Genomic DNA, 144,179 nt, shown 5'->3' with positions numbered 1-144,179 from the left:
AGGTCATCTGGGTGTTCAAAGGATAGCTCGCAAAGTGCTTGACTATGGCTTTTATTGGCCCACCATCTTTAAAGATGCGTGGAAGATTTGTAGCACTTGTGAGCAGTGTCAGAGAGCAGGAAGTGCACTTTCATGGCGACAACAAATGCCTCAGCAACCCATGCTATTCTGTGAGGTGTTTGATGTCTGGGGCATAGATTTGATGGTCCCTTTTCCTGTCTCTTTTGGTTATGTTTATATTCTTCTTGCAGTTGATTATGTTTCAAAAAGGGTGGAAGCCAAGCCCACTAGAACTAATGATGCTAAGGTTGTTGTAGATTTTGTCAGATCTAATATGTTTTGCAGGTTTGGAGTACCTAAAGCAATCGTTAGTGAAAAAGGAACCCATTTTTGCAACAAATCAATGCATGCCTTGCTTAAAAAGTATGGGGTTGTACACAGGGTATCCACACCATACCACACCCAAACCAATGGACGGGCAGAAATTTCTAACAGGGAGATTAAGAGAATTTTAGAGAAGATTGTGCAGCCAAGCAGGAAAGATTGGAGTACCAGGCTTGATGATGCTCTTTGGGCACATAGGACTGCCTATAAAGCACCCATAGGAATGTCTCCTTATCGGATTGTCTTTGGAAAGGCATGTCATCTTCCAGTGGAGATAGAGCACAAAGCATACTGGGCAGTGAAGACCTGCAACTTCTCTATGGATCAAGCTGGTGAGGAAAGAAAGTTGCAACTGAGTGAGTTATATGAGATCCGCCTAGAAGCGTATGAGAATGCCAAGTTCTATAAAGAAAAGACCAAGAAGTTCCATGATAGCATGATAATTAAGAAAGACTTCATGGTTGGGCAAAAAGTGTTATTGTATAATTCTAGGCTTGGACTCATGAGTGGTAAGTTGAGGTCTAAGTGGATTGGTCCTTTTGTGGTAACTAACATTTTTCCTTAAGGTACAGTTGAGATCAAAAGTGAATCCACAGATAAGAGCTTCGAGGTCAATGGACACCGGTTGAAACCATTCCTCACAAATCCTTCTTTAGTGGATGTCGTAGTGGAAGAGACCTCCTTACTCCACCCGACTTCTCTTCCGCCATGACTTAGGGAGTTTTCTTTTTCTGTCTCCTTCTTTACTTTTGATGCACTTGTCCAATTTTATTGATTGATCTGATTGTTTTGAATCTTGTGATAGTGCCACATTGAGGACAATGTGTTGTTTAAGTGTGGGGGGAAGATTGTTCTTTATTTGGGTTTTTCTAGGTTAAATTTGTGTTAAATTTGTTATGTTGGTTTTATGTTTTGTGTACAGCATTGCATGTTTCTCTTTGAATTTTGGGTTATGTACAGGAAATGGGTAATTGTTTTCGAAATAGGAGTTTCTTGGCATTTTGTGAATTGAAATGCTTGCCTTCTCTACATGTCAAGTTAGTTATGAAAGGTCGAATTGAAAGTGATAAATTTACCAGTGGTGAGATTTTGAGCCATCATTGTTTATTTTATTCGGTGTGCTTTGCCCCATTGATTACTTGCACAATAGCCTTGGCTTGACTCTTGTTGATACTTCTTGGTTCACATGCATGTTGGGAGATGATTTAGGCATTTTATTCTTATAAGCCTCTAGCCAAATGAGCCTACCTGGAATTAATTCCTTTGATAGCCCTTTTGAGCCTATGTTTCCCTTTCCTTGTTTTGAAGCTCACTACAAGCCTTAAGTGAAAAACCATGATATCACCTTACCCTTAAGGAATTTTGGAGCTTTGAAATTGTTTTGGGAATAAGTGTGTGTGTGTGTGGGGGGGGGGGGGGGGTATGTTTCATTGGAAGATATGATTTTTGGCCATGCTTAATGTTTTATTTTGGCCATGCTTGATGTATATATATTTTGCCTAGTTCTTGCTTTAATCTTCAAAAATTCAAAATACTTTCAATTGCTGCAAATTCTGCAGATTCGTATTCTTCAAAAAAAAAAAAAAGGAAGAAGAAGAAGTGAAGTTAAAATAAATGAGGTCTTGTTTTGAAGACTTGATTTGGGTCGAAGCCTTGGTTGATTTTGTTGATATTAGAGGGTTTGGGTTTACTACTTGTGCTTAATTTCCACTTATTCCTCATCGCTCCTCTATTCATTTAGGGTTTTAGCTACTTATCCCATACTTCCCTCTACCTTGTCCTTGGCCCCATTACAACCTTTAAAGACCTTTTGATCCTCATGTGCATGTGTTTGTCAAGTTTGTTTGTCAATTTTAGAATTTTGCCAAGTCTATGTGGTGTTTGTTCTCATGGGCTCCTTGAGAGTAAACAGTAGCCTAGACACTTGAGAGTGAATATCTTGTGAGGCTATATCACTTATATTTGAGCTAATTGACTACCTGACCATGTTTGAGATGCTTGGATGATTTTCATGACTGTCTTGATTCTTTAACTCATTACACATTGGATATTACCTATTCTTTTCATTCCCTGAGACTCAGTGAGAAATATGTAATTGCTTTGGTGTTTGTTTATCTCTCTTTAATGTCTCTGGATTTGTTCTTTGCTTTGTTTTTAATTTTGCCCAAGAGTGCAAAAAGCTAAGTGTGGGGGATTTTGATGTGTCATTATTTTCTCCTATTTCTTAACCCTTTTTGTCACCAATTTAATTACTGATTTACTCTAATTGTTAAATTTATTATTCAGTTTTATCAATTGGGCCCACTTGGCTAATTTGGTGTTTTTAATTCAATTTTAGGATAATTATAAGCAATTGGGCTGAGCCAGATGAAACTGGAAGAGAGAAGACAATTTTATTAGATTTCGTCTAATTTCATTTTATTGCGTTCATTTCTTATTTAGTATTTATATTTCGTTTTAGGCCAAAATAATGTAATCAGGCCCAGTGACTTTGAGTGACCCTTATAAATAGCACAGCCTTGGGATTTGTGGAGGTTATTCTATTATTCTGTAGAGAATACCTAAGCTGAGTGCATGGAGTTTTAGGGTTTTACGTTTTTTTTTCTTTGTATTACTCTTCACGTGAATGCATTTTCCATTTTCTGCTTTCAATTGCAATTTCGTTTCTGTTCCTTCTTCTGCCTTTAGCTTCATTTACGTTTTCTGCCTTTAGCTTCATTTACGTTTCTGCTTCTAGTTTCATTTATGTTTTCTACTTTTGTTGAACTTATGGAAGGCTAAATTTCTAGTGTTGTTTCCCTCTAAGGATGAAGCGTAACTCTCTTTGAGGTTTTGTTTTTAATGTTTCTCTCCTATCGGTTTTCCCTTCACCAATTAACCCACATGCGTTCTGTTAATCTGTGCAGGCTTCATGCTCGATTAATTGCCTCTGTACTTAAATTACGTTCGTGCTTAATGAACAAGGGGTTAATCGGAGTATGTGTTGCTTAATCACATATTGACAACCCTAAATTGATTTTCGCTTAGTAAATTAAATTAGGGTTGGATTAAGTGGTTAACTGCCAGAGGTGAAATCCTCATAACCTAGGATAAGAGAATGGCTTCTGAATCAGAGGAAACAACACATTTTTAATACTATTAATTTCATATTCAAATCTGCTTGTTCTTAAATTCACAAAACAAACACACACACCCCAATTGTTACTGTTATAATGAAGCATATTATGAACATTTGGTTAATCATTGCTCGTTGGGAAACGACCTAGGATCACTTCTTAGTTACTGCATATTAATGTTTATTTAATTCGGGTATGGCCTCGATCAATGGTTTTGGGGATTTCAATGAGTTAGGAGAACACAAAGGGCTTTGTGTACTTTGGGTCAGAAAACATAAGCTTTGATGAAGTAACCCGGTTTCTGGTGTGGCAGGTATTGGTTTTGTTGACAAATAGTGTAGTTGCGAACAAAAGCTTTAGTGTCAAAGTACATGCTTGACCAGTAGAAGGAGGTGCCAAGCCTAACCAAATTTGGTTGAGGTTTAAAGTGTGTTGTCGTTGGGGAGGAGTGGTGAAGATTGGAAATCTGAGGCACAAAGAGTCAATTCTATAAGTACAATAAGCCTTTTGAGACTCTGAAAGTTATTTGCATGCTTTCATCAATTTCAACTTTTATAATCAGTTATTTGCATTCACAAGGTCTTGCGTTTAAATTTGTAGGTTATGTTTCGTTCCACTTTGTAATCTGAGCCACTGTTGGATTATCTACCAAAGGACTTGCAACATACTTCTCTTGTACAGCAAGTGTTGAACCAATTGGCTAAAGGTATGTCTCTATTATAGGGTCTGGATTCCCAAATATCATACTTATGACCATGAACAAGAGCTTCTACATGCCCAAATATGATAGTTGTTGGTTTTTTGTATGTGAAATTTTGTATAAAAAAAAACACTTAAAGGCCATAGTTTAGTTCAGTACCTACATTAGTTGACTGTGCAAACAAGACTATAATTACAATGCCTCATAATACAATATAATACCTTATGTTGGAGTTTACTATTTCCTTAATGACATGTGAAATTTAAGTATTAGTTAACAAATGTTTTGGTGTTTTGGGTACTGAATAATTTATTTTAAGTTTTTCATTGATTTTGTTCATGAATCGTACGATATAATTGATTCATTGGTGTTTTGGGTATTGAATGATGTTGATATCCATTTTTGAGAAGTTGCCACTTGCCATTTGATTCTCTTATCCTACTTGGTGGTGGTGCATTTATTTTTATTTCCAAAACAAGGTTCAGAATAACATGATTTTGAAAGCAAGAATTTGGGCCAAAAGGGAACCTTAACCATTTTGATTTGATATAGTCTTATGACAAAGGCCACTCCTTGTATACTTAAATTCACATATAGTGCCAAGTAGTACTAGGTTTTGCTTTTACAATAAATAGCATTCAGGTTTGAAAATAATATGTAGGACAAGAAAGTAACTTAAGAACTAAGAAGCACATCAAACTTTATCTACCTATTTACAAAAGGGATAGATAGAAATGGGAGTATAAGTTATCCATTTATTGGAATAAAGTAAAAAAGAAAATCTAGTCTAGGAATCTGAACACATGAACCATAAAAATCTAGTGGTTCATGTAAAGTTGAGAGAGGAGGAAGGATACATCATAATACAATCAAACAAGTTAAAATTGTCTCCTATTTAAGCTTTAAACCTTGAGAAATCCAATGTGGCCCCTTTCTCTCTTGATCAAATGTCACACTTGAGCTGCTCATAGGGGTGGTGGGGTCACTGAAATCTCCCACCCTGTAGGATTGGAAAGAGACAGAAGAATTTAGGTCCTTAGTTTTCCCATTGGGTGAGTCTAAGTACCCCAATGGAAGTAGATAAGGTTTGTTACAACTTCTATTCTTGTTAATATTAACTTGGCTTCCTCCTCCTATGCTTAGAGTCAAATCCACTTCCACGTCTTCATCATAACCATCATCATTGTTGCTGCTTATTTTGCATCTCTCTAGTGCAGTGTAGGAGGTAAGTCCTGCCTCATGTTCATCACAGCCGCCATAAAAAATGTCTCTCTCAGTAGGCCTTTCTAGGTCAAAACCCCTTTTCCTTTTTATGGTCTCTCCAGAACAACTTCCACTCCTTTCCTTTGAGCATAAGTCCCTTCTCAAACTTTGGACATAAAGAGAAAATATCAAACAATAATATTACACATCCTAAAAGTGATAACCTATGTTTAGACTAAATTTAGATAGACTCTCCAGTGTTGGGGTGAGATATGTAATAAACAAAAAATTTCTATGCCAAAACGATGATATATAAAAACTATTCATATGTCTTCATTAACTAACAATAAGATTTTTCTGAGGTTGCAATTTGTTCCTGCAAAAAAATGGACTGAAACCCTATGTAAGTTATGTCTTCATCAAAGACATATTGTAGGTAATTTACATAGCAGGGAATTTCATTCACTGCTTCTAAGGATGGGGTGGTCTAATATGAAGCAATCATGACCAAAGGATGTAGTGGATTTCACCATCTTTTAGTTACAAGAATAAAACCATCAACCATAGACTTCAATACCCAGGAAGTAATCTAGCTTCCTAAGTTGTGTAAGAGAAATCAAAATGAAACTTGGTTGTAAACTGTCGGACTAAGGTTGCAGAACTAGCAATTATTATGATGTCATCAACATACACAAAAACATAAATGATATGAGAATCATCTTTGAAGATAAAGAGAGATGGATCACATTTGCTTGCAAAGAAGCCAAGATGCAAAAGAATGGTTTTAAGTCTGTCAAACCATTATCTTGGTGCTTTCTTAAGCCCATATAATTCTCTGTTTAACTTAAAAACTAGTGAAGTATTATGGTTTTCAAAACCTAGAGGAAACCAACATAGTTAACATAATTAAAATGAACAAGATTAAGAAAATTTTAGGTGCAAATGTATAGATATAAATAAACTTGAGTGAGTATGACAAAGGTTTTGTAAAGAAGTTTGTGGTTGTGGGTTACCTCAAAAAATCCCCAATTCTGACAAGCATGTTGAATTTGGTCCAACATAGTCTTTCTCTCCTCACCATTGATATTCTCCAAGTTGATCACAGGGAAGTTCTCCATCTCTCACTCTTTGAAATTCTCTTGTTCCTCCGAGTAAAACTATGTTAGATTTAGTTTGTCTGTGCAGATAGGGAAACAATGTGTGTGCTATTTATAGAAATTTAAGTGTACAGTACAGTTGATAAATAGTAGTATTCCAAATCGTGTTTGACTAGTTATAAGGCATATGAATCATGAAATTTGCATCATTGCATCGTGTTGTTAGAACTTTGAAGCTTAAGCTTGATCCATCATACAATTGTTAACTATATCAGGTATTTAAAACCTATACAAATGCTGAGTTGCAATGAATTTGTAATTGCAAGTTGAGAGACATACTAAGTAAGAGCGAGTTAGTGATATACAAATGCTAATATATCAATTATGGTCAATAATTCGTCTTTAGTCCTTTAAAAGTGAAAATACTATAATATAGTACATGTATCTTGTTGTCCCTTAAATTTATACAAATCACACAGATTCTAATTGTCTTATTCTTGTTGGTTTCTAAACTTTATTTAGGTTTGTGGTTGCATTCAGAGAGGAATTCTATAAGTTGTACTTGCCGACTTTGGGTGACATCAAGGAAAGGGTAAGATTTAAGCTAGGATTGCCTATTTTGAGCATTATTTAACTTTTTTATGCACTTTAAGTATATTCGTTGTTTAATTCCACTTTAAGTTGGCACCAAGTAAACTGTGATTGTTTGCAAATGCTGATATTAGGGTGTCTAACATGAGATAAGCTTGTAATTAGTCTGACAAAAGTGTCCCAGACCCATCATCATTGATTATGTGCTTCATTGCAACATTCAGATTCTTTGTCATGGTACCCTTATAGACCTTACCTAAAATTGAAATCCATTAATAGGAATTCGTTATACATACACATTCAATCAAGCTAGGAGAATTTAAATAAATAAGTGGATGTCTTCAATTGGTTAGGCAAGGCAAAGAACCAAGATTTTAAGTTTTTAACTCTAGGAACACTTATCCAATTCCATGTTATGTTAGTGTGATCCTGTATCTGCATTGATAGTAAAATCAGCCTCCACATATAGCTGACTAGTGGCTATAGTCCCGACAGACTTCCCATTGAAATCATTTGATCTGACAACTTTTGTAGCCAAAACTGGAAATTCCCCAGCATGACAAATAGTTTGCAACCATCCCCATAGAGTTAACTCAACACTTCGGCCAGCCATGTCATTCAACTGGAGAGTTCTCTTCTGAACTTTAGTGCCATTTTTTCTCATGATTGATGATGTAGTTTCAGGCTTTGAGGTGCAGTTTCTATGCAAGAAAAGATAAATACAATTAACAATAACCATACAGATAATAAACTTAATAATTTTATAAATTTAAGAAGTTCCAAAACTGTTTTTAGCATAATCGTACCCTAAAAGTTTGCAGAATAAATTGCATTTTCCTCCAATTGCAATTTTGTAGTTAAAAAAAAAGTTTCTTATATAGGAGTTGATTAGGCATTGGATAATTGACCACATAGTATATTTCAAGGTTGTCCTTATCATCTATATAACTAGATTTCAATTTGAAACGTATCACTTGGACTATGGTTTTTTTCAGGTTATCATATACTACTTTTAATTCACATTGTTGTTGAAGCTCTTTAGGGTTATAGCAACTCCAGGTACGTATGTAGGAACTAGTATGTATATACTGGTGTTTGATTTAAAATGTTATATACTGGTGTTTGCTTTAAAATGTTATATATTGGTGTTTCCTTTAAAATGTTATATACTGGTGTTTGATTTAAAATGTTGCATACTGGTGTTTGATTTAAAATATTATATGCAACACCTTTAAAAGGACTACACCAAATATAATGTTATGATTTGAAAGGGTACCTGAGATTTCGATGATTTTATTTTATCAGCAACAATAATATATATATATATATATATATATATATATATATATATATATATATATATATATAGATAATTGAGTACCAGAGGTACTGAAGTACAAATGTTTTGTTGCCCAAGCTAATGGTTCCAGATTAGACTAAATGGAATCTATTAGGAACCACAGCCAAGCCACACCATATTAGTGAAAGAATCTGCTAATCAAAAGTTCTATTCTTAACTAGTACACTATCCCTTCTCTAAGGTTACTAGACCATTGGTTAAAATGCAAAGAGAAATCCTTCTCGAAATGCCTCAGCCATGTCCACAACAAAAAAAGCTGCCTCATCAATCAATTTGTTGTTGTCAAATGTTTTGATGATGATTGTTGGACTGCCTTCTTATATCCCTTAACAACTCCTTGATGACTGGCAAGGTCTGCAACAATGTTGTCCAATGACCATAGCACAAAGGAACCAAGTGCTTCATATACTAAAATTGTGTGTGTACGTAAACTAGAATGCATTCAAAACTTCCAATATTCTTGCTCTATTTTTTTGATATAAAATTACACTCAGGTAAAATTAGGTAGGTATTCACACAAGACAAATCCAAAAACAGGAAACCAAATAACAATGATCAAGACATAGAGAATTCAGAATTGAGGGACTGCCACTCATCCATTCCCTCATTCATGTAATAGGGTTTTGTCTGTAACAATGAATTTCAATTTTGCAAATTGTGCCCAAGAGTTCCTTTTATAATGGGGCAAACCTGTATATTTCAATTCACATAGACAACCAGTAACAAGTACAAAATCAACGCTATTGAATTTTTTAATAATAAATCTAACGATTTCCATTCTCATCCTAATATTTCTATTCACCCCCCTAATTTTTGAAATTGCATGGAAAGGACAAAATTGCTCCTAAGGGCAGTTCTTTATGCCCCTACCCCATCCTCTTCCTTCTTCCCACCTACCTATTTCTTCCTTTTCTTCACACACCCAAACCTCCATTTCCTTCTCCTTTGAACCCTCTTCCCTCTACACTGATTTCCTTCTTCTTTTGTGCCCTTTGCACCCATTTCCTTCTCCTTTGAAGCTTTTCTCTATCGCTTCGTGGAGGTGCCTTTACATACACACACAATTTTAGTAGCCTATCTCTGCCACATTCTGTTAGAAAGTTAACTAACAATAACTAAATAACTATAACTCTTACAACGAGCAGAATTAGCCCATTACGGTTACCTATTAGAATTGATTTGATAGGATATGACTTTTTTGTAAACCATATCAATTCAGAGATTGTAGCGGCTGTTTCTCTCTCTACGAATCTCTCTATGCCAACAATTGAAATTGCTCATGAGCATGGATGGAAGTGTTTATACTAGGAGTGTGGTTGAATCCTTGTTAACTTAGCTTTTGAGAATCTTGTGGAAGCAAAGCTTCATGATGAATCAATAATGATTCAAAGATGTTTTGATGATAACAATGATGACAACAAAAGATGATGAACAAAAAGCTCAAGTGAATCAAAGAACATCTCAAGAGAATCAAGTACAAGTCAAGAGTTCAAGAATCAAGAAGAATTCAAGATTCAAGAAGAAAGCCTACAAACAAGAATCAAGATTCAAGATTCAAGATCTCAAGAATCAAGATCAAGATTCAAGACTCAAGATTCAAGAATGAAGAAAAGACTCAATCAAGATAAGTATTAAAAAGTTTTTTCAAACTTTGAATAGCACATGAGTTTTTGGCAAAACCTTTACCAAAGAGTTTTTACTCTCTGGTAATCGATTACCATATTGTTGTAATCGATTACGAGTAGCAAAATGAGTTTGAAAATGTTTTCAAACTGAATTTACAATGTTCCAAAAATTTTCAAAAGGCTATAATCGATTACAATATTTTGGTAATCGATTACCAGTGCCCTTGAACGTTGAAATTCAAATTTAAATATGAAGAGTCACATTCTTTCACTCAAAAGCTTTGTGTAATCGATTACACTTATTTGGTAATCGATTACCAGTGTTTGTTTCTGAAAAATCTAAAGATGTAACTCTTCAAAAAGGTTTTGACTTTTTCAAATGGGTTTTAAGTTTTTCTAAAAGTTATAACTCTTCTGAATGGTCTTCTTGACCAGACATGAAGAGTCTATAAAAGCAAGGCTTTGATTTGCTTTTCAAGACAACTTTTACTTTCATTCAATCAATCCTTTGCAAGCCTTAAATCTCTTTGAACTTCTTCTTCTTCTTTGTACCAAAAGCTTTTTGAGGTTTTCTGGTTTTCTAAACCTTGAAAACTTGTGCTATTCATCCTTTTCATTCTCTTCTCCCTTTGCCAAAAAGAATTCGCCAAGGACTAACCGCCTGAATTCTTTTTGTGTCTCTGTTCTCCCTTTTCCAAAAGAAGGAAGGACTAACCGCCTGAATTCTTTTGTGTCTCCCTTCTCCCTTGTCAAAGAATTCAAAACGACACAGTCTGAGAGTTCTTTTGATTCTTTCCATTCCCTAATACAAAAGCGTTCAAAGGTTTAACCGCCTGAGAATTCTTTTGTATCCCCATTCACAAAGTATCAAAGGTGTAACAGCCTGAGATCTTTGTCTTAACACATTGGAGGGTATATCCTTTGTAGCAAAAGTAGAGGGTACATCTACTTGGGTTTGACTGAGAACAAGAGAGGGTACATCTCTTGTGGATCAGTTCTAGTGGAGGGTACATCCACTAGGTTCAAAGAGAACAAGGGAGGGTACATCCCTTGTGGATCTTTGCTTGTAAAGACCGCAGGTCGCTTGGGGACTGGAGGTAGGCACGGGTTTGTGCTGAACCAGTATAAAAATCTTTGTGTGTTTGTTTCCTTCTTCCCTACTCTTTTACTTTCCGTTGTGCATTTAATTTCCGCTTTTACTTTCTGTTAAGTTTCTCTTCTACTCCTCTTTCTCTTAACAATTTAGTAAAAGCCTTAAAAGAGTAATTTTTAATTGGTAAAGTTTTAGGAATAATTAATTCAACCCCCCTTCTTAATTATTCTGAGGCCACTCGATCTAACAAATCTGAGTGTTATCCGTTGGTAGTTGCATAATACAAGGCAGAATTGTAGTGTCCTCCAAAAAAGGTCAATTGATGTTGTTGCAAATTGATTATAATGCTTGTTCTGGCCTCAGTGGTTTAGTAACTCTTCAATATAGGAGTGCATCGTGTGGCTGATGATGTTTAAAATATAATGATCCTTTGGTACCCTCGAATGACCCCTCACACACACAGACACACACACACAGACACATACACAAACACACACACACACACACACACACACACACACCACACACACACACACACACAGAAAAACACACACACACACACACACACACACACAGAGACAAACACACACACAGACACACACACACATAGACAAACACACACACAAACACACACACACACACACAAACACACACACACACACACACACACACACACACACACACACACAAAGAGATAGACAGACACACACACACACAGAGACACAGACATAAACAACTGTTGATGTCCTTGTATGTTCTTGTATGTCATGAATGTTATATGCTATACAAACAACTGTTGATGTTGATATTTGTCTGTAATTGAAATTTAGATTTTGTATGTTCTTGTACGTCATGAATGTAATTCGCTATATAAACAATTGTTGTTCATGCTGAGTGAATCTTAGATTCCCGTTTGAGACTGAATGCAATGATTCTTGCGGACAATTTGCATTAGTCATTGTATTTAGTCTTGAATTGTCCGTTTGGACAGTTTGGGGAGACTAGTATTTTTATGTTAGATTCATTCGTTAAGGTTATTATTATTTTGATTAATTTGATGAAATTTCGGTTCAATGCATTTCAAGTTGTTCTCTGAATGCATACTTGATTATCGGGAAATTCATTTCACCGATGTCATGTCGTGTACTTGGAGACCAATGCGAAATGCTGCCAAAATTTAGTCAAAATTTTCAAAATAATGCTAACCCTGACGTTTGAAGCTAACATAAAAGGCAGTCTTCCTAAATGGGATAGATCCACACCTATAAATAAAAAGTGAGATTTTCATGCATGGAATTGCTTAGATGGATCGAAGTTGGATGAATGAAAGTCGCATGAGCCCAAAATATGAGGATGGCATCGAGCAGTTCTTGCAATTTTCTTCAGAAAGAGGTCGACCGAATGAAGTAGGAAAATATTATTGTCCTTGCATCAACTGTTTGAATGGAAGATGACAACTACTAGACGACATACGGGACCATCTATTGTGTGATGGGATTAAGAAGAATTACACGACGTGGATATGGCATGGTGAAGTGACAGACATGCAGAGTGGGTCCCAATCTGAACCGTTTGATGTAGAAATGGGAGATCGCTTGGAGCACATGATTCGTGACCTTGGACAAGAGTCTTTCCAGCAAGCACACGCCCCTGTGTATGAAGGATTGTAGAGTGATTCAAAGAAGCCTTTGTATACGGGGTGCAAGAATTCCTTAACCCTGTTGTTTGCGGTGTTAAGTCTGGTTAATGTGAATGCCAGGTATGGGTGGAGTGACAAAAGTTTCACCTCACTGCTTGAGGTAGTGCACAATCTGCTTCCAAAGGAGAACACGTTGCCTAAAAGTTACTATAAGGAAAAAAAGATATTGTGTCCGATGGGTATGGAGTATCAGAAGATTCATGCTTACCCCAATGGTTGCATACTGTACAGGCATGAATTCCAATAAATGTCAAAATGCCCCTATCTGTGGGACTTCACGGTACAAAAGGATGAAGGGGAAAGCAGTTATTATGAAAACTCAAAGAAGGGCCCTCCAGCGAAGGTTTTGTGGTATCTTCCAATCATTCCAAGGTTTAAGCGTCTTTTTGCTAACGAGGACGACGCAAAAGACCTTACATGGCATGCAAATGGCAGGATTTCTGATGGAATGGTTCGTCATCCGGCTAATTGCTCGCAGTGGAAGAAGATTGATGGTTTGAATCCAAATTTTGGGAAAGAGCCACGAAATCTTAGACTTGGACTAGCCAGTGATGGAATGAATCCATGTGGCACCTTAAGCCCTCAACACAGTTCATGGCCAATTCTGCTAGTAATTTACAATTTGCCTCCTTGGTTGTGCATGAAGCGAAAATACATGATGTTGTCTATGATGATATCGGGCCCAAGACAGCTAGGAAATGACATTGATGTGTATCTAAGTCCGTTGGTTGAAGAACTCAGAAAGTTGTGGGATGAGGGGGTTTTAGTGTTTGATGCGTTTCGCAAGGAGACGTTTGAAATACTTGCAATGCTTTTTTGTACCATTAATGACTTTCCAGCATATGGGAATCTCAGCGGTTACAGTGTTAAGGGTCATCATGCATGCCCCATCTGTGAAGAAAACATAAGCTACATAAAACTAAAACATGGAAGAAAAATAGACTGCAGTAGGCATCGCCGTTTTCTACCACCCAATCATCCTTACAGACAACTGAAAAAAGCTTTTAATGGAAGTCAAGAGCACGATATTGTGCCGATACCGTTGACTAGTGAGCAGGTATACCAACGGGTTCAACACCTGAATACTATATTTGGAAAGACTCAAAAGAAGGATAAAAGTCAGACTTGCATATGGAAGAAGAGGACAATTTTCTTTGATCTTCCGTACTGGTCTGATCTAGACATTAGACATTGTATTGATGTTATGCATGTCGAGAAAAATGTATGTGACAGTGTGATTAGGACGCTCCTTAACATTCAGGGCAAGACAAAGGATGGCTTGAATACGCGTCAGGATCTAGCTGAGATAGGGATACGATCACAATTGCATCCAAGGTATGATGGAAAGAAAATTTACTTGCCCCCAGCTTGTCATACTTTGTCCAAAAAGGAGAAGATAATTTTTTGTCAGTGTCTTCGACGGGTGAAGGTTCCACAAGGATACTCTTCAAATATTAAGAGCCTTGTGCAGTTGAAAGAGCTTAAGCTTGTAGGGTTAAAGTCTCATGATTGTCACGTGTTGATGCAACAATTGTTAGTCGTGGCTATACGAGACATCTTGCCAAACAAAGTCAGGTTAGCCATGACTCGCCTGTGCTTTTTCTTCCATGCTATATGTAGCAAAGTCATTGATCCTGTCAAGTTTGATGAGCTGGAAAATGAGGCCACAATTATACTGTGCCAGTTGGAGATGTATTTTCCCCTGCTTTCTTTGACATCATGATTCACTTGATTATGCATCTGGTCAGAGAAATCAAATTTTATGGTCCTGTTTATCTACGGTGGATGTACCCGGTTGAGCGATACATGAAGATCTTAAAAGGGTATACAAAGAATCTATATCGTCCAGAAGCATCTATTGTTGAGAGCTACATTGTAGAAGAAGCCATTGAATTTTGTTCAGAATACATTCAGAAGGAAAAACCTGTTGGCCTTCCTGAGTCTCGGCATGATGACAGAGTGGGTGGTAAGGGTTCTAGAGGACTGCATGTGATCACTTCAAGTGGAGAAGATTTGTTACAAGATCACTTGTATGTCTTGAACAACAGTAATGAAATTTTGCCATACATACTTAAGCATGAAGCTTTAGTCAAACAGAATAATCCAAAAATGTCAAAGAATTGGGTGTTGAAAAAGCATAACAAGACTTTCTGTGATTGGTTTAAAGATACAATCTTTGCATATGAGAATGCTTCAAAAACATTAAGAAAGCTAGCAGATAGGCCTAAAAGAAATGTTATAACCTGGCAAGGATACGACATAAACAAGTATTCATTTTACACAAAAGCACAAGATGACAAAAGTACAATGCAGAACAGCGGGGTCACCCTAAGGGCTGAATCTCAACACTTCACAAGTGTGAATGACGCCAATCCCTGTGTAGCTTTCATCCCTTACTTTGGGTTCATTGATGAAATTTGGGAGCTTAACTATGTGAAATTTACTGTATGTGTTTTCAAATGTAAATGGGTTGACACCAACACCGGTGTGCGCACCGATGATATAGGATTTATGTTGGTAGACTAAAGAAACTTGGTTACCAAAATGACCCTTTCATCATGGCAGAACAAGCTAGACAAGTATTTTGTGATGAAAGGTGGTGCGTGGTTCTCCAGGGCAAAACAATTGGTGTCAATGTAGAAGATGATGATTCATACATGGACACCTATGTTAGTCCTTTGACCGCACAAATCACTCGTAATGTTGTCGGAGAAGAAGAAGCTGATGACGTTCATGCTAATCGTAATGATCATGATGAAGGAGAATTAATTAACATCGTCTAATGTAATTTTCTATTTATATATTTGATTTTGCAAGATTCATTTACATAACTCATACACATAATTAAAATTCATTAATATTTAATGCATATATTGGATGAAAGCTTTGAAAATGGAACTTATGGCAGTTCATCTTAAATTGTTGCAGGTACTCTTCCTTCTTCAGATACTGTTCCTTCTTCCTAGCAGGTACTCTTCCTTCTTCAGATATTGTTCCTTCTTCCTAGTGTCTACTTCTTGATGCATTTTGTATGGTGTACTATATGATGATGTAAATGGGATAATGGTTTCTGAATTTGGCAGTTTTTATACCCGTTTTTTGTTTATGTTCAAGATAACGTTGCAATTAACCAAATGCAACCGATGGAAACCTGATAACATGACCAAATAGAAGTCACAAACACAACTTCCCAACACGCTAAGAATTTCATAAATCAAAATCAGCTTAAATGAAACTGCAAATAATGAACTTATTAGGAAAATTAGGAAGAACAACAAACACTTTTGATATCATTCACGTAGCCATCATGATCTTACGAGAACTCAAATTATGGATAGAAAACAAGTAGCTCTCAAATACCTATGTCAATATAGTACAATATAGCAATGTGAGTGAAGTAGATAACAAGGGAAGCCTATTTATACTCCTAATTCCAATTAAGGTTTAGATAACTATAATATCCCAGATACACTTGTCTTGTTTCAATTGAGTTCCTTCAAGTTCAATTGAATCACAAATGTATAATTAATGTTTTAATTTCATGGGATTAAGGTTAATTTGGCTGGTTCTTCCTCTCAAACATAAATGAATGTCTAAGCCGACCAAACTGATTCATCTTATGTTGTCCTCTTCATCAAAAACCTTATACTATTGATTAAATTCAGAAGAAGCAAAGAAAGCAATAAAGACCCATTTTAAAAGCAATAAAAACCTTATCTTTAATATCGATTGAAAAAGAAATAGTAAAGGAAATAAAAAATAACAAATTAATAAATAATTTTGCATCTTTAAAAGTTTTGAAAAATAAATTTTCAATAAAAATATTAATTTTTGTTAAAAAAATTATTAGACTAAAAAAGACCCATTTTAAAATTTGCTTTAGGTCTATAAATAATTTGGGTTGGATCTGGATATTAATATAATGTAATTAGAATACACTTCGTTGTGTAATCTTTGCAATAACAGGGTATCAAAATTAAACATGTTTTCTGCATACAATTAACTGAAAACTAGAAGTAACTCTAAAATTCCTTTTCCAATAATGAGGTACTAAATGGGGTTTAAAAACGCGGCATTCTCTTAAACTATTAGATGTGATGGCTTTGCATACCAAAATCATATTTAAGTATAATTACAGGTCAAAATGTAACTTGTTAATAAATTAATAATTCTTTTTAAAAAAATTACTAATGATGTCAAATTGAGTTTGTAAATAAAATTTAATCAAAATGTGTTTGTGGGGATATGAACAGACAAACATCCACTGGCACAATAATGATGTGTCCAAAGTATACATATCACGGCTATTTAGAATGGGATACAACTAACGCAAGGTTTTTGTAGCTTTCTTTTATTCAAGGTAATGACAATGTTGACCTTGGAAAACAAACGCGGCTGAGTTTATTGGCTTTCTCTTCTTTTATTCAAGTTGATGAAAGCGTTGACTTTTTAGGGCAAAAACTCAACTCTTAAACCAATTCACTATTCATGTACAAAAATATATAAATCAAAAGAAACTATATAGCAAGGTGAGGTCAACTGCTTCAGGTTTGAAGCCTTAGCAAAAGATAGCTTCACCCACGGTCTGAATGTCACAAAGTAAACGGTTATGCAAAAATGTTACCTTCTTTTTAATGTACTATGAAATGTGTAAGAGCAACCAAAATTATTTAAAGTCAAACCCAAGGGGTTAATCGTGTAGAGCAAGACAAGGTTTCAAACTTGATAGTTCACATATTTGAGCTCTCACATGTCCCATTAGGATAAGATAAATGTAAGTATTCTACAAGAGTTATTTGAGTCCTGTGACTTTTCCTACCTTAGACTAAAACACCATTTCCTCCTTCTCAATTTGTCACTACAAAAAAAAAATAGGTCTTTCTATTGTGTTTTATCTAAATTTAGTTTAGATCCTTTTTTAACAATTTCACTGGTCTTTCTTGGTTTATCTCTCTTATTAATGGATTGGATTATTTTTCATCCAATTTACTTTTTTACCTGAGTCTTTCATTTATCTTCTCAAATGTCCAAAACATCTTAAGCATAATTGTACCATCTCTTCCTTAAGCCGTAACTTCAGCTTTTTCTCTAATACAATGGAACAATTCTTCTCTGTGTAAAGTCTGAGAAGCAGCATTATGTCAACAACTCGTTCCGTACATAATACAAATTCAATGATCTATTCCAATGCTGGCCAAAAACTAAGCATTGGTCATAGGTTCAAACCTCATTGTTATTGTACAACAACAACAAAATCTTATCTCATTAGGTAAAGTCGGCTACATTGAGAGTTATGGAAGAGGATTGTGTTAGGCCCTTGACAGCCAATGTAAAACTCGCTGTTATACTTATTCTCATTGTTATTCTACACACAAAAATGTTAATCCTTTCTTCCTCGTAATAGGCATAGCCAACCTTCTCAAAATTTTATTTTGTCATGTCTGCCATAAAAGAAATAAATACAGTGAAATGCTAAGATTTAAACCTTACCTGGTAAACAAACTACCAATGGAGAAAGGATTAACACATTGTCTAAAAATCTAAACCAGTAGAGAAAGAATTACAAAAGATCTGAAAACCTATGTCCAAATTTGCATTAGTGGCTGATACTGCAACTGAGTTCAAGTGATGTAGTGTATCCAATAGACACAAACATTTAGCAAAATATATGCCTAGGTACAACTAAAAAAATTGTACCACTCTACAAAGAGTAAAATTGACTATCAAAGAAGATCTTAGGCTCTCATCCAACACTCAATTCAGGGTGCTTCTGGCTGGGGCTGCTCTGGTTGCCTGATATATAAGCAATTTTTCCAATGTATGATACCTGAAATAGAGACAAAGCATTGTATCCCCCTATTGTAAGATGAATATTTTAGGAAAAACCTTTATTAGGTGAAGGAAAGATGAACAGACCTTACGAGAAACAGTCAGGTTACTCTGGTACAAACACTTTTGACATCATTCATGTAGCCATCATAATCTTACGAGAACTCAAATTATGGATAGAAAACAAGTAGCTCTCAAATACCTATGTCAATATAGTACAATATAGCAATGTGGCTCTACAAACTCTTTCATAGTTTGTAGAGCCAGAATCTATTTTTGTAGCTTGCCAACCTCTTCAAGTGCCTCTTTCCTGCTCAAACCAGATTTAAGAACTTTTGGAGCAGCAGAAGCTGCTGCGGCAGCTGGCTTCTTGGAATGAAATTTCTTTGTGGCTGCTGCTGTTGTTATGACATTTTTTAAATCTTTGATGGGATAGGGGTAAGCATCTCCTAAATTTCTAAAATCATAGGAAATGACTTCAAGGAATGCAAACTATACCTAATTTCTCAAATAAGTATATGTTTAATAAGAAAAGAGAAGCTGTACAACAAAATCATCGTCTGAAAGGTGTTTTATCAACAAAAGTTGGCAAGAAATGGAGTTATTCTATCAACCTAATTGGCTAAAAATAGCATTATGTGAATTGAGTCAAACATACAGGATTTTGGGAAAATTCAATTTGAAAAGTGATAGAGAAAGTACTTGTGTATATATGTGTGTGTGTGTGTGTATTTTTTGGTTAGTTGAAGCCCAGATTTGGAAATAAAAGCATGTAGAGAATCATTTTCAGAATCCATGAAAAACAATTAAACCTTGAGCTTGAGTACATAACACAACATCAAACCATCTTCTTAAACCTCTCTACTCACGCAGTTGAATTTCCTGACTACCGATAAATACATTATAGACAACACTCTATTTTTATGGAAGCCGAGCATAATTTAAAGATTTGCTTCCATAGTGAAATGAAATTGATCATCAAAAACTTATAATATATACAATCTAACGTTGAAATCAAGGCAAGCCATGCCATGAATGTGTACAAAAAAAAATGAAGATACATTGATGATCACCTAGAAGGAGTTGACACACTGTATTTTTTAATAAAACTGTTGAATGGAAGACCATTGAGTTGAACACCATTGAGTTGTTGACACACTGTACATTGTTGTTAGTACTGTACACAACTTTCATTATTGGAGTGGAATATAGTGTTCTCACAACTTTATCACTCTTTTGAATGGGTTGCTGTTTCTTTTGGGATTGGGTTATTTTCATTTCAGCACCTCTATTTTCCCCTACAATTGTTATGACCCTTATACTATTGGCATCATCATAACCCGAAGGGTTTGTGTGAAGAATACCTTTCCCTTTCGTTTCGTTTTCTTTGGTTTTTTCATGAGAGGAAGTGCTTGTTGCTTCGAGAGAAGGTAAGCAGGGCCATGGACAAATTGGAATTGGGTTGGCCATGGAGTTTGGAATATTGGAAATGATAAACTCGAAAGAATGAAATGATGCTAATGAGGAGGCTTGTTTGATGTGAGCATGAAAATGTATGACTCATGCAATCCTATTTATAGATAGATGCCAGAATAAATTAATGCTGATCCAATTAGGATATCATAAAATCACAACTTGTTCTTCACTGAAACAAGGATTTATTATTAGTAGTACATGAGAAAAGGGCAATAAAGAAGAATAATACCTATAACCTATTACCTAGCTAGTAGCAAACACAAGTGAGAACATATATAGAAATTAAAGTATTAGATTCTATTGGCATTTGGCATTTCAAGTAGCTAACACAAATATTGGTACCATCGAAGAGATGTTCCAAGAATTTGCTTTTAAGGCCCAAATTAAGTCTGATTAATCTCTAGTTTCATTAATATTCACGCGTGTACGTTTGAGAATTCAATCAAATGTACTAGCTATCACATGAAAATTCAACTGTAACATGGATATTAATGTACTATGCGTTTTGATTGTTTTGTTCTGATGTGGCTAACCCACCTTACTGTATTTAACCAAAATTAGCTTAAATCTTAACATGATCTTACTGTATTTTTATTTTTATTTTAACAGCCTTAATTACACCTTATTACTTTTAATCCAATTATAAAATCCAGCTAATGGTCAATAAAATGGACTTCAATATAGCGAGGAGCATCTTGTTATTTAAAGAATTGATATGTTCTTTCTTTGTCATTTCATTATAGCGAGGAGCATCTTGTTGTGCTTCATTACATGTTAAAGTAGATTAAGTATGGCTAAGTGGGATTGGTTTTCAATCTCAAATGAGATTAGGATATTCTTTGTCTCCTTTTTGCCTTGTAAAATTTTAGGGGTGAGAAAATGTTACTCTAATTTAAGGGAGAGTGTCTTATGTTGGACCTTGTGGCCTCAATAACTTAAGAGGGATAGGCTTAGAATGCAGAAGAAGCAACAACAATCAATTTAACAATGTTCTTTAAACATGCAAGGCAAAATTGATTGCAATAAAATAAATGAGATCAGGGAAGAGAATGCAAACATAGTTTTATACTGGTTCGGCCACACCCTTGTGCCTACGTCCAGTACTCAAGCAACCCACTTGAGATTTTCACTATCTTTGTAAAATTCATTACAAAGTCTGAACCACACAGGGACAACCCATCCCTTGTGTTCAGATGCTTTACAACAAGAGACTCACAGTCTCTTAACCAATCTCATTGAATAAGAAGAATGGAAGAAGAATTCTCTCTTCAAGAGAAGAATATTACAATGAAGATCATGTAAGAATCCTTATCGATTTTGCAAGTGTTTGGCCAAAGATTTCTTTTGAGAGAGCATTTGACAATGAAGTTCTTTTGGAATCTCTCTCATTGTCTTTTGAGAGGATAAAACATTTTGGACCAAAAAAAACTCTCTCTTTAAAATTCGTGTCCAAGTCACCTATTTATAGGCCTTTGATGGCCATTCACAAATCTAATGAAAAGATGTGACTGTTGGCAGATTTTCTGAAAACTTTCCACTGGTAATCGATTACAATGTTTGTGTAATCGATTACACAATTATAATTTGAAGGGTTATGACTTTTGAATTTGAATTTCCAAAGTTTCGTTGCTAGTAATCGATTACAGACATATGGTAATCGATTACATGTTGAAAATTCAAATTCAAAACCTTTTTCAACAGCTATTTCTCAACCCTGTCTTCTAGTAATTGATTACACTTCCTGGTAATCGATTACCAGAGCCTTGCATGTCTTGAAAGCACTTTGTTTTAAGGCAAGGCTTGGTCTTTAGTGAATCTTGAAACAAGGCTTTGTTTGTTGAAGCAACCTTGTATTAATCTTCAAGCAAATGCTTAATTCTAATAACTTCTACTTCCAACTTCCAACTTCCAAATTTTAATTTCAAATTTCAAATTTTAATTTTCAATTTTCAAATTTAACTTTTCAAATTTCAATTTTCAATTTCAAATTTCAAATTTCAATTTCAAAATTTCCTTTTCTAAATTTGAAATAGTTTTCTTAAAACATGAAACTAATTTGAAAAGTTTAATAGATTCTTTAAAAACAATCAAAAGCTCAATCAGGAACAAATATCAAAGGCAATACAATCAAACACACAATCAAAAATACAATCAATCAATCATCAAACACAGTCAATCAAATTCAATCACAATCATCAAGAACAGTCTAAACTCAAGTAGAAAACAAGCATCAAAAGTAATCAATCAAAGACAAGTGACCTATTGGTATCATTTGATATTACTTGTTGGGGTTGTTGATCATGTGGAAGCAAAGCTTCATGATGAATCAACAATGATTCAAAGGTGTTTTGATGATAACAATTATGACAACAAAAGATGATGACAAAGGTGATGAACAAAAAGCTCAAAAGATCAAAGAACATCTCAAGTAAATCAAGAACAAGTCAAGAGTTCAAGAATCAAGGATAATTCAAGACTCAAGAAGAAAGCCTAGAATCAAGACTCAAGATCTCAAGAATCAAGATCAAGATTCAAGACTCAAGATTCAAGAATGAAGAAAAGACTCAATCAAGATAAGTATTAAAAAGTTTTTTCAAAACTTTGAATAGCACATGAGTTTTTGACCAAACCTTTACCAAAGAGTTTTTACTCTCTGGTAATCGATTACCATATTGTTGTAATCGATTACCAGTAGCAAAATGAGTTTGAAAAGGTTTTCAAACTGAATTTACAACGATCCAAATATTTTCAAAAGGCTGTAATCGATTACAATGTTTTGGTAATCGATTACCAGTGCCCTTGAACGTTGAAATTCAAATTTAAATGTGAAGAGTCACATCCTTTCACTCAAAAGCTTTGTGTAATCGATTACAATTATTTGGTAATCGATTACCAGTGACTGTTTCTGAAAAATCAAAAGATGTAACTCTTCCAAAAGGTTTTGACTTTTTCAAATGGGTTTTAAGTTTTTATAAAAGTTATAACTCTTCTGAATGGCCTTCTTGACCAGACATGAAGAGTCTATAAAAGCAAGGCTATGTTTTGCATTTTTAATCAATCTTTCTAACAACAATCTTATACAATCCTTTACAAGCCTTGAATCTCTTTGAACTTCTTCTTCTTCTTTGTACCAAAAGCTTTCTGAAGTTTTCTGGTTTTCTAAACCTTGAAAACTTGTGTTATTCATCCTTTTCATTCTCTTCTCCCTTTGCCAAAAAGAATTCGCCAAGGACTAACCGCCTGAATTCTTTTTGTGTCTCTCTTCTCCCTTTTCCAAAAGAACAAAGGACTAACCACCTGAATTCTTTTGTGTCTCCCTTCTCCCTTGTCAAAGAATTCAAAATGACACAGTCTGAGAATTCTTTTGATTCTTCCCATTCCCTAATACAAAAGCGTTCAAAGGTTTAACCGCCTGAGAATTCTTTTGTATCCCCATTCACAAAGTATCAAAGGTTTAACATCCTGAGATCTTTGTCTTAACACATTGGAGGGTACATCCTTTGTGGTACAAGTAGAGGGTAAATCTACTTGGGTTTGACTGAGAACAAGAGAGGGTACATCTCTTGTGGATCAGTTCTAGTGGAGGGTACATCCACTAGGGTTTCAAAGAGAACAAGGGAGGGTACATCCCTTGTGGATCTTTGCTTGTAAAAGGATTTTTACAAGGTTGAAAGAAATCTCAAGGACCGCAAGTCGCTTGGGGACTGGAGGTAGGCACGGGTTGTTGCCGAACCAGTATAAAAACTCTTGTGTGTTTGTTTCCTTCTTCCCTACTTTTTTACTTTCCGCTGTGCATTTAATTTCCGCTTTTACTTTCTGTTAAGTTTTCTCTTCTACTCCTCATTCTCTTAACAATTTAGTAAAAGCCTTAAAAGAGTAATTTTTAATTAGTAAAGGTTTAGGAATAATTAATTCAACCCCCCCTTCTTAATTATTCTGAGGCCACTCGATCCAACAGATCAAGTGGCCTTTGTTTGTTGTCTCCATATATCTCATTTCACTTTTCTTGGGGAGAAATGTGGCCTTCGTTTGCTGTCTCCATAAATCACATATTCATTTATCTTGGAGAGAAATATGAATAAACTTTGATGCATGCCATGTGTTTGGAGAAATTTCTATCAATGTATCGACTTTGCTCTTCTCCATTTTCATAGTCTTTCATCATGATGCCCAGACTTATGATTTTCTTCTCTGAATCACTTGAATAATTTATGACATTATCTTCCCAAGTGATATATCCTTTCTTTTCTTTCTTCTCTTTGAAATTCATCTTGTCGGATTTTTCCATTCTTCTTTTAAACACAGGACAATTGAATCTCATGTGCCCAAGTTGATCGCACTCAGCATTTTGGGGCTAAAGAGGAACTTTCTTCTTTCTTCTTTCATCATCATCTTCTTTCTTCTCTAGTTTTTTTTTATGTAGTTGCATTTCTCTCTACCATTGTAGGAATACATGAATCAAATTCAATGGCTTCCCATATCTTTAGATCTATGGCTTCTATAAAGATCTGCATTTGGGTTTTCCAATAATGATAACCCTCACCATTGAACATAAGAGCCTATTGATAGAATTTTCCTCAGAAAATGGAAATTTGGATGAGGCCATATCTATTCTTGAAGTTTTTAAACTTTATACAAGAATCTCACTCTGATACCACTTGTTGGACCTTGTGGCATCAATAACTTAAGAGGGATAGGCTTAGAATGCAGAAGAAGCAACAACAATCAATTTAACAATGTTCTTTAAACATGCAAGGAAAAATTGATTGCAATAAAATAAATGAGATCAGGGAAGAGAGAATGCAAACATAGTTTTATATTGGTTCGGCCACACCCTTGTGCCTACGTCCAGTACTCAAGCAACCCACTTGAGATTTTCACTATCTTTGTAAAATTCATTACAAAGTCTGAACCACACAGGGACAACCCATCCCTTGTGTTCAGATGCTTTACAACAAGAGACTCACAGTCTCTTAACCAATCTCATTGAATAAGAAGAATGGAAGAAGAATTCTCTCTTTAAGAGAATAATATTACAATGAAGATCATGTAAGAATCCTTATAGATTTTGCAAGTGTTTGGCCAAGGATTTCTTTTGAGAGAGCATTTGACAATGAAGTTCTTTTGGAATCTCTCTCATTGTCTTTTGAGAGGATAAAACATTTTGGACCAAAAAAAAAACTCTCTCTTTAAAATTCGTGTCCAAGTCACCTATTTATAGGCCTTTGATGGCCATTCATAAATCTAATGAAAAGATGTGACTGTTGGCGGATTTTCTGAAAACTTTCCACTGGTAATCGATTACAATGTTTGTGTAATCGATTACACAGTTATAATTTGAAGGGTTATGACTTTTGAATTTTAATTTCCAAAGTTTTGTTGCTGGTAATCGATTAGAGACATATGGTAATCGATTACATGTTGAAAATTCAAATTCAAAACCTTTTTCAACAGCTATTTCTCAACCCTGTCTTCTGGTAATTGATTACACTTCCTTGTAATCGATTACCAGAGCCTTGCATGTCTTGAAAGCACTTTGTTTTAAGGCAAGGCTTGGTCTTTAGTGAATCTTGAAACAAAGCTTTGTTTGTTGAAGCAATCTTGAATTATTCTTGAAGCAAATGCTTATCATTTGAAGCAACCTTGTTTGATTCTTCTTTGGCATCATCAAAATCATGTATACATACATTCACATCTTAAGGTTTAAAAAAGCTTATGTTTATCTCATTCTAAGAAAATTAGTGGAAATTTAACCTATGATTTATTATATATGAGATTTTATTTGTTTATCTAGAATAGTCATACAAAATTAGTTTATGAAATTATAAACATTAATCACATTTTATTTAAAGAACTGTTGATTTCGATATTTGTCTGTAATCGAAATTTACATTTTCATGATGTATACAGGATCATGGCTTCTCCACCTACCTCGCCTCCTCCTCCTCCTCCGCCTTCAGATGCATCAGCTTCACCGTGTGCCGTGAAGTGGACACGCAAAGCCTCACGTCTACGATCCTTGTCTACCAGACCACCTGGTGCTGATAGACCAGTGGTCCACATTGATCCTACTACCGGCAAAGCCGACGGTCTCCACAGGAAGAAATTAAGAACATATTTGGGGATTGTGGCGCGTGATAAGGTGGACGTCACATACGAGAACTGGAAGGAGGTCCCTACTGCTCAGAAGGACTTGATTTGGAAGGATATTCAGGTATTTTTCTTTTCTCATTTAATGTTGTTTAATTAATAGGCAAAATGACATTATTGTAACAATAAATAAGCTTATTTGTTATTGTCAGGCGGAATTTGAAATCCCAGAGACTTCTGACAGTAGGATGAAAAAGAAGTTGCTTCAGACTGTCGGCGAGAGATGGAGGTAGTTTAAATCAGACCTCACAAGGAAATGGGCCCTTGCAGTCAATCAGGACGATGTGTACGACACTGCCTGTGAGAAATACGGCATAAGCAAGGAAAAATGGGCCCAGTTTTGTCGGACTCGCAGAGACCCTTCTTGGGAGGTATGTTCCTTGCCATTTAAGATGTTTTTCAAAAAACATTAACTTGTTATACTTCATTCTAGCAATTTGAAATATTATTGTTTTATTTTTGCAAGATGTGCACAAAAAGGCACAAGCCATCCAGAAACAGAACACTGCCCCCCACGTTTTGTCTCATGGGGGTTATGAATATTTGGAGCAGAAGCTCCTTGCTGAGAAGACGAAGAAGAAGCTGGAGGAAGCTACACAGTCAGGAAGCGTTGATGGCGTCATCGACCCTCCATCCTCGGTCAGACGCCGCGTGAAGTGGAAGATGGCCCGCAAGAAGAAAACCGGGGAGATGACGACTGAGGCCGCAAAGGAAATCACTGAGAAGATCGTAAGTCATTTTCAACTAACTATTAGAATTATATTTCAATATTTTGTTAATGGCATGTATAACTGTGTGTTTTCTGTGCAGGATTCCTTTGAGGAGCAGACGACACAGGGATCCTTCATCCCCCATGGACGTTAGGATGTTCTCACCGCTGCTATTAGACGTCCAGAGCACCCTGGACGTGTCCGTGCTACTGGAGTCAATGTCACCATCAAGCAATACTTTGGATCAGCTCCACGGACGTCCCGCAGCTCTTCCTTCCTGCCTCTTGAAGAATTGCAGCAGCTGACCCAGCAAATCAGGGACCAGCTAGAGGAGTCCATCACAGAAAAAGTGACGCGGCAGCTCATGGCAACATTCAGCCAGATGCAGTCCCAAATTCAGTCCTAGATGCAATCTCAGGGACTTGCATTGCCTCCCGAGCCTCTGGTTGGTCCCTCAAGTCCTCGAGTAAGCACAAAGGGGAGTTGCGTTGATCCCTCAGGAAATGATCCTGAGACGGGTGACTCAGATAGGTGCGGCTTGTACATCGAAGCAGATCCTGCCTGCCTGGTTGCCTTGGGGAGAGTTTATGAGTGATCCACTATTGTTCATAACACTCCTTTGTTGCCTGGCCAAGTAAAGGTGGGTGTGGAGGAGGTTACAGATGCAGATGCTCCAATTCCTGTACCAACTGATGAGGTTTCCTTAGTGGGGTAGGCAATTCACATCTTCCTTGCTTGGCCGACACATCTAGTCTAGTCTTTATCACAGCAGGTACTTTACTCTTACTATATGTTTCTTCTTTTTGAATTAATTCATTCAGCGTGCCTCAAATTAGGCCATTTAACTTTGTTTCATGAACAAGCAGCTATGTCTCCGGCAAAACCACCTCAAAAGCCCAATCCGGAGGTCGATGATCCGCTTTATCTGATGACATTGACCATCCCAGAGCTTTTCTTGAGGCCTTATCAGGTTACATGGGATGCCACCGTGTTCGGGGTCTTTAATCCAGATTTCTCGCTCTACATAAAGCATGAAGACCTATTCGAAATCGCACACGGTGGTCAATGTCTCTGCATATCAGTGTTACAGTTGTGGATTCTGTAAGTCATTTTAGATTACTATTAATTACCTAAGTTATTGCTTTCAATTAATAAATATTTAACTTTGACTTCACATAAACAGGCATCTCACTAAAACAAGTATGCGAACGAGGAATTCTGATATCTATGGATTCCTCGAGCCACAGTCCATTCAGAGGTCTGGGCAATCGCAGTTTGAGTCTAAAAGTTACATAAAGACTTGGATGCAGAGTTCAAAATGGGATGTCTATCTTGGAGCCTACCTAAATGGGTAAGTCACACAAAATAACTGAATTTAATTAATGTTTACTAATATACTAACTCATATTCATCCCCACTGCAGCGGACACTGGCAGATGGTGGTCATTGTGCCCAAGGAACACCTAGTTGTCTGGTTTTGTTCATTGCATAACAGGCCAAACAACTACCTTAAGGGGATAATTAATAGGTTAGTATTCTTTTCAATTCATTTGAATTCAAATACCTCAACAACACCACTTTTTAGTTGTTACTCGCATGGAACAATGCTTTAAAATGTCTTGATGATGTTCCACAGCCTAAATCAAAGGCTCCTGCTAGGTGGATTGTCGTCAAAGTACGTCATTTACATAAAACTTCCACTTATATATATTTCTTATGTGTCTGTACACTAATTGTTTAATTAATATCCAAATTTCATTATGTATTTAGAGTAATAGACAAAAAGGAAGTACTGAGTGCGACTACTATGTCATGCACTGGATGTCCACCATCATTTTAGGAAGTTTTAGCAATAACTTGGAAGCGGTATGTTTATTTCAAACAAATTTGATTTTTTTATAATTTGTATTACATTATTAACTTATTATGATTTATTTCATCATGCAGTATTTTAACGATCCTAAACCATTAGAGCCAGAGAGATTAAAGGTGTTGCAGATCCAGTGGGCATAGTATTATCTCCAAGTTAGAGATCAGACCTAGGATTTAGGGACATTAAGTTTAGCTTAGTTTACTTTGGTTTAACATTTTTGACATTTCCTATGTAATTTGAACATTGAATTCATTTTTTGATTGTTGTTTATGATAAATCAATTATTCGATGTTTATTATCATTAAAACTACTTCAAAGCATAATAAAATGTTTATTTGTTGTGAATTGGGTTTGAAATTGCATTTTACAGGTACAATTTTGGGTTTATTGTAAAAACAGAAAGTTTATATATAAAAAAAACTTGAAAACAACATCGGTTATTAACAAAAACCGATGTTAATATAGTGAACAACATCGGTTATTTACAAAAACCGATGTCAACATGCACCTTAACATCGGTTATACTAGAAAACTGATGTCAACATTTACATATTAACATTGGTTATTTATACATAACCGATGTTAACGTTTGTATATAACATCGGTTATTTATAAATAACCGATATTATATACAAAGAACTACAGCAAAATAAGTGTATGCATCGTGAACGTTGACATTGGTTTTCTAGTGAAACCGATGTTAATTTAATATATTAACATTGATTTTTCTCGAAAACCAATGTTAATATATTACATTAACATCGATTTTGCTAGAAAACCGATGTCAATATATAACGTTAACATCGGTTTTACTACAAAACCGATGTCAACGTTCATCATGCATACACTTTTTTTGTTGTAGTTCATTGTGTATAACATCGGGTAATTAGAAAACTGATGTTGTCATATTTAAGTTATCATCGGTTTTGACCGATGTTAACAATAATACATTCAGCATCGGTACTTTCAACATCGGTTTTATAACCGATGTAGAATGTAGTAAATAACCGATGTTGAAAGTGTAATTTCTAATAGTGAAAGTCTCATAAGATATGCACTCTATCTCTCAAGTGTCTAGGCTACTGTTTACTCTCAGAACACCCATGAAAACAAACACCACATAGACTTGGCAAGACTCTAAAATTGACAACCACACCACAAACACATGCACATGAGGATCAAAAGGTCTTTTAAGGTTGTAATGGGGTCAAGGACAAGGTAGAGGAAAGTATGGGATAAGTAGCTAAAACCCAAAGGAATAGAGGAGCAATGGAGAATAAGTGGGAACTAAGAAAAAGTAGTAAACCCCAAAACCAAAATTAAAAATTGAGCATAAAAAGTAAACCTAAAACAAAATCAACCAAGTCCTCAAACCAATCCAAGTCTTCAAACCAAGACCTCATTTATTCAACTTAATTTTTTTTCTGTTTTTTTTTCATTTTTATGGTTTTTTTTTTAACGTGAATAGTAGCATATTTGAAAGCATTTGAAAAATAGAGCAACAATTAGGCAATATATGTATATACATCAAGCATGGCCAAAATACATCATCAAGCATGGCCAACAAAAACATATCATCCAATGAAACATACCCCCCCTCCCCCCCCCCCCCCCCCACACACTTAAGGCTTGTAATGAGCTTCAAAACAAAGAAAGGGGAACATAGGCTCAAAGAAGCTATCAAAGGAATTAATTCAAGGTAGAGGTCATATCAAAGGAACATAGATCTGTATGGTGATTTGCAGAAGAACATAGACCACAGACTCTTGCAACAGGTGCAGATTTCTGATTCATGGCAAGCTGAGTTACTAGGTTGACCAAGGCATCAAGTTTTCCCTCAAGCTTTTTATTTTCAATAGATGAAGATGAATCCGTGGCCACCTCATGGACTCCTCTAAGGACAATAGCATCATTTCTTGCACTGAATTGTTGGGAGTTGGAAGCCATCTTCTCAATCAAATTCCTAGCCTCAGCAGGGGTCATATCACCAAGAGCTCCACCATTGACAGCATCAATCATACTCCTCTCCATGTTGCTAAGTCCCTCATAGAAATATTGAAGAAGGAGTTGCTCAGAAATCTGGTGGTGAGGATAGCTTGCACACAATTTCTTGAATCTTCCACAATACTCACACAAGCTCTCTCCACTAAGTTGCCTGATGCCTGAAATGTCTTTTTTGATGGCAGTGGTCCTAGATGTAGGGAAGAATTTCTCCAAGAACACCCTCTTAAGGTCATCCCAGCTGAAAATGGACCTGGGAGCAAGGTAGTATAGCCAATCTTTTGTCACTCCCTCCAAAGAATGAGGAAAAGCCTTTAGAAAGATATGATCTTCTTGGACATCAAGGGGCTTCATGGTGAAACAAACAATATGGAACTCCTTAAGATGTTTATGAGGATCTTCACCTGCAAAACCATGAAACTTGGGCAGTAAATGTATTAGTCCAATCTTGAGAACATATGGAACACCCTCATCAAGATATTGAATGCACAAGCTTTCATAAGTGAAATCAGGTGCAGCCATCTCCCTAAGGGTCCTCTCACGAGGTGGAGGTTAAGCCATGTGTATGAAAATTAGTATTTGAATGCTCAAAATCAGAATATTTAGAATCACCAGCAACAGAATACTCAGAATGCTCAAAATGTTCACAATGATCAAAATGCACAGAATGATCAGGATGCACACTATGCCTAACTAATCTATGAAAGGTTCTATCTATTTCATGATCAAAGGGTTGTAAATCACCTGGATTGCCCCTAGTCATGCACTATATGCAGCACATAATGTGTTCTCAAACATGCACCAAGGGAGGGTTAAAACTAAAACTATAGTCAAATGATATCCAAATGAGCTGAAATTTTGTGAGCAACACCCTAAAATCATGAAAAGATAGCACAGAAAATTTCAAACAAAAATTCAAAGTCTAACTATGAAAACTACTTAAGAAAAGTTTAGAAAAATAAGACAATAATACTAAAAAAAACTTAGTAAACGGATGAATTTTCAAGTTTAAAATGGCAATGGACCACAGATCAGTTGCCACAGCATGGGAAATTTTCTTCTACCCCAAATGCATATATAATAATAGTCATTCTGATAATCAGAGCAAAAGTTATAGCCATTTTAAGTTTTGCTAAAAACAAGTCCCCACAATTTCTCTCTCAAATTCAGTCACACCAAGTGCTCCTAGTATTTTTCACACAAAATATGGACCAAAAGAAACTACCACACAAAAAATCAGTCAAAAATAACAACTCTAACTATCAAAACAAAAATCACCAATTAAATTGCAAAATCAGTCGCTAGTTCAGTTGCTAAACACTGTTCACAACATTACACAAAATCAGTTGCAATTTTGTGAGCAACAGAAACAGGGAAGCGCTAAACAGGGGACGCGACTGAAATGTGAAATAGAACACTACATGAAACAAAACAACACACACTCGCACACTAAACAACAGAGCTAGACTCAAAACAACTAAACACTATTATGAACCTTTGGCCCACTGCTCCCCGGCAACGGTGCCAAATTTTATCGAGGTCGTACTCGAATCAAATAAACATTAAAAATACAGTATCTAGGAAGTGATCCTAGATCGTCTCCCAACGAGCAATGGCCAACCAAACGTTCATAACATATAGTAAGAAAACAGTAACGAATTGGGGGGGGGTGTTTGTTTTTGTAATTTAAACAGTGAGCAAATTTTAATTAGAAAATAACAGAATTAAAACATGTTGTTTTCCCTTGATTCACAAGCAAGTCTCTTATCCTAGGTTACGAGAATTTATCCTTTATCAGTTCAATCACTTAATCCAACCCTAAATTAAATTACTAAGCGAAATTTAACATAAGGCTATCATTATGTGATTAAGCAACACACACACCAATTAATCATGAACGAAATCGATCATTAAGCATGAACGTAAATTAAGCGTAGAGACAATTAATCAAGCACTAAGCATGCATGGATTAATAGCAACAAATACAAAGTAATTGGTGAAGAGGAAAAACTGATCAAAATTCAATAGTAATAATAAAACCTCAAAGAGATCTATGCTTGATCCTCAAGAGAAAACAACGTTGGAGACTTAGCCTTCCATTAATCAGTAGAAAACGAAATTGTAGATTGAAGCAGAAACGAAATTGCAGAAATGAATTTTATTCTACGTGAACAGTGGGCATGAACAGTAATAAAAACTGGAATTGCCAAAACCTTATAATTATTCTCCTCTTCAAAAAAACTCCTAAACTAAAACCTTGGTACTGTTATATATGTCCTCAGCCCCAAGACTTACAAATTTGTTTTAAGTCCAAGCCCATAAATAAAATAAAATAAAATCTGGACAAGATAAGATAAGATTGGATGAAATAAAATCTAGATGAAATAAAATCTGGATAAGATAAGATTTAATAAAATAAAATTGTCTGCTCTCTTCAAATCCAAGCCTAATTCCAGATTCAAGCCCAATTGCTTATAATTCTCCTGAAATTAAATTAAAAACACAAAATTAGTCAAGTAGGCCCAAATGATAAAATTGCATAATTAATTTGACAATTAAGGCTAATCAATAATTAAAATGGTGACAAAAAAGGTTAAGAAATAGGAGAAAATAATGACACATTACACATCGATGAGAGAGATAGAGAGAATTTAGTTTTTGAGGGCATGCTAGACAACATGGTGCTTTTTTGAGTCATGTCAACTTGTTCACTTGTACATAGAAGGGTACCTTGTAGTTAGCTCCTAGGACATGTAAGAAATAAACATTACCCTTATTGGCTCTCCTTGCCACCCTATATGCTTGTGCATTCAACCACAAGGATTCTAGATCCTTCCCATCACTCTTTGAATATATCTCAAGTCATTGTTGTTCATTTGTTGCGCCAATCCTTAAAATAACAACAATCACACTAGAAGAGGGGAATTGAATAGTGTGTTAATTAAAGATAATAAATTTATATAATTAAAGCTTTTATCAAAGGTTCATAAAGATATATGTATTGGAGTCATCCACTAATAAGAAATAAGGTTTGATAAAATAGAGTTTGTCGTCAAGTAAATATATGAAGTAAAATTTTATAAGAGGTTTTTAAGTAAAAACTTAATGAGAAAAAAGTGATGGAGAAAGTTAAAAGAATACTTAATAAAATCGTTAAAGAGAGATGTGGAAACACTTGGTTTATACTGATTAACTCAAATAGAGCTACATCTAGTTCTCCTTTACACAACAGTAAAGGGTTTCACTAATCAAAAACTTTGATTACAACACAAGTATCATGTCCTGCCACTCCTGGTTATATAAGTATTCTTCTAGCCACTTCTTGTACTACCTTAGACTCCCTCTGAATCTAACAACACCCAAGTATTTTTTTAACACTAAGTCACTCCTAGTTTTCACAAACAAAAGTTTGAATGAATACAATAATTTGATAGCACTCAATGAGTTGATAAAGAATAAATCTCAAGTATAGAGTAACTTTTCTTAGCAAAGGATAAATAGTGAAAGATCAAATGTATCGTCCAATGATTTCTGTAGAGTTTCGCTTTAGAGATTTTCTTGTTTCTTTTTTACATATTTCCTAGTCTGGCTTTAGGGTAGTGGCTGTGTTTTATAGACTTTAGTAAAGGGTCCATTACAGGATTAGTGTTGAGTCTTGAAATGACCGTTGTATGACACTGGGAGGCGAGGCGATGTGGCATGCTCTAATTAGAGAGGAAAGGAATAAAAGTACCGACAGTAACATGTGCTCCTTATCCATGTCAAAAATGACCTCTGAGGAATATTCTATAGACCTTCTATTCTCTTTTATTCTGTCATTTCCTTAAGAGTATGTTTGGATAGAGAATTTTAACTGAGGAAAGTAATTTATCAGACAATTTGAATTTCTGTAATCTAGAATTCATTGTTTGGATGTTTTTTTGTGAAGAATTTAAATTTTGGAATTTTAAAACAGAATTTTAAACAACTAAAAATCTGGAATTTCAATTTCCTTCTAAAAGGTGAGAAATTGAAATTCTCTTCTTACCGTCTTCTTCAAGAAACATTGTCTGAGATTGTGGAACATCGATCAGGCCTGAGAACATAGAGGAGCACGTATAACTAGCACACCAATTATATCTTTTCTTTTTTTCATTCACTTTTTCACCCTCATAATTTTAACTTTTTTTTATCCAAACACAAAATTTTGAAAATAAAAGAATTTCAATTGAAGTATTTGAAATTCTTAGAATTTAAAATTTCTCATAATTTTAAATTCCTCCATCCAAACACACTCTAAATTCAAATGTTAGCAATACAAATAAAGAAAGGCAAAACTAAATTTCAAAAAGAGAGATCATGCACTTCCCTATGCGGCTAGCATTACCTTTTCATACTTGGTTAGACATCACATATAAGAGTGTAAAAGGTATGTAAATGAATTATACGAACTAGACACAAGTGATGAAAATACTCAATGTATAAACATTGGTATTCATAACGAGTGGACAATATTTGTTTTACAGCGCGTTGGACACTGGTTATATCATAACGTTTTCAACTTTAAGCATGGACGTGATTTGTAGTTAACGATTATGTCCTTTTACTAAGTTGGTCATGTTCACTTAACATCAACTCATTAGATTATCAACAATTTATACTTTTATAAACATCAAAATCTAAGGTGTGATAGATTTTCTAGACCTAATTAACAATCCTCACAACCTCCTCTTCTTCGAAACTATGAATTTCACTTCCCTCTAAACTCTCTCAAATTCGCACAACTGATTTGTTTCACTATCATTTTTTTCTCCAACAGTGGGGGTGGGGTAGTGTTGGTAGAAGAAAAGTGGCATGGGGAGGAAGGATTGATAAACCATATTTTGTATGCATTGGGATATGAGTTTTGACCCTAAAATTCTCTATTTTATGTAAATAATCTTGGCAAAAGTTACATTTTTGTGCTAAGTGCTTAACAACAAGGCCCTAAGAGAATAAACATGAAAATGGATTACAAAGGGATGATTTGAAGAATATTTGGCCATTTCCCAAAGTTGAAGACCAAATTTCAAATGGGCATGAAGACCATGATTATGGTAAATTGACCACGGTGCACAAAAAATTAAACCTCGAAGACCAAATTTAAAGTGATGCAAGGACCATGACCGTGGTAAAACCAACATGATTGTGGTAAGCCCATAGAGCCAATTATATTTTTAGGTCATTATAATTAGGAAACATAGACCTTTCATTATTTATCTTTTGTTCTATTTATGAAATTGAGGGTCCAAAGCGAGAAAGTGGCCATGTGAGAGTTCTATAACTACAGAGGGATGTAGAGAGAACCATTAGGGTTCATTACTATAAGTTTCTTCCTTTTTGTGTCTCTTATTGAGTTGTTTGGCTTATTCATGACCATTAGTGGTTAATTTCTCTTAACTTGAATTGTGATGTAATTGTACCCTTGCACCCCGATAATGATTTTTAATGAAATTATTGATGTCATTTAGTAGATTCAATCTCTTCACATTTTTTATTTCTTTGTCAAATTGATCACTCTAAACCTAAGTTAATTGCTTGCCAAGGATCAACTGCTTGCGATTAACCGAACCATGAAGTGATTGAGTTCATTCAATTTGCATGATCAAACGTATTGTGTGAATTTCCAGTGGATTAAACCATTTTAATCAACCTCTCTAAGAATTATCATTTTCCCTAAGTTAATTTTTCTATGATCAATTAAGAATTAAACTAGGGGAAACAACATTGTTAAACTATGGCTAATTGTTAACTGGGATTTTAAGAGGTGCAGGTAATTGAACTTAATTAGGTATTCTATTGGGATTAGAATCAAGGAAAAAAGGGTACATGTGAAGTCAAAATCATAGGTTGCTTCTTAATTTAAAATTTGTTCTCGCACTAAATTTTTTGCTCTAACTTTCACTTTCCTTAAAGGAATATTTGAACATAACTTAGTGACTAAACGGTCTCATTTATTTAATCATTATTTTAAATTATTGTTTGCTTGACTTTTTTTTTTACCATTGAATACATCCAATGATTATGCTTCTTTTTTTTCTGGAGACAGGATGGAGAGACATAAGCGAATTTGAATCCCTTTGTTCTTGTTGGTGTTGACTATTGTTGCATTTTAGGCACAAGAAAGGTGGATGAAAAAAAATCTTGTTCTAGATTCAATGTCTTGTTGTTGGTTCTTGTTCCAGTTTTGGTGGTGGTGTTTCAACAATTTTTTAGGGTTTTTATCGCCATAAATGCTTCAACACAGTTTAAATGTTTCTACTAAGCAATTTCTAGTGATTTTTTAACTTTAAAAAAATAGTCACAAACCAACAATCATGTCATCATTTAATAGGAAAACTTGACAACATGGACCAAACACCAAACGAAAATATAGTTTGAGGATCAAGACTGGTCAAATTTTAGTTGTGAGACTAAAAACATATTTTATCCAAAAATAAATTACTTGAAAAGGGAGGAGATGAACAATTCAACCAAAATGTAATGACACTCACAATGATATGATATGATATGATATGATAAGGAATTGAACAATTTGATAGTTAAGATGTTAATAGGGACAAATAATAGGTTAGGTTATCCAACATGAACTTAATTAAGCTAAACTTTTTTTATGAAATAATTAAAATAGCAAGACCTTTATGAAATTTTATTTAGAGATATTATTGCAAAATAGGCTCTTAAATAAGTTAATTACCATGAAAGTAAGATTAAAATTTTAGAATAAACCTATATCATATAATAAAGTTAAACTTGACTTTTATAAAATCTAACTTGTCTATTTCCTCCCTTGTTACATATCTTAATTAAGTAGTAGTGCTTTTAATTTTTCTAATTTATTTTAAATAAAGATTTTTTTTTTCTTATTGGCCTATTAGACAAAGAGGTCTTTCTTTTTAGTAAATAGACCAAGTAGGACTTTATTAGAAAAAGTCAGACCAAGCTTAAAAAAAGTCCATGACAAGTAATAGGTTAGGGAAAAAACTTGAATTTATTAAATTGGTAAGAACTATTTAATCAAATTCTTCTTCTATATTGTTCTTATTTATATCCATAAGGCAAACTTAACTTTTATAAAACTTAGCCTATAGGGATGTGGTTTAATTTTCATTGCTTATAGTTTGTTTGAAATATTTTTGTTATGTAATATCAAATAGGTTTTAATGAATTCTCGTGCTACAAGAAATTCGTGTACTAGCATGGGACAGTTCCCTCTCTACTTCCTCGCTAATTTGTTGCAAATAGTATTTGCGATATATTAGCAAGGGATATATCCCCTTATAAAATCAAGTTGCAAATTAGCAACAGAAGTGATCCCTCGCAATTCTCTCACTAATCTCATACACCTCTCTCACAATTCCTTCACAAAATCATGTGCTCAAATGCAGACAATTCCCTCACTATTTATTTGACCTCCCGCTAAACCCTCACAAATCCTTCCCATTTTATCCCTTGCTAATTGCACATATTCCTTGTCTATGCCCTCATTATTCCCTCGCCTCTTCTTTGGAAATCTCAATCTAGCCTTGCTATTCCCTCTTTAATCTTTCGTGAATATCCCTCGCTAGTCACTCATTATTCCCTCTCATGAATCTTCCACTCATTATTCTCTCACCATTCCTTTGTAAATCTTCCCATTGTTATACCCTCGTAGATCACATCATTGATCAAATTATTCCCCTTGTGATCCCCTCATTTATTCCCCTCATTAAAAATTTAGCCTAGCCTGTATCCAAAACTATACAAATTGAAAGGAATGTTTAATTTATTATAGCCTGTATATGAAATTAACACATGATGTAACAAAATTTATATAATGAAAGGAAAAATAAGAAAAACAATATCATATCAACCCATAATAATTAAATGGTGCAATAATCTTTGAAGTCTTCTTAACACATGATATAACTAAATCAGTCATAAAGTCATATAAAGATAGTCTTAAAAATATATTTTAACCCAAAATGAAGTATTACAACAAAAAGTAAATGCATGACAATTGAACCTATTATAAGTCTTATGAAAATAACTCAATCAGAATCCACATTTGTGTCTGCATCTTTTCCTTCAAGAATGCCCTCATCTCTTCTTGATCCTTAATTTGCACCTCCATTTGCACTTGTATTTGTGTTTTAAATTATTTTATAAATATGATAAATATCAAATAATATTTTATATGTTTAAATCAAGTTAATGTAAATTAAGTTTGATGTAAAAATAATATAAATCAAGGTCCATCATGTTCCCATTGTCTTAAGGTCTAGTAGTGTTGTATCTTTTATGGGTTGTGCAATTTGGATGAAGGGGGAGCAATGCCGTAAGAAACCTCGCTTGTGGTCATAAGCGACAATAGCATGGTAGAGGAAGGTTGGTGGCATCGTGGTTGCTCATGGTGAAGAAGGTCAAGCAATTGTAGATGGATTGGGGTTTGATTGAATTTACACTATAAAGGTGAGTAAATAAGGAAAGAGAATGGAATGAAAGTAAAAATAAAAAGGAGGGTCATGTTAAGTCCAAAACCCTTGGTGTTTTAATTATGATAAACATTCTAAACAAAAATCACAAGCCTTCTAAGTTTATGTCTGCTAATGAGTTTTCTTAAGTGTATTCAGAAAAGACAAGGTTTGTAAAAAAAACAAAAATTGAAGTAAATTCAAGGCTTTCATGAGTCACTCAGAAAGGATCATAAGCTTGAAAGCTCAAAAAAAGTGTCTTTTGCTATGTACTACAATGAAGAAGTCAACATGCTCATTGGATGAAAAGAAAAACTTTAAGCCATGAGAAGTAATTAGCAACTATAGGACAAGAAGAATGTTACAAACATGAAGATCTGCATAATGAACATGACATGAAGAATACCATTGGTGCAACACACTAAGAATGGAATTTCATCAATAGGATGAGTTCATTCTAGACATTGTATTTGGCATTCCAAAAATGAAATTGAGTTGTTCTTGCTGGCTATGGAAAGCTTGAAGAAAGATCTTCAACTTTGATAAACAAGTTGTGTTCTGATACAACATGTATCATAGAAAAAATTGAGCTTGAAGTTGCAGACATTGATATGCATAGAAAACTTGATATGTGCGCAGTAATTTGAAGACTGCTTGAGCTATAGAAGTGCATTTGAGATGATCTCAATGTTTGTGGAAAGCTAAGAAAAATATCTACACCTTTCATGAATAAGTCATGAGCTAATATTGTGACACTCTCTACCCCAACATACATATTTATATAATATCATACATGAAAATGCATAATTAATTAAAATGATTTTATTCAATAAACATAAAGGAGCTCATGTGAGTAAAAGGTTTACATTTACATTAATCACCAAATTAAAAAATTCTATGACCCAAAACAAGGCCATTCAATTTCTTACAAAACAAGTTAAGCAGGAGAATAACATAAAATACCATGTTTAAAACATTATGCAAATAATACAAAACCATGTCCCCATTTCAAATCCTATTAGAGTATTGTGTTCCAGCATCCTCTAGAATGAGATTCTCCATAACTATCCACCTAACCATCTTCTCCCACGAGCACAAAGTTCAAGATCATCACAGGATCCAAACACAAACAGCACACAGGGAGTGAGTTATCACATTCCTAACTAATAGAGAGAAATAGAACAACATGGATACACATATCATATAAATAAAATACAACTTACTTAAACATAGTTCACGTTATTCCACCATTTATCGTGTGATATCACATCTCAACACCACGTCTCACATATTTTCACTTCATTCACGTATTCAAGGATCAAAACACAATATCACTCAGCCAATCAATATCAATCAATACACAAGTGTTATGCAACAAATATACTAAAGACTCAATCTTATATGCAATGTGGTACCATGTCAGTGAAAAACCTCATCAGACGCCTAGGAGTACATGACAAGACAAACCACACACTTGTAAGTCAAGTCACTCTCACTAGGTAAAATCATAGGGAGACCAGTCAGGATTACGCTGTTTTGCGACATTGCTCCAACCATGTAGGACCGACACACGCTTAAAGGAACACACAAACTGCGTGTATTTACCCCCAAGGCCTAGACTCTGAAGAGTTCATCAGGGCCTCTCCCTCCTCATTCAAGTCCATCCTAGAAAACATTTTAGCACACAAATCCTATATATGAATTGTACAAAACACACAACCCCTCAATTACTCTCAAAATAATTTTAACTTGTCGCGGATTAACTTGTCTCCCTTAAAGGGTCTTATAGTCGTGTGATTATACGGTTCATACCTCACAACTCAATGCACACAATATCTCAATACATGTGCAATCTCATAATTTAACACATACTCAATTTGTTGCTTACACACAATTCATCACACTCCCATAATCTCAAGACAACACATTATCACGCCTCATGCATCATATGCATGTCACATAGTAATAATATTAATATGTTATGTTCATATGATTAAACCCCTGAAACAATTTCAAATAATCATATCAAAATCAAATGAATCAAAATCATAGGTCAAAAACATGAAAACATCAATAGCACTCGATTTTATCAACCAATTCGCATCAGAGCATCAAGTGACCCATCAAACATAATAATATCATAATTATAATCGTAAAGGCAGAATTACAATACAGTAAACATCCCAATTTGATTTTCTAAGAATCCCTACACATGTTCATTTTAATCCAAATTGCGATAAACTCATCTCTTACCTCTAAGCGGGCTCACATGTGTAGTCCAGTAGCGATAGTGGCATCTCTAGTGGTTCCCTAAGATTCCTCAAGCTTTTCCTCTAGTTTCTCTGCTAGGATTGCCAAGTGTTAGAGAAAATGAGAAGGGATTGAAGTCTCTTTCACTGTCTCTATGTGAGGGATGTTTCTCTCATCACAGGCATTATTTCATAAATCTCAATGGTGGGAATGTGAGAAAATGAGTTCCAAATCTGGTGTTCAAATTGCATGATGATCCAACGGTTAACAAGTTTGAGATCATAGTTTTACTAGGACAAATTTGAGTGTATGCGGAGAAAAGAAAGGGTTTTAAAAAAAGAAGAAGGAAAATGAATTTGAGAGGAAGAGAGCGTATAGACGTATTGTAGATGTAAAACTGACATAATATATCTTTATTTATAGCTTTGATACTATCAGCCTATTATTTATTCTATTTTTTATTTTATAAAAAGAAACTTTATTTTACTCCCTATCAAACAAATAAATAAAACATCCTTTTTATTTTCAAAGAACATATTTATTTTATTTACCTTAAAAATATTATTTTAATTAATAAAACTATTTCTTTTTATTTATTTAATTACAAAAACCTCATTATTTTTCTAAAATTCTATTTATTTTTAAATAAAATTATTTTTAATTTATTATATGAAAAATGGGATGTTACAAATATGACTTGTATCTTTAAGGAAATTGACGATGTTGCATGCAAGGATAGTATTCGCGATGTTAAGAAAAAGATAACAGGGGTGGGGGGTCTTTATTTTTATCCTGATACTTGCAAGCAAGGAATTCTATTTGCATCCCTTGGTTTTAGTGGGCTGGATTGGCATAACTTATGCCAATTTATTATTAAAATTAATGAAACTATTTGTTTATAATAAAACTATTAAGCAAGCAAGTACATATCATATTTCAAAGTATCGAGTTAGACATTTTGCTTAACTTTTCATACGATATAGTTATTTAATATGAAAATATGTGTTGTTTAAATGATTTTCAACTTTTTCAATAAAATATAAAATTATTATTATTATTATTATTATATGAAAGTTCGCCTTATTATTATAGTTTTTCTAAATTTATTATGATTGGTGTAATAATTCATCAAAACACATTAAATAAATTATAAGAAACAGGTTTTTTTTAGAGGAGGAGAAAGTTAATTTATTAAAAAAAATAAAAAATATATACTTTAAGTATAAGCAATTTTCTTATTTAGACTATAAATTAGGCAGTTATGAATTAGTAATCCTATATTTTTTAAAAATTAATATCTCAAAAAATATTACAACAATACTTATAAAAATTCCTATAAATTCACGTCATAAACATATAATTTTATTCTTTTCATGTTAAGAAATGTCAATATTTTTTACATTACCCTTAATCTAGCTTTACATGACCTATAAGATTCAATGATTTGAAATAATTTCCATACTTTAGTTATGGGTGTCTGTTTCACAGGCTATATGTTTATTTTTTGTAATATAATATGAAAACATTATTCATGAGATTTTTTCTTTTAAAATTGTGATTGGTTAACTATTAAAAATAACGATAATTAACTTTTATTCACAAATGACCTTTTGTCACATGACAATAAACTTTTCCAACCCCCTTCTCCGCGAATAAATAACATGGGTGAACATGAGAATATGACTTTCATAGAAATAAAATATACCCAACAATAATTATTTTATTACCTCCTATCATACGGGTAAAAAAAGTGATAGTTAACTTTTAGGAATGAACCATTGATCTAAAACAACATTACCATCAACATTATTAGAGTGAAATTGGACCTTTTTTATTTATTATTAAAATAATTTTAACGTATATATATATATATATATATATATATATATATATATATATATATATATATATATATATATATATATAGTTTTCTTTCTAACTATCATGTGACTTAACTAGGTTATTAAATTTGCTGTAAAAAAATAATTTATTAAATTCTTTAATACATACAAATTGATTTTTAGGCTAAGCATTATTATTTATTTATTTATTATCTTTTCTTAATGATTTTTCTTTACCTATTTAAATTAATATATTCTTTTATACATTAATACCTATATATATATATATATATATATATATATATATATATATATATATATATATATTAGGGTTAAATTTAAATTGTCTATTAATATAATAACTATTAAAAATGTATTTTTTTCCTGCTTTTTATTTTTTGACTAAACTAATTTATTTATGTTTTATTTTATCTATCAAATAATACTATTAATATAGTTTAATTTTTATTAATATTTCTATTTGAATAAAATCTTTAATCAATGTGTTGGATAAATAATTATTTATTATCTTCTCACTTATCAATGTTATTGAAGATTTTCTTTTACCTAGGTAAATTTAATATTTATCTTAACATTGATATCTAGACGTAGATATTTTAAAATAGAAAATTATTATATATAATATAAATCCAACGGGAATGTATATATAATTTCATGAAGTCAAGCAAGAAATATTATCAAAATAGAGACTTGATGCATGATTTATTGTAGAATTTGCTAGTATTTTACAAATTTGAACAAGAAGCTTTTCACTTAAGTATTTGTGCCATTATTATAATTTTATATTTTTTAATCAAATAAAAAATAAATTTATTTTTTCTCAAAATTAGTAATGATTGTATAATTTTAGCAATTAATCCCTCAAAGTTTTATAACTATACTTATAAGCACATTAGTTTGGTGCGTTTACAACACAACAAATATATATAAAGGTCGTCCAAAGGATGTCTGAGTCAACATAGTTGGTTATAAATTATTGCATTTTAATTTTATTATATATGTTTTATGCGCATGTTAAATACTATTCTTGATGTATTAATATTATTGTAATTTTTCATATTTCAAAATATTCTTAGTAAATATTGGTCAATTCTTAATTTCAATAAAATAATCACATTTAAGATAAAATGGTGGTGTCAGTTGGATACAAACAAAAAAATCCATGTAAAAAATTATCACACTCTTTTGCGGTCATCTATTTCTGTTTTTACACGCTGACAAATCATATGGGTAAATAGTTCGGGTTAAATATTACGCTTCAATTTTATTATGCATTTTCCATGAATGCACGCGACATATATTGTGCTTGATGTATTAATTTTGTTGTGATTTTACACATTTCAAACATATTTTTAGTAAAGGTTAATCAATTTTTTATTTTCATTAAGTAAAGACATTAACATTCAAGATAAGATAAAATTGTGATATCAGTTGGATAAAAAAAATAGAATTCAAGTAAAATTTGTCATTCTTTGACAATTGTTAATATTTATTTTCATACTTGGATAAATCACATTTGATGAATAGCATGACTTAAAATACTATATTGGATATAAATCATGTTATTTTTACATTTTGCAAACATATTGTTGTAAACGTTCCTCAATAGTTCATTTCTTATTGTAGTTATGTATATTTCAATCATATTCTTGGTAAATATTGTTTAGTTATTAAGTTCCATTTAATAATTTAAGATAAAATTGTAGTATTAGTTAGATAAAAAAAAGAATAAAAATATTATATTCTTTAGCAAACGTTTATGCTCATTTTCACATTTAAATAAAAAAATTTAAATAAAGATACTCAAACCTTTGTTTATCAAGTGCATCCACGGATAAAAAAATAATTTATATAATAAATATGCCGGCATAATGACAAGAAATATTAAAATAGTGTGAAATATCTATTTGAAATTGGTAAGTGTCATTTAATTTTGCTCTTGTAGAATAAAAATCCATGTTTGTACGCTGTCACCAAACGCGGGGAAATGATCCCGCTCTAGAACTTGCAACTTCTTAGGTATCTCATCATGAGATGTTCCACATATTAATTCTACTCTTCACGTGCATTGCCACCACTCTAGTAAAAAACCAATATATAATGCGACTCCAACCACCAGATTTTGGCTACGGAAAGAAAAACAAAAAAACTTGAAGAGCGTCTACACACACATATATGGCTCTACTTGCATTGTTCTTATTTTCACTTGAACAACACATTGTTGGTGTTGGATATTGAGATATTAGCCACTTTTCCTCGTTTGCTTTTCTTGTGTTGATTTTGTAATGGTTTGTTTTAAGTACATTTCATGTTACTAAATAAATCGGTTTTACAAAAGAAAAAATTTAGACCATTTGTGCTGAAAAAACAGTATTGTAAAATGTTATGCTATAGTGTTTCCTGTAAATAAATACTGAATTGAGTATTTGAAATTTTATTTCAACATTTCCAAAAGATAAAAACCTGATACCGCCATCAAGAAATAAGTTACGTGTCTCATGATCCTATAACCTAAGATGAAAGATGAAGTGGAGTTAGTACTTAGTAGTGGTCCTCTAATCATTTGTCCAAAGGAGAGGACCATGACGGGTCTCTTGCTACTTTCCTAATGATTTTACGGAGGCTTTACAAGAAAAAATGGTTCCCTCATCATTAGGCACCAATCAGCCAATTAACAAGCCCTCGGTCACAAAAGTGGTGACCAAACTTCGACACTAACCATCAATAGTTTTAAATAACTCCATTCTAATATGCAGACATTCGATTTTTATGGTAGAAAATGCTACCAATACATAACAACATTCAAACAACAGTCCAGCTATAAATATGCATAATATATTCTTAATTCTTATGGTTTTGATTAATATAAAAATTTATTTTGCAATTTTTGTCCTTAATGATAATTTTTTAATCGTTATAAAATTGTAAACTTTTCACACACATCCCTTTTATATTATAAAATATTCATTTTGTTAGAATAAATCTCTTAACCTGTGATATTACAAACTACAAAAGAAACACAGGTTATTAATAAAATGCGTAAATTACAGATCAAATCATACCTCGAGCCATTGGCATGAAGAGTTTCTTGTTTTGGTTCTTCCAAGCTCTCTCTTCCTCTCTCTAAATAGTGTATAAGACTGAATTCGAAGGGATGAGCTCAGGGACTAAATTCATGTGCTTATATAGGCATTCTACCATCAAGAATGCATTTACCAGCCATTACCATTCATTATTGGCTGTTACAATTTATTAGTGGTCATTACCACCATTAACAGCCATTAAATTTGGCTTCCAAAACTGACGAGCGTTACAGATTTTCAAAATGCCAGGACCAAACACTTAGTCCAAACATTTTGACTTAATGCTCAATCTTCAATCTTCAATCTTCTTAAGAAATAAATATACGAATCATAGCGATAGTTCCTCTTATAACGAGTAATATCATCCATGTATTACAATATACTCAATTTCCCAAGCAATATACTCAAAGTGGTAATAAAACCTAATGAATAAACCCAATGTTTATTCTTGGTCCAAAATATAATTTTTCTCAAATAAATCAATGTGCACCCAAATATGAGAAAATATCATAATATAAAAGTTTCAATTTTAACATATAAGTATACAATCATAAAGTGGAACCAAGTCCCATTCTTTCTACATGATCCTTAAATTTAAACGGTGGCATGCCCTTAGTTAAAGGATCAGTGATCATCAACTCAGTGCTTATATGCTCAATGACCACTATCTTGTCTTTTACTCTTTCTCTAATGGCTAAGTACTTAATGTCGATGTGCTTACTTCGACTTCCACTTTTGTTATTCTTAGCCATAAAGATAGCAGCTGAGTTATCGCAAAAAATTCTTAAAGGCCTTGAAATAGTATCAATTATCTTCAGCCCAGAAATGAAACTTTTAAGCCATACACCATGTGATGTAGCCTCAAAACAAGAAACAAACTCAGCTTCCATGGTAGAAGTAGCAGTCAAAGACTGCTTAACACTCCTCCATGAAATAGCTCCACTAGTCATCATGAAAATGTACCCAGATGTTGATCTACGAGAGTCAATACAACCACCAAAGTCTGAGTCTGAATAACCAATCACATCTAGATTGTCTGTCTGTCTATACATAAGCATGTAATCTTTGGTCCCTTGAAGGTACCTCAACACTTTCTTAGCAGCTCTCCAGTGGTCAATACCTGGATTACTCTGATATCTTCCTAACATTCCAACTGCAAAAGCAATGTCAGGCCTTGTGCATACTTGAGCATACATGAGGCTTCCAACAACTGAAGCATAAGGAATGTTTTTCATTTGTTCCCTCTCAAAGTCATTCTTTGGACATTGGTTCAAATTAAACCTATCACCCTTCACAATGGGAGCAACACTTGGTGAACAATCTTTCATCCGAAATCTCTCTAGAATTTTGTTAATATAAGTTTCTTGTGATAGACCTAAAATACCTCGAGATCTATCTCTATGAATCTTAATGCCGATGACATAAGATGCATCACCCATATCCTTCATGTCAAAATTCTTAGAGGGAAATTGTTTCACCTCATGTAGCAAACCCCGATCGTTGGCTGCAAGTAAAATATCATCTACATATAAAACAAGAAAACATATTTTACTCCCACTAACCTTGTGGTATATGCATTGATCCATGGGGTTTTCATCAAAACCAAATGAAGAAATTATCCCATGAAACTTAAGGTACCACTGACGGGAAGCTTGTTTTAAACCATATATAGATTTATTAAGCTTGCAAACCAAATGCTCACCACTATCAGAGGAGAAACCTTCAGGTTGTTTCATATAAACCTCCTCCTCTAAATCACCATTAAGAAAAGCTATTTTCACATCCATTTGTTGCAACTCAAGGTCAAAATGAGCAACTAATGCCAAGATTATACGAAGAGAATCTTTCTTAGATACTAGAGAAAAAGTCTCTTTGTAATCTATTCCTTCCTTTTGAGTAAATCCCTTAGCAACAAGTCTTGCCTTATATCTCTCAATGTTGCCCAATGAATCCCTTTTGGTCTTAAAGACCCATTTACATCCAATGGCCTTTGCCCCATTAGGCAACTCTACAAGGTTCCAAACTTTGTTACTCTGCATAGAATTCATCTCATCCTTCATGGCATCATACCATAAATTTGACTCTTTACAACTCATGGCTTGATCAAAAGTTTCAGAATCATTTTCAGCTCCAATATTATAGTCAGATTCTTGCAAATATACAATATAATCACTAGAAATAGCTGATTTTCTTACTCTAGTAGACCTCCTTAATGTTGCATCAACATTTTCTTGGGGATCATATTGTTCAACTGGTTGTTCATCATTTTCATGAATTTGATGATCAACTTGATCTACTGGATTATCAACAACAGTTTGTGGAATGCCAATCATGTGTTGTTCATCATCCCTTTGGACTTGAGGGGTATGAATTACAACAAATCTTTCATTTGATGTGGAAGGTTGAGATTCTATATAATCTATTTCAGAACCTAAGTCCCTCAATTGATCACTCCCACTGATCAAATCACTTTCAATAAATTTGGCATTTCTTGATTCCACAATCCTAGTAATATGATGTGGACAATAAAACCTATAATCTTTAGACCTTTCGGCATATCCAATGAAATACCCACTAATGGTCCTCGGGTCAAGTTTCTTCTCTTGTGGGTTATATATTCTCACCTCAGATGGACAACCCCAAACGCGCATATGTTTCAAACTCGGTTTCCAACCTTTAAACAACTCAAAAGGTGTCTTTGGGACAGCCTTGGTTGGAACACGATTTAATATATACACTGCTGTCTTTAGTGCTTCAGCCCACAAGGATTTAGGAAGATTGGAATTGCTAAGCATACTCCGCACCATGTCCAATAATGTCCGGTTCCTTCTTTTTGCCTCACCATTCTGATTTGGAGAACCAGGCATAGTGTATTGGGCAACAATCCCATGTTCTTAAAGAAACTTTGCAAAGGGACCAGGTGCTTGTCCATTCTCAGTATATCTTCCATAGTATTCTCCACCTCTATCTGATCTCACTATTTTTATTTGCTTGCCACATTGGTTCTCAACTTCAGCCTTAAAGACTTTGAAGGCATCCAATGCTTCGTATTTGTTACGAAGCAAATAAACATTCATATATCGTGAATAATCATCTATAAAGGTGATAAAATATTTCTGACCACGTGCATCCATATCTGGACAACAAATATCAGTATGAATTATTTCTAATATGCTTGAACTCCTGTTAGCACCTTTCTTAGACATGTTGGTCTGCATACCCTTAATGCAGTCCACACATGTCTTAAAGTCAGCAAAATCTAGAGTATTGAGTACCTCATCTTTCACTAACCTTTTAATCCTCTCAATGGAGATATGTCCTAATCTCAGGTGCCATAACATAGAGGAATTCTCATTAATATTACACCTTTTAATACCAGTTTGAACATGCATAGAACTATAAGTGTCATTATTTTGTAAACCAAGAAGATAAAGACCATCAGACAAGATACCATTCCCAACACATTCAGAATTATAAAATAACTCAAATGATGTGTCTTTGAAATTAAAGGAATATCCAAACGGTACAAGCCTTGAAATAGAAATCAAGTTTCGGGAAAAACTTGGTACATAAAAAGTCCTTTCTAATTTTAAAATAAAGCCACTACTTAAAGTCAAAATGCAAGTTCCAATGGCCTCCACATGTGAGCCTAGCTTATTGCCTGATAAAATGTTTTGCTCACTTCCCACTGGTTTCCTTAGGTTTTGCATACCCTGTAAAGAATTTGCAATATGAATAGTAGATCCAGAATCAATCCACCAGGTGTTAATATTAACACTAACCATATTAGATTCATAACATACTAATGAGATTGATTTACCTTTCTTCTCAAGCCATTTCTAGAACCTGGGGCAATTCTTCTTCATGTGTCCCTTCTTCTTGCAAAAGAAACACTTTGCCACCTTCTTAATATCAGCTTGAGGTGGTATTTTACCATTTCCTTTCTGATAAGCTTGAGACTTAATTGCTTTGTTCTTCCCATAAGCAGTAGTCAGCAATGCACTCTCATACATCTCCATTACAAGCCTTTCTTCTTCCTGAACACACATGGTCATTAATTCATTGATAGACCATTTATCTTTATGTGTGTTGTAGGAAATCTTAAATGGCCCATATTCATGTGGAAGGGTGTTCAAAATGAAATGCACTAGGAAGGACTCAGACATATCAACCTCTAGTTTCTTAAGTTGAGCTGAAATATCTCGCATTTTCATGATGTACTCACGCACACCTTTCACACTGGTGAGCCGAAGAGAAGAAAACTTCATGATCAAGGTGCTTGCTAAAGTCTTATCTAAAGTGATGAACTGATCATCAATGGCCTTAAGCAAGTCTCAGACCTTTTCATGCTGGTCAACAGAACCACGTATCCCAGCCGAGATTTTGGTCTTAATGAACATCACGCTGAGCCGGTTGGATCGCTCCCACCGCTTATATAGCGCAACGTCAGTTGAGCTACTTTCATCAGTGATTGCAGGTGGTTCGTCTTTCCTTATAGCATAGTCTATGTCCATCCACCCCAATTGTAGAAGAATTATCTCCTTCCATATCTTATAGTTATCTCCTTTGAGTTCAGGAACATCACATTGAATATCAGAAAAACTAATAGTTTGAGAAGCTGCAAAATTCAAAGGCTTATGTCAAAATTTGAGGCATACTAATCTTAATTGTATCTTTTACCAATGTAAACATACCGTAAAATTGAATCTTGCGACATAAAAATTGCCTGTGGGCTAAATTTTTAATTCAATAAGAAACAATTAAACCTTATGATAGAATAATCAAATTACTTGCTCAATATTCATGCTTTACGTGTACAACATGAAAATAATTTAATTTCTATCGTAAATATTTACTTTATGATAAAATCGACAAATTATACATACATCATGATGCCTGTGGGTAAATCATGAAAAATAATACGTCATTTTATCCCAATTAATTATACAGATATAATAAAAATTCTTGTGAGATAAAATTCATTATATAAGTATAATTAATTACAATATTATGTCTAATTCCTTATATGATCTTTAACCAACTTAATATATAATTTTAATCAAATATAGATGTTGTGGCTAATCCATAATTAATCAAAATTATAAAGATCACTTAGACATAAAACTTTATTATATGAGAATAAATGGTATTTTGCATTTCAAAATCAAGATACAATATAATTATGAATAAGATTCTCATATAATTTTATAATTGAAACATAATATTATGCATTTGATTTCATATATATATGCATAGAATAAAATTTTTCAGAATTAACTCATGCATAAATTAAATCAAAATTCCAAAAACTGTAAAGCAGAATGAGTATATAATGTATTAAAAACGACTACATATTAGAAGAGTTTCACTAGTTTAGTGGTTTGCACATATTATAGCGTTCTCGGAGTCAAGGGTTCGACACCCAGCTAGCATAAAACATAGGAGTTTTTGTTTTTTTTTTTAAAACACTGTTCATCATCTTCAACCTTTAGTGGGTCAAATCGACCCATACGCAGACCCGTTTTTCATTCATTTGGACACCATTTTTCACGATTCAAAAGCCAAAATTAAGGAAATCAAACGAAATACAGATTTCTAATCTTATTTTTAAGAAACAAGGCCCTTCATACCATAAACGAAATCAAATCGGAAAATACCGAAAACCGAAAATGGACAAGGCGAGGCAATTGTGGCTTTGATACCAAATGTTAGAATAAATCTCTTAACCTATGATATTACAAACTACAAAAGAAACACAGGTTATTAATAAAATACGGAAAATACAGATCAAATCATACTTCCAGCCATTGCCATGAAGAGTTTCTTGTTTTGGTTCTTCCAAGCTCTCTCTTCCTCTCTCTAGATGGTGTATAAGACTGAATTCGAAGGGATGAGCTCAGGGACCAAATTCATGTGCTTATATAGGTATTCTACCATTAAGAATGCATTTACCAGCCATTACCACTCATTATTGGCTGTTACAATTCATTAGTGGCCATTACCACCCATTAACAGTCATTGAATTTGGCTTCCAAAACTGACGAGCGTTACAGATTTTCAAAATGCTAGGACCAAATTATTACACATTTTAGTCCTTACTATTTAAGAAAACACAAATCGTAATAAAAACATGAGTTGAAACCATAAAATAAAATTTTATAACGACAAAAATCATATTAAAATTTTTACAGGAGCTAAAACCATAAAACGGAAATATTAAGGAGAAAAATATTTAAACCATTACTTAATGTGATTTATTGCCTTGAGGTATTCACTCAGTATAAGGAATTGCATCAAAAAACTGAAAGAATACCATTAGAACTAGAAGCTACATTAACTCTTGCATAAAAATTTAACCATGGTAAGGAGAAAATACCAAGCTAGCAAAACTTAGGTTAGGTGGAGATTATTTCCTCCAATAGATCTTCAAAAATCAAGTCATCTAGCTCAAGCCCCACACATTCAGAATCAAATTGGAGATTCATCCACCCATCATATTTTGCAAGATCTTTGCTCACATAATAATCCAATGATAGGTAAAGCTCAGATGTTGTTGAGTTCATCAGATACCAGCTAATGAGTGTCCACACTTTACAGAGAACATTTTCTGCTGATGGTAGTGGGTGAACATGGGAGAGATAAGACAATGGTCTTGGATAATAGTTGTAAGATCTGCCAAAAATCTCCAGCAACCCTTCATTGATTATATCAAACAGAAGCAGATGATGATTACATTCTCCACCTTCACTATTACGAGAACAATCAGGATCAAGAAGCAAGCACCCCTCCAATTCTTCATACATTGAAGGATCAAGTGGTTGGTTATCAGAATACCATATCCCAAGGGAATCATGGCCAGTGAACCCAGAAAGCTCTAAAACCTTTCTCACATAATTAAATGTAGCTTCATTACTTGGATCCACTTCAATACTTGGAATTTCATAGTTGAAACGCTTGCTTAGAGTTCCAAGGTTTTGAAAATTCTCAACCTTCTCAGGGTGATCCTCTTTAGCCTCTTGGTGCTCAGCCATATCATCCAATCCATCATCACCTTGCCCTGGGTTTATTTCTGTGTCTGATTCTTCTGTATAACATCAGCATTAGCGGATCAATAAAGGGAAGAAGAACCAGGGAAAGAGTAAAAGGTTGTTTTCAAAACCAATATAAGTAGAATCAACAACTCTTGTCATGAAACTCTTCAGGTTGTGTATGACTGAATGTTTATATAGGAAAATTGTAGATTAATTATTTTAAAATGAACAATTCAAAGTAACTAACTAAGTTGATCGACCATTCAGTTAAAGCTATATTTCTTGTTGCAAGACTTTATCCAATGTAAAATAAGACTGCAAGTACATTACATCCTCCACATTGATAGTGAAATAATCCCACACATGCAAAATAAAATTCCATCCAAGTTCAAAGTATATGACTTATACAACCATTTTCATGCTAAAAACCTAAAACATTTCCACATGGAATATGATAACACTACACCATTCGTGCTATTAAAATACGATAAAACTAAGATAGAATTTTATAGATGCTTTAAGAGTTGTTCTCCAATCAAAATTGGAGTTTTACGTCGATAATTCTGACTAAAGAATAGCACCAAAAGTATCGAAGGAATTGCATCTAAGTTTTGTCCTTAAAAATACTAGACAAGTGTGTGGTCACACACAAACACGTGCACATGTAGACATAGAAACATTAATATTTTAGAACTTAGGGATGATATATGAAATATTCAAGTATAAAAGGACCAAATATACCTTCCTGTATGTTTAAGTTCTCGAGATCAAATGTAAAATCTAGGAAGCTAGTGTCAGAAGAGAAGACTGAGTTTGCTTCCACTGGCACAATAGATTCTGTTTCAGCTCCAATGTCTTGTTCACTGTCTCTCAAGTCACCTAAACCTTCAATTCCTATGCTCTTATCTGCCTCTGCCTCAGTACTAAAATCTAATCTTGATTTTGAAGCACTCCTGGCAAGAAGTTGCTTTTGGTCAGCATTCAAATTGCTGTCTTGATTTATATTATCAGCAAATGTAGGTGGTAAAATTTGACTCATTGAATCATCATTATTGTCAAAACTTCTTTGTTGCTGATCAGTGACATTTGTGCTTGTTGTTCTATCTCCAAAATTCTTGATTGAATTTTGGGGGGATAAAGGTAAAGGCAGCTCCTCATTCTGGTGAAAGTAAGATTTTAAATTAGGCATTGAAAGAAACCTTTTAAAGGATTTTGGGGTCTTTAATATTGAATTTCTCTCTTCTGTTCTCAATCTTAAGTTCTCAGCCTTAGGATACTTGGCATCACTGTTAAAACAAGTCTGATGATACAACTGAGAATATCTACCAGCTGAATCTTTTAGAAATGAAGTCCTCATGGGTGATGGTTGATGCTTGTTGAAGGAATTAGAAGAGAGATGGCTACCAAAACCGCTGGTTGCACGGTCTTCATCTTCCCATTTAATTGTGGGGTCTTTGGATTTGACGTGGATAAACTTCTTTACTTTTTTTGTGAGCCTCTTTCCACAAGGAATTTTGTCAAGTATAGCATCCATGGTAATGCGATGCTTTTCATTTCTTCCATCTTCAATTATGTGCTTCATCTTCTTTCTAAGATCCCTGAAATGCCTAGTTTTCACATTGTTGGGAACATGGGATGAAACTGATGGAGAATTAGTACCTCTTTCACCCCATTGATCATAATTATTTGAAAAACTTGATGGTAAGGACTGTTGGTGAGAATCTTCTGAGGACTCATCCATGCTCGTATTTTGCATGTTACTTTGATTTTGCAACTTCTCTTCTTCTGAATCCAACCAATAATCTACCATTTGATTTATGAGTTGGCCTGAAACAGAATCTTGGCTTCCTGATGATGAGGCAGATACAGGAAATGAGAGAGATTTGGCTCGTCTCTGTTTACCGTTGAAAGATTGTTGATCATGAGTGTGGAATGGCAAAGGAGAGCCTAGATCCTGTATATATTCTAATAGGAAGTCCTTGTTTGTGTTGATCACATCCAATGCATCAAGAAAGTCCTTGACAAGATGGGGTGAAGCATCAGTTGTAAGTATCTGTGCATTCATCAACTTCTCTTCAGGACCACCTTGACTAGGAGAGCACAAGTGCTTATGAATCTTGCTATGTTCCAAAATGTCTTTAGAAAACATTGTTCCACAATCTACACATTTGTCATTGTTGGCAATTGGTTTCTCATATAAAACTGGTGTCAACTCATCCAATGTACCAGCAGCAAGATGGTTTTGAAAGGTTTCTAGGACTGGGTCAGGGCTCTGAACAGTTAGTAACAATTCACCAAGTAGATCAACCTCTAAGTTGTGAACAGAATTGGCATGAGTTAGTTGCGACTTTGCAGGGCAGGTTGAGCTTCTCTTGTGTCGACCCTTCCTTCTGTATATATCTTCATTAAGAAGTGATCTTAATCGGGATTTGATAGTAATTTTGGCTGGTGGAGAGGAGTATACTGGCTTTTCTTCAACCTGAAAACATTAAAATAGATGTTACTTTTATTATGTTCCCTTTAACAACACATTTTAAAGACAAGAAAAAAAAAAGGATGTAATGGTAATGGCTCTAAAATGCCACATGACATAGTCAATATCAAAATGAATAACACTCAATATGAAGCAAGATCAACATAATAACAAAATAAACATTCTAGATGGGGAGATAAACTCTAACTGTTGATTACTTGATACAAAAGTCACTAGCACCCAAAAGACAAACAATAACAACACAAACAATCACTGAAGGCAACCAAAATATTCTAGTTTACTTACATTAGATAGTTCTGTATGTGGCTTATAATGTTCTGGAATAGAGTGAACCCCTGAATCATCAGAAGTTCCTGGAATTTTAGCTCCTGTAAAGTGAACGAAATTGTGGCATTTATGAAGTGGAAACAGAAACCTTGTGACATATCAACAAAAACTCGGAGAATAAACCGATGGTTCTATTTTTTATTTTTTTTCAGTGTCATAGGCTATAAGATCTGGTAAACTTTATCATACAGCTGTACATCTGGTTATACTCTATGGTAATGAATGTTTGGGTTTAAAAGAACACAAGAAAAGGGTGAGAGTAGTAGCATGTTATTGGTGCCCTGCTTTAAAGGAACAACACAAGAAGAGGGATCTCATGGCCACTACTACTTTTTTTCATAAAAAAAACAATTAATACTAAATACAAAATGATTGTATACAAAAAGATATCAATGTAATACCAATTGGGAAAAGATGACAAAGAATTGGTTAAAGGGGTTTGGACACCACAAAGAAGGTCACTAGAAGCACTAGCGAAAAGATTAAATTGATGGTTTTTAGTCTTGTGAATAGAAGGACATCGGGAGAAGACAAGAGGAATCTCATAGTTAATATCTCTGAAAATATGATCTTTAACGAAGTCCAATGACATTGTATTATCGATGCAACCAACCTCGCCTAGAGAGAAAAGGCTTTTGTTGTTGTCGTATTGTCATGGGCTATAATATGTCAGTACACATGCACAAGTTTATACGTAAAGACAATATCGTAAGAAAGAATCCCCAAAACAGTTGGTTTGAATTAACCAGATATATAGGTAGCAGTATTTATGTGAATAGAACAAAGGGTACACTTACTAGCATCGGGTCTTTCGCCACCATGCCTCCTGCGTGTAAGCCTTCTCTTGACCTGACGCCAATGATGGTACTTTATAACGTGAAGAATTCCCCATACTCGTCCTGGATGAGTATGATGACTATTTCGATTTGGCAATGCACATTCTTTCTCGCGAATTTGCTTCCCCATAGCTAGCCAGATTCAGTGTGATGATTTTGGTTTAGGTCATCAAGTGACACCAGTTTATGATCATTCAAGCTCAAGAAACCTGATCCATGTCACAAAACAAATATCAAGAACCAGATGAAAAAAATTAGTTCTAGGGGTTTAGTATCATCAACCTATACAGATTACATTGAAGAATTTTGTATCACCTGTGTAGAAGGAAATTAAGATAAAATTTAGTTTCTGGTCTAACAACAATAAATCCCCAAATTAAAATTGATTTAGATTGAGTTATCATGTATAATATAATCAATAGGAATTACTAGTGAATAATTTAGAGTTCAATATATGTTTGAAAAACAAATGAACGGAGGTAAGAACAAACCTTATCCATAATACAGACATTGTCTCTTATGTCTCCAGAGAAAAGAAATAAATTTCACAGAATTCTTGAGATCAGAAAATTGCTGAGTCGCTGAGAAAAAGAAGAGAATCAATCAGAAAAACTATGAGGCATAATTAAATTTCAAATCTATATTAGAATTTTCTTACATATCATCACCATTAACCTAGCTTGCGTGTTACTCCCTTAGCAATTTAGATATCTATCTGTGTATGATCATTCAACAACCTTACCTCATGGTATCCGTAACCAGGACCGAAAATCTTGGCTTGCAGTAGGATGAATCATGAATGTGTATTCATAGTGAAAAAGAAAGTGACATATAAAAGAAAATGTTAATTCTATAATTCTAGTCAAGACATGTGACAGATAAAATGAGTGGTGTAAAATTTACCTTTAAAAAAGTGAAGAGTGTAATTTAAAAATTAACTTATATGTTGGTGAATTTTAACAGAGAAGAAACAAAAGAAGATTAGTAAAGCCAACCAAAGAAAGCATGCACTCCTTAAATTTCCGGATTATTTTCCCTTTTATAAATTTTATATTTTGTTTCCATATGAACACATGTATTCTTTCACCAAAGATAATCATATTTAAATCTTGTAAAATTATTATAGCTAAAAAATTATCTCTCTAACATTTAACGCAACATATCAAAACTCCAATTCAAAACCTATCTTTAAACTTAAGCTAGAACAACTTGTATTACTTGATCCATGTACTTGATGGTTTTAATTTTACATTTTAATATTTAAAACTTGAAATTCACTATTATCTCTAATTTTATAATTAAAAAAATATATTTAATTAAACGAATAGCAATAAAAATAGTTGTTAATTAATTTTAATTAATAATCTCATAAATTTAAGTTGTATTACAAAATCTATTATCTCTAATTTTATACTTAAAAAAATAAATATTTAATTAAACAATACCAATAAAAATAGTTGTTAATTAATTTTAATTAATAATCTCATAAATTTAAGCCGTATTACAAAAATACTCATAAAATTAAATGGTTTAAGTGTTATTTATATTTAATAACATTACTCATAATTTAATAAATACTTTTTAACCAATGAATATGACTTTATTATTAATACTCCGATAGATACATCTACGTTCTTGAGAAAATAAAGGCATATTTCATTAATAGACTTCCCAAGAAATTAAGGATATTAAAGAAAATTAGCTACTAATAGATTTGAAAGTGCGGATATGTTTTTATAATTATAAAAATATGTTCTTATTTGTTTCTTATATAAAGTATGTAAAGTAACACTATTAAGGTTAAATGATGTATTTAGTCTTTTATCTTATTTTATTTTTAATTTGATTCTTTATGTTTTAAAAAATTTAATTTGATTATTTATCTCTTTTTTTTTCTTAGGTTTAATCCTTTTTCTTTTAAAAAGTTTGATTTAATTTTTTATCTTTATTTTTTTGGTTTAGTGTAATTCTTTATCTTTTTTTTTCATATTGTCCTTTAGTCTATTTAAATGACGTTGTTAATCAAGCTGAACAAAAAATAAAATAAATGATCAAAATAATTTTTTTAAAAGATAAATGACAAACTAAACCAAAAAAAAACATATAGGACCAAATAGATTATTTGGTCTATTATTAATGCTAAAGATTTAAAATTAATTACTTTACCTGATATGAAAATCATTTTTTTTTAAAATAAATAAATAATATTCACAGTTGGAAGATTTAAAATTAATTACTTTACCTGTAACTATTTGATGATGTATTCGTTTTGGTCGAGGTAGGTTTACATCTTTTTTCCTTTTCAATACTAATATTTTAGAAGAAAAATAGTTTACTTATATAATAGGTGTGAAATCTATGCCTTCCATGAGTTTATATAAACATTAATAAATATAATTTAATATGTAAGATTAATATCATTAATATATATAATTTATTATAAATTAATCATTATAAATAATATTTTAAAGAAAATATGTGTATTGTTTTTTTGTTGAGATTAACAATAATAATTGTCAATTTTTAATAAGGTTATAATTAACAAGAATGTGAAGGAAGATCTCATCATCTTTGATGAGTCAGATTCTTCGAAAACAGCGATCCAGTCCAACTGTAAACTTCATTTTAAATGTAGTTGACAAATTTCTCATTTTGTACCACAATTAGAATGGTAACATTTTTTATCTTGTAATTATAGACCATAAAACATGATTAATTTTGCATGATAAAACATAAGTAATGTCGTCATTAGTTATTATATATATATATAAGATTCACTACTATTTCGTTAATCCTCTCTAATCATGTCCAGAATTAATTCTCCATCTCAACAATGTTGTGATTTAAAATATTATTATATCTCTTTATCTTTGACATATTATATATATATATATATATATATATATATATATATATATATATATATATATATATATATAAAAGAGGATCCGTTGACATAGGTATTTAAACTTACACCAAATCTATATCGTTAATATAGGTTATTTTTATGGTTTATAATATCTTAATAAATATGATAACTTTAACGTATTTCATGATTATCAATTAATTAGTTATAATCAATGAATTAGATTATTTGATTGATTTTTTAACTATTTATAAAAATTATTAACAAAATAATATTTTCTACAAATGTTTCACGTAATAAAGTATATATTTTTTTCTACGTATGATATACATTTTCACTGTTAATATAGGCTAAAAAATACTACATAATGCTTTTACAATAAAATGAATAAAATAAAGAATACATGATAATAAAATTTATAAATAAGTTTAAATTGTAATTATATTACACATTTATTTTTTCTATTTTCTACTAAGTGTATATTTTTAACAAGCCATAAATATACTTTTGTTATCAAAATAATAAATAAAGACAAATAAGTATATACTTAATTGCATAAAAAATTTGTAAAAATATATTACTTTTAATAATTTTGATAAATAATTAATTTGAAAAATCAAATCATTCTAATGATTTAATTTATATTAATTAAAGTTAAATAATTGATTATCATTAAATATATTAAAGTTGCGATATTTATTAAGATATTATATATCATAGAATTAACATATAAAAATAGTGTTAATTTAGTGTAAATCTTAAAACTTACACCTGGTATCAACGAATTATATCCCTATTAATATTTACTTATTCTCAAAAAATAAATATTTATCTTTTTCATTTGAACACTTATAAGTTATAGTTAATAATGTATCAAAATGAATTATCATGTGCTTCAAGTTTAATTACTTTATTAATTGAGCAAGTATGCTCCATATGTATTTTAACTTGAATTTTGACGAATAAATATTTTTAAAAAGTTAAAAATGAGTGATTATTTTTACAAATCAATTAAACTAAACATTTACATATTTATTTAAACATGTGCATTTTTTAAAATATCTAATAACATTTAAAAATTTATGATTAACCATTCTACATATTGACTTAAATAACGAATAGTTATATATACTGTTATAAATAGATATCAAAAACTAAACACACATTATTCTAAATAAAAAAAACTGCATCGCAAACCACTTCCTAAATTTATTTTAATATTTTTCATTGTAAATTAAAAATAAATTTTTAATAATATTTCGTTTGAATTTTCTATTCATTATACTTTTCAATATTACACACAATATTTATAAATTATTTTTTCAAATGTTATGATTTTATTTATTTTATATAAATAATGTGAGTTAATTTGTCTTGATATGGAAAATATCCTAAAAATTGAATAACAAATGATTTAAATTGTTCGTGTAATTATTAGTAGTAAATCAAATGTAGGTTACTAATGTTCTTGTTGCTATTGAGACAATTCATCTCATTAGCAAAGCTTTTAAAATTGACATCAACAAAACTTTTAAAATTGTCATTAGCAAAGCTTTTGAGAAAGTGGAATGGAATTTGTTTGTTCTTTTAGCCAAAATGGGATTTCACACTAGATGGTGTACTTACCAAAATTTGGAGTTGAGGCATGTAAGGGTGGACGTGGCCAAGGCAGACTCTTGAACTTCACACGTCATACTGAGTGGCCTTTGTTAGGAGGACAAGAGGGGGAACCTGTAAAATAAAAGACTCTAATGCTCAAGTAAGTATGTGAGTTAGGAGACTATGAATGAGAATGTATGCATATGTGAGCAGGTGTGTGTTCGTAAGCGTAAAGTGTGTTGAGAGAGTACGAGGGAACTTGGTACTTATACTGTGTAGAGGGAGTTATGGGTCCTTGTTTGTAGGGGTTGTTGCAGCCTTTGCATGTAATTATTAGCTTGTAAATAATAACTAGTAACTTATAGATAAAGTTAGAGATAATGTATAGCTTAGAGATAAAAGTTAGTAGATAATTATTACTTGTAGATATAGCCTTGTAGATGATTGAATATATGCAAAGAGATAAAGGGGTGATAATATATTCAACTAATAAGATGTCAAAGATAATTTTTTGGTTGGGGAGTCCGGCTGCTAAGGGTTGCATGTTCATGCTTCTGTGCTAGAGTTGACGTGTGTAATGGAGTGTCACGTAGCATGACACATGTACTTTGTGGATCCTGGACAGTATAGATAGATATATAAATTGGATGAAGATGTGGAAAATGTGGATTTAATGTTCTTGTGAATGGTGAAGATGTTGGTCCTATTATCCCAGGGAGAGGTCTTAGATAGGATGACCCACTATTACCTTATATTTTTATTCTATGTATGGAGGGTCTTACTTCATTACTGAAAAAAGCAGAAGGGAGAGGAAATATTCATGGAGTCAAAGTGTGTAGACGAGTCTCTCTCTTCACACACTTATTATTTGTTGATATTTTTTTTTTAATTTTGCAGGGCCACTTAGAGGAAGGCTGAGATTTGAAAACATATCCTAATTTGAGAAATCTTTTGGTTTAGAAGTTCACCTTCAGAAATCATATATTTATTTTAGTGGAAACACCACTTAAGATATGAGGGAGAATATCTCATCATCTCTTGGACTCACAAAATCTCTTGAAACGAGAAGATATCTTGGCATGCCAACTATGATTGGGAGGAAGAAAAAAACAATTTTCAATTACTTGAGGGATAAAATTTGGAAGAAACTTCAACACTGGTCTAGGAAACATTTATCTAAAGCTCGTAGGGAAGTGCTCATAAATCAGTTGCTTAAGCTATTCCTTAATATTGTATGAGTACTTTTTTTTTACTTCCATATCAACCTTGCAAGAAGAGATTCAGGGTATGCTAAATTCTTTTTGGTGGGGTTCAAACAAAAATTTTGGGAGAGGCATTAATTGGCTAGCTTGGGACTCTTTAACCACAGGGAAGGAGTATGGAGGTATGGGATTCAAAAATTTTCATTGCTTTTATTAATTTGGCTATGCTAGGAATGTATGTAACATCCTGGAAATTTCTACCCGGAGTTTACGGAAACGATGTATTTTGAATGATTATATATATATATATATATATGATTATATATATATATATATATATATATATATATATATATATATATATATATATATATATATATATATATAAGTATTGTTCCGTGTATATGTATAGATATGTTCTTGGTAGAAATAGGAATAGTGGGGGCAAGATATGCGGGTTGGACTAATTAAGGGAGAGAAATCCATAACTGGGAGGTTATGGGTTAATTCCTAATTAATTAGTTAAAAATCATCGTTTTGCGTGCGACTTAAAATTTAACGAAACCAACCTCTGAACCACGCTCGGGGTTTTATTCTGAGCGTTTTGATATATATATTGCTTGCTTTCGAAAACTGGCCCCGGCGGACGCAGAGAAACGCGAGAAACTGGAATCAGAGAAACGGCATGCAAACCGAGGCAGGATTTTTAGCGTTTCAAAGGTCAGATTTTCCTCACTTTTGTGACTGAGTATGGGTCACAGTCAAAAAGAGAAAGTGGGCCCTTCTTGCTCCACTCAAATGGAGACATGTGGCATTGCTTAAATAAAATAATAGAAAAAGAGAAAACCCTTTTATTTAAACCAAAAAGCAACCCTCTCTCTCCTCACTCAGCCCCACATTTTCAGAAGCTCTCTCTCCCTCTCCCTCACGTTGCTTTTCTTCCTCCCTCATTCACCATTGAAGCTCCACACAAAGCTTCAACCTTTGGTGCTCATTTCTGCTCCAAATCGCGAAAGGAGGGCATTTTTGAAGTCGTGAAGTGCGTGGCTACGAGTGGGACTTCGAAATTTCAGGTTTGGGTGGACTTCTTTCTCTCTTAAATTTCGTGGGTATGGGGTTTTGGGAGATATGATGGGTGGTTTTGTTAGTTTTCTGTTGTGTGATGATTATTTGTGAAGGCATTTGCTGAAAACTTGTTGAAATTGCCATGTTTGGATGAGTTAGACATACCCATTCTGTTTTAGGGTTTTGTGATGATGTTTGTGATGTTTATATGCTGAAATTGCTGATGGAAAACTGTTAGAGATGAAGGGTAGAACTAACCTAGGGTTAGAAAGTGAGAATGTGATGTTATGAGTGGAAAAAGAGTGAGACTTTGAGAGTTGGAAGGCTAAGTCTGAATTCTGCGGTAAATGGAGGTTAAAGTGAGTTAATACTAGCTTGAAATGTCATTTAGGACATGTGAGAAAGGTTAGGCTGAGCTAGAGAGAAAAACAAATGACCAAAGTGAACCAAGAGCCATTTCTAGGGCAAAATTGGGTGTTGAAGAGTCAAATTTTGATTTGGTGGAATTTTAGGTGTAAATCCAGTTTGGGCAAGTTTAGATTGATGTTATGGACTTGTGTGAGGTGAGAGTTTGCTTCAAATTTACCTCATTCTAAATTTCACCTTTCAAACCTAGAAAAGCCATTGAATTAAGGGGTTTTGGACACCTAGATTTTGTGTTGCTGTGGTTTGAAGCTTGGCTTTGGTTTAGACATGTTTGATACATGATTTGGGACTTGTAGGATTTGATTTGAGCAAGATTGGATGAGGGGAAGTGTGATTTTCGAAATCTGCACTTATGCAGAATTTTGCTGTCAAAATAGGTGCAGCAGGATTTTAGCTTGGTGCAGAAAATGCTTGTGTGTGGTTGGCTGTGGAAAGAGTATTACAGAATGAGTTCTGGATGTTTGGTAGTAGATCCCAACGGTCAAAATGTAGGCTTATGCACTATAGACTTCCAATAAAATTTTGGAGTCAATCCAACGGTTAACGAATTGGATCAAAGGAATTGTTACTGTGGTCTTTAAGTGAGAAAAGCTGTGATTTTGGTTGATGTGTTGAGCAGAGTTTTCTGCCTTTGCTCTGTTTTGCTTGGCTGTGATAGCTTATGCTGTTTGAATGTTGTTTTGCTTGGATGTTGTGGAAGCTTGGGAGGATTGATGGGGACCCGGTGTTGAGAGAAATGAGGATATGGGCTACGTGGGAGTACGTGAGCTCAGTTGGAGGTGGGCAACAGGGGATGGTGGGTTTATGCGCGCATGTGGATGTGGAAAACTTGTTGTGCACCATCGCCCGACCGCCACCTAGTACCACATGTGATGGGTACCCCATAATCCTACAAGCTTGAGATGAGGAAGTGTTGAAGGGTGAAACTTCCTGCTTTTATTGTTGACCACAGAGTGGTACCTGGAGATATGTCGCGGGGGTCAGGAGACCTTGGGGACGTCAGGTGGGGTGCTATTGCCCAAAACCAAGCTTGACCAATCCCGACCCAACCCGGGCATAGTCGGTCAGTGAGAACCTGTGATGTACCTAAGCAGGCGAGCTCCTGGCAGTCAACAGATAAAAGGAAAACAAGACCACAAAGCAAGGAGGCTTGTGGTGGCTGGCCAGCTGTGAATTTTGTGTAATATGTGGATTGTGGCCTCTGGTAATCGATTACCAAGGGTGGGTAATCGATTACAAGGCTTAAAAATGAAGACAGGGGGCTAAGATGGTCTCTGGTAATCGATTACCAGGGGATGTAATCGATTACCAGGCTTGAAAACGAAGTCAGGAACTTAGGGAGCCTCTGGTAATCGATTACCAGCCTGTGTAATCGATTACACAGAGGAATGGGTCACTGGTAATCGATTACCAGGCATGTGTAATCGATTACACAGTGTATTATTGCATATTTCATGTCCTGAGGCTGTGTAATTCAAGTTTAGCCTCTGGTAATCGATTACCAAGGTTGTGTAATCGATTACCAGAGATGAAAAGCCTTAAGATACTCCTTTTAACGTCATGTAGTGGTTATGAGATGCATTGTGTGCAGCGCAGTTAGATTCTTGTGAAAGAGTCTACCCCTTTCTCTTCTTTCTTGTAGATCGTGATGGCGGCGCAGCTAATTTGTGATCGAGTAGAGACGGAGTGCCTAGAGGGAGCTTGGGAGACCCTCGAAGGAAACACGAGGTGCCAATTTCGGGGCACCATTCGATTCACGGCTACTTCTTTGGTGCATCCAGAGGAACCTGCACGGACGCTTCAGCGCACTGTGGAGTGGATACTACCCACGCCTACACCATATCATCTAGTGGAGCCCGTTCAAGTGATCGAGGTAACGTCATCCGGGGAAGACCCTGAGGAGGACCTGGAGGAGCTACCTCCTGAGCCTGCTGTGGATGCCCTTGACTTTCTAGAGGGTGATGAGGATCCACTTCTTGAGGTGGATTCTCCCGAGGAAGTCATGTCGGCATCTGAGGCAGACTCTACGGAGGATAGTGGCCCGAGGGAGATGGCGATCAGCGGAGGCTCTTCATCCTAGTGGACAGCTTTTTGGATTAGTTTTGTATACTTTCTGAGGGTGGGTGTATCTAGGACTGACTGTTAGGTTTACTCTTTTGTTTTTGTATGGGTAGACCTGATGTATAGGCATTTGATGATTGTATACATGTGGCTGAAGCCACCACTATGGACACCTTTGCTCTGGATGACACTATATATTTTGTAAAACTCCCATATTTTGGACAGCTTTAAATGATGAATGCATTTATGATCGATCTTGTTATTTGAAAAGAAAGCATTAGCAACTTTATTTGTAAAAGAATTTACCGACTGTACTTTATCCTTTTATTTTCACGTGACGACCTAAAGTAAAGGCTGGTATATTCTTCCTTTTGAAACAGCAAAATAATTTAGAGAATTATGAGCGGTAAGAAAGAAATGACTCCGAGTAGAGTTGTGAACTGGCCATTCAGGACTTTATAGTGAGGATTTTCCTTCTAAACCTAGTTATGGTGAAAAGAGAAAGAAATGAAAAAGGAAACGAAGAGAAAAAAAAAATTACCATGGTTTTTGTTATTTAAATTATTACTATTAAACCAGTCATTAATTTAGGGACGCCACAAATGGTGGTATCAGAGCAAAAGTTGGATTCTAGTGAACCTGTTATGGTCTTGCTGTGTGAATGTTGTGTATCTCTGAAACTTGGAAGTAGGTTTCGGGGAGTGACGTTAAGTCACACATTGTGTGTATTTCTGCCTTATTGTCTTGAGCATGGATGTGTGACTGATTCATAGGATTGTTGTGTGTATAAGTATGTATAAAGAGAAGGATGTTGTTATAACTGTCATAGCCTGTGTGGTACACTCTCTCTTTAGGATTTCTTGGGTGCTAATAGTTTCCCTACAGGATAGGTATGGCAGGACGTGGTAGGGATCAGAACCGTGATGTCCTTGACCGCATCACCGCTGTGCTGGAAACTCTAGTGCAGGAACGTGATGTGGAGCCGGCGGAGTATCGGGGACTCATGGCTTTCCGTAAGAACCACCCGCCAAAGTTTAGTGGAGACTATGATCCGGAAGGTGCTAGGTTGTGGTTAGCTGAGACGGAAAAGATTTTTGAGGCGATGGGTTGCCTTGAGGAGCATAAGGTCCTTTATGCGACATTTATGCTCCAAGGAGAGGCCGAGAATTGGTGGAAGTTCGTGAAGCCTTCATTTGTTGCACCTGGAGGCGTAATTCCTTGGAATGCCTTCAAGGACAAATTCCTGGAGAATTACTTTCCACGAGATCTCAGGAAGAGGAAGGCGAGGGAATTTCTAGATTTGAGGCAAGGAAACATGTCTGTTGGGGAGTACACGGCTAAGTTTAATGAGCTTCTGCAGTATTGGCATCAATACCAAGATGCTCGGAATGAGGAAGATTTATGTGCTCAGTTTGAGAATGGGCTTCGGTTGGAGATCCAACAAGCGGTTAGTTATATGCAGATCACGGATTTTAACCAGCTGGTGACAAAGTGCAGGATTTTTGAAGATAAGATGAAGGAGAGGCAAGCTAGAGGTGTTGGAGGATCTCAGAGAAACCATCCTTTTAGGGGGAATGGTAACAAGAGGATGAAGCCGTATGCTAGCAACAAGGGGAAGCAACCTATGGCTACCTCCAACATGAGCCAGTCAAGGGGAACTGGGGTACAATGCTTTCAGTGTGGAGGACTGCATCTTAAGAGGAATTGCCCACAGCTCCAACAGACACAGGAGAACCGTTGCTATGTATGTGGCAAGGTGGGCCATTATGCTCGAGAATGTAGAGCGACCGGGAGACCGACGGTGACCGCCAATTCCAACACCGTCAATCGTGGACCCACTAATTCCACAAGGAGCGGTAATGTTAGCAACAACAACACTAGTGGTGGAAGACCAAAAGTACCCTCTCGGGTGTTTGCTATGAGTGGTTCAGAAGCGGCTGCCTCCGACGATTTGATAAGGGGTAAGTGTTTGATTGTTGATAAACTACTAGATGTACTTTATGATTCAGGTGCCACACATTCTTTCATATCTCATGCATGTGTGGAGAGGTTGGGGTTAGGTGCGACGGAGTTACCATATGATATGGTGGTGTCTACTCCGACGAGCGAGCCTGTAACCACCTCTCGGGTGTGTTTGAAGTGTCCTATATTTGTTGAGGGTCGATCTTTTATGGCGGATTTGATTTGCCTACCTTTAGCTCATCTAGATGTGATCTTGGGGATGGATTGGTTATCTACTAACCATATCTTTCTAGACTGTAAGGAGAAATGCTAGTGTTTGGTGGGGATGTAGTCCCAAGTGAATCTTTGAAAGGGGATGCGGCCAGCGAAGGAACGGGTGATGTTCAAACTTACATGGTGTTGTTCTCTATGTATGTGGAAGAGGACGCTGAAGTTAGTTGTATACCGGTGGTGTCAGAATTTCCAGAAGTTTTTCCTGAAGACATTTGTGAATTGCCACCTGAGAGAGAAGTGGAATTCAATATTGACTTGGTGCCCGGGGCGAATCCAGTGTCGATCGCGCCTTATAGAATGTCTCCGGTAGAACTAGCAGAGGTGAAGGCACAAGTGCAGGACCTTTTGAGCAAACAATTTGTTCGTCCAAGCGCATCACCGTGGGGAGCGCCGGTCTTGTTGGTTAAGAAGAAGGATGAAAGTATGAGGATGTGTGTAGACTACCGGCAGTTAAACAAGGTCACTATCAAGAACAAATATCCTCTACCAAGGATAGACGATTTGATTGACCAATTGAGGGGAGCGACGGTATTTTCGAAGATAGATTTGCGATCGGGGTACCATCAAATCCGAGTTAAGAAGGAAGATATCCCAAAGACTGCGTTTCGGACTCGGTATGGGCACTACGAGTATTTAGTCATGCCATTTGGGGTGACTAATGCTCCGGCTATTTTCATGGATTATATGAACCGTATATTCCATGATTACTTGGATCAGTTTGTGGTTGTGTTTATTGATGATATCCTAGTGTATTCGAGGAATAAGGAGGAGCATGAGAAGCACTTGAGGATTGTGTTGCATATCCTGAGGGATAGGAAGTTGTTCGCCAAACTGTCGAAATGTGACTTTTGGTTGGAGAAAGTGCAGTTCTTGGGGCACGTGATTTCTAAGGACGGGGTTGCGGTGGATCCGAACAAGGTGGAGTCGGTTATGGAGTGGCAACAACCGATAACTCCAACGGAGGTTCGAAGCTTCTTGGGGTTAGCTGGCTATTATAGAAAATTCATTGAGGAATTTTCTAAATTGGCATTGCCCCTAACTAAGTTGACTCGTAAGAATGAGAAGTTTGTTTGGAATGAGAAGTGTGAGCAAAGTTTCCAAGAGTTGAAGAGGCGGTTGACGGCAGCTCCAATGTTAATTTTGCCCGACCCTAAGAGACCATTTGAAGTGTATTGCGATGCAAGCGGGCAAGGCTTGGGATGTGTGTTGATGCAAGAGGGAAGAGTAGTGGCGTATGCTTCACGTCAATTACGTCCTCATGAAGTTAACTATCCGACTCATGACTTGGAACTAGCAGCGGTGGTCTTTGCCTTAAAGATTTGGAGGCATTATTTGTACGGTACTCGTTTTGAAGTTTTCAGTGATCACAAGAGTCTCAAATACTTGTTCGATCAGAAGGAACTCAATATGAGACAACGAAGATGGATGGAGTTCCTCAAGGATTATGATTTTGGACTTTCCTACCATCCAGGAAAGGCTAATGTAGTAGCCGATGCGCTAAGCCGGAAATCCTTACATGTTGCGACTATGATGAGTTTGGAGCAGAGATTGATAGAGGAGTTCCGAGATCTGAATCTAGCAATTGAGGTGCGACCCAAGAGCTTATTTGTGGGAGCGTTGCAGATCACCAATGAATTTGTAGACCACATACGCGAGGCTCAAGGGGATGATCCGTTTTTGCAAGGCAAGGTGTTAGATGTAATGGGGGATAGGGGTGTGGAGTTTGAGAAGGATACAACCGGGTTAATTAGATTCAAGGGGAGGATATGTGTGCCATCTCTAGATGATTTGAAAGTTAAGATTTTGGAGGAAGCACATAAAAGTCGTCTTAGTTTCCATCCAGGAATGACTAAGATGTACTAAGATTTGAAGAGAAGTTTTTGGTGGCATGGCATGAAGAAAGATGTAGCCGAATATGTAGCAAGATGTTTGACATGTCAAAAGGCTAAGGTTGAGCACCAGCGACCATCGGGAGAATTGAAGCCATTGGAGATTCCAGAATGGAAATGGGAGAGCATATCTATGGATTTTGTATCTAGTTTACCCAAGACTAGTCGTGGGCATGATGCCGTGTGGGTCATAGTAGATCGACTCACCAAATCCGCTCATTTTATTCCGGTGAATATGAAGTATAGAATGGAAAAGCTAGTGGAGTTGTACATCAAGGAAGTAGTAAGGTTGCATGGAATTCCTTCTAGTATTGTATCTGACAGGGATCCGAGGTTCACTTCGCGATTTTGGACGAGTCTACATGAAGCCTTGGGGACAAAGCTGAAGCTTAGTTCAGCTTATCATCCTCAAACAGATGGTCAGACTGAACGAACCATTCAGACTCTAGAGGATCTACTTAGGGCGTGTATTATAGAGCAACAAGGTAGCTGGATGGATTGTTTGCCGTTGATTGAGTTTACTTACAACAATAGCTACCAAGCCAGTATTGGTATGGCTCCTTTTGAAGCTCTATATGGACGAAAGTGCAAAACTCCTATTTGTTGGCATGATGATGGAGAAGCAGTACTTCTTGGACCTGAAATGCTACAACAGATTAACAAACAAGTGAAGTTGATTCGAGAGAAGATAAAAGCATCTCAGGATAGGCAGAAGAGCTATTATGATAGAAGGAGGAAGCCACTAGATTTCCAGGAAAGGGAGCATGTGTTTTTGAAGGTTTCTCCCGTAACCGGAGTCGGAAGAGCTCTTAAGGCTAGGAAGTTGACACCCAAGTATCTAGGTCCATATCAGATTTTGAAGAAGATTGGGCCTGTAGCTTATCATATCGCCTTACCTCCGAGTTTATCGAATTTGCATCCTGTGTTTCATGTCTCTCAACTGAGATGGTACAACTTAGATCCATCACATATACTTGCAGTGGACGAGGTACAGGTGAAGGATAACCTCACCTATAGAGCACAACCTCAGAAGATCACTGACCGAAGGATGAAGTCGTTGAGAGGAAAGGAGATCGCGTTGGTGAAGGTGCAGTGGGGAACCGATGAGGGTGATTCTACATGGGAGTTGGAGGATAGGATGAGAGAATTGTACCCAAGCTTGTTCATCGAGTAGTTAATTTCGGGGACGAAATTCCTAAAAGGGTGGGAGTATTGTAACATCCTGGAAATTTCTACCCGGAGTTTACAGAAACGATGTATTTTGAATGATTATATATATATATATAAGTATTGTTCCGTGTATATGTATAGATATGTTCTTGGTAGAAATAGGAATAGTGGGGGCAAGATATGCGGGTTGGACTAATTAAGGGAGAGAAATCCATAACTGGGAGGTTATGGGTTAATTCCTAATTAATTAGTTAAAAATCATCGTTTTGCGTGTGACTTAAAATTTAACGAAACCAACCTCTGAACCACGCTCGGGGTTTTATTCTGAGCGTTTTGATATATATATTGCTTGCTTTCGAAAACTGGCCCCGGCGGACGCAGAGAAACGCGAGAAACTGGAATCAGAGAAACGACATGCAAACCGAGGCAGGATTTTTAGCGTTTCAAAGGTCAGATTTTCCTCACTTTTGTGACTGAGTATGGGTCACAGTCAAAAAGAGAAAGTGGGCCCTTCTTGCTCCACTCAAATGGAGACATGTGGCATTGCTTAAATAAAATAATAGAAAAAGAGAAAACCCTTTTATTTAAACCAAAAAGCAACCCTCTCTCTCCTCACTCAGCCCCACATTTTCAGAAGCTCTCTCTCCCTCTCCCTCACGTTGCTTTTCTTCCTCCCTCATTCACCATTGAAGCTCCACACAAAGCTTCAACCTTTGGTGCTCATTTCTGCTCCAAATCGCGAAAGGAGGGCATTTTTGAAGTCGTGAAGTGCGTGGCTACGAGTGGGACTTCGAAATTTCAGGTTTGGGTGGACTTCTTTCTCTCTTAAATTTCGTGGGTATGGGGTTTTGGGAGATATGATGGGTGGTTTTGTTAGTTTTCTGTTGTGTGATGATTATTTGTGAAGGCATTTGCTGAAAACTTGTTGAAATTGCCATGTTTGGATGAGTTAGACATACCCATTCTGTTTTAGGGTTTTGTGATGATGTTTGTGATGTTTATATGCTGAAATTGCTGATGGAAAACTGTTAGAGATGAAGGGTAGAACTAACCTAGGGTTAGAAAGTGAGAATGTGATGTTATGAGTGGAAAAAGAGTGAGACTTTGAGAGTTGGAAGGCTAAGTCTGAATTCTGCGGTAAATGGAGGTTAAAGTGAGTTAATACTAGCTTGAAATGTCATTTAGGACATGTGAGAAAGGTTAGGCTGAGCTAGAGAGAAAAACAAATGACCAAAGTGAACCAAGAGCCATTTCTAGGGCAAAATTGGGTGTTGAAGAGTCAAATTTTGATTTGGTGGAATTTTAGGTGTAAATCCAGTTTGGGCAAGTTTAGATTGATGTTATGGACTTGTGTGAGATGAGAGTTTGCTTCAAATTTACCTCATTCTAAATTTCACCTTTCAAACCTAGAAAAGCCATTGAATTAAGGGGTTTTGGACACCTAGATTTTGTGTTGCTGTGGTTTGAAGCTTGGCTTTGGTTTAGACATGTTTGATACATGATTTGGGACTTGTAGGATTTGATTTGAGCAAGATTGGATGAGGGGAAGTGTGATTTTCGAAATCTGCACTTATGCAGAATTTTGCTGTCAAAATAGGTGCAGCAGGATTTTAGCTTGGTGCAGAAAATGCTTGTGTGTGGTTGGCTGTGGAAAGAGTATTACAGAATGAGTTCTGGATGTTTGGTAGTAGATCCCAACGGTCAAAATGTAGGCTTATGCACTATAGACTTCCAGTAAAATTTTGGAGTCAATCCAACGGTTAACGAATTGGATCAAAGGAATTGTTACTGTGGTCTTTAAGTGAGAAAAGCTGTGATTTTGGTTGATGTGTTGAGCAGAGTTTTCTGCCTTTGCTCTGTTTTGCTTGGCTGTGATAGCTTATGCTGTTTGAATGTTGTTTTGCTTGGATGTTGTGGAAGCTTGGGAGGATTGATGGGGACCCGGTGTTGAGAGAAATGAGGATATGGGCTACGTGGGAGTACGTGAGCTCAGTTGGAGGTGGGCAACAGGGGATGGTGGGTTTATGCGCGCATTGTGGATGTGGAAAACTTGTTGTGCACCATCGCCCGACCGCCACCTAGTACCACATGTGATGGGTACCCCATAATCCTACAAGCTTGAGATGAGGAAGTGTTGAAGGGTGAAACTTCCTGCTTTTATTGTTGACCACAGAGTGGTACCTGGAGATATGTCGCGGGGGTCAGGAGACCTTGGGGACGTCAGGTGGGGTGCTATTGCCCAAAACCAAGCTTGACCAATCCCGACCCAACCCGGGCATAGTCGGTCAGTGAGAACCTGTGATGTACCTAAGCAGGCGAGCTCCTGGCAGTCAACAGATAAAAGGAAAACAAGACCACAAAGCAAGGAGGCTTGTGGTGGCTGGCCAGCTGTGAATTTTGTGTAATATGTGGATTGTGGCCTCTGGTAATCGATTACCAAGGGTGGGTAATCGATTACAAGGCTTAAAAATGAAGACAGGGGGCTAAGATGGTCTCTGGTAATCGATTACCAGGGGATGTAATCGATTACCAGGCTTGAAAACGAAGTCAGGAACTTAGGGAGCCTCTGGTAATCGATTACCAGCCTGTGTAATCAATTACACAGAGGAATGGGTCACTGGTAATCGATTACCAGGCATGTGTAATCGATTACACAGTGTATTATTGCATATTTCATGTCCTGAGGCTGTGTAATTCAAGTTTAGCCTCTGGTAATCGATTACCAAGGTTGTGTAATCGATTACCAGAGATGAAAAGCCTTAAGATACTCCTTTTAACGTCATGTAGTGGTTATGAGATGCATTGTGTGCAGCGCAGTTAGATTCTTGTGAAAGAGTCTACCCCTTTCTCTTCTTTCTTGTAGATCGTGATGGCGGCGCAGCTAATTCGTGATCGAGTAGAGACGGAGTGCCTAGAGGGAGCTTGGGAGACCCTCGAAGGAAACACGAGGTGCCGATTTCGGGGCACCATTCGATTCACGGCTACTTCTTTGGTGCATCCAGAGGAACCTGCACGGACGCTTCAGCGCACTGTGGAGTGGATACTACCCACGCCTACACCATATCGTCTAGTGGAGCCCGTTCAAGTGATCGAGGTAACGTCATCCGGGGAAGACCCTGAGGAGGACCTGGAGGAGCTACCTCCTGAGCCTGCTGTGGATGCCCTTGACTTTCTAGAGGGTGATGAGGATCCACTTCTTGAGGTGGATTCTCCCGAGGAAGTCATGTCGGCATCTGAGGCAGACTCTACGGAGGATAGTGGCCCGAGGGAGATGGCGATCAGCGGAGGCTCTTCATCCTAGTGGACAGCTTTTTGGATTAGTTTTGTATACTTTCTGAGGGTGGGTGTATCTAGGACTAACTGTTAGGTTTACTCTTTTGTTTTTGTATGGGTAGACCTGATGTATAGGCATTTGATGATTGTATACATGTGGCTGAAGCCACCACTATGGACACCTTTGCTCTGGATGACACTATATATTTTGTAAAACTCCCATATTTTGGACAGCTTTAAATGATGAATGCATTTATGATCGATCTTGTTATTTGAAAAGAAAGCATTAGCAACTTTATTTGTAAAAGAATTTACCGACTGTACTTTATCCTTTTATTTTCACGTGACGACCTAAAGTAATGGCTGGTATATTCTTCCTTTTGAAACAGCAAAATAATTTAGAGAATTATGAGCGGTAAGAAAAAAATGACTCCGAGTAGAGTTGTGAACTGGCCATTCAGGACTTTATAGTGAGGATTTTCCTTCTAAACCTAGTTATGGTGAAAAGAGAAAGAAATGAAAAAGGAAACGAAGAGAAAAAAAAATTACCATGGTTTTTGTTATTTAAATTATTACTATTAAACCAGTCATTAATTTAGGGACGCCACAATGTAAGGGTGGAAATTTATTTCTAACCTAGATGCTATTTTTTACGTGTGTCTTCAAAGCTAAATATTTTCATGAAATGGATTTTTTCAATGTCTGTCTAGGGCATAACCCAAGGTGCTCCTGTTATTGGTTTTGAAAACTTGAGAGTTTAACATTTGGTAGATAATTCAACTGGCATGTGGCATAAACCTCTAATTGATGGAATTTGTGCGCAAGATGCCCAAAATACTATTTCCATGCCTTTGTATTCAAGCAATAAGGAGGATAAACTTACCTGAAAATTAAGAAAAGATGGGCTTTTATCGGTGAAATCTGCATATGATAAGGGGTAGAATGAAGCTCCTTTTGAGTAGGAGTGTACTCCAGAAAATAAGAGAGAAAAGGGAAATTAGAATACTAAACTAGATTTATTCTTCTTTTCTTTTTTAGTAGTACAATGTGAAGTTACTAAAATACCACAGAAGGGGGGTTGAATTGGGGTTTTGAAAACTTCTAAGCTTCATTTGTAAACAAAAAGGTTTGTAATGATAGTTCAAAATGAATTAGTTCAAAATGAAGAACTGTTCTAAGCTTAGAATATAAATTCAAGTTGCTCATAATAAAAATGCAAACAGTTATGGCAAAAAGTTCTTTTTGCAATATAAAGCTTTTTGTTTCAAAGACAATGTTTAACTTAATACCTTTTTATAAAACATGGTTCATTTATTAAGATGAAAGGTTAACAGATTTAATGTTTTGATCGAAAATAGTTTTTCAGTTTGTGCAAAGCAAAGTCAAAAGTAAGAAGGGAGAAGAGTGCACTGAATTTTTTATATTGGTTCACCCCAACCTTAGGCTATGTCTAGTCCTCACCCTTAAAAATGAGATTTCACTAACACAACAAGTTCACAACTAAACTAGCAAACCACTGGGTTTCAACAACCTGGCAATTCCCCACTAGATTTCAGTCTTAGCCTTGACTAGACTAGCTACACCACTAGGTTTCACCTTTGCTAGCCAACGCTAAACTTTTACAGAGAAATAGATTTGTGTTTGAGTGCACATAATACAAATTTTCACCTCACAAGAGGGATTTCACTCAAGAACTTAATCTCACACTTCTATCTAAGATTATTACAAGCTTTGTAAGCATAAATTAGAAATAGGTCACTCTCACTATGAGGGTTCAAGCTAAAACATAGATTTTTCACTCAGAGATCTTGCACTCAGTGTTGCAGTTTTGGAATGCTTCAACTTGTTCTTCATGATTCACAAAAAATGCTTCAAATAGCTCCCAAGAAGACCGTTGTAGTAGGCTCCACACAAATGACAAGCTTCTAGAACAAGTAGGTGCACTTTACAGTTGTTTTGAAGTGACAGCTGACATAACCATTCTGAGGAACCTTTGTGATAAGCATACTATAAAATCATCAAAATAGTCATTTTGATGTTTATTGAGAATATCCATACTTGATGATTTCCTTTGATGAAGTTTATATTGATCTTCTATTCTGAAGTAGCATAGCTTCATTACTCTTAACACTTCTTCACAACTTCAAGCATTCTGAAGTTGATTACATCAGAAAGACTTAGTGAAAGTTTAGTTGTTGGTGAGTTAGTGTTTTGTCCAAGGTCAGACTAAGTACTATTCTTCAGTCCTTTATTTTAATGCTTCTCATTAGTGCTTCTCATGGACAACTTCATCATTCAATAATGTTGGATCTTCTTATGCAGTTAGTTCTTACTTTCTAATGTGCCCAGTGATTATGGCAGTATGTGGAAAGTGAAGAACTATTAGACTTTAGTCTTCTGATATTTTCTAAGTGATGCATTCTGAGTCTTTCTGAATCATTCTAATGTTCAAAAACACAGAGTCAAGGTGTTCATCATTTTGATGTAGACTTTGCATAGCTTCATTCTGAATCAGGATGCTCTTTATGTAGCCTATGATGGATCTTCTATTTAAAGCCTTGATGTTCAATATCTTGCCAATAACTAATTAAGGAAGCAAAATTCATCTTTCTAATGGGCTTTAAGAATTATTTTGAGTTCTCAACTGTGATAGTTGTTCTTTAAACCTTTTTGAGCATCATTTTGAGTACCTCAGAATGAAAGAACATCTATACTTTTTAAAGGGATAAACACTCAAGTAGAATGTTAGCCATCACTTAACCCCATCATCCTTTCAATTTACATTGCTAATGGTTTGTCATAATTAAAATCAGGGATTTGGATTCAACACAATGGGTGTGTGTGTGTGTGTGTGTGTGAGACAAGATGCAAACCTACTAACCAATATGGTGATGCACATACTACAGTAAGCAAAATAGATTCTTGACAAGAAGACTAAGGTGTGTTAGCAAATCATGTTATGTATCCTGCGAAATAAGGGTTGAATGCAGGCTAGTTGTTGAATATATTATTTTATAAATTGAATGATTGTGATTTTTTCTCCATTTTCTTTTTTTTTTCTCTTTTTGTTTATTTATTTCATGCTTTACCTTTTTATTCTTCTTTTCTCTTTCCTCATCTTCCTTTCTCGTTCTCTACTCCCTTTACCTCACATCATCATTCTGTCTACCTTCGTCGATGATGTACCTTTTGTTACACCACCAGAATGCATTTTTGTTTTCTCCTCTCCACTTCTTTTCTTTTTTACTCCGACAGCCGCATGCCGCTTCAGAAAGCGATTTGGTGGCCCTCTCTTCTATCCTTTCATTTTCCCCCCCTCTCCTTCTTCCTTATCCGAAAACCACAAATGGTAACCATAATGACAGTGATAGTGACACCGTCAATCACCACCAACCCCACATAAATATGAGAAAGCAAATTATATATCTAAAAAATTTGAGGATGGAAAATGTTTATATCGTGTATATCATTTAAATCTAAGAAAATAATACAAAAATCAACAATAAAAGTAAATGAAACAAGTCAAGACATATTTGAATCCAAAACCGGAAAATAAATCAAAAGAAGCTTCATATTTGAAACCGTCATAGCCACCCTCAAGAATCCATCATCAAAGGTGAGTCAAGGATCACCTTACTATCAGCATCGACGATCGTGGTAAGGCTACTCTGCACCGTTATCATCTTCGAAGAACCAACAACTTCAAATTTTGATCCATAACATTGAGGTAGTCTTAGATCCAAAAGAAAATTACTTCCAATTTAGATTTAGATCTAGATCTAGAATCCACTCGAATATGAACTAAGTGAAATTGATAGTGCTTCCAACCTCGTGATAGTCATAAATGGTGATGTCATGGTTGTGCACAACAACATCGTGGTCGCACTTGAAGGGTCTTTGATACACACAATGTGTGTCTTTGTTAGTCGTCTTATACGACTAACTTTTGTATAAAAAACATTTTCTAAAACTTGTATAGTTCCCCAATTTATAGTTATTTTGTAGAAATTTGTATATAAATCTTGTTTTGTTTGAATAGTTGTCTTTAGAGTATCTCCCATGTGATTTAATGATAAAATTTGCATAATTTCAGGTTTAAATGAGGCTAAGTCTTGAAGTGCAAAAGGAGCAATCGTGCTCAGCGTGCATCCACCACTAAGCGCAGCTTCAGGGCGCTTAGCGTGACAAGGGAATTGGGAAGAGCACAAGAATCAAGGCTCTTGCTAGGCTCAGCACACAACTAATGCCAAGCCCAAATCCACTTACTCACGCTAAGCACGAGGGTGGCGCTAAGCACGACGTCACGATTTTAGAGCCTATTTAAGCCTGAATTATCAAAATTAGGGTACGATTTTGAGAGACCAGAGCTGCATATTTTTGCACAGACTTCGAGAATAGTGCTCTGGAGGAAGCAAAAAGGAGCAATTGTGCAGAGAAGCCTAGGGTTCTACATTTTTAGAGAGATTAGTGAGTAATAGAGTAATTGTGAGGTGCTAAGAAGAGGAGGAGGGATCCCCCTTCTTGTGTAAGCAACAATTATTTTGTACTCTCTATCTCATTTGTGTTAGGGTTTCTGTGTATGGTTGGCTAAGCACCCTAGTTGGGGATTTCTAAGGAACAATTGATGTAATTATCTTTAATATCTAATTAATTTTGTTTTGTGTGTTCAATGCTTCTTTCAATGCTTAATTATTGCATGCTCATGGTCTGATCACCCATTTATGTGTACTGTTAGGTGACTTTAGCATTGGGAAATGTATTGTTGCCTTAGAACTTAATAGAAGCAGGAATAAATAACTACATTACCAGGGAAGGATTATGGGGTTTTGGTTTTCTGAATATGTTGTGATGATAATGCTGTTTAAGTTAAGCCTAGTCTTACAAGAGGGATATGCAGACGAAGCTTAGGTTAAATTAGTCTAAACTTATGAGGGATCGAGGTTTAGTACTTTAGGCTACAACATAGAACACAAGAACATGATTAATTAGAAAAATATCCTCATATGCATCAACTTGTTTGTTAGAAAGACCCAACGCTTTTTACCTATTGGCTGTCAACTTTTACTTACTTGCATTTACTGTTTTTACCATAGAATTAGTTTATTTTTGTTTTTAACCATCAATTATCAATGTTTGTTCCAACAATACCTTACTTCCGAATAAAACTCTGTCTAATAAGCAAGTTCCCTGAGTTCGATACTCGGATCACTCCGTTTTAATTTTAAATACTTGACAACCCGGTGCGCTTGCTGGTACTTCATTTCCCTTCAATATATTTGTTAAAAATTGGAGGAAAAGGAACCATATGGGAAAATGAACAGTCTTCGTCAAGCTATTTGTGCTCCCCTTGACAGACAATATAGAAAAGTGACTGAGAAGAGAAAAGGACAAAAAAAGAGGGGCAAAATTGGAAAGGAAAGGAAAAAAAGGTTTTGCATGGTGCATAATTAGTTTTACTTTCACACCCTAGTCTTTGTCTCCTAACTAATCCTAACAAACTCATTCTAGAACCTATTTCCTATTATTGTTTTCCCATTTTTAATAAAGAAGGCTGATAACATTTCTTTTGGCCCAACTAGTAAGAATTGGGCCATAACAACATACTTCTACATAATGGAGAACATGGTGGATAACTCTCCGTATTGAGCGGAAGCTACCATGTGGGAGAGACAGACACTTGAGGGGGAGATTATTAGAATACAAGTGTGAGGTGAAGTCACACATTGGGTGGGGATAGGAAAGTTAAGCACCATATAAGTGAGGAGAAGACGCATAAACCTGAACCTTAAGGTTTAGGGTTAAAGTGAGGTGTCAAACTAATTATGAGGTTTCTCGAGATTCATTGGTTTGAATCTCTCCAATGTTGACTCCCCTCAGTTTCCCAACAATTGGTATCAGAGCTGATAGTTTGACATGGTGACTGATTCAGACGAATATAATGGAGTTGGTAGTGGATCCATGAACATATGAGATCCCTTGTATCCATGGACATGGGACCCCTTATATCGAAAGTCTTCTTAGCAGGTGAGTCCATGTATAGAGGCTAGATAGCAGGTCGCACAAGCTTTGCGGTGGTGCAAGGTACCAGCACTACTAGAAAAAAAGCCTTTTACGATGATTGTAACGTACATTTAAAGACAATCTTAGAAAAGGATATCCTTCTAAGACGGTTGTTAGCTAAAAACCGTCTTAGAAAGTACACATTTTAAGACGGTTTTTATAAGATGATTTTTATGTAAGGACCTTCTTAGAAGGATACCCTTCTAAGATGGTCATTAGCTAAAAACCGTCTTAGAAAGTATTTCTAAGACGGTTTTTTAAAGAACCATCTTAGAATGCGTTTTTTTTAAAAAAAAAGTTAGAAAATTTGAAGATTTTAAGACGATTTTTCTAAGAACCATCTTAGAATGTATTTTTTTTAAAAAAATTAAAATAATAAAAATGTTATCATTAAAAAATTGAACATCTTACCCCAACAAGGACCTGATTAGAAATAAATTACAAATTTCACCTATAGTGGTTCAAAGCACATGTAGCATCATGTATAATTGTTATTCCTTAGTAAAAAATTCGTTCAGTATTAATTGCAAAAGTACACGGCTCCTAATCGAATATGTTAGATGAGTTGTTATTGAAATGACATACCCACAAGATCTGAGGAATCAACAATTATGGCATCAGACTTCCCTTCAGGAACGGATTTAAGAAAATCAACAGCTACCAAAATGGTTGGAAAAAAATCAACAAACTAAAGCCACAGAAGAGACAACTCATACAAATTCAAAACAAGACTAGCAGATAAATATATATCATCACCAACATGCAGATGCACTCGAGAATCTACAAACCCAACAACTAATTGTGGAAAAAACTTCCTAGAAACCTACAAATAACCATAACAATATTTTTTTTTCTGAATAATGAAATAGCTATATTAATGATTGAAATATGGCCTTGCTTACGTCAGTAACCATCTTATCTATCTCACAAATATCAATATGTTCCACAGAGCTATGGTGGGCTACTTCCCTTACTACACTGCCATCTCTACCACCAACAACTAAAACCTGAATGAAGAACATAAAAAATCATTAAACAGAATATTAAAAAGTAGAGTAAATTCAATCAAACTTGAATTTTTAATATATCTCAAACACTTTGTCCATACAAATGAGAGCATAAAATATAGGAACAAAGCAAGGTTATCAAGGTTGTAGCATTGACAAAAATATTAAAGAACAAAAAGAAGCATTATTAAACTACAGAATACCAAAGTGCGTAGTAAAGATTGTAAAGCTTTTGCAATATCATTTTCCTAATGATTATAAGGAACCATACTTTTAAATTGAAACTGAAGCAATTAATATTTTTTATTTGATTGTCATAACATAAGCTCAGAAGCAAAATCATTTTATCAAATGACTTTACATTTTTGAGCAAATGAATTGAACAAGGGGAAGATGAGCTATCATCTCCTGGTAAGCACATTCATCCTTCTCAGTCAATTGAACTATTCCATTAAGTACAAGCACATTCCCATACATTGATGACGTCAAAACAAAAGGAATAGCATTTATCCCTTTCATGTAAAATTTATAGTAAATCATAAAATGAAGAGGTCAAACCTCAAAAACCAAGACCTCTTGGAACTCCGACTTTTCCTTGTATAAGATCTTTTCTACTTTGATTGAATGGGCTTCTCCTAATTATACTAAAGCCATCAGATGCAATCATTTCATACACAATACACAAATAAGATACCCAATAAACAAAGTGAGAGCTTTTATACATGATTGTAAAATATGGACATTGGTTATCATGATTTATAGTTTTAAAAAAGAAGGGAGGCAGGTTCAAGTGTTACATCAAACATTTAGGTCAGTCTCCTTAACCAAAAGTAATTTTCAATGTCAAACAAGATGATTTTCCCCATTCAACCTTCTATATGAAGATTTAATGTATCTAAAATTTACACTAAACGTGAAAGCTACCAAAAGAAAAATATGGTTGTTTTTTAAAAGCAAGATTGGCAATTAAGGCTATCAAACAATCATAAAAGAGTTGTGCATCAAACTATCAAACTCTCCCTACAATAAAGCAAATGTACATGAATTGTGCAAAACTTATATGTATGAGTTACACTCACTTGGCCACATTGGGTTGTTGAAATAAATAGCTTTCCCAGATTCCCCTCTAAAGAAAAAAGTAGAAGTAATAAAAAACAATATCCTTTCGCTCTAAATAAGGAAACAAATCATAATCCATAAATTTGTCTTTCCTTCCATTTCCAAGTTTTCTTTTCCATAATAGAAAATCAAATAATAATCAAAATGATAACATAATCAAATCAAATAATAATAACAATCAAGAATAGGCAGTTTCGCAAGAAAGTTCTAAACGTAAGTTAGGCAGAGCAAAAGAAGAAGAAGAATATGACATGACACTATCTATTGTGCAGCTACAAAAACAAGAAAGTGACGTGAAAGAAATGCTAGGGTTCAGAATCCGAAAATAAACGAATAGAAGAAGAAAAGGCCGAAAAAACATAAAGTGGAGAAAAGAAACAGTAGAAGGAAGAAGAAATGGGGATGAAAGAGAAGGGGTGTTGCTTTCCTGATGAATGATGTGAATGTCGGAGAGTGAAGGCGAACAAACCCAAACAATGAAGGAAGATGTATAGACAACAAAAAACTCTGTATCACCCTATCCACTTCTCTCTCTTTGCATCACTCTTTCTCCGTGGAGTGGAATGCAGGGAAAAGGAACATATGTGAGGGGGTGACATGGAGGGAGGGGAGGGAATGGGTTTGGGGTTGAGGTATATGGAGGGAAAGTAATGAACATAAGGGAATTAAAAGTTGAAAATAAAAAATATTGAGAAGAGGAAAATGACGTTGAAATCTAATTTCAACACCGCTACTTAACAAGGATGGTGTTTCAATAATCGTTTTTAAATACATGTTGTAAAAAAACCTTTTTTAGTAATGTAGAGCATGTTGGCGGTAATGGTTAAGCGAGCCCAAACAGTCACAGTTAAGCTCTAAGGACAACCATTAGATACTTTTGGATGAAAATGACTTCCGCTTGAGGGGGAGACTACCATGTGAAAAAGTCACACACTTGAGAGGGAAGTTGTTGGAGTACAAGTGTGAGGTGAAGTCGCACATCAGATAGAAATGAGAAGGTTTGAACACCATATGTGTCAAAGTTTGCTTATATAGATCCTCATGGCCCATTGGTAAAAATCTCCTCGGTGTTTACCTCCCTTAATTTCACAACACTGGTGTACCAATGTCTACCATTATTGTAAATGGTTGTGGTGTGGGTGATGTTATCTCTCTTTTGTGGTTTAGATGCACCCTTCCCTATTATTATACTCAATTTATTGAGGTAGACTTTTCATACTCTAGTATGCGGAGCTTTCCTTAAATCTTTTCTTTCCTTTCCTTCTAGGACCTTGTCTCTTGTCTTGTATCAAGTAAATATAGGTCTCTAGTCTTTCTACTACTGAAGTATGCTTGGTATCTGACAAAGTGACACTGACTGTGCACTAATATTTCCAACTTGTATTTATTCTTTGATTATTAATGAAATGGTATGAGTATTTTGCAGTAAAAAAATAGTTTACTACGTTGTACATACGCATAAAATAATTAATTAATTGTTAACATATCACAGAATTTTAAATAATTTTAAAATTATATAATTATCAATATAATTATTTTGATTATTTTAAAATATATTTTACGAATAAAACTAAAAATAAGGATATATATAGATATAAATTTAAAATAATTAATAATAAATTAGTTAAAATAAAAAATAGATAGAAATTATTACATGATTTGAATTTATTAAATTCTATACATTATTTAAATATACAACTCATATGAAAAATTATAAGTCTAAGTTATGTTTGGGAAAACAAGTTAAAAAACTAGTTGAAAAGTGAAAAATTAGTTTATCAAATCATAAATGGTTAGTAAAATTATCTTTTGAAGTAGCTAAAAATATAAAATGACATAAATAGACATATTTAGGTGATAATTTTATATAAATTTCAATTTTACTTCATGGATAGAAATATATTTTGACATATCATAATTTTATTTTTTAATTAATTTTAAACTCTTGTAGTTTTGTTTATAGATAAATTAATTTTCTTACATTTTTAGTTACAACTATTACATTTTTTTCATATTATATATTCTACTATTAATCTTATATGTTATATTTTAAAGTGTTTTTAATCATGTTTAAAATAAAGTAAAAAATATACTTAGATAAACATTATATTTTTATTATGTTGGTTAACATAATAGTTAAAATAAATCATATAATATAACATTATTCAAAAAACAATAGAAAATATAAATAAATAAATTAAACATTTATCATTGTCAATTTTGAAAAGTAGAATGTTGAAATAATAAATTAAATAATATAAATGTTACAGTGAATAAAATAAAATAGTGTAATATAAAAAATGTGGATTAATCTATGTTTTATTTAAAAATTTTAAAAATATTTTAAAGTAAAAAAGAATAAAATATAAAAGATTAGAAATTAACATTTTAAATAAAAAAATCTAGCTCAAATAGCATTTTAAAAAAATTAGAAACAACTAAAATAAAGCTTGTTTACTACACAAGAGAAAGACTTTATTAATAATCATTGGGGAGACTGACATTGGCTATATCAGCCATTACAGCAGAGTAAATAAAGCAAGGATAGAAAGAAAAAAATTTCTAGAATCGGTACCAGATGATAATCCAAACTTAGACAAAATATTTGTAAGTTGGTCGGCCATCAAATAAGTTTTTTAATTAATAAAAAAATATAAAAAAATAACTAAAATAACTTGTCAAATATAACTTTAATACACATGCTAGATTTATTAAATCCATGACCAGATTACAAGGATCTTTGTAAATCCTTTACTATATATAACACATATTCATTTTCCTTTAAAACAATACATGACCAAATTTACTAAATATTACTGATATTATATTTAATAAATAATATATTATATTAGTAATATTATTAAATTTGGTTACATATTTTATTTAGTAAATACAATAACGAATGTTATATCAGGAAAAATTATTTAGTTATATATTTAAAAGATATTGTTATGCATTAAGGGGGTACTACAAGATAAATGACATATGTCTACGTACAAAAATCATTATTAGATGTTAAAAATGCGTTGGTAAATACATTAAAGACTTTGTTCTACGGACATTTTGACCGTCAACTTTGAGAGGACGTATAGTGACAAATTATAATATGTCAGTAGAAGTTTTACATACGGATTTACTTTTACTTACAATTATATTTGATTGTCATTATATGTAATTCCTACAATTCACAATGTGTGTAGGTAAAAATCATTAACTTATATCTACAACCTCAAACTATAGGTAAAAATATTAAGTTGTTCCTACAATCTCCAACTCTAGGTAAAAGTCATTAACTTATACCTACCATTGAAAAACTATAGATACAAATCATTAACAAGTACTTATAGACTTTAAGTGTAGGTAAAATTCACTTAATAAAAAAATCACACGACTATCTATTGGAATGCTTTACATTTCCAAATTATTATTATTATTATTATTATTATTATTATTATTATTATTATTATTATTATTATTATTATTATTATTATTATTATTATTATTATTATTATTATCTTGATAAAATGAATATAATATACCAGAACAAAATAAATTCAAATAAATATAATGTAGTTTCATTTATTATTTGCAGCAGAGAAGAAGAGATGATGTTTTTGTTGAACAAGAAGAAAAATGCGTATATCATTAATGCTATTCTTGGTCGTCTTAATTACTTGGTGTCATCCTCCTTTTTCTTGATTTCGTTCTTCTTCTTGTCAGATGGAAAAGGTATGAAGCCATCTTGAAGCAACTTCTCAACCTCCTCGAACTGAAGGGCTTTGGTTTCTGGCACTAATAAATAGATTGCTATGATTGCAACCAAGGAGAAGCCAACAAAGAGGAGAAATGTGTCAGCTGTGCCTAAAGACTTTGTCATGCTTAAGAAAGACTCGCTCATTATGAGATTAGCACACTAGTTGGAAACTGCAACTATACCTCCACCAAGACCTCTATATCTCAATGGGTATATCTCTAAGTTTAGAACCCAAGGCAATGTTCCCATTCCAGGAGCATAGGGTATGATATACAATCCCAACAATACAACAACTAGGATTCCAATTTTTCATGGGCAACCCTGAGAAAGCCATACTCATTTACCTGCACCGCACACACCTCTTACCACTACTACAAAAAGCAGTTTTAACATCGGTTTATTAACATCGGTTTTGGACAAAACCGATGTTAAGTTAAACGTGGTGGCATATTTGTAAATAAAGTATTATTCTTAACATCGGTTTTTGAAAAACCGATGTTAACGTATGATATGTTAACATCGATTTTTCAAAAAACCGATGTTAATGCATACACGTTAACATCGGTTTTTTGGAAAACCGATGTTAACATATCACGCGTTAACATCGGTTTTTCAAAAACCGATGTTAACATCATTTGTTAACATCGGTTTTTCAAAAACCGATGTTAACATGTAATACGTTAACATCGGTTTTCCAAAACACCGATGTTAATGTATACACGTTAACATCGTTTTTTTGAAAACCGATGTTAACATCATTAGTTAACATCGGTTTTTCAAAAACCGATGTTAACGCGTGATATGTTAACATTGGTTTTCCAAAAAACCGATATTAACGTGTATGCATTAACATCGGTTTTTTGAAAAACCGATGTTAACATATCATACGTTAACATCGGTTTTTGAAAAACCGATGTTAACTAATGATGTTAACATCGGTTTTTGAAAAAACCGATGTTAATATAAACTTTTTTTTAATTATTTATATATTTTAAAAAAAACATATATTGCGTTATTAATTATATTTTAATTAAAAAATAATAATTAATAAAAAATAATAAATTCAAAAGGTAAACATTTAAAAATTAAACTAAATTTTTAATATGAATTCAAAAAAATCTTCATAAAAAGGTAAATGGAGAATATTGTTTAAAAATTCTATGAAATCCTACTATATTTATGTTATCGTATTATCTTTAAATTAAAAATAAATTAAAATATTTGTATATATTAATTTGATTTATTGAAAATATATGTTACAGTGGTTTAATTTAAATAATTATAGTTATCTCATATATTTGTAGGATTTTAAAAAAAATGATATTTTCATTATTTCTAAACAAAATTTTCAGAACAAAAATAAAAATATTTTCATGAGACACGAAAATTATGTTTTAAGTCTTTAAATTTAGAGTTAATTATAATTCACATGTAATTTATTTTTATTACATTTGTCATTTTTTTATTATTTTTAACCAAATTTGTTAATTATGTGAATTTTTTGTTAATAAATTTAATAAAAAAATCATTTAGGAAAGAAGAAACAAAGAAAAAGAATTATATTTAAATAGTGATGAATTTTTAAAAGAGTAATTAAATTAAAAAAAGTTAAAAGTAAATGTTTTAAAATATTTTTTTAGCTGATGAAAGAAAAATTTAAAAATTAACTAAAATAGTATGTCAAGACTTATTTCGAATACACTTGACAACGCATTGCCTTATGACTTATGTGATGCGTCGAGGAAGACAGTGTCGAGAAATATTGCTTAAATAGAGGAGCGTCTAAGCACAGCTCACACATACATACACGCTGTAAGATCCGTGGTGTGGAAGGCACTTATTGAGGAAGCCTACAAATATTGCTTTCTCTTTCTTTTTTCTTTTTCTATATTTTCAAATACGTGTATTTGATTCGTATTTTACTTACTATGTCCTATTTGTCTTTTTTATTTATTTATTAAGATATTGTTGTGACTAATTTTTATCAGAAGACATTAATAAAAATAAAATATTTTCCTACATAATTTATTTTATATTTAAAATTAAGATTTAAATCTAAATCATTTGATTAAAAGATAAAGTAACAGTGATTGGTTTTATTTCTTCTTTTTTTTCCCTCTGTTTTCTTCTATTTTACGTTTTAGACATGTTAATTAGGTGTTATTTAATTTTTGGGAATTTCTTTTTATTTTTCCTTGTCATGACATCATTTTAATTTATATTTTCTTAATTATCTTTGTATGTCTTACTTAGTCGTTAATAAGGAATGCAAAAAAATTATGCAAAAGAAAATTTCTCTATTTTTTTTTACGTTATATCCAGATACAACGTTAACTATAAGGGCCGGATATTTATAACATTTTATATATTATATGAAGTCTAAAAACAAAAAGGCACCATATATATTTACAAAAAATATAAAACATTTTTTATTTCTAACGGCAAGTCACGTTAAGAAAAAAAACAGGTATATAAAACTCAGAAGAAATATATGATAACTAAAAATAAATATCACTGTATTTGAAGGCTCTCAGACATATTCAAAGCAAAATAACATATTGAATGTTTTCCTTTGAAACAATGTGATCAAATCTTCAAATAAATTAATTGTTTTTTCTTGAAAGGAGAGGACTTGATTGGACACCTCATTTATATTTTAGGGCCACCAAGAAGCAGCCGTGTGGGACAGCCGTGTGGGACAGGCACTCGTGTCAGCACAAAGGAGAGTTGTGTTGCTCCCTCAGGGAACGATCCAGGGACGGGTGACTCAGACAAATGCGGCCTATATATTGAAGAAAATCCTTCCCGCTTGGTTGCCCTAGGAAGACTTTACGAGGGATCCACAACAGTTCACAACATCCCTTTGTTGCATGGCCAAGTCAAGGTTGGTGTTGAGGAGGTTAAAGATACAGAGGCTCTCGTTCCTGTACCCACTGACGAGGTTACCTTAGTGGGGCAGGCACTTAACACTTTCCTTGCTTGGCCAACACATCTTGTGAAGCGTTTATCAGAACAGATATTTTACTCTGATTATATGTTTATTTTTTTCAATTAATTTGTTCAGTGTAATCAAAACTTGCTAATTAACTATGTTTTATCAATAGGCAGCTGTGTCTCCAGCAAAACCTCCAGAAAGCCCGGATGAAGAGGTCGATGATCCCCTGTACCTGATGACATTGACCATCCCACAACTGTTTTTGAAGCCGCTCCAAGTTATGTGGGATGCTACCATATTCGGGGTGTTTAATCAAAACTTCCCGTTGTATATAAAGCACGAAGATCTCTCTGAAATTGCACATGGTGGTCAATGTCTCAGCATATCTGTTATACAGTTGTGGATTCTGTAAGTCATTTTAGATTACTATTAATTACCAAAGTAATTGTTTTAAATTCATACATAATTAACTTTGACTTAACAACACAGCCATCTGACTGAGACAAGTGTGCGAGCGGGGAATTCTGATGTGTATGGATTCCTCGAGCCACAGTCCATTCAGAGATCTGGGCAATCACAATTTGAATCCGAAAGTTACATCAAGAGTTGGATACAGAGTTCAAAACGAGATGTTTTCCTTGGAGCCTATCTGAATAGGTAAGTCAAACACAATAATTGAATTTAAATAATCTATACTACTACAATAACCCATATTCGTCTCTACTGCAGTGGACACTGGCAAATGGTCGTCATTCTACCTAAGGAAAACCTAGTTGTCTGGTTTTGTTCTTTGTATAACAGGCCAGACAATTACCTTAAGGGAATAATTAACAGGTCCGTATTGTTTTCAATACATTTTCATTGGCATAACTCAACAACATCAATATTTTAATGTTCCTTATATTCAACACTAGTGCTTTGAAAGGACTTGATGATACTCCACAACCGAAATCCAAGGCTGCTGCTAGGTGGATTGTTGTTAAGGTACGTGATTTAAATAAAAGTTCTACTTATATATATTTTATGTGTGTGTACACTAATTGTAGTTAACGTTTAATTAATATCCAAATTTCATTATGTATTTAGTGTAATAGACAAAAAGGAATCACTGAATGTGGCTACTACGTGATGCACTGGATGTCCACGATAATCTTAGGATCTTTCAGGAATAATTGGGAGACGGTAATTGTTTATTACAAACAAATTTGGTTTTTTTATAATTTTTATTACATTATTAATTTATTTTTTTATTTGATCATGCAGTATTTTAATGAAGTTAGACCATTGGAAGCAGAGAGATTCAAGGCACTTCGCATACAGTGGACACAGTATTATCTAAAAGTTAGAAATCAAACATAGGATGTTAGGCAACTATGTAACTTTAGGTTAATTAATTAGTTTACGTACTTTGCATTACATTTTTTACAATTGTTGTTTCATCTTAACATTGAACAACCTTTGTTGATAGCTAGTTTTTTGCTAAAATCTATTTGAAAACTGAATGCAAATGATATATATTGTGTGCTGTGCGGTCTGATTTTAAATTTACAGGTTAAATTTTGGTTTTTTTGTAAAAACAAAGACATTATATAAAAAAAATTCCTGAAAACAACATCGGTTTTTTATAAAAACCGATGTTAACGTGGGATAACATCGGTTTTTTTTATAAAAAAACCGATGTTAACTATCATTAGCAACACATTCGTTAACATCGGTTTTTTTTGAAAAAACCGATGTTAACTGTCAATAATAACACATTTGTTAACATCGGTTTTCTGTAAAAAACCGATGTTAAAATTCAATAGTAACACATTCATTAACATCAGTTTTTTATAAAAACCGATGTTAACGTGGGTTAACATCAGTTTTTTGAAAAAACCGATGTTAACTATCAATAGTAACACATCCGTTAACATCGGTTTTTTGAAAAAACCGATGTTAACCCACGTTAACATCGATTTTCATAAAAACCGATGTTAACTGTCAATAGTAACACATTCGTTAACATCGGTTTTTATAAAAAACCGATGTTAACTGTCAATAATAGCAAATTCGTTAACATCGGTTTTTTAACGTGGGTTAACATCGGTTTTTTTAAAAAACCGATGTTAACTGTCAACAGTAACACATTCGTTAACATCGGTTTTTTGTAAAAACCGATGTTAACTTTCAACATTAATATACATTTTCTGGGTGTAATTCATATTAGCAACATCGGTTATTTATATAACCGATGTTGGTAATTTTACGTTAACATCGGTTTTTCAAAAATCGATGTTAACGATAATACTATTAACGTCGGTACTTTCAACATCGGTTGAAAAACCGATGTTGAAAGTCATAAATAACCGATGTAGAAAGCATATTTTCTAATAGTGTACACTCTTTTCTGCAGCCAAGCATGCTGCCAGAAGAAATTGGATAACAAAACACATAGTTTTGTTTAATCAATTCCTTGCACAATGTTTAGCTTAATCTATACAAATTCTTAGTGAGTTTCAAATCATTACGTGTCTATGGTTGTGACTGATCTATATATAATATATAGTGAGTTTCTCAATTCTCTATTTTTTTTTAAAATAATTTAATTATATATTATATGGAAATTAGTCATATGAAGGTACTTGGGAACCATATAATAATTTCTAGTACATGCATGTGGACATATTTATGTAAGCTAAGTTAATTAGTGATGATGAGAGTGGGTTAAGAATTTGATAAGAGAGGTTGGAAGAACTAAACTTATATACTTGATTATCAGTGTTGACACAGAAGGCACAATCTGCCTACAAGCATTGCATGCAGTTCTGTTGAAGATTAGATAAAAAAAAATAGAGAAGAGTAGATATATTTTTGAAGGATGCATAGTTGTTATTCATTTTCTTTTAAAATAGAGCTAGAGTCAAATATACAAAACATAATATCCCTTATTTTTAGCCATGACTAAAACAATTTCTATTATGATAAAAAAACAGAATCATAACTCCTAAAGAATACATCCTAAGCAACAGACAATTTTAAATTTTAAAAATTAGCTACAACATCCACATATGCAATTATTGTAGGCATAGTTTCAATAGATCTCCTCCTTGCCTTAATGGTTGCAAACACCTAGTTTATTTCTTAAAGCTTCAAATCTAGCTTTTGGAAGAGCTTTTGTTAAGGCATCTGCACTTTGATCTTCAGTTCTGCAGTAAATTAGTTTGACTTCACCTTCTCTCTGTGTTTCCCTTAAAAAAACCAACTTGATCTTGAAATGCTTAGTCCTACCATGCAAAATAGGATTATTTGAAATGGAAATAGCTGCTTGATTATCAACAAGAATCTATGTAGGCTCCTTTTGTTCCATATGTTAATCAGTAAGTATACACCTTAGCCAAATAGCTTGATTCACAGCTGCAGTGGCTGCCACATATTCTGCCTCAGCTGTGCTTTGAGCCACTATGTCTTGCTTTTTTGAACTCCAAGAAAACATACCCGAACCAAAGTTGAAACAATAACCTGTTATACTTTTTCATATCATTAATTGAACCACCCCAATCACTATCAGAATAACCATGAAACTGAAAATTCTAAGTGTACTTGACACCATGGTCTACAGTCCCCTTGACATATCTTACAATCCGTTTGATAGCTTGAAGGTGCACTTCACTAGCACAATGCATAAATCTTGAGAGCATACTTACTGCAAACATGATGTCGGACCTGGTTGTAGTAAGATACATTAAACAACCAATTAGGCTTCTGAACTGATGCTCCTCTACCTTATCAGCCCCGTCATCTTGACTGAATTTTTCCCTTTGGTTCATTGGAGTAGCAGTGCTTTTGCAATCCTCCATGCGAAATTTTGAGTATTTCCCTTGCATATTTTTTTTGGCATATGAAGACTCCACCATGATCTTGCTTTACCTCCATACCCAAAAAGAAAGACATCAGGCCAAGGTCTTCCATTTCAAACACTCGCAACATTTCAGCTTTAAACTTCATTATTAACTTTTCTTCATTCCCTGTTACAAGTAGGTCATCAACATAAACAAAAACTATGATTAAATTAGTACCTTTCAGTTTCATATACAATGTAGCTTCACTTGGACTTTTAATAAACCCAAGGTTTTGAAGATAATCATCAATTCTACTGTATCGGGCCCTAGGGGCCTATTTAAGACCATACAAGGCCTTTTTTAGTTTGTAGACCTTCTCCTCCTATCCTTTAACTTGAAATCCCTCTGGTTGCTCCACAAATATTTCCTCCTGCAAATAACCATTTAGGAAGGCAGGCTTTACATCTAAATGGTAAACTTTCCATCTCTTTTGTGTAGTCAAAGCAAACAGCATTCTAATTGTATCGAGGCGTGCAAACGGAGCAAATGTTTTTGAAAAATCCACTCCTAACACCTGAGCATAGCCCTTCACGACCAACCTAGCCTTGTATTTATTTATAGAACCATTTGCATTTAGCTTAGTTCTTTAAACCCATTTGACTCTTATAGGTTGATTGTATTGAGGTCTATCCACTAGCTCCCAAGTGTCATTCTTTTTTATCATCTTTAGCTCTTCCTTCATTGCTTCTATCCACTTATCATCCATCTCAGCTTCTTTAAAATCAGCAGGTTCCAAGATAGCTACATTACTATTTTCATATATTTCAGATAAGAGTCCTGTACCTCTAACTGGAAAGTCGTCTATATTATCATCAATGAATTATGGAATTTCTGGTAGTTGCTTCTTTATTGACTCCTCCCAACTCCATTGTTTTTCTTGCATGAACTTGACATCTCTACTTACAAGAATTTTTCCATTTTGTGGTTGAAAAATTCTGTAAGCTTTGGAAGTATTGTTGTATCCGATAAAAACTCCTGGTTCTGCCTTCTTGTCCAACTTGTCTCTTTTAACCTGTGGTACAAAAGAAAAACAAAGACAACAAAAAATTTTCAAATTCTGCAAATCTGGTTTGTAACCAAACCAACCTTCAAATGGCACTCTGGATGGTAACCTATTAAGCAAAAATATTGCAGTGCTTGTAGCCTTTGCCCACAGCTTCTTTGGCAACTCCTTTTCATAAAACATACACCTTGCCATCTCCATGATACTTCTATTTTTTCTCTCACTTACACCATTCTGTTGTGGGGTGTACGGTACAGTGAGTTGGTGCTCTATGCCAGCTTCTTCAAAAAATTTGTGAAAGGTTTCATTTGCATATTCCTTCCTATTATCTGATCTTATTGTGCGTAACCTGCAACCACTTTGATTCTCCACCAATGCTTTATGTTTCTTGAATATGTTAGCTACCTCAGTCTTGGATTTAAAGAAATAAATCCCACAAAATCTAGAATAATCATCAATAAATGTAATATACTATCTATTACCATTCAAAGATGTTGTTCTCTGAGGTCCTCTGACACCTGTATGTACTAACTGCAATTTTTGTGTTGCTCTCCACGTTGTTTAGGAAAATGGTAATCTAATTTTCTTGCCATATTGACAAGCTACACAATCAGATAGTTTGTCTTCAAGCAACGACACACCTTTCACCAAGGCATGTTTTTGCATGTATAGAAGTCTTGCAAGGTGGAAATGTTCGAGCCTTTTGTGCCATAATTCAATGTTGTTGCAGGTGCTTGAAAAAGCTATTTGCTCCTCCTCCATTAGATTTAGAGCATAGCTTTTGGCCCTCATTTTCACCTTAAACACATTTATGCCTTCTACATCCTTAATCAAGCACCATTTTCCTTCAAATATAACTTTGAAGCCCTTTTCAACTAGCTGTGCCACACTAAGAAAATTCTAGTCAATATTAGGCACATATAAGACATCAGAGATATGTTTCAAACCTGTTAAACTTTCTATGGTAACAGTTCCTTTTCCTTTAACTGAGATGAAATCACCATTTCCAATTTTTACTTTGGAAACAATGGTTTTGTCAAGCTCTTTAAAAAGTATTTGATCGTTCGTCATATGATTTGTATAGCCGCTGTCTATTAACCATGAGTAACTGGAACTATTGCTTGTAGCAAAACATGTTGCAACAAAGAGTTGTTCTTCTTCTTGTTGCTCCATGGACACCTTTGCCTCTTCCGGTGACTTGTAAATCCGCTCTACATGTCCCATCTTACCACATTTTTTGCACTTGATGTCAGGCCTCCACCAATATTTTTTTTAGAGAGGTTTGTTTTTTGGCAGTGTGAACAAGGCAGAAAAGTATCATTTTGTTGCTTGTTGGAGCTTTCAGCTGATTTCTTGTTCTTCCATTTGTTGTTCTTCTTATCTTTTTCTCCTCCTGAGTTTTGTGCTTTTATATGAAAAGCACCTTGTACTGCCTCCTCATGTCTCATCATTCTCCTTTGTTCCTATGCTTGTAAAGCATTTACCAATTCTCCAAGGTTGATATTTGACAAGTCTTTTGACTCCTCCAATGATGATATTTTAGATTCATATTTTTCAGGTATGATAACAAGTATTTTTTGCACTATCCTTTCATCAGGAAAATCCTTATTGAGGAGACGTACCATATTTGCAATGCTCAACAGTTTGTCAGCATAACTTTTGATAGTTTTTGTCTCCTTCATGCTCTGCATCTCAAATTCTCTAGCCAAGTTAAGTGCCTTCACACCTTTGGTTCGCTCACTACCTTGATACTTTGATTTGAGGTAGTCCCAAATGTCCTTCACAAAATTCAAATTCATAATTCTCATAAATATAATTTTTGAAACTAAAGAGAAAATACAAGCTTTTGTTGGATCGAGTAGCCTCAGAATAATTAAGAAGGGGGGGGGGGTTGAATTAATTATTCCTAAACCTTTACTAATTAAAAAATTACTCTTTTAAGGCTTTTACTTATGTTGTTAAGAGAATATGAAGTAGAAGAGAAACTTAACAAAAAGTAAAAGCGAAAATTAAATGCACAGCAAAAAGTAAAAGAGTAGGGAAGAAGAAAACAAATACACAAGAATTTTTATACTGGTTCAGCATAAACCCGTGCCTACTTCCAGTCCCCAAGCGACCTACGGTCCTTGAGATTTCTTTCAACCTTGTAAAAATCCTTTTACAAGCAAAGATCCACAAGGGATGTACCCTCCCTTGTTCTCTTTGAACCTAGTGGATGTACTCTCCACTAGAACTGATCCACAAGAGATGTACCCTCTCTTGTTCTCAGTCAAACCCAAGTAGATATACCCTCTACTTGTACCACAAAGGATGTACCCTCCAATGTGTTAAGACAAAGATCTCAGGCTGTTACACCTTTGATACTTTATGAATGGGGATACAAAAGAATTCAGGCGGTTCATCTTTATCAAGATAACAACTTGTATTCATAGGAGTAGCCAAGTGTTTTGAGTTTTCCATTCCAAATCTCTTAATGAGTTCTTTGCAATACTTTGCTTGATTGACGAAGATCCCATCATTTGTTTGTTTGATTTGTAATCCAAGAAAGTAATTTAACTCACCCATCATAGACATCTCAAACTCACTTTGCATATCAATAGAAAACTCCTTGCACAAAGATTCATTAGTAGATCCAAAGATTATATCATCAACATAAATTTGTACTAACAAGATATCATTATCCTTCTTTTTTATGAATAAGGAAGTATCTACTTTCCCTCTAGTAAAATTCTTTTCTAATAGGAATTTACTTAATCTTTCATACCAAGCCCTAGGTGCTTGTTTTAGGCCATAAAGTGCCTTCTTTAATCTATAGACATGGTCTAGTTTTTGTGAATCTTCAAACCCAGGAGGTTTTTCCACATATACCTCCTCCTGAATCAGACCATTTAAGAAAGCACTTTTGGCATCCATTTGATATAGTTTAAAATTCATAATAGATGCATATGCTAATAACATCCTAATTGCTTCTAATCTAGCTACAGGTGCAAAAGTTTCTTCGTAGTCTATACCTTATTCTTGGTTATATCCTTTTGCTACAAGTCTAGCTTTATTCCTAATTACTATACCATTTTCATCCAATTTATTTCTAAATACCCATTTAGTTCCTATGATTGGATAATCTGAAGGTTTTTCTACTAATTCCCATACATCATTTCTTTCAAATTGATTTAATTCTTCTTGCATAGCTACTATCCAATGATCATCTATAATAGCTTCTTTAAAGTTTTTAGGTTCTATTACTGAAACAAATGCCATATTATTGCATAAATCTTTAAGAGAATGTCTTGTTTTTAGGTTCTCGAAGTTTTCCATTCTTTAGGAAGATTATCATTTTCTTGTGCTGTGTCATCTTGATCATCTTTGTCTTCATCATCTCTCTTTCTTTTCAGATTTCTTTCTTCATTTTGAGTATCTTCCAAAGTATCTATAATATCATCAACAAACTCCTTTCTCGAGGAAGTAATGTTAGTTTCATCAAAAGTAACATGTATTGATTCCTCAATTGTCATAGTTCTTTTGTTGTATATTCTAAATGCTTTACTATGTAAGGAATAACCAAGGAATATACCCTCATCTGCCTTGGCATCAAACTTTCCTAGACTTTCTTTACCATTGTTTAGAACAATTCATTTACATCCAAAAACATGTAAATGTGCAATATTTGGTTTTCTATTGTTAAAAAGTTCATATGGAGTTTTCTTAAGAATAGGTGTGATTAAGGCTTTGTTCATAATATAACATGCGGTGTTAACCGCTTCTGCCCAAAAGTATTTTGGAAGAGGTGTGTCATTTAAAAGAGTTCTAGCAATTTCTTCTAGGGCTCTATTTTTCCTTTCTACTACTCCATTTTGTTGAGGTGTCCTGGGTGCAGAAAAATTGTGTTCTATACCATACTCATCACAAAACATTTCAAAATCATTGTTTTCAAATTCACCTCCATGATCACTTCTGATGGAGATGATTTTGAGATTCTTTTTGTTTTGAATAACTTTGGCAAGTCTTCTAAATGCATGAAATGCATCATTCTTATGAGTAAGAAATAAAGTCCAAGTATATCTAGAATAATCGTCAACAATTACTAATGCATAGTAACTTCCACCAAAACTCATGACTCTAGATGGTCCAAACAAATCCATGTGTAATAATTGCAATGGTTGAGTTGTAGAAACAATATTTTTAGATTTAAAGGATACTTTTGTTTGTTTCCATTTTTGGCATGCATCACATAACTTATCTTTTTCAAATTTTAATCTAGGCAATCCAATAACTAGATCTTTTGAAATTAACCTATTTAGATGATCCATGTTAATATGAGCAATTCTCTTATGCCATAACCATGGATCACAGTCTTTACTTAAAAAACATCTATCATTTATAGATTTTTGTTTTAGATCAATCATGTAGACATTATTTTCTCTAAAACCTATATGTTCAATATTTTTGTCATGCTCATGCTTAATAACACATTTTTCAGAATCAAAAGATACTTTATATCCTTTATCACATAATTGACTAACACTTAATAAACTATGTTTCAAACCTTCTACTAGCAACACATTTTCAATAGGAGTAGAAGAACTCGTACCTATTTTACCGACTCCAATAATTTTGCCCTTGTTGTTGTCACCGTATGTAACATGTCCACTTTTCTTGGGGGAAATAGTTGTGAATTTCGATACATCACTGGTCATGTGTTTGGAACATCCACTGTCTATGTACCATTTCTTCCTTACAGAATCTTTTTTATTATTCTCATCAGATTTTGTCATGAGACACATGTTGACTTGGTCTCCATCATCATCTTTGAGTAACCTGTTCCTGAAAAAGCTCTTAAAAGACAAAGAATCTAAAGAGGCCATTGTACAAGAAACCTGCTCTGATACCACTTGTTGGATCGAGTGGCCTCAGAATAATTAAGAAGGGGGGGTTGAATTAATTATTCCTAAACCTTTATTAATTAAAAAATTACTCTTTTAAGGCTTTTACTTATGTTGTTAAGAGAATATGGAGTAGAAGAGAAACTTAACAGAAAGTAAAATCGGAAATTAAATGCACAGCGGAAAGTAAAAGAGTAGGGAAGAAGAAAACAAACACACAAGAATTTTTATACTGGTTCAGCACAAACCCGTGCCTACCTCCAGTCCCCAAGCGACATGTGGTCCTTGAGATTTCTTTCAACCTTGTAAAAATCCTTTTACAAGCAAAGATCCACAAGGGATGTACCCTCCCTTGTTCTCTTTGAACCTAGTGGATGTACCCTCCACTAGAACTGATCCACAAGAGATGTACCCTCTCTTGTTCTCAGTCAAACCCAAGTAGATGTACCCTCTACTTGTACCACAAAGGATGTACCCTCCAATGTGTTAAGACAAAGATCTCAGGCTGTTACACCTTTGATACTTTGTGAATGGGGATACAAAAGAATTCTCAGGCGGTTAAACCTTTGAACGCTTTTGTATTAGGGAATGGGAAGAATCAAAAGAATTCTCAGACTGTGTTGTGTTGAATTCTTTGACAAGGGAGAAGGAAGACACAAAATAATTCAGGCGGTTAGTCCTTCCTTCTTTTGGAAAAGAGAGAAGAGAGACACAAAAAGAATTCAGGCGATTAGTCCTTGGCGAATTCTTTTTGGCAAAGGGAGAAGAGAATGAAAAGGATGAATAGCACAAGTTTTCAAGGTTTGGAAAAACCAGAAAACTTCAGAAAGCTTTTGGTACAAAGAAGAAGAAGTTCAAAGAGATTCAAGGCTTGTAAAGGATTGTTTGAATGAATTGAAAAAGTATTCAAGATTGGAATGATTGATTCAAAATGAAAAACAAAGCCTTGCTTTTATAGACTCTTTATGTCTGGTCAAGAAGACCATTCAGAAGAGTTATAACTTTTAGAAAAACTTAAAACCCATTTGAAAAAGTCAAAACCTTTTTGAAGAGTTACATCTTTAGATTTTTCAGAAACAAACACTGGTAATCGATTACACAAAGATTTTGAATGAAACAATGTGACTTTTCACATTTAAATTTGAATTTCAACGTTCAAGGTCACTGGTAATCGATTACCAAAACATTGTAATCGATTACAGCCTTTTGAAAATATTTGGAATGTTGTAAATTCAGTTTGAAAAAAAATTTCAAACTTATTTTGCTACTGGTAATCGATTACAACAATATGGTAATCGATTACCAGAGAGTAAAAACTCTGTGGTAAAGGTTTTGTCAAAAACTCATGTGCTATTCAAAGTTTTGAAAAAACTTTTTAATGCTTCTCTTGATTGAGTCTTTTCTTCATTCTTGAATCTTGAGTCTTGAATCTTGATCTTGATTCTTGAGATCTTGAATCTTGAATCTTGATTCTTGTTTGTAGGCTTTCTTCTTGATTCTTGAACTCTTGACTTGTTCTTGATTCTCTTGAGATGGATGTTCTTTGATTCACTTGAGATGGATGTTCTTTGATTCACTTGAGCTTTTTGTTCATCACTTTTGTCATCATCTTTTGTTGTCATCATTGTTATCATCAAAACACCTTTGAATCATTGTTGATTCATCATGAAGCTTTGCTTCCACAGCTTTGGCCTTGGCCTTTCTTGTCTTCCTCTGTTTGTGATTCTTCAACTGAGCTACTGTAGGATTTTCAGGCAGTGGCCAAACTGCATAGTCTTCTTCTATCGGTTCCCAAAGATCTAGTGCTTCAAGATGAGTATTCATCCTTGCAGCCCATAGGTCGTCCTCCTCACCATCAAAAACTGGTGGTGGTTTTATGTGTGTTGTGTTTGCTTCCATTATGGTTTCTCTCAACTCATAGATCCCTCAAGACAATGGCTCTTGATACCAATTTGTTGCAGATTAGATAAAAAACAGAGAAGAGCAGATATATTTTCAAAGGATGCATAGATGTTATTCATTTTCTCTTTAAATAGAGCTAGAGTCAAATATACAAAACAAAAAATCCTAAAGAATAGATCCTAAGCAATAGACAATTTTAAATTTTAAAAATTAACTAAAACATCCATGTATGTAGCTATTGTAGGCACAGTTTCTACAAGTTCCATGAAGAGAAAGTAGGGGCATTTGGGTAAGCCTGGCACGAAGAGTTTCAACCAAAATTGAGGGTGTCCTGGTTACTAATACAAGGAGCATTTTAAGTTGCCAGGTAAAAATATAGTAGTTGAAACGATGAGGCAAAAAATGATCCTAACCATGGAAACGAGCATGAGTCTTCTCCTTCCATATCTATCAATGAAAACCATACTCAAGACAATGCCAAGCGTGTTTAGACCAGATGTAATGTGTGATGCAATCCTACCCCGCAAGGGCATTACATAAAAGACTCCAAGTAGATTGGGCCAGAGATCCAAGGGAAGGCCCTAGGGTTCTCATGAGCCTTAGGGTAGATTTCGAGCCCATGAGCTAAGTATGAGCCCGCTTATCTTTGTAAATATTAGAATAAGTTTTTCCTTCATTTGAGCCTTGTATTTTGGTCATTCTAGTAGTATAGGGTTTTAGCCTTGTATTTCGAGGCATTTTGAGTAGTCTTTGTAGTAGGGACTTTTTTGTATTTTCATGTATTTTTTTCATGGGGGTGAGCTTAGCTATTATAGGGGGTTTGTAGCTAAGCTCTAGCTTCTCATCTCAAGGAGGTGAGCTTAGCTATTAGAAAGGTGTGTGTAGCTAAGCTCTAGCTTCTTTAGGAATCTTCTCAAGGAAGCTTCTCAAGGAGGTGAACTTAGTTATGAGAGGGGTGTGTGTAGCTAAGCTCTAGCTTCCCAAGGAAGTTTTCTCAAAGAAGCTTCTCAAGGAAGTTTTCTCAAGAAAGCTTCTCAAGGAAGCTACCTAGTCTATAAATAGAAGCATGTGTAACACTTGTTGTAACTTTGATGAATCAGAGTCTTGTGAGACACAACTCAAAGTTCAACTTCTCTCCCTTTTTTCTTCCTTCAATTTCGTGCTCCCCCCTCTCTCTTTCTCTCCCTCTTTCTTTTCCTCCATTGAAGCATCCTCTCCAAGCTTCTTATCCAAGGCTCATCTTGGTGGTGAAGCTCCTTCTTCCATGGCTTATTCCCTAGTGGATGGAACCTCCTCTCACCTCTTCTCCTTTGTCTTCCACTGCATCTCCATGGTGGAAAATCACCATTAAAGGACCTCATTGAAGCTCAAAGATCCAGCCTCCATAGAAGCTCTACAAGCAAGCTTCCATCAAGTGGTAATCAGAGCACAAGAGCTTCAAGTAGGTGCTTCTTAAACCTCCATTAATTTTTTTTGCTTTACCTTCTCTTCCATTGTTGTTTCTTCATTTTACTCCATGTATCTCCTCACATGTATTGTTCTAAATGTTGTTAACATGATTCTTTAGAGTTTCCACCGATTAAACTTGCTATAGAAGCTAGATTTGATTTTCTATGGTTCAAATTTCTTGTTCTTGTTCTTGAACCATGAATTGTGTTGAGTTTAGGTTCCTTTGAGTTTTGTCTTGTTATTTTTTGTGGCTGAAACCTAAACCATAAAATTCTTACAAAAATATTAAAGTAGAAGAAAACCTAAAAAATATAGAGTGACTTGTTCACCTATTGTAGTTTTGTCATAGAAGTCATGTCTAGTCATGAAACTTGTCACATAAGATTTCTTATGTTGTGCTGAATTTTATTTTCTTGTTTCTTTGTCTAACTCATTTTTTCATGAGTGTATGAAATTCTTTTAGCCTATTATTTGATTTGAGTCAAATGTTTCATGTTAATTAGTCCTTAACATGTTCATGCAAAATTCTTAGAGAGTCTTTGATTGTGAACCTTTTCTTGAACTTTTAGGTTTCCTTATGATTGTGTCTTTTGTGAATTTGAGTTTTGGTGATTGAATTGCTGGCTGAAATGTTGATCCTAAGTGAATATTGAACTCCTAAAACTGTGGTAAACAATCCTAGTGAGTTCAACATACATAGGAAGGTTGAAAGTAAGCCCAAGGCAATCAATATACCATGCTTAAAAAAACAAATCGCTGGTGCTGGCAGCTTGGACATACAAACTTGTAAAAATTACCGAGAATTGGTTACTTCTAATTTTGAGCTGAAATTTTTACTGAATTTTCTAGACATCTGGAAAAAAGTTAGCAAAAAAAGAAACAAGTGATTTGGATAAAAGGAAAAAATAAGTAAAATCACACAAGTTGGTAGGAAAATCAGTATAAAAAAAAAGGTGAAAGGGAAGTGTGCTTGTTGTTTTGGCTCAAAATTTATTCTATAATTGGAAATTTCAATTGAAAATTAGTGTGAAGACAAGTGCCAAAGCTAGAGGTTTGTTGAGTCTTTTTTTTTCAGTTTTTTTACTCTACTCTAGAGCCATTCTAAGTTTCTCTTTGAGTCCTAGCTTGCTTCTATGTCCTTTTCATTGCTTTAATTGTTGAATAATCCTTGAAAAATTATCTTGTTAACACTCCATTGGTTTAACTTTCATTTCATTTTTTTTGTCTTTGATTATTGCTTGTCTCTTTGTTTCCTTGTTTGTGAGTTGCCATATAGGGAATTGGAAAGGAGGATTGGTATCATCCCTTGAAGAATTTGAGTCAAGAAGCAAGGGGCCAACCACCTTAAGAGCTATTGGACTAAGAAGCACTCCAAATTGAGTGAATCACCAAAGAGAGAACAACCACCAAAATTGAGGACCTTTTTGTAATTTTATAATTGACAATTTACGTACTTTCATTGCTTTCAAATTTTGTAACAAAAAGGCCTTTCATTGGAAGTAAGTTGGGAGCCTCCAATAGGTCACCCTACTTCCATTTGTGTGTAATAATTTTAGACAATTTTTCCTTAGGATAGTAAGTGTTTTGTTGGGAACCTTGAATGTGGTCATCCAAACACTCTTAGGATTGACCTAGTTTACATTTCTTGCTTACTTTCATAGCTTATTTCCTTTACCTTCCATTGTCAAACCGCCTAGATAGCTTGCCTTTTACCAATTAGTTTTTTTACCTTATCTTTCACACCTCTTTTAGTGTTTATTGTGGCTAGTTTCAACCATAGTTTCTTTTAACTTTTGTTTTCAAACCTCCAACAAGAAAGAACCACAACTTAGGAACCAACATGAGTCATCATTCATCTAGTGTTAATGGCGAGGGTACTAGTCATAAAGACCCTTTATCTAGAATCTTAGATGAGTTGAGTTCCCTCAAGTTATGGAAAGAAAAACAAGAGAGAAAAGAAAAAGGAAAAAAAGAGTGGAAGAAATAAGTCAAGATGAAAGAAAGAAAATAAGAGAGGAAGAAAGAAGAAAAATAATGAAAGAAATGAAAAGAGAAAAACATGCCTCCTATAGTAATCATAACTCTTGCAAGAACCTAAGTGAAGAACTTCGTGACTATTACGAAGGAAGGTATAGGTCACATCTTAGACCTCACTCCGATAGAAGAGAAAAGGAAAGAATGCCTCAAGAGGCTAACATTAACCTCCCATACTTCCATGGGAAGGACAATGTAGAGGCTAACTTAGTTTGGGAAATAAGGGTAAAGCAACAACTTAAAAAGAAGTCTACGTCAAAATCTTATGGCTCTCACTCTTATCCAAAGAAAGACCAAGGTCAAGGCATCTTAGGGGTGACACCTTCTAAGCCCAAAGATGATAAGGGGAAGACAATAGAAAAGCAAGTCCCTAAGGCTAGTATGCAAGAGAAGACTAACTCCTTGAAATGCTTTAAATGTCTTGGAAGAGGACATATTACTTCTCAATGCCCCACCACAAAAACTATGATTATGAGGGGCCAAGACATTTATAGTAGCCAAGATAAGGCTACTACTTCACCTTCCTCTAGTGAAAGTGAAGAAGCAAAAGGGGAAGAATTTAGTGAAGAAATCTACCCCCCAGAAGAAGGACAACCATTAGTAGTTAAAGAGAAGTGTAAGGAGGTAAGTGTCTCCTCCCAGAGGTTAGCTAAGAAGGAAACTCATTTTAATATAAAGACAAACATTAAAGAAAATTTCCCTCTTAGACAACCTCCACATTTTCTCTTTTGTAAAAAGACACTTGCTAGCATTGTGACACCTCTTGGGCTTGAGTTTATTCCTCAAGTAAAGAAGTTATTGGATGAGGGTTTGGTTCGCAAGAGCTTAAATCCTTGTGCTTTGTTGGTGCCCAAAATAGGTATTATTAGGCACCAAGTCCCTAAAATAGGTGTTATGATGAATTTTTGAGTGGTGCAACCCTCTTTTGTAAAATCACTCGTGCACCTAACATCTTCATGGTGTGTGTACATAGGGACCCATTAGGAAGGTTTGTTCTTATTTTTAGTTTCAATACAAACTTAGGTACTCATATGGGACACCTTATGTTTGTCATACTTTTTGGTAGGAATAATCAATATGAAAATACAGAAAAAAGGTATGTTTTATTGCGTTACTTTTCTTAATTTTTCAAATAGTGATCAAGGGGTTCCCATGAATCCTAAGAGAATAAAGGTCATTCCTGAGTGGCCCACCCCACCAAGTATAAGAAAAATTTGGGGCTTCCATGACTTAACAAACTTTTACAAAAGGTTTGTCCCATATTTTTCTATACATGTAGCACCACTCATTAGGTTGGTGAGGAACCATGTTCCTTCGTGGGAAAATGCCCAGGAAATGGATTTTCAGACCTTACCTTACTTCAACATACCAAATACCACTAATACATATGTTTTTTTTTCTTTTTACAGGTGTTGAGGGGAGGAGTCCAGAGTATGAAGAACCTCAGGATTTGAGGTCAAATCCTTTCCAAGGGGGAGGGAATGATGCAATCCTATCCCGCAAGGGCATTGAATAAAAGACTCCAAGTAGATTGGGCCAGAGATCCAAGGGAAGGCCCTAGGGTTCTCATGAGCCTTAGGGTAGATTTTGAGCCCATGGGCTAAGTATGAGCCCGCTTATCTTTGTAAATATTAGAATAAGTTTTTCCTTCATTTGGGCCTTGTATTTTGGTCATTCTAGTAGTATAGGGTTTTAGCCTTGTATTTCGAGGCATTTTGAGTAGTCTTTGTAGTAGGGACTTTTTTGTATTTTCCTGTATTTTTTCATGGGGGTGAGCTTAGCTATTATAGGGGGTTTGTAGCTAAGCTCTAGCTTCTCATCTCAAGGAGGCGAGCTTAGCTATTAGAAAGGTGTGTGTAGCTAAGCTCTAGCTTCTTTAGGAATCTTCTCAAGGAAGCTCCTCAAGGAGGTGAGCTTAGTTATGAGAGGGGTGTGTGTAGCTAAGCTCTAGCTTCCTAAGGAAGTTTTCTCAAAGAAGCTTCTCAAGGAATTTTTCTCAAGAAAGCTTCTCAAGGAAGCTACCTAGTCTATAAATAGAAGCATGTGTAACACTTGTTGTAACTTTGATGAATGAGAGTCTTGTGAGACACAACTCAAAGTTCAACTTCTCTCCCTTTTTCCTTTCTTCAATTTCGTGCTCCCCTCTCTCTCTTTCTCTCCCTCTTTCTTTTCCTCCATTGAAGCATCCTCTCCAAGCTTCTTATCCAAGGCTCATCTTGGTGGTGAAGCTCCTTCTTCCATGGCTTATTCCCTAGTGGATGGCGCCTCCCCTCACCTCTTCTCCTTTGTCTTCCGCTTCATCTCCATGGTGGAAAATCACCATTAAAGGACCTCATTGAAGCTCAAAGATCCATCTTCCATAGAAGCTCTACAAGCAAGCTTCCATCAATGTGAGAGAGTGCAAGAGCTTTGAAGTTGGAGGAAATTCCAGCAAACTGAACAATGGTTGGGTTGTAATAAATGAGAGTGTTGATGCCCACAAACTGTTGAGCAACTTGAACAGTGATGCCAACATAAAGACCTCTTTGAACTACATCATTCTTAAAAGCACCCTTTAGTTTCTGCGCTAAGCTCCACTTCCCATTCAACTTTTCTTCCTTCTTCTCAGTCTCAACCGAATCTTGCATCTCTCTCATCTCCTCTTCAATTTCGCTAGGTCGATAGATTCTTAACATGATCTCCTTTGCCTCCTCTTTCTTCCCCTGAGATACAAAAATTTACATGTTAATTAATTACTTGATCATTCATATTTATGCTAATGAACAATCACTGGTTTTCCTTTTTATAGTTGTATGTAAATCAATCACAACGTTGTTAGCAACTATAGAAATAATAATGTTAATGCTCTTATTTGTGTCAAAAAGGAAATAATGTATGTATGAATCAATATCCCAATCCATAAAGAAAATAAAAATACTTAAATATAAGAAAAAGTGAGTACCTGAAAGCAAAAGTACTAGTGGGCTGAACATGGATACAATTTCATATTTCAGAATTGGTTGCAAGAGTATGTGTAGGCTCAACATTGTCACCTTAAACAAGTCAATTGGAATACACATTAGAATACACCTTTGAAAAAAGAATCTATATATATCAGACTATAAGAAAAAAAAATGAGTTGCTGCTAAAAAATAAATGTTTTAAAAACAAAAAAAGATAGATTATGCTATTTAATAAATATTTTTGCTCATTTTCTAATGCTATTATTTATTTTGTTCAATTTCTAGCATAATTTGACATTCTACCATGTCTTGGGTCTGTTGGAGGATAAGAAAAGTAATAACTTTTTCTTTTAAGAGAAATAAATGATTTTAAAACACCAAATGGGAGATGATGCAAATTTGTTTACATCATTTCATATTAGGGGACACCTATTAGGTTCTAAAGCTGTTAAGCTGATATTAAATTGAGAATGATCCTTTTCATCAGTATCTTATACTGAAGTCCTAATGCTAGGGTACTAAATTGGAATGTATTCAACTAGATGAAAGAACCAATATTCCAACAAAATCAATTGTATTATTAAATCTTATCATCTGAACTTCATAAGGTAAATCTTGTCATCTATAAATTAACTTCAAGCAACAAGAATGAAATAGGCAAATAACAGTCATGCAAAATCTTAAGCATTGCTTCTGCAATCTAGATCTCAAAAAAAGAATGGTATCAAAATTCCTATATAAAATAACATGTCTAGAAAATTAAAATAAACTAATATGAATGCACTTGTTACAATCAGATTGTAATAGTAACAAAGGACAGTTCATTCAAAGAAATATAATTCCAAACAAGAATTTTTTTAGTCTATAGAATTCGAATCAATTGATCATGTCATGATAAAATATTAGAGTTAACCAACATTCTTAAGGAGAAAGAACCACAGACCTCATAAAAAAATAGTGTACAAGGTGTACATGTCCTTGCTAGACTAATTCTTTTCCGAACTTCCCTCTCACTTTCTCAAACATATTTATTTAGAAGTTCAGGTCCCTAACAATGCAATAAAAGAAATTTAAATCATTTAAAAATTTATTTTAAACAAAGGAACATTCTATAAACCAAAACTAATAAAAAAAGGATTGAGTATGTAGAGAAACCTTAATATGAATGTAACTAGCTCATGCAACATTGGTAACAGCTTTGGCAATCAGTGTTTTACCACATCCTGGAGGTCCATAAAGAAAAAATCCCTCCTCAAGATCCACCCCATATGTCTGAAATGAATAAATCTAGTAATTTGATCAGTGATTACCTTGTGAAATACTACTTATCCAATTTTTTCATGAAATAGTGAAAACAAAAATCAATCCATTTTTAGAGTAATAAAATAAATATAGTAAGATAATTGGAGGATACAAATATCAAATCATTGATCAGAGACTTTGTGAATAGTATAATATTACACAGATAAGGAATCTGATTTAATTGTAAGGTTGTTGTAAATACTCTGGAACAGTGGAACACGACAAAAACAAACTAATTGTTGTAAACAAATATAGAGGTTCTTCACTTCAATTTTGACAACTAGTTTGATCGACAAATTTGAAGAGAGAAAAGAGACCAAAATGAATATCGAGTTAAGATTAGAAAATAACAAAATAAAATTGAATGCATTCAGCAATCATGAAACCTACATCAATGTTTTCCTCAACTCAGCTCTTTACAATTAAATATAACCAAGTGAATGAAATAGTGATAGAAAACGAGTGAAAAGAAAAATACAGAAGGTGTCTCCTCAGCACTACAACACCTAGTTGAGAGAAAAACTATTTTCGAGTCCCAAGCCTCAGATATAATCCTCAATGATACCAATCAGATTCCTCATCATACCTCACTTTCTCCTTGTAAAATTTATGCACACTACTCCTGCTTACCCAGAACAAATTGTCCCTCTTATAAGTTATAACTTCTAACTGCCTTGGGTCCTGTAGAATTTCTTTCTCACATATATCTTTCACTCTACTAGCCTATTAATTGGGATCCTAACAAATAGGTTGTCATGTTGTTTCATTTTCTAAAATCCAAGCCCTCTAGCGCCTTTTTATGAATGCTACATCATGTTATTTATTTCATCGCATTATTTAAAATCACAAAAATGAGAAGCTCAAAGGAATCATGAAGCTATAAAATGGAGAGGATTGACCACATATATAAAAGTCAACTAAATTGGATGGTATTTTATTTTTTCTAAGTGGCTTGATGCATGAGCCAACTTTGATTTATCATAAATTTTTGCCACAATAAATTTTGAATCTAAAAACGAGATTGGATCTAGTTTGAACAAATAAATGAGTGTATGAATCAAGAAACAAATTAAAATTTGTTAATGCTATCGGGTTATAGGTAGAAAATGGTAAATCAAAAGATTAATCCTGAACAGAAGAACATGAGATCAAATCAGAGGCAAACTCACAATGACAAAGGATTATAGAATAACCAAAAGCATTGTAGAGAGAGAGAAAGGGAGAGGGAGAGGACCTTGCACTTGAGAATCTGCGCGGCGAAGAACTCGACATCAAACGGAAATTACTATAAAAAACTTCATAAATTATGCACTTACAGTTCTAAAGTTCCTAACTTACTAATGTAAGTCACTAAAAACAATTTAGACCTCCCGTCATCTTATTCCCACTGGAAGAAGAAACTACAGTTAGAGCAAACCATTGAAAACATTTGAATCAACAACAAAAGTAAAATAGAACGGAAATGATTGCCAAAATTGCCTTTTGTTAATAACAAACCAAGACATTCCACATGCACCAAAAACTCAGCTCTCACAAGAACTAAAATCCTCCAAACAAAACAAAACGGCGTCTCCCGTGACAATATCATTGCCACGGTACTAATTTGAAAACTAAAACCAACAAAAATAAGAAGCAACTCAATACACGAGCCTCCAATCCACAGAATTTCAAGTATTCCTAAGAAGCACACGATCAAAACTTCAACTTTTTTCAGACATCAATTCAAAGCTAAAAACAAATAGTAAATCATTTCAACAATTAACACAGTTTCAACCAACTCACACAACCCTCGCAGTTGGTGCCTATGACAGGAATGACAACACAACCAGCAATAGTTGAAGTGGATGCTCTGGCGTCGGTAAAATCAAGCTGTCGTGCCAGCTTCTTCGCCAAAACTTCCAACGACACTGCCACCAGAGAAACAACTTCCGACAGCGATGCATTCTTCTAAACGCAATCACCTCCTCCTTCACCTTCCCTCATGGCATGCGAAACAAACACAAAATCCAAAAACTCTCACTGGGAATTCCGAATTCCACTGAAAATGACCTACGATTACGGTTCTCCAGAGAATGAAAATGGTGATAGTTTAAAACCGCATCTCGAATTGGAAGACCGTGCACGTGGATTGCGCAACTCAAGATTGCTATGGCTGTTGTGAAATTGAGGGGTGCGTGGATCCAAACGTGGTACGCGAGGAGAGGGAGTTGCGAAAAGAGAGAGAGAAAGAGAGGGAGAAAAGGTTGTAAAGATTGTAGAGAGAAAAAATAGAGAGGTGTGGGATTTGAAGAAGGTAAGAGTGGAGGAAGAAGGAGAAGGAGAAAATGCAACACAAACACACACACTCTCTCTCCCTTCGAAGCTTTTAAAAATTTAATTTAGTTGTAAACAATGAACGGTGATCGAACTTTGCTGGAATTGGACAAGTAGATCCGCGGTGTTCGAGATCTGCAAATTTGTGGGATTTGAAGATGGTAAGAGTGGAGGAAGAAGGAGAAGGAGAAAATGAAACACAAACACACACACTCCCTCTCCCTTCGTAGCTTTTAAAAATTCAATTTAGTTGTCAACAATGAACGGTGATCGAAGTTTGCTGGAATTGGACGAGCAGATCGGCAATGTACGAGATCTGCAAATTTGGGACCAAAAGGAGTGTTTGAAGCATTTGAGTTTTCAATCAGTTTGAGTGTGTAAATGAGTTTTGGAAAGAAGCTTTTGAATCAGAGATTCAGTGATGCAATGAGAAGAATTAAAGAGTGGAGACATTGAGCGCGGAAGGAGGGAAAGCAGGAGGAAGAATGAAATGATAGTCATCCTTTGCAAAATAAAATGGAATTATTATTATTTTTTATTTTAGTAAAGATTTTTAATTTTAATCATTAAAAAGTTATTTTTTATTATTCTACTATAGTTGAATGTTGGATAATTTTAATTAACAAAAATCAATCAAATCTAAACTATGGTGATAAACTAAAAAGTTATTTTTGTAAAAAAAAAAACTAACAAGTTTAGTGTGCATCAAATTAGTGTCAATTTAATTTGTTTTATTAAAAAATAAATATTTTATAGGTTTATATTTGTAGAAGCAAATATTCAAGCAAAGCTTCATGGTGAATGTGATTCAAAGGTGTTTTGATGATAACAATGATGACAATAAAAGATGATGACAAAGGTGATGAACAAAAAAGCTCAAAGATCAAAGAACAACTCAAGTGAATCAAGAACAAGTCAAGAGTTCAAGAATCAAGAAGGATTCAAGATCTCAAGAATCAAGATCAAGATTAAAGACTCAAGATTAAAGAATGAAGAAAAGACTCAATCAAGATAAGTATTAAAAAGTTTTTTCAAAACTTTGAATAGCACATGAGTTTTTGACAAAATCTTTACCAAAAAGTTTTTACTCTCTGGTAATCGATTACCATAATGGTGTCATCGATTACCAGTAGCAAAATGAGTTTGAAAAAGTTTTCAAACTGAATTTACAACGTTCCAATTATTTTCAAAAGGTTGTAATCGATTACAATGTTTTCGTAATCAATTACCAGTGTCCTTGAACGTTGGAATTCAAATTTAAATGTGAAGAGTCACATCCTTTCACTTAAAAGCTTTGTGTAATCGATTACACTAATTTGGTAATCGATTACCAGTGACTGTTTCTGGAAAAAAAAATCAAAAAGATGTAACTCTTCAAAAAGGTTTTGACTTTTTCAAATAGGTTTTAAGTTTTTCTAAAAGTTATAATTCTTCTGAATGGTCCTCTTGACCAGACATGAAGAGTCTATAAAAGCAAGGCTTTGTTTTGCATTTCAAGTATCTTGAACACTTATTTTCATGCAATCCTTTACAAGCCTTGAATCTCTTTGAAATTTTTCTTCTTCTTTGTACCAAAAGCTTTCTGAAGTTTTCTGGTTTTTCCAAACCTTGAAAACTTGTGCTATTCATCTTTTCATTCTCTTCTCCCTTTGCCAAAAAGAATTCACCAAGGACTAACCGCCTGAATTCTTTTTATGTCTCTCTTCTCCCTTTTCCAAAAGAACAAAGGACTAACCGCCTGAATTCTTCTGTGTCTCCCTTCTCCCTTGTCAAAGAACTCAAAATGACACAGTCTGAGAATTCTTTTGATTCTTCCCATTCCCTAATACAAAAGTGTTCAAAGGACTAACCACCTGAGAATTCTTTTGTATCCCCATTCACAAAGTATCAAAGGTTTAACAGCCTGAGATCTTTGTCTTAACACATTAGAGGGTACATCCTTTGTGGTACAAGTAGAGGGTACATCTACTTGGGTTTGACTGAGAACAAGAGAGGGTACATCTCTTGTGGATCAGTTCTAGTGGAGGGTACATCCACTAGGTTCAAAGAGAACAAGGGAGGGTACATCCCTTGTGGATCTTAGCTTGTAAAAGGATTTTTACAAGGTTGAAAGAAATCTCAAGGACCCCAGGTCGCTTGGGGACTGGATGTAGGCACGGGTTGTTGCCGAACCAGTATAAAAACTCTTGTGTGTTTGTTTCCTTCTTCCCTACTCTTTTACTTTCCGTTGTGCATTTAATTTCCGCTTTTACTTTTTGTTAAGTTTCTCTTTTACTCATCATTCTCTTAACAATTTAGTAAAAGCCTTAAAAGAGTAATTTTTTAATTAGTAAAGGTTTAGGAATAATTAATTCAACCCCCCCTTCTTAATTATTCTGAGGCGACTCGATCCAACAATATTATTTATAGTTATAGTTTCAAATTCATTCTTAAAACAAATAGTTACAATATATTTGTAGGTATATGCTACCTATAGTCATGGTTCAAAATTCATCACTAAAATAAATAGTGATAGAAATACCAATATATATATATATAGTTTATCATATGTTTGTAGGTATAAGTTACCTATGCCCATAATTTCCAATCCATCACTGAAACAAATAGGGTCTAAATCAAACATTTATAATTATATGATACCTATACGTACAATTTATCATATGTTTGTAGGTATATGAAGTTTATACCCACACTTTTAATGATTGTCTTGAAAAGTGTCTGTAGGTATATGGCAAATTTCTTGTAGTGTGAGTTTTACCTACACTAATTGATCATAGACACAAGTTTTTTGGAGTTTTACCTACATAAAGAAGTTGTAGGTAGAAGTCATTTTTAATATTAATGAATTTACCTACACCAAATAATGATAGGCACAAGTTATTGAGTTTTACCTACATTAGGTAGAAGTATTTTTAAGTTTTACCTACACTAATCCATGAGCAACCACATAAGTGATGTTGATATCACACTTTAACCCAAAACCTGAAGGCTCAGGTTTATGGGTCTTGCCTTCACTTATATGGTATTCGACTTTCTCATTCCTACCCAATTTGGACTTCACATCACACTTATACTCCAACAATCTTCCCCTCAAGTGTGAGTCTCTTTCACCTGATAGTCTCCCCTCGAGTGGAAACCATTATCATCCACGAGTATTCCATGGTGGCCATTAGAGGTCACATGCTCTAGATACATGCATCGTCACTCCACCCACAGGACACGCCGCTTGGACCCACTGCTAAGAAAACTTTGGATACAAGGGATTCTTAGGCCAAGGATCCATTGCCACCATCTTATTCGTCCGAGCCGATCACCAAGTTGAACCATCAGCTCTGATACCAATTGTTATGCATCAAGGGGGGGGGGTAAAACGAGTAGATTTATACCAATGAATTATGAGCAATCACATAAGTGAACTTAAGACTACACTTTAACCCAAAACCTTAAGGCTCAGGTTTATGGGTCTTGCCTTCACTTATATGATGTTCAGCCTTCTCATTCCCACACAATGTGGGACTTCACATCACACTTGTACTCCAACAAATACAATAACTAATACTATAAATGAAGATGGATTTATTTATATGTTTATATAAATAATACACTAATAACATTAAATATTGTATTAGTATTTGTGTTCGAGTCTATTCTACTTTTTCAATTTGGTCACTTTAAAATATATTATATGTATAATGATAAATTATTTCAAATAATAATTAAAATAGAAATTAAGACTTGTATATCACACTACAAACCTAGTAAAATTCTTCTCCCTTTCTCCCTCATATAACTTGTTGAACAATTTTGAAATGACTTTAAATTGATTTTATTTCATTGATGGAGATAGTGTTTCGGTGAGCATGTTTTGTGAATGAAATTGATGAGGTATAGCTCCCATGTATGTAACCTGGCAGGACCAAAGGAATGGGATCGATTTATGCAATTAAATTGTTGTGTGATGGTGTCGGTACGAGCTTGAGAGAACTACTCATGGTTGAAGTCATGAGAAATCAAGCTCAGTCCTTGGGCTGGGAAATCAGAATTTAGGCTTTGATATCCTTACTTTGTTGTTGCTTCCTTGCACCTTTATTGTTGCTTCACTACACCCTTTCCAAAATATTTTTTTTACCTTTCAGATTGGTCATTTTGGAAACCAAAAAAGAAGGTGCAATCTGGGATATAATTTTACATTTCAGATTATGCATTCCAAAAGCAAAATAAAAAGTGCAGGAACCAACTTGGAGGTACATGAAGCAACAACCTCCTGACTCTTATTGTGTTAAATTCAAAAGTTAAAAGTTTTTTTTATGTTTTAATAATTGCGATAAAATATTTTAAAATTGAGTTAAAAATCAATTTAATTTGATTTTAGCGAAACAAGCTTTATTTTCAATTTGTATTTGAAAAGCTAAAACTAAAAAGCTTATGACCACCACCAAATAAGCCTTAACCTAAGTTGACTATTGTGCATTTAGGACTTTTAAATGATTTTTCTAAAATAATGTTCCTTCTAAATTAATATTGAATAAAGAGAAGTATTTATTTACACAATTTAACTCATAGAAGATAAATCTAATATATATTTATACAAGGCTAGCAAAATTACAAACTTAACCCTTTATATTTTTTTACACCTGTAAAACCAGGGTTATTTTTTACATTTAGTAGGACTTAATTGGGGATATGGAATATAGAGAAAAAATAGAGAAATGGTTCACGTTCGACTACTTTTAGAGAGAGAAGAAAATAAAAAGAAGGCTTAATTATGTTTTTCATATATGAAAAATTGACCGTTTTCAGATTACTACTTAACATTCATTTTTTTTTTCAACTAAGTACCTGAAAAAATTTAATGTTTCAATGTAGTACCTGTCGTTAGTCCCCTTTTGTCATGTGACAACATGAAAGATAGAGTGCCACATCATCAAGCCTAATCACTGCCTTGTCCTTGTCATGCCATCACGTGCTTCCCCTTCTCCCCTTTTCCTTTTCTTCCCCTGCATCATCACTGTTAAGGGATTTCCGTTGTTGTTTTCCATTTTATTCTTCTTCTTCTCATGGTTCAAGGTTTTAGTAACCCATATTTCAATTCTCTTTTGGCCTTCAAAACCACTTCAGACACATCCCAAAAGTTCACATCATGGAACATTAACAGCACTAACCCATTTTCTTAGAGCGGCATGTCGTGCATTCACGACTGAGTCTCATGACTTGTCCTCGAAAACCTTAACCCATCGCTTCACCATTGGTACCACCAAACAACAACCCAACAACCACTATATCATCTTCATCAAGTTCAATGCTGAAAACACCAACATAACCATCAACAACAAGTAATAAAAGCCACGAAAAGGGTGGTTCGAAGATAAGTCTAGTGGCACTTATAGCTGTTATAATGGGTGATGTTTTGGTTCTTGCAATAGTGTCATTGCTTTTGTATTGCTACTTCTGGAGGAACTATAAGTTGAAAAAGGGAAAAGGGTCGGATATTTTTTAGAGTGAAAAGATTGTGTATTCGTTGAGTTCTTACATTGCTCGAGGAGGGTTTGAGAGGGGTCGAATGAGGTTCTTCAAAGGTGAGAAAAGGTTTGACCTTGAGGACTTGCTTCGAGCCTCTACGTAAATGCTTGGAAAGGGTGGGTTTGGGACTTTGTACAAAGCGATGCGCGATGATGGGAATGTGATTACGGTGAAGAGACTCAAGGACATGCAGATTACGTGGAATAGAGAATTTGAGCAACACATGGAATTGTTGGGAAGGAGTTCATGACAGGGAAGAAGAAGTTCATGGTGAGGATGCAGGGGGTGATGGAAGGGAGGAAGGGGAACTTGGCCATAACGGTGGAGGTATTCGAGATTGTCTATTTGACGGTGGTGGCATGGCGTGGTCAACGGTTGTGGTGGTTTTTGTTGGAGAAGGGGAAAAAGGTGATGACGTGGCAAGGACGAGACAATGATTAGGCTTGATGACATTGTGAATGTATGAATACTTGGTTTTGATGATGCCAAAGAATAATCAAACAAGGTCACTTTCAAGATTACTTCAACAAACATTCAAAGGTTAAGCATTGCTTCAAGATTAATACAAGGTTGCTTCAAGATTAATTCAAGATCAAGCTTTTGCCTAAAAACAAAGTGTTTCCAAGAGATCAAGGCTCCGATAATCGATTACCAGGCAGTGTAACCAATTACCAGAATTTTTTTTTTGAGAAATAGCTTTTAAAAAGGGTTTTGAATTTGAATTTTGAATCATGTAATCGATTACCATATGTTTGTAATCGATTACGAGCAACGACACTTCAAAAAACACTTCAGAAAGTCAATTGTAATCAAGAGACTGGTTGTCTCTTGAATTGTGAGTTTCCTGAACACAAGGGAAAGGGGTTCCTCGGGTGTTCAGAAGTTGTAAAAATGATTTTTACAAAGTTAGTGAAAATCTCAAGTGGGTTGCTTGAGGACTGGACGTAGACACGGGAAGTGGCCGAACCAGTATAAATTGAGTTTGCATTTCTCTTTTCCCTTATCTCATTTATGTTATTGCAATCAATTTTGTCTTGCATGTTTAAAGAACATTATTAAATTGATTGTTGCTTCTTCTTCTGCATTCTGAGCCTATAATTTAGAAGAGGGTTAAAATTTGTTGGAACAAGTGGCCTCGAAATAATTAAGAAGGGGGGGGGGTTGAATTAATTATGAACGTGTCTTGACTAATTAAAAAGTTATCCTTCTTAATGTTACTAGATTCAATTAGGCTTTACTACTAAGTTATGAGAAAGTAAAGAACAAAAATAATAACTTAGACAAAAGTAAAGCGGAAATAAAAAGTGCACAACAGAAAAGTAAAGAGTGTAGGGAAGAACAAAGCAAACACAAGTTTTATACTGGTTCGGCAACTACCCGTGCCTACATCCAGTCCTCAAGCAACCTCTTGAGATTTCCTTTCCTTGTAAAAATCCTTTACAAGCAAAGAGCCACAAAGGATGTACCCTCCCTTGTTCTCTTTGAACAACCAAGTAGACGTACCCTATACTTGAAGTGAACCACAAAGGATGTACCCTCCCTTGTGTTCACTATTACAACCAAGAAGCTACCCGCTTCTTACATAGAATTATCAGACGGTTAGTTCTTTGAATTCAGTGTTTGGGCAAAGAATTCTCAGACAGTTAGTTCTTTGAATTCTTTGTTTGGGGAATCAAAAGAATTCTCAAACGGTTAGTTCTTTGAATTCTTTTGGCAAGAGGGAGAAGGAATAAAGAATAAGAGAAAAACAAAAGGATAGAACAGTTTTTGTTTTTGTAGAATTTTCCTTTCTTCAAGGAAAGATTAAACAAAAACTTAGAATGAATATGGCAAAGGTTTTTGTGTGTTATTGTATATTGTATTGTGTATATAAAATGCATGTCAAGGTCTTATATTTATAAAACCTTGATACCTTTTAAGAAAACCATATTAAGAGTTATAACTCTTAACATTTTCTTCAAAAACATTCACTGGTAATCGATTACCACAATGGTGTAATCAATTACACAATGTATTTTATGAAAAGCTGTGACTCTTTACAATTGGATTTGAATTCCAACATTCAGATTCACTTGTAATCGATTACTAATATAGTGTAATCGATTACACTATTTGAAAATCATTTTGGAACGTTGCAAAGCATTGACACCAGTTTGAAAACTATCCTGGTCACTGGTAATCGATTACTACCAAATGGTAATCGATTACCAGAGAGTAAAAACCAAGAGATCGTTAATGGTCCAACACCTTAACATTTCTCTCCTTTTCAAAAATCAAAAGATCATTTAAAGGTCCAATGCCTTAAACAACTTTTGTTCGGTTAAAATATATCTTACGGAAAAAGATAAAAACAACTTAGCCAACGTTTGGTTCTGAAAGAACTACGAAGGTCTGATTTCCTCATCATAATTGAGGATACGCAGGAGCGAGGGAAACACCCTTGTCGACCACAAAAATAAAAAATACAAAAAGGCACATAAAAAGCTAAAAAACATAAAAAAGAGAAAATACATAATTTTGAAGTCATGTCTTGCACACTTGATCAAAGGTTTCCGTCCCTTGTGACGGGCGCGTGGGGTGCTAATACCTTCCCCGTGCGTATAAAAAATTCCCGAACCTTTCATACTTAAAGTTCGAAGACCACGCTTTTCGGTTTTTCCGACGTTTTCCCCGAATAAACGTTGGTGGTGACTCCGCGCGCATTCCTCCTTTGGAAGACGCATCCGTGAGCCCCGCGTCGCCCTTCCGCCGAAGGGTAGGTTATGATAGTTGGCGACTCCACTGGGGACTGTTTTTAGAGAGTTAGGCCCATTAATCTTTTGTGCAAAAGATGTGTTTTCCCTTTCATCAGTTTCCCTTTTCCTTCCTGTTCTTGTATAAACTTCTTCGATGTTGTAAGCGTGTTTTAATGTATGCATGGGATAAATATGTATTCATTTGAGGCACACAACACCAACACCTTTTTTCACACATGGTGAGTTGAAAATGGGCCCTATACCCGGGTCCATGGGAACATAAGGAGTGGAGGTGAATCTGTGGTCATGCTGGATCTCTGACTTGCTTGATAACAGTGAACCCTCATCTAGAGTTTTTCTCTTTGATAACATATTGTTGCTGGTAGTCCCTACAGCCGCAATATGTTCTTCGAAGGGGATGATACCTCTAGAAACAATCAAGAGAGATATGACCACCTTGGGAATTATCACTAAAAGCCTTTTAGTTCCTCCCGTTTAGGTCCCTAAAATAGGGGCACGAAGCGAACACGCTGCGTGCCTTTTGAACACTGCCATGCATATAACCTAAATGACATGTATGCCTTTGTTGTATGATTATTTGAGGATATTGCCATGTTGTGTACATCCCCCTGTTGCGCTTTTGTGCATCTGCATCATTTCGTCACACATGTGTTGTATGGTGCTCTCGTCTTTTGTCACGGGAAGCCGGAAGGTCCATATCACCTTCTTAACTACACACATGGGGCACTGCGCCCCCGAATGCGAAAGTAAGAAGAGATGATTTTCTGGGCTCTTGTGTCCGTAAATGCATTCATATCATGCATCGCATAAGCATCTCTTCATGGCATCGTAATGGACGTATCGTTCCTGCATTTGTCACTTATCATTTTCATGCATTCATATTGCATAAGTCATTTCATCACCATGCATCTGCATCTAGCATGCTTTTTGCATACCTTTTATTTTCATGTTTACTCATACATGATCCTTGCATTTTCCTCTACAAAACAAAAATAAAAAAAAGGAAGAATGAAAATTCACACTGCATTCTTAGTTGCATGTGTTAGGTACCATGAGCCAACCATGTTGGGATTATAAACCCATTTCTCAAAAAAAAAAAAAAAATATTGAGCATGGTACCTAATGCGTGGTTAACTAGGAAATGATGTTTCTTCGGGCATCTCAATGTCATAATTACATTTTCCATGCATAGCATACGTATTCCCGAGTTTTTCATCTCTATGAAATGTTGTCGAAGTATTGGCGATCAAAATTGTCATTCCTTGGGTTATGGGGTTGAACCAAGCTCATGCTTTTATGAAAAGGTTCATCAAGTCAAGTTGAAGTATGAAAATAACCATCTTGCAAAAAAATTAGGGCAAAAGATGGATTGAGTTGCATTGCTGCTTTGTCTACTGCCAAACACATTTAGGACTATTAATGTCCTTGTTACTTCCAGTTTCACCTTGACAAAGATGTCATGGACCATGTTGAAAATATAAATTGATTCAACCCCATGTCCTGCGTAAAAATTCACAATACTTCAATTGTGCATCATTCGCATACATCCATGCTTTTCATTGGTTGCATTGCTCATTGCATTCTTTCCTTGAAAAAAAAACTAACTTAATCATTGTTATCAAAAGGAAAGAACACGCTTTACGGTGCACTTACCGAACCCGTGCTAAAGCTAGAGTAATGGGTGAAGTAGAGGAGGTGCAAGAGCAAATGAAGGCCGACACGGAGGCTTTGAAAGACCAAATGGCCACAATGATGGAGGCCATGATGAGCATAAAGGAGATAATGGAGGTCAATGCGGCTGCAATAGCCGCTACCAGCACCATTGTCGAGGTGGACCTGACCCCCCCATATGGCCTCAACCAAATAAATCATCCAACCTTCGTCGGCGAAAGGATCAAAGTGGGTCGGGAAAAAGGCAAATCTGATCATCCTGCTATGATGAATGCGAAAACTAGGGCAAATGAAGAGGATGAGAATGAGGGAGAAACCCTTGCTATGACTGCCATTCCTACACGGTCAAATTTCTCATCGGCCCAACAATGTCATTACTCAGCCAATAATAGTCCCTCTCACCCAATCATCCACAAAGGCCATCCCCAAATCAGCCACAAGGCCTGCCTGCTTACCACATGCCCAATGCCCAAACACCACCTTTAGCGCAAACCAAAAAGGAATTTTGCAGCAAAAAGCCTGTAGGATTCACCCCAAATTTCGGTGTCATATGCTAACTTGCTCCCATATCTACTTGATAATGCAATGGTAGCCATAACCCCTGCCAGGGTTCCTCAACCTCCATTTTTCCGAGGATATGACTTGAACGGAACATGTGCATATCATGGAGGAGTTTCGGGACATTCCATTAAGCACTGTATGACCTCAAAGCGTATGGTGAAAAGTCTAATTGATGTGGGCTGGCTGAAATTTAAGGAGAATCGCTTGTGAATCCTAACATTGACAAGCAACACCACACATGGGGCAATTTTGAAAGCTGTTGTTAGATGTCTCTAATGACTCATCAGGATTTTCAAGTTTATGCCATTATTGTAAACCACAGTTACAATGCTAAATGAAATGGATATATTTGACATCTTTGTCCCTCATCCTCTCGTAATTACATCTTTGCTTCCACTGGAATGTGGGTGCAAGCCATTGGTTTGTTTGCTCAAGCGACCTGCGCTCCTGAGTTTGGACTTCCAAGACCGTTCAATCGGAAATTACTCGTGCTACACATTTGGTGAGGATGCTATAAACAACGAGTAAATAAAAAAAGTTCAAAAAGAAAAGGAAAAAAGCATTTGATTGACTGTGTTTTCAAGTAAAATATAGACGTTCATGTGACCTCATTTTATCATTCCGGAGAGTTTGTCTTTTTTAGAAAGAAGTGAGTTATCAAGAATAGGAATCATTTGACTTAATCCGTCAACTAAAAAAATCCTTCAACTATTTCTCGTCCTTGAAAAAATCTTTTTGTGAGAATCAACCGCCTCTTTCATTCTTCCTTGCTACAAGGTTGTGAAAACAAAACAACGATGGATACCTCAGAGCCCTACACTGGGGCAATGAAAGGCACCATGCATAAACCTCAAGCGAACCTAGGGGCAGATTAGAAGTTCTCACCCAATAGGTTCCCTGCGACAAGGTCATGATGAAAGACAACAATTGGTACCTCAAAACCTTACACTGAGGCAATGAGGGGCACTGTGCATGAGCCTCAAGCGAACCTAGGGGCAGATCAAAAGTTCTCACCTGTCGATGTTTTTAAACAAAAAAAAGGGGGGGGGGGGACAAACCCTGGGATTTCAATGGATTGATTAAACGTCAAACAGCTCCATTGTCGTCACTCCAAAATGGTCAAGTGACTAAATCAAACAGAACATACACTTTGAGAGAGTTCCCGGAGAGATTTGCAAAAGATAGGATAAGGTTGCATGAATTATCACCTCTTTCAAAAGAACAGTCAATCTGTGTTTTCCAAAAAAAATCAAATCAAATAAAAATCACAAAATAGGGAAAGAATGACATGAACATTGTACAACTTTCCATTACATTGCATTGTTGCATACAAAGTTCGCATTTACCACATTTCAAGACAGGTTGCATGCATCTGCATCCCCAAAAATCATGTTAACTGCATAGATTTCCTAAATCTAACGTCCAATCTTCTGAAGTTGGGATAACTACCCCTCTCGATGAGTCAATCTCTTTCTTTCTCATAAGGGTGGACCCTTGGGTACTAGTACCTATTGCCTTTAGAGGGCTGCACGCCCTCGCCTTCAGAGGGCTACGCGTCCTCGACTTTAGAGGGCTATACGTCCTCACCTTCAGAGGGCTGTACATCCTCGCCTCTAGAGGGCTGCACGTCCTCGCCTCTAGAGGGCTGCATGTCCTCGCCTTCAGAGGGCTACACACCCTCGTCTTCAAAGGGCTACACGCTCTCGCCTTTAGAGGGCTACATGTCCTCGCCTTCAGAGGACTACACACCCTCGCCATCATAGGGCTATGCATCCTTGACTTTAGAGGGCTGTACATCCTTGCCTTCAGAGGGCTGTACGTCCTTGCCTCCAAAGTGTTGTACGCCCTCGCCTCCAGAGGGCTGCACGCCCTCACCTCCAGAGGGCTGCATGCCCTCACCTTCAGAGGGTTGTACGTCCTCGCCTTTAGAGGGCTACACGCCCTCGCCTTTAGAGGGCTACACGTCCTCGCCTTCAGAGGGCTACATGTCCTCGCCTTTAGAGGGCTACACGCCCTCGACTTTAGAGGACTACACGTCCTTGCCTTCAGAGGACTACAAGTCCTCACCTTTATAGGACTGCACGTCCTTGCCTTCAGAGGACTACACGTCCTCGCCTTCAGAGGGCTGCACACCCTCGCTTTCATAGGGCTGCACGTCCTCACTTTCAGATGGCTCCACATCTGGGCTTTTAGAGAACTTAAGGTCCTCCGCCCTTAATGCTCAATCGAGGTTTGCGCTCCCGGGTGAGGGGCTAGTAGTTTGCTTTTATCAGTTCCTGGGCCACCTCCTGATATTGGAGGGCGACCAACTGTGCAAGCACAACCATAGGATGGGGCAGGTCTCCGACTTTGATGAGGAGACTATGGCACAACTACTATGCATACCGGGGCAAGATTTCACCCAGCCGCTGTAAGGAGACCAGTGTGGATCGTGCGCACCAACATATGGATGATGTTGCTACTTAGTAACTTTCTTCCCAGTGACCACCACTCCGATCTCCCCCTGCCGAAGTGTTAGCTGGTTTATGCCATCATCACATAGGTAAGTATGCACGCGGCTCAACTAGTTTCTAATGCCATCTACTATTTGCAGGGATCACGCCGGCAAGACACCTAGTGGACCCAAAGAAGTTCAACGGGGTCTTGGGGTTCTAGCTCTAATTACGGGCCTCTGTCGGTTCTACGGAGTGCCTGTCGCCCCCAACAAGGTCATCAGGCCCCCTATTAACCAGACTTTCATCAAGAAGTACTGCGCCCCCAGGCAGGTGCAGGGCGAGGCACCACGACAGCCTGGGGACGGCCAGCAGTTGGCGGCAGACGCACTACCACCACCTCCAAAATCCACCTCAGCTCATCTACAAAGGCTAGAGCATTGCCTATGATACATGGTCGACCAGCAGGCACCCAACCACCGGGACAGTTACTGGGCCCGTGATCAACAAATCACCATCCTGTGTCCGGCTCAAGATGTTAAAGAAGCAATACTAGGAGGCAACCTAGTACCTTTTAAATTTCCGCTTGTTATTTTGTTCACCTATGTTTCTTAAGCTACGATTGAGCACGCCTAGTTGCTCATAATCCTAGGAACTTAAATAAACAAGCACAAACTGGGAAGGTAGTAATACCTCACAAAAAATATATATATGTATATGTTTAGGTAGGAAAAATGCTTTGAATATGTATGTATATGTTAGGTAGCAAAAATACTTTGAATATGTATGGTAGCAAAATAACAAAGGCTAGAGCATTGCCTATGATACATGGTCGACCAGCAGGCACCCAACCACCGGGACAGTTACTGGGCCCGTGATCAACAAATCACCATCCTGCGTCCGGCTCAAGATGTTAAAGAAGCAATACTAGGAGGCAACCTAGTACCTTTTAAATTTCCGCTTGTTATTTTGTTCACCTATGTTTCTTAAGCTACGATTGAGCACGCCTAGTTGCTCATAATCCTAGGAACTTAAATAAACAAGCACAAACTGGGAAGGTAGTAATACCTCACAAAAAATATATATATGTATATGTTTAGGTAGGAAAAATGCTTTGAATATGTATGTATATGTTAGGTAGCAAAAATACTTTGAATATGTATGGTAGCAAAATGCCTCACAAAAATATGCATACGTTTAGGTAGTAGAATGCCTCATGAAAAAAAAAACAAAAAAAAAATTGGTTAACTAAAAAAGCCAGCATGCTTTCGAAAAGAAATAGACTCCAACTTTTCTTTGGAAAGAGTCACCAATCACAACACAAGGGTTTTTGAGAAAAAATGTGTCTACAACCTGAAGGGTGAATGCTGTGGAATTTTCTGAACACCCAAAATGGACTCAGACGAATGCATAAATTGATAAAAGAGCATGTTTTGGAAACACTGGGTTGACTTAAATAGGGAAAATGAATCCTAAGCCCTAGTGTCACACAACCCCAAAACTTGATGCTTGAGTGTCCGCATAGGTGCATGCTTGACTAGCTTTGCATAAATTTCTAAATCATCATTGTTGCATGCGTGTCATGGAAATAATGTGGGACATTCCCCTTATCCCTGAGCTGTTGGCCACACCAACACCCTGACATGTGTCACGTTCGACCGTTCTGCAAGCCTTTTGAGCCAAGACCTCAGATGACCATAAACCTTGACCCAGGATGTGAATTTCCATCCTTGCCCTCGGAGAAAGGAACAGTGGAGTCTCCCAAGAAAGAAGAGTCACTCACTGTTGAGCTGCTAACATGCTTCAAAAACAAAAGAAAAAAAAGAAAGTTCCCAATCAAAGATTGAAACAAAACAAAAGAAAAAGAAAGTTCCCGATCAAAGATCAGAAGAAAACAAAAAGGAATTATACAGAAAGGTCTTCGGACCAGACAATATTTGAACAATACAGAATTGTCACAAGAAAATAAGAAAAGAAAGGAAACCACGACTTGAAGTGGTCCTCTCCCTTTGATTGCCAACCAAAATCCTATGCGCCGACGACTTTTTCACCCCGCACTAAACAAAAATAGAAAAGGAAAAGACCAAAACACTCAGAGCCAAATTTCCCACCAAAAACACTATTCCCAAAAAAGGTCCTATTGATCCATGATCACGCATGTTATCTCTGATTAGGATAAAACACTTTCTTGTGTGAGACTGATACACCTTGAGTGGTTTTTTTTCTATTTTTAGTTGGACCCAGTGTTTCCTCTAAATGGTCATTTAGAAATGAAACGCTAACGTCCAAAATCTCATTTGTGGTGTAGAAGCAAGCTTCATTGCTTCATGATGATGAATCAAGATTGATTCAAGGTGTTTTGATGATAACAAAGATGATGACAAAAAGCCCATGAGAATGATTTCAAGATTGAGTCAAGAATAATTCAAGAATCAAGAGAAAGATTCAAGAGAAGTTTCAAGATTCAAGACTCAAGATTCAGGAATCAAGAAAAGGCTCAATCAAGATAAGTACAAAAAAAGTTTTTCAAAACATTGAGTAGCACATGAAATGTTCACAAAAGCTTTTGCCAAAGAGTTTTTACTCTCTGGTAATCGATTACCAGTTTACTGTAATCGATTCACAAAAGCTTTCAACTAAATTTACAACATTCCAATCAATTTAAAAATAGTGTAATCGATTACAATATATTGGTAATCGATTACCAGTGAATTTGAACATTGAAATTCAAATTCAAATGTGAAGAGTCACATCCTTTCACAAAAATGCTTTGTGTAATCGATTACAATGATTTGGTAATCGATTACCAGTGATAAGTTTTGAATAAAAATCAAAAGATTTAACCCTTCCAATATGATGCAATCCTACCCCGCAAGGGCATTGGATAGAAGACTCCAAGTAGATTGGGCCAAAGATCCAAGGGAAGGCCCTAGGGTTCTCATTACCCTTAGGGTAGATTTCGAGCCCATGGGCTAAGTATGAGCCCGCTTATCTTTGTAAATATTAGAATAGGTTTTTCCTTTGTTTGGGCCTTGTATTTTGGCCATTCTAGTAGTATAGGGTTTTAGCCTTGTATTTTAAGGCATTTTGAGTAGTCTTTGTAGTAGGGATTTTTTTTTTTTGTATTTTCATGTATTTTGTCATGGGGATGAGCTTAGCTATTATAGGGGGTGTGTAGCTAAGCTCTAGCTTCTCATCTCAAGGAGGTGAGCTTAGCTATTAGAGAGGTTTGTGTAGCTAAGCTCTAGCTTCTTTAGGGATCTTCTTAAGGAAGCTTCTCAAGGAGGTGAACTTAGTTATGAGAGGGGTGTGTGTAGCCAAGCATGTGTAACACTTGTGGTAACTTTGATGAATGAGAGTCTTGTGAGACACAACTCAAAGTTCAACTTCTCTCCCTTTTTCTTCCTTCAATTTCGTGCTCCCCCCTCTCTCTTTCTCTCCCTCTTTCTTTTCCTCCATTGAAGCATCCTCTCCAAGCTTCTTATCCAAGGTTCATCTTGGTGGTGAAGCTCCTTCTTCCATGGCTTATTCCCTTGTGGATGGCACCTCCTCTCACCTCTACTCCTTTGTCTTCCGATGCATCTCCATGGTGGAAAATACCATTAAAGGACCTTGTCACAACCTACCCTTCGGCGGGAGGGCGACGCGTTACTCCCGGGTGCGTGTTCCAAGAAAGGAATACGCGCGGAGTCGCTACCAACGTTTATTTGAGGAAAACGTCGGAAAAACCGGAAAAGACATGATCTACGAACTTTAAGTGAAAGGTTCGGGAGTTGTATTTACGCACGGGGAAGGTATTAGCACCCCACGCGTCCGTCACAAGAGACGGCAGCCTTTAATTAAATGTGCAAACATGACTTCAATTTTTAGGTTCCCTTTTACGTCTTTATTCCTTTATATATTTTTTATCTTTTTGCGGTCGACGAGGTATTTTCCTTGCTCCTACGTATTCCTTAATTGTGATAAGGAAATAAGACCTACGTAGTTCTTTGTGAACAAAGCGTTTGGTTAAGTTGTCTTTATCCTTTTTGCAAGACATGTTTTTATTGAATGAAAGGTCATTTAAGGCGTTGGACCGTTAAACAAACTTTCGATTCTTTTGAAAAGAGAGAAGACATTAAGGCATTGGACCATTTAATGTTCTTTTTATTTTTTGAAAGAGGTAATAAAATTACATGTTGATTTTAGGCCTTTAGAAATCTACATTTAACTAATAAAAGTGGAAAAGACCATTTCAAGGCGTTGGACCTTTAAAAATGGCCTTTTTTAGGCGATGATAAAAATTTTGGTTTATGAATTGATTTTAGCCTTAGTTTCACCTTGGTTATTAGTCGATTCAATTAAGAAAGAAAAATCGCAAAGAGAAACGCCCGATTGATTTTTTTTTATTTATTTTACTAAAAAAAATTTTTGATTATTATATTATTATTTTACCTCTTTTTGGTTTCCAACGTGGTTACGGCATGACCGAACGGTTGGATTTCATTTTAAATGAAATTAACGGATATTACAATTCAAACGATCGGTGGAAATTTATTTTATTTTTTGATTAGATGAGAAAATGACTTAAGCAAATGACTAAAGTACGTCAAAAGGGGGTACGGAAAGTAAATGAAATGAAAATAAAAGCACGTAAAAAAACAAATGAGGACCACTAAGGGTACATAGAATGAATTGAAAAGTTCGGTTTCGAGAACTTACCGGTTGAAGACCGAAGAATGATGAAGAACGAATGAAGAACGGCTGAAAATCCTCGCGAAAATCCCCACGGAAACCTTACGGAAGCGCCTCGACTCGGATTTTCTTCACGGAACCAATTTTTTTCACTAATTTCAAGTGATCCTTGAATTACAACGAGGGCTGAATGAAATTCCTCTTCACTTCTCCCCCTATTTATAGGAAAATGGGGGAGATGCTTGCAACCCAGCTCGCCCAGGCGAGCAAGGTGACTTCCTCCAGAAGCAACCGCCTTCTGGAGGAATCTTCTGGAGGGCCCAAGTGGGCCTGGTTGCTATTTGCACCCCCACTTTTACTAAATACACCCCTTGCCTTTTTTTGGTGATTCTTTTTCCGTAAAGTTACGAAAACTTACGAATTTCGTAACGATACTTGTTTTCTTTCCGTAATGTTACGGAACCTTGCGGATTACATAATCATCCCCTTTTTGACCTACGGAATGTTACGTAACCTCACGAATTGTGCAACGATGCTTCCTTTTGAGTTCCGGCATGTCACGGAACTTCACGAATTGCCTAACGATGGGTGCCAAGTACCTCAAAATGGTCAAATGAAAGTTGCATGCCACCAAGCAAAGGTCCCCGGACGAAATTAGGGTATGACAGTTGCCCCTATTTACTTGTCTTTTATTGGAGATAAAAGGGAAGTAAAGATAAGACACTAATTTCGTTCGAGCGAAACACCTTTCGGCCAATGAACCTTCCTGTCAGCGGAACTTGCAAAAATCTGAAAATGATCAGTACCGACACATCATCCCGATACTGTCGAACTTGTTCTCCTCGGTTGATACAAAATGTAGAATGACCATAATTTGTCTCTGCATTTTGTCGCCTGGGTGGCGAAAAGGTGTGCGGAATGACAAAGGGCACAAAATTTGTCTCTACGCATTTATCACCCAACTTGCAAAATCTGAATGATAAAGGGCGCAGAATCTATTTCTACGCGTTTACCCACTCAGCTTGTTGTTCCTGAATGATAAAAGGCGCAGAATATATATCTACACGTTTATCCACTCAGCTTGTTGTTCCTGAATGATAAAGGGCGCAGAATATGTATATGCACGTTTATCCACTCAGCTTGGTTTTCCTGAATGATAAAGGGCGCTGTATATGTATCTGCACGTTTACCCACTCAGCTTGTTTGTTCCTGAATGTTAAAGGGCGCAAAATATGTATCTACGCATTTACCCACTCAGCTTGTTTGTTCCTGAATGATAAAGGCCGCAGAATATGTATCTGTGCGTTTACCCACTCAGCTTGTTTGTTCCTGAATGATAAAGGGCGCATAATATGTATCTGCACGTTTACCCACTCAGCTTGTTTGTTCCTGAATGATAAAGGGCGCAGAATATGTATCTGCGCATTTACCCACTCAGCTTGTTTGTTCCTGAATGATAAAGGGCGCAAAATATGTATCTGCGCATTTACTCACTCAGCTTGTTTGTTCCTGAATGATAAAGGCCGTAGAATATGTATCTGTGCGTTTACCCACTCAGCTTATTTGTTCCTGAATGATAAAGGGCGCATAATATGTATCTGCACGTTTACCCACTCAGCTTGTTTGTTCCTGAATGATAAAGGGCGCAGAATATGTATCTGCGCGTTTACCCACTCAGCTTGCTATGATGCTTTGAGTCTTAGAGATAGCAAAAGAAAGTTTATACGGATAACCACTCGGGTATCTTCGCCTGTCAGCGTGACTCTAATGTCAGTACGACAGATCTTGTGAGCGCGGAAGATGACGTAAATCTTCGCGTGTCAACCGGCTTGTTGGGCCGTGATTGACGAAGGGTGCAGAAGACGACGTTAGTCTTTGCATGCTATCAGGCTTTTTGTCTTACAGATAGCAAAAAAATGTTTATACGGATAACCACTCGGGTATCTTCGCCCGTCAGCGTGACTCAAATGTCAGTATGACAGATCTTGTGAGCGCGGAAGATGACGTAAATCTCCGCGTGTCAACGGGCTTGTTTGGCCGCGATGGACGAAGGGTGCAGAAGACGACGTTAGTCTCTGCATGCTATCAGGCTTTTTGTCTTACAGATAACAAAAGAAAGTTTTGAAAGTGCGGACAACCACTTGGGTATCTCCGCATGTCACGTGACTCCAGTGTCAGTATGACAGAAATTGTGGGGCGGTCGACAAAAGCGAGGCTCTTGCTCCTACGTATCCTCAAATGAGGAATTTAGACCTACGTAGTTCTGGATAACTTGTGAGACTAAAAATAGTCTTGGTGTTTTCTTCACTAAAATGCGAACATGCTTTAGTAAAGAGAGAAAACTTCCAATTAATCAGAGCAACATATGCTTTTCGGATGAAAAACAATGTGTCTACCGGGGAAGGGAAGTATACTGATGAAATCTTCTCATAACCATAAATGAGATTTTGGATGTTAGAATTTCGCTTCTAAATGAGCATTTAGAGGAAACACTGGGTTCAACAAAAATAGAAGAAAATCACTCAAAGTGTATCAATCTCACATGGGTAAGTGTTTCATCTTAATTCTGAAACATAGATATGCCATGACTTGATTTTGCAAATTATTTCCTATCAAATCAAAGATTACATGCGTGGTCATGGATCAATATGACTTTTTCTTGGGAATGGTGTTTATTTGGTGGGAACTTTGGCTTTGAGTTTTTTTTTTGACTTTTTCCTTTTCTGTTTTTGTTTAGTGTGAGGTGAACAAGTCACCGACGCCCAGGATTTAGGTTGGCAATCAAAGGGAGAAGACCACTTTAGGTCGTAGTTTCCATTCTTTTACTTGGTGACAATTCTGTATTGTTCAGATTTTGTCTGACCCAAAGACTTTTCTGCATATTTCTTCTGTTTTTTTATTCCGATCCTTGATCGGGAATTTTCTTTCCTTCCCTTTCTTTCTCCCACTCTTTGATTTGGGAATTTTCCTTCTTTTTTCTTTTTTTTTCTTTCTCCCACTCTTTTCTTCCGAGGGTAAGGATTGACATTCTCACCCTGGGTCAAAGTTTATGGTAAGTTAGGATTTTTGGCTCAAGGCTTGTAAAATGGCTAGACATGACACATGTCAGGGTTTGGTTTGGTTCAAGGATAAAAGGGATGCCCCACATTATTTCCATGACACAAATGCAAAAATGATGATTTGGAAGTTTTATGCAAAACTAGTCATGCATGCACCTATGTGGACACTCAAGTGTCAAATTTTTATGGTCATGTGATGCTAGGGCTCAGGATTCATTTCCTCTATTTTAAGTCAACCCAATGTTTCCAAAATATGTTATTTTATCAATGTGTGCTTTTATCCGAGTCCATTTTGGGTGTTCGAAAAACTTTCACAGCATTCATCCTTCAGGTGTATACACATTTTTTTTCAAAAACTAGTCATGATCAGTAAATTTTTTCAAAGAAAAGTTGGAAGTCATCTCTTTTCAAAAACATGTTGGTTTTTTTCAGCTAGACAACTTATTTTTTTTTCCTTTTTATTATTTGTTTATTTCTTTTCCTTGCTTTATTCTTAGGACGACGTTCCTAAATGAAACTCTACACGGTTCCGGAACTTCAAATAAACATTATCGACAATAACAACATAAGCACTAACGCAACAATCCAAACAAAATGTATGCGCAAAACAAAAGACAATCGAAACAACAAAAACAAACATTAGTCTCATAAAATAACATAACATGAAAATGACAAATAATGAACATAAAACTGAAAAGAACACGAATCTGGGGGATCTCCCAGTCATGTGGCTCCACTCCCTCCCAAGAAGCTGACCAAATCTGACATCTCCTCATCCATGCCGGCCTCCTCTCCATCGTCGGGAGCCTCTGCGGGTGCCTCCCCTGCTTGGGCCTCGGGCCAATCCCCGGGCCATGCGACCTCTGCCCTGAACTGGTCTGCAGTAGGGCATGGAAAAGGAGCGAAGCCTTGGCTTTGCATGCTGAGGCTTAGCTGGTAGTGACACTTATGGACCTGCCCCAGTTCCCTGTGGTTGGCCGCGTGCTGGTGCAGCGAGTGCCGCAAATACCGCTCTGTGTCAAATGACCCAGCTGGGTCAGCTTGATGAGGTGGTGGTGGCGCGCTCGCGGCCTATGGTGCATCACCCTGGGCCTGTCTCTGTGTGCAATACTTCTCAATAAAAGCCCGGGTGATGGGTGGCCGAATCACCTTACTAGGTGCGACGGGGACTCCGAACGACTGGCAGAGTCCTGTGATCAAAGCTGGAAATCCCAGGGCCCTGTTGGACTTATCCGGGTCCAGAGGGTGCCTGGTAGGCGCCATACCTGCAAACAAATAAATGGCATCAGCGATCAACTGAGCCACATGAACGCTCATCCGTGTCAGGATGGCGTACACCAGCTGACACTTCGGCAGAGGGAGGTTGGAATTATGGTCGCTGGGCTGGATGTTGTTGAGCAGCAACGTCATCCATGTATGAGTCAGGGTAGTCATGTTGGTGCGCATGATTCGCACCCGTCTCCCGGCAGCGGTCCGGGAAAAATCCTATCCTGGTATGCACAGCAACTGGGCGATGGCCTCCTCATCAAACCCATCGGCCCGGTTCCTCCTCTGGCCATACTCGCACTCCTGGCCCTCCTCCAACACTAAAGGGTATCCCAGGAACTGGCTGAGGGCATCCGCATCGAAAGGAATCCACTGACCCCACACCCAAGATCGCATATCCCGCATGCCCTCCTGTGTAGGCCAAGCATTGGCATAAAATTCCAGGATTATGTCTTGGTCGAACTTGGCCATGGGGGTAACCAGCGATGTCCACTGCCGGCGAGCTATCTCTTCCTGAAAGTCAGTGTACTCATCGTCCCGGAGCTGGACGCGTCTCTCTCGATGGAATGACGATCCTTTGATGGCCTCGAAACGCTGCTAGTGCTCAGCACTCTGGAAGTGATGGCTGTCATACTCAGGAGCGGCACTGGTCCCTTCAGCCGCTTTGTCCTTCCTGGATCTCTTTGCAGGAAGCTTTCTCGGAGCCATTTCCTGCGAGGACAAAAATTTTGGGAAGTTAGTTTTACCAAGCAATGCTACTTTTTAAAGCAAAAATGGCATGTAAAATTTTCTTCCAATTTAAAACAAACTTGTACACATATTTCTTCATGAACATATATATGTGCACAAGATATTCTGCTAACTAAAAATCACACTTATGCACATTCAGGGCACTTTTGTTACCTAGATCACATATATGCACTTCCAAGGCGTATTCGCTACCTAACTCACATGCATTTCCTTTGCTAAATTTACATATACGCATACTCAAGGTATTTTGACTACAAAAACAAAATTGCATACGTGCATATTCAAGTATTTCTGAGATCTATACATACACGAATTTTGTGAGGAACCTTGGTTACCTACACAATAAGGTATTACATTTCATGCCTATTCAAGTGTTTTTGCTACCTAAAACTGCATGCAAATTCAAGTATATTTTGTGAGGTATTTTTTACATAACATGCAACATATATACATTTTGTGAGACATTTCAACTACCCAAAAAATTACATGTACACACATCCAAGTATCTTGCTTCCATATCCAAAGGCGTAAATCACTAAAGGCATTTTGTTACCTATTCTACACCTACATGTTCATGATGAACAGAATTTCTAAACACCTAGGTGTAAGGAAATTATCATGGCGTAGCCCATAGCTGATTGTTGGCCTAAAAGGGTAGCTTCACCTAATATGCACCCACTCTTGTGTTCTTTTGCATTCAAAAACAAGCTTTGGTTCCTAGGCCTAGGGTATATGTGGGGCAATTATCCTAGCCCTTATGAAACTGAATACATGCTCAAAAACAGCAAACATGTGCAAACCAAATTATCCCATAGGTTGTTTCCTCCCAAAATCATGCACAAATGCCATTGAGGCATTTCACCGAACACTTGGTGGGCGCATGTTTAGGCATGAATAGCAAGAGAATGGGGGCAATGTGGCATGCCCCATTTCTTCAAAATGCAACGTAGGCCTAGGGCCATCCCCTACAACCCCTCAATTCACAATAATCAAGCATGAATTCACATGTGAATTGCTTCACAAATTCTGCAAAAAAAATGAGCAACTAAAACACAAAAACACATCAATGGAGAGCCAAATAAACAAGGGAAAGCGCACTTACTTGCGGGGAGTGAATTAAAGTGTGAAAAGGGAAGCAAAAACTCAACAATTGAGGCTTGGGGGTTGCTGCTCTCGTGGTTCCCGTGAGCTTGGGTCTTTTGAATGATGGAGGGGGGGAGTTTTTGAGTGCAACAACGTTCCCCTCCCTCGTTTTTTATATTTTAGTGCAGGGGTTGCTCGCCCAGGCGAGCTAACCTGCCATTTTTTTTAGGGGAAACATAACCATGCCCCCCCTTTTTACAGGTTAGCGTTTGCCTACTCGAACCTACTTAAGTTAGAACAATAGTAATAATTACTGTGAATTCAAAGGATGTTGGGCTGCCTTGCAGCGACATTCTCTGTTTGTCCAGCGCCGGGAAGGGATGACGATCGGTCGGTTGTGACCCTATCCTCCATTTGCGTCTGTTCCTAAGTACCTGCAAGTAGGAAACAAACCATGTGCGGCCAAACGTGACCGGGTCATCGTTTTACCTTGGTTGATTTCTGCCGTCAACTTTGTCTCGACTTCTGATTGTGGCCTAAGACGACTCTGCCCATGTTACCACAAGATATGCATGTGTATGCGTATGCATGAATGTTTTCAAATGCAACAAATTTTTAGTGAAAGCTGGTTTAGGTTCGATCTTAATTAAGCGCTTGGGGCACCACATGAACTGAGCGAGAGGGCTCAGGTGATCACAAACTAACACATGGTTCAAAACCAGCGTGAGGACTGAAGCCTCAGACCCACATTCACTTCTTTCAAAGATTGTGACGAGAGATATATAGTAGATGAGGAATCCCTGGGGGAACCAAGAAGAACACACAAAAATAAAAGAAAATGCGGCGACATCCTAAATTGCCCCAGATTCTAAGCATAGTATCGCTTGACAGCATCAGAGTTCACGGGTAAAGGTAGTTCCTCGCCGTCCATGTTGGTAAGTACCAGGGCTCCTCCGGTAAAAACCCTTTTTACAATGAAAGGCCCTTCGTAGTTCGGGGCCCACTTCCCTCGATTGTCCTTGACAGCATGGGACATTTTTTTCAGCACCAGGTCTCCCTCATGGAACTTGCGCAAGCGTACCATTTTGTCAAATGCATTCTTCATTCTTTGCTGATACAGGCGCCCATGACTCATGGCCGTTAAGCGCTTACCTTCAATAAGGTTAAGTTGGTCATAGCGCGTTTGAGCCCACTCTGATTCTTTTAATCCGGATTTCGCCAAGATTCTTAATGACGGGACTTCAACCTCAAATGGTAGCACAACCTCCATTCCATATACCAATGAGAATGGCGTTGCCCCGATTGACGTGCGCACTGAAGTCCGGTAACCGTGTAACGCGAATGGGAGCATCTCATGCCAATCTTTATATGACACTGTCATCTTTTGGATAATCTTCTTGATATTCTTATTGGCTGCTTCCATGGCTCTGTTCATCTTTGGTCGGTAAGGCATGGAATTGTGATGTTGGATTTTAAACTCATCACACATTTCCCCCATCATCTTATTATTCAAATTGGTGTCGTTGTCCGTGATGATCTTCCTCGGCAAACCGTATCGGCAGATGATCTCCTTCTTAATGAACCTGACCACCACACTCCTGGTGACGCTAGCGTATGATGCAGCTTCGACCCATTTAGTGAAGTAATCGATCGCCACTAGGATGAAACGATGTCCATTTGCAGCTTTGGGCTCTATGGCTCCAATTACATCTATTCCCCACATGGAAAAGGGCCACGGCGTGGCCATGACATTTAGAGGATGTGGAGAAGCATTGACATTGTCCGTGAACACTTGACACTTGTGGCATTTCCTTACATGGACGCAGCAGTCACTTTCCATGGTGAGCTAGTAATAACCTGCCCTCAAGATTTTCCTGGCCATAGCATGCCCATTGGCGTGCGTTCCAAACGAACCCTCGTGGACTTCCTCGATCATGTGGTTTGCCTCTTTGGCATCCACGCATCGCAGGAGAATCATGTTGTGGTTTCTTTTATATAGTATGCTCCCGCTCACGAAGAAATCGGCCGCCAACCTTCTCAATGTCCTTTTATCATTGTCGGAGGCCTCCGGTGGGTACTCTTTGCTTTCGATGTATCGCTTGATATCGAAATACCAAGGCTTATCGTCCCGTTCCTCTTCCACCTGGCAACAATGCGCGGGTTTACCACGACACCAGAACTCGATGTATGGTAGATCCCCGTGTGGCGTTAGCTGGAACATGGATGCCAAAGTAGCAAGTGCATCCGCCATTTGATTTTCCTCCCGGGGAACATGATGAAAGGAGATTTCATCAAAGGAATTAGTTAGCTCCTTGATATAGGCTTTGTAGGGTATCAGCTTGGGGTCTCTAGTTTCCCATTCCCCTCTCAGCTGATGGATCACCAACGCTGAGTCCCCATACACCTTGAGTAGCTTGACATCTGAGTCAATCGCTGCCTGAACGGCCAGGGCACATGCTTCATATTCAGCCATATTGTTAGTGCAGTCAAACCCTAGCCTGGCTGTGAAAGGTATACATTGATTGTCCGGAGAGACCAATACTACTCCAATGCCATGGCCTAGAACATTTGACGCTCCATCAAACCACACGGTCCATTTGTCTCGGTCCTCTTCTAGTTTTTCCTCAAACAAGGCCATGATGTCCTCATCCGAGAATTCGGGATGCATGGGCTGATAGTCGTTGAGGGGCTGCTGAGCCAAATAATCTGCTAAGGCGCTTCCTTTTATCGCCTTTTGGGTGACGTAAACTATATCAAACTCGGATAGCAGGACTTGCCACCGGGCAATTCGTCACGTAAGAGCTGGCTTTTCAAAAATGTACTTAACTGGGTCCATCTTGGATATCAGCCAGGTGGTATGGCTCAGCATGTATTGTCTTAGACGATGGGACGCCCAGACTAAAGCACAACACGTTCTCTCGAGCAGGGAGTAATTCATTTCACAGGCCATGAACTTCTTACTCAAGAGGTAGACGGCGCGCTCCTTCCTTCCAGACTTGTCATGCTGCCCCAGCATACATCCCATCGACTCGTCCAAAATCATCATATACAAGATGAGAGGTCTTCCGGGTACCGGTGGCATAAGCACAGGAGGATTCATGAGACACTTTTTGATCCTCCCAAATGCTTCTTGACAATCCCCATTCCAACGGTCAGTTTGGTTTTTGCGTAAGAGTTTGAACAACGGCTCACAAATAGCAGTGAGCTGTGATATGAATCTGGCAATATAATTCAAACGTTCCAGGAAACCTCGGACTTGCCTCTCAGTACGGGGTTCTGGCATCTCAAGGATGGCCTTCACCTTTTCGGGGTCTACCTCTATCCCCTTCTGGCTTACAATGAAACCTAGCAATTTCCCCGATTTGACCCCAAAAGTGCACTTAGCGGGTTCAACCTCAATTGATACTTCCTAAGCCTTTCAAACAACTTCCGCAGGTTGACGAGCTGTTCCTCCTCGGATTTAGATTTGGCAATTATGTCGTCCACGTAGACCTCGATCTCTCGGTGCATCATATCGTGGAACAAAGCTACCATGGCCCGTTGATAAGTTGCCCCGGCATTCTTGAGTCCGAAGGACATCAACTTGTAACAGAACGTCCCCCATAGGGTGACGAAGGTAGTCTTTTCCATATCCTCGGGCACCATTTTTATCTGATTGTAACCGGAGAACCCATCCATGAAGGAAAATAAAGCGAAACTGGCCGTATTATCTACAAAAATATCAATGTGCGGCAAAGGAAAATTGTCTTTGGGACTGGCCCGATTCAGGTCCCGATAATCCACACACATCCGCACCTTCCCATCCTTCTTAAGGACTGGTACGATGTTGGAAACCCATTACGGGTACTGAGCGACAGCCAAAAACCCAGCGTCAAATTGTTTCTTTACCTCTTCTTTTATCTTCAAGGATGTATCGGGCTTCATCCTTCTCAGTTTCTGCTTTACCGGGGGACACTCAGAATTTAGGGGTAATCGGTGTTGTACAATGTCAGAACTCAAACCGGGCATATCTTGGTAGGACCAAGCAAAGATGTCTTGGTAATCTCTTAGCAGGGTTGTTAATTCTTCGTGGATGGGCGTGGTCATACCCGTGCCTATCTTTACTTCCCTTTTTCCATTGCCATTTCCCAAGTCTACTAGTTCTGTCTCTTCTTGATGAGGTCCCATTTCTTGGTCCTCCTGGGCAACTATCCTTTCTAACTCCGGGGAAAGTCCCACATCCTCGTCCTCTTCGTCTTCTGTTTTATTCGTTTCTTGCACGAAGTTGAAGGGCGGGTCCCAGGTATTAGTACCTTCAAGGGACTCGTCGTCGGATCTGGCGTTTTAAACATAAAGAAATAAACATGCAAATGAATGAGAATGGGTAGAGACGCAGGAACAGATGAAAGAAAAGATCTTTATATTATAGATTCAAGAGCAAAAGGCATAAAGCCTTAACAAAAGGAAACTCTAAAGCCTAGGCCCAACTGTAGAGTTTCTTAAAGCCGTAAAAGGTTTAAATTATGCTTGTCGCGTAAATGCCTGGGCGCTTCTCCACTCGCCAATTTCCTAGTTGGAAATCAGGAGGGCATGGTCATACCAAATCCGAACCACTCGGAGCATCATCTTCGCATATTGCAACGACTTGGCCCTCGTCCCCTAGACCCGTGCTTATAAAGCTCCTACTTATGTGGCAGGGTGGGCTTCCTTCGTCTTCTTGTCTTAATCGTGAGCCTTGACCTCCACTCTTCCTTCTCGCGATGCTTTTCCTTATATCTGCCTGTGTGGGTTTGTAGCCTAACCCAAACTTCCCACGATTTCCTTTGGCACTTATCAGGCTAGTTATGCCGCAGTTGTCATTGCCTACACCCATTCCGGGTTCGTAGCCATTCCCCAACATTACCCGGGCCACCATTACTGCCGTATCTGACAGGCAAGGTTGCCCAGAAAAGGAGTCCACGGAGGAAATGCTTACCACCTCGAAAGACTGGAAAACGGTTTCTAACGACTCCTCTGCGGCCTCCACATATGGCATAGAGGATGGACAAATCACCAAGATGTCTTCCTCGCCCGATATGATGACCAAATGCCCTTCCACTACGAACTTCAATTTCTGATGGAGTGTAGAGGGAACGACTCCCACTAAATGGATCCATGGGCGTCCCAGCAGGCAGCTGTAAGGGGGGTTAATGTCCATGATTTGAAAGGTAACCTGACAGGTGTGAGGGCCTATTTGTACCGGAAGGTCAATCTCTCCCCTAACCTTTCGGCAGGTGCCGTCGAAGGCACGAACTACCATGGAACTTGGCTTTAGATGGGAAGTGTCATACCCTAATTTCGTCCGGGGATTATTATTTGATGATATACAACCTTTGATTGGCCGCTTCGAGATACTTGGCACCCTTTGTTGCACAATATGTGAAGTCCCGAGACGTGCCAAGAAACAAAAGGAAGCAGATTTGCGCGATCCATGGAATTCCGTAATGTGGCGGAAAACGAAAAGAGGTGTTTTGCGCAATCCATGAGTTTCCGTAACTTCTTTGAAAGCTAAAAAATAGTAAATACATAATCCGTAAGGATTCGTAACCTTGCGGAAGGAAAATAAGTATCATTATGAAATTCGTAAAGTTTCATAACGTTACGGAAAAAGAATTACCAAAAAAAAATAGAAGGGGGGTGCATTTAGTAAAAAGGGGGGGTACAAATAGCAATCTGGCCCACTTGGGCCTTCCAGATCCTTCCTCCAGAAGGCTGTTGCTTCTGGAGGAAGCAACGTTGCTCGCCTAGGCGAGCTGGGTGGCAAGCTCCTCCCCTATTTTGCTATAAATAGGGGGAGGAGTGAAGAAGAAAAGGGTTCAGCCTTCTTGGCACTTCTCCCTCTCTCGAAATTGCTGAGGAAAATTATTTCCGTGAGTAATTACGCGAAGATTCTCGACCGTTCTTCAACATTCATCGTTCGTTCTTCGTGTTCTTCAGTCTTCAACGGGTAAGTACCTCAAACCGAGCTTTTCAATTCATTCTATGTACTCGTGGTGGTCCACCCTTTGTTTCATCTATTTTTATTCACGTTTTCATTTGCTTTTTATACCCCCTTTTGACGTGCTTAAGCCATTTATTTAAGTCATTTCTCGCCTAATCTAAAGATAAAATAAATTCCCACCGATCGTTTGAATTGTATCATCCGTTAATTTTGGTTAAAATGAATTCCGACCGTTCAGTCGTGCCGTAACCACGTTGGAAATCAAAAAAGAGGTAAAATAATAATATAATAATAAAAAAAATACCTTTTAGTAAAATAAAGCGAAAAATCAATCGGACGTTTTCTCTTTGGGATTTCTCATTCTTAATTGAATTGACTAATAAACTAAGGTGAAACTAAGGCTAAAATCAACTCGCCTAGTCAAGCTCGTCCACAAAAATAGGGTTTTGAAAGTTTAACATTTCAGTTTCTTTCCAAGTAAAATGGATCATTTTTAAGGTCCAACGCCTTAAAATGATCACCTTTCGAGTAAAAAAGAATCGTTTGATTCACGCTTAAGAAAGAACTACGTAGGTCTGATTTCCTCTTTGATGGAGGGTACGTAGGAGCAAAAGCCTCGTTTTTGTTGACCTCAAAAATAAAAAAGAAATAAAAGGTAACATAACACAATTTCACAATTCTAAAAAATAGGCTGTTGTCCTTTGAGGCAAACGTGAGAGGTGCTAATACCTTCCTCAAACGTAAATACAACTCCCGAACTTAGAATTTTCATTTTGACCGGTTTCCTTCAGTTTTCCCGACGTTTTCCACAAATAAACGTTGGTGGCGACTCCGCGCATCTTTCCTCCTTTGGAAAGCGCACCCGTGAGCCTCGCCTTCACTCGCCCGCAAAAGGGCACGTTGCGACAGTTGGCGACTCCACTGGGGAATGATTTTGTGAGTTAGGCCTATTTTAGGAATTATGGAATTGTGAAACTTTGTGTGCGCTTTTATTGAACTGTGTAAAATGTAAATAACTGTTGTCTATTTCGCATTCTTTACACTGCATTCTAAGCACCCACAGGTTTGAGTAAAAAAGGGGCCCTATACCCGGGTTCATGGGAATTTAGGGAGTGGAGGTGAATCTATCATCATGCTAGGTCTCCGACTTGCTTGATAATAGTGAAACCTCGTCTAGAGCTTTCTCTCTTTATAATGCGTTGTCGCTGGTATTCCATACCGCCACAATATTATTATCTTGAGTGATGATACCTCTAGAAAACAGCCGTGTGAGTTATGAATTGTTGGGGAGTAGTTATTAGAGACCCCTAGATATTGTCCTATAGGTTCCCAAATAGGGGCAAAGAGCAAACACGCTCCATGCCATTCGTTCTCATGCATTTTTTATTTATAGTTTTTGCTAGTGATGTTTGGTTTCTTTAGAGTAATACGTAACTTTTTTAATGCTACGTTGAGGCGCCATCATGCCCAAAACGTAGCATTAAAATTGGGTCTCTGCGGTCTCGTATGTATGAATTACCCCTTTTTCTTGTTTTCTTTCCATTTCATGCATACGCATCGCATCATTCATGACTGAGTCTTGATCCACCCTTTTTTTAGGTAAATGATGGGGACAAATCAAAACGGCAAAAGGTTTTATCAAGTCAAGGTTAAAAGTCTAGATGTCACTAGCCTCAAGGAATTAGGACGATTGATGGGACCTCTCCAAAGGCAAGCCTTCCGCAAAGTGTACGGGAAAATTCTAGATTTGACCGCAGCGGAGGTATTTACAGAAGCTGTCGTATCCCTCACCCAATACTATGACCAGCCGTTGAGGTGTTTCACGTTTGGGGACTTCTAAATGGTACCAACTATTGAAGAGTTTGAGGAAATATTAGGATGCCCTCTTGGGGGGAGAAAACCGTATCTTTTATCCGGCTTTCTTCCTTCCTTGAGCAAGATTGCAGCTGTGGTTGGTGATTCAGCAAAAGAGTTGGATCGCACGAAGCAAACTCGGAACGGCGTAGTGGGCCTACCTCGGAAATACTTGGAAGGCAAGGCAAGGGATATGGCGAGCCAAGAGAAGTGGGGCCCGTTTGTGGATGTATTAGCTTTGTTGATTTTTGGGGTTGTCCTCTTTCCGAACGTTGGCGGTTTGGTGGACCTAGCCGCCATTGACGCTTTCCTCGCGTATCACCATAGTAAGGAGAGTCCAGTGGTGGCTATCTTGGCAGATTTGTTTGACACCTTTGACCGGAGGTGTGAGAAAAACAGTGCACGGATTGTCTGTTGTTTACCCACTCTCTGTGTGTGGTTGATTTCACACCTATTCCAACAAGACACAAGACACCCGTGTCCGCTTCAAAGTTATCGCTCATGCGCCGAAAAAGGAAGAGTCGATTGGGACCAACATTTGGCTGGGATAGGGGGCAGCGCGATCAATTGGTTTCCTCGTTGGAAGGAAGGCAAGGAAGGAGTTCTTTTCTCGTGTGGGGGCTACCCTAATGTTCCATTGATAGGGACTAGGGGGTGTATTAATTATAATCCCGCACTCGCCATAAGACAACTAGGGTACCCCATGAGGGGAGCGCCAACCGAAGAAAGCCTCTCGCCTTTCCTTGTGAGGAATCTAGGCGCACAAAGTCTCAAGGCGATACAAAGAGTCCACAAGGCCTGGAGAAGTCCGTTAAGGAAAGACAAGGAGCTTAGGGGCATCCGTAATGGCGTCATCGGAGGTTATCATGGATGGCTAAGAATTCACACGCGGGGGTTAGATTGGCTCTCCAAGTTGAAAGTTATCGATGACGAGGACTTCGAAGCTCCGGAGGAAGATGAAGAAGT

General features: G+C 36.0%; 3 protein-coding genes, 1 long non-coding RNA gene and 1 pseudogene across 4 annotated transcripts; 1 reads left to right on the top strand and 4 right to left on the bottom strand.

Annotated features, from left to right (window-relative positions):
- Nucleotides 1–5,091: 5,091 nt before the first annotated feature.
- On the bottom strand, nt 5,092–7,327 carry LOC114401987. Its single transcript, XM_028364550.1, has 2 exons — nt 7,263–7,327; nt 5,092–5,569 (listed from the first exon to the last, which is right to left on the bottom strand). Exons 1-2 carry the CDS (start codon nt 7,325–7,327, stop codon nt 5,092–5,094), a joined length of 543 nt encoding a protein of 180 aa, XP_028220351.1.
- Nucleotides 7,328–52,923: 45,596 nt separating this feature from the next.
- Nucleotides 52,924–57,391, bottom strand: LOC114401985. Its single transcript, XM_028364549.1, has 4 exons — nt 57,223–57,391; nt 56,384–56,466; nt 54,346–56,083; nt 52,924–53,657 (listed from the first exon to the last, which is right to left on the bottom strand). The coding sequence occupies exons 1-4, from the start codon at nt 57,389–57,391 to the stop codon at nt 52,969–52,971; spliced, it is 2,679 nt and encodes an 892-aa protein (XP_028220350.1). The 3' UTR covers nt 52,924–52,968.
- A 2-nt stretch (nt 57,392–57,393) lies between these two features.
- On the bottom strand, nt 57,394–84,349 carry LOC114401984 (spermine synthase-like). Its single transcript, XM_028364548.1, has 7 exons — nt 84,337–84,349; nt 82,674–82,749; nt 82,477–82,598; nt 82,010–82,116; nt 81,840–81,930; nt 81,693–81,764; nt 57,394–57,470 (listed from the first exon to the last, which is right to left on the bottom strand). Exons 1-7 carry the CDS (start codon nt 84,347–84,349, stop codon nt 57,394–57,396), a joined length of 558 nt encoding a protein of 185 aa, XP_028220349.1.
- A 2,554-nt stretch (nt 84,350–86,903) lies between these two features.
- On the bottom strand, nt 86,904–117,337 carry LOC114401983 (annotated as a pseudogene).
- Nucleotides 91,060–91,435, top strand: LOC114401366. Its single transcript, XR_003664258.1, has 2 exons — nt 91,060–91,104; nt 91,186–91,435. It is a non-coding gene; the product is annotated as an uncharacterized LOC114401366 (long non-coding RNA).
- Nucleotides 117,338–144,179: the final 26,842 nt, after the last annotated feature.

Source organism: Glycine soja, chromosome 20 (genome assembly GCF_004193775.1).
Source record: "Glycine soja cultivar W05 chromosome 20, ASM419377v2, whole genome shotgun sequence".
NCBI classification, from domain to species: domain Eukaryota; kingdom Viridiplantae; phylum Streptophyta; class Magnoliopsida; order Fabales; family Fabaceae; genus Glycine; species Glycine soja.
Note: the sequence above shows the minus strand (reverse complement) of the source record. Positions and strands in the feature narration are given on the sequence as shown.

Excerpts from the sequence above, each read along its gene's own strand:
- LOC114401987 (XM_028364550.1), bottom strand. The coding sequence starts at position 7,327 with ATGACAAAGAATCTGAATGTTGCAATGAAGCACATAATCAATGATGAT. Across the intron at positions 5,570-7,262 it reads GATGGGTCTGGGACACTTTT|TTTGAGAAGGGACTTATGCT; the intron begins GTCAGACTAATT and ends TTATGTCCAAAG.
- LOC114401985 (XM_028364549.1), bottom strand. The coding sequence starts at position 57,391 with ATGGGGAAGCAAATTCGCGAGAAAGAATGTGCATTGCCAAATCGAAAT. Across the intron at positions 56,467-57,222 it reads TGGCGAAAGACCCGATGCTA|GAGCTAAAATTCCAGGAACT; the intron begins GTAAGTGTACCC and ends TTCACTTTACAG. Across the intron at positions 56,084-56,383 it reads CACATACAGAACTATCTAAT|GTTGAAGAAAAGCCAGTATA; the intron begins GTAAGTAAACTA and ends TAATGTTTTCAG.
- LOC114401984 (XM_028364548.1), bottom strand. Across the intron at positions 82,599-82,673 it reads CAAGAGGTCTTGGTTTTTGA|GTCATCAATGTATGGGAATG; the intron begins GGTTTGACCTCT and ends TTTTGTTTTGAC. Across the intron at positions 81,931-82,009 it reads TAGATAAGATGGTTACTGAC|GTTTCTAGGAAGTTTTTTCC; the intron begins GTAAGCAAGGCC and ends GGTTATTTGTAG.